Genomic DNA, 144,179 nt, shown 5'->3' with positions numbered 1-144,179 from the left:
TGTACTTAGGGTCACTCTGAGTCAGAACCGACTCGGTAGCACCTAACAACAACCGCTTTTATTACCCTGTCCACCAGGCCTGTTTTCTAGTTCCACAAAAGGATTTAAGGCTGTTTTCAGATACTAATTCTTCTTGTTTTAAATTTTTTTAAACGTAAAATTTAATTTGTTGTTATTGTTGAGGATATACACAGCAAAACAAACACCGGTTCCACAGTTTCTCCACAATTCAGTGACACTGATTACATTCTTCCAGTTATGCAACCATTCTCATATTTCTTTTCCAAGTTGTTGCTCCCCATTAACGTAAACTCACTGCCCCCGAGGTTCCTATCTAATCTTTCTAGTTCAATTTGATCCCATATAGCTAGTTCTTAAAAGAGCCTAATGCTCAAGGCAGGCATTTTTTTAAATATAAAAACTTAACTTTATTGCTTTTTATTTGCTTTAGAAAATGTTGGTATTTTATTTGCTGTGATAAATATTTGCTCCAAATGGAAGGAGTCATTTGGTTCAGGGGGGCAGGATGGGTAACATTCTCCAGACAGAATGCAACCATTCTTTCTTCCACCTTCCCAATTCTAGTCATAAGGCTGGAAAATCAATGCAGCACCCTGATACATTTGCTGTGTGCTTTAACAAACATAATGTTCTTGTTAACATATGGTGATAGATTAATGTCCATCTGTAGGCTCTAGTTTTTTAAATTTTTTGTTGTATTTTAGGTGAAGTTTTGCACAGCAAATTAGTTTCTCATCGAACAATTAATGCATATATTGTTTTGTGACATTGGTTGCCAACCCCGTGGAGTGTCAACAGAATCCCCTTCTTGACCTGGTGCTCCCTATTACCAGCTTTCCTGTCCCCTCCTGCCTTCTAGCCCTTGCCCGTGGGTTGGTGTGCCCATTTAGTCTTGTTTTCTTTTATGGATCTGTCTAATCTTTGGCTGAAGGGTTAAACCTCACAAGTGACTTCATTACTGAGCTCTAAGGGTGACCAAGAGTCATACTCTTGGGGTTTCTCCAGTCTCTGTCAGATCGGTAAGTCTGGTCTTTTTTTGTGAGTTAGAATTTTGTACTACATTTTTTCCCAGTTCTGTCCAGGACCCTCTATTGTGATCGCTGTGAGAGCAGTCGGTGGTGGTAGCCAGGCACCATCTAGTTATGCTGAACTCAGTCTGGTGGAGACTTTGGTAGTTGTGGTCCATCAGTCCTTTGGACTAATCTTTCCCTTGTGTCTTTGGTTTTCTTCATTCTCCCTTCCTCCTGATGGGGTGAGACCAGTGGAGTATCGTAGATGGCTGCTCAAAATTTTTAAGGCCCTAGACACTACTTACCACGGTAGGATTTAGAACATTTTCATTGTAAACTACGTTATGCCGATTGAGCTAGATGTCCCCTGAGACCACGGTCCACAGCCCTCATCCCAGTAATTCGGTCCCTCAGGAGGTTTGGCTGTGTCTATGAAGCTTCCATGATCTTGCCTTGGTCAAGTTGTGCTGACAAGGCAGACATTTTTTATTAGTTAAGCTAAACCACTGTTTGGTGTGAAGAAGACTTTAGGGGATATTTTTGGTTTAAAGGTTACAGCTAATTCTTTTTCTTGATTTGGAACCCTTCTTGATTTCTTTTCCAGACCTTTATGAGGCATACTGCTTCTCCTTCAACAGGCATGTAACTGAGAGGAAGGACCCAGGTGTCTGGGCTTTCAGGCCTCCTCTGCCCTCCTTCACTGAGTTGTTGTCGCTGTTAGCTGCTGTCATGGATTGAATTGCATTCCCCCAAAACATCTGTCGAATTGGCTAGGCCATGATCCCCAGTAGTGTATGATTGTCCACCATTTTCTCATCTGATGTAATTTTCCTATTGTTGTAAATCTCTATGATGTTGGATAGGATTAGTGGCAGGTATGTAAACTTAATCCACAAGCTTAATCTACAACTTAAGCCAATCTCTACTGAGATATAAAAGAGAGAAGCAAGCAGAGAGACATGGGACCTCATACCACCAAGGAAGCAATGCTGGGAGCAGAGTGTGTCCTTTGTACCTGAGGTTCCTGTTCAGAGAGGCTCCTAGACCAGGAGGAGATTGATGACAAAGACCTTCCTTCAAAACCAACAGAGAGGGTTGCTGATGCCCTGAATTTGGACTCCTAGCCTACTAGGCTGTGAGAGAACAAATTTCTTTTTGATAAAGTCATCCACTTGTGGTGTTTTTGTTATAGCAGCACTAGATGACTAAGACAGCTGCCATCAAGTTGACTCCAACTCATGGTGACCCTAAGGTCTGGGGACCATGACCTCCGGAGTCTTTCCAGTCTCAGACCATTAAATCTGGTCTTTTTATGAGAATCTGGGATCTGCATCCCGCAGAAAGAAATGTCGCCCAGTCTTGCATCATCTCACAGTTGCCAGCATGTTTGAGTTCATTATTGTGGCTCTTGTGCCAATCCATCTTACCCAAGGTCTCCCACACCCTTGTAGCCCTCTACTTTACCAAACGTGATGTCCTCCTCTAGCCATTGCTCCCTCCTGATGACATGTTCAAAGCAAGCAAGTCAGATAATGTTCTTTCACCGAATTAAATAGCTAGTTTACATAAAAGTAATTTTTATCTATTTTATTTAATTGTGTCCTGTTCCTAGCTTCTTTGGTCAACGAACTCATTCACCCATTCATCCAATAGCTATTGTTTTTATTTGGAGAATCAAATCTGAAAGCTTTATTCAGAGACTGGTGCTATGGGTTGAATTGTGTCCCCCAAAAAGATACGTTGAAGTCCTAATCCCCAGTCCCATGAATGTTTGAAAATAGGGACCTTGAAGATGTTATCAGTCAATTTAACATGGGTCATACTGGGGTGGGTCCTAATCCAATAAGAATGGTGTCCCTTATTAGTCATCTAGTGCTGCCATAACGGAATTACCACAAGTGGATGGCTTTAACAAAGAGAAATTAGTTTTCTCACAGTCTAGTAAGTTACAAGTCCAAATTCAGGGCATTGCCCCAGGGAAAGGCTATCTCTCTCTGTCAGCTTTGGAGGAAGGTCTTTGTCCTCAATCTTCCCCTGGTCGAGGAGCTTCTCAGGCACAGGGACCTTGAGTCCAAAGGACACGCTCTGCTCCTCGTGCTGCTTTCTTGGTGGTATGAGGTCCCCAACTCTCTGCTTGCTTCCCTTCCCTTTTGTCTCTTGAGAGATAAAAGGTGGTACAGGCCGCACCTCAGGGAACCTCCCTTTACCTTGGATCAGGGAGGTGACCTGAGAAAGGGTGGTGTTACAATCCCACCCTAATCCTCTCAACATAAAATTACAACCACAAAATGGAGGACAACCACACAATACTGGGAATCATGGCCTAAACAAGTTGATACACATATTTTGGGGGGACATAATTCAATCCATGACACTTATAAAAGAGAAGAAGCACCCACGGCCTCCACCAGACTGAGTCTCGTACAACTAGATGATGTCTGGCTACCACTACCGACTGCTCTGACAGGGATCACAATAGAGGGTCCCAGACAGAGTTGGAGAAAAATGTAGGACAAAATTCTATCTCAAAAAGACAGGCCAGACTTGCTGGCCTGACAAAAGACTTGAGAAACCCTGAAAGCATGGCCCCCAGACACCCTTTCAGCTCAGTAATGAAGTTACTCCTGAGGTTCACCCTTCTGCCAAAGATTGGACAGGCCCATAAAACAAAATGAGACTAAAGGGGCACACCAGCCCAGGGGCAGGGACTAGAAGGCTGGAGGGGGCAGGAAAGCTGGTAATGGGGAACCCAAAGTCAAGAAGGGTAGAGTGTTGACATGTCGTGGGGTTGTTAACCAATGTCATAAAACAGTATGTGTACTCTCTGTTTAATGAGAAACTAGTTTGTTCTAGTTTTATCTACTTTCACCTAAAGTATGATAAAAAAAATACAGAAAAAAAAATTTAAAAAGATGCACAAAACTCGCTCAACACACACACAGCGGGACGTCAGTCATGTGACAACAGGTTTACGCTGCAGCGGCGAGCCAGTGAATGCCTGGGGCTTCTAGAAGCTGAGAGAGACAAGAAAGGACCTTGCCCTAGAGCTTTGGGAGACAACATGGCCAGACTGACGTGTTGATTTGGACTCTTGGCCTCCAGAACTGTGAGACAATAAATTCCTGTTCTTTAAGCCACTCTGTGTGTGATACTTTGTTACAGCAAAGAAAACTAGTAACAGTTACCGGTTGTTGTAGAGACAACTTCAACACCTGGTGACCCCACGTGTGTCAGAACACAACTGTGCTCCGTAGGGATTTCAATGGCTGATTTTTCAGAAGTAGATTGCCAGGACTTTCTTCCAAGGCACATCTGGGCAGACTCAAACCTCCAACCTTTCAGTGAGCAGCTGAGCGCGTTACCCATCTGCACCACCCAGGGACTCCAGGAAACTAACACATCTGGTAATATCATAAAACCAAGGAATGTCTCCAATATAATTTCAGATACCATAATAGCCTAGAGGGAGGAATTCTGATTTCACACGGGGTTGAAAGGAGCTTTCCGAAGCAGTTTCCATCACACCCATACGGCCTCATTTGGCAGACAAAGTCCCAAGTCCTTCCCCTCAGGAGTGAGACTGAGGACAGGCAACATCTGGGGGTGCTCCAGACTTTTCCAGACGACTTGGTTTAGAGAACTTGTGGGAGTCGGAGGGTGGTTTAACACCGAGGACTTGGGGACGGGCTGAGAGGGAGAATTTTGGGGGAGAGGTGGGAGCAGCAGGTGTTAGTGAGGGGGAGGAAGGACAGAAGCACTCTTTCAAGCGTGAAACACGATTTCTTTTAATAGACTTGTGTGAAGAAGGCATTTTAGGAGTTTAAGAAGCATAGAAGGGAACATAGGGAAGGGAATGATATTAGATGACCTTAGGATCAACAGTGATTCAGAGGTAGTACAGGTGAGACTCAGCAGTAGTACAGGTGTGATTCAGAGGTAGTACAGGTGTGATTCAGAGGTAGTACAGGTGTGATTCAGAGGCAGCACAGGTGTGACTCAGAGGCAGCACAGGTGTGATTCAGCAGTAGCACAGGTATGATTCAGAGGTAGTACAGGTGTGATTCAGAGGCAGCACAGGTGTGATTCAGAGGTAGTACAGGTGTGATTCAGAGGCAGCACAGGTGTGACTCACAGGCAGCACAGGTGTGACTCAGAGGCAGCACAGGTGATTCAGAGGTCGTACAGGTGTCTGAAGAGGGCAGCGATGGTTCAGTGGTAGAAATCTTGCCTTCCATGTGGGAGGCTCAGGTTCGGTCCCGGCCAACGCCCCTTGTGTGCGGCCACCGCCCATCTGCTGGTGGAGGCTTGCAAGTTGCTCTTCTGCTGAACAGGTCTCAGTGGAGCTTCCAGACTGCGATGGACCACGCCTGGCAGTTTTACTTTCAAAAATCAGGGGGTGAAAACCCTGTGGATCACAAATGGTCTTAATACACAATCAGTCAAGGGGATGGGACAGAACCAGGCAGTGTTTATGTCCATCGTGCAAGGGTCACCATGAGTCGGGGACCAACTTGACAGCAGTTCTCAACAACAGTAACAACAAGTGCCTGGGTTCCCAGCCCTCTTCTGCTCTTCTTTATTAAGCTAGGAAGCAAAGAAAAAAAAAATTATTGTGCTTTAGATGGTTTTCAGAACAAATCAGTTTCTCATTAAACACTTAATACACATACTGTTTTGTGACATTGGTTGCCAACCCACGACGCGTCGACACTCTCCCCTTCTCAACCTTGGGCCCCCATTTCCATTTATCCAGCTTTCCTGTCCCCTCCTGCCTTCTCGTCCTTGCCCCTGGCCTGGTGTGCCCATTTAGTCTTGTATACTTGGTTGAACTGTGTGTACTATTGTTTGTTTTATGGGTCTGTCTCATCTTTGGCTGAAAGGTGAACCTTAGGAGTGACTTCATTAGTGAGCTAAAAGGATGTCCAGGGGCCATACTCTTGGGGTTTCTCCAATCTCTGTCAGATCAGTAAGTCTGGTCCTTTTTTGCGAATTTCAATTTTGTTCTACATTTTTCTCCAGCTCTGTCCGGAACCTTCTATTGTGATCCCTGTCAGAGCAGTCGGTGGTGGTAGGCACAATCTAGCTGTGCTGGACTCAGTGTGGTGGAGGCTGTGGTAGTTGTGGTTCATTAGTCCTTTGGACTAATCTTTAGGACGCAAATCTAACGTAGATAACTGCATCTATTAACCATCATCCATTTCCTTCCCCCAGCCTTCATGTATGACAAATTCATTCTCCCACTGAAAAAATATTTACTGAGCATGATCTCTACTGGATACGGTGCAATCAGGGAGACAGTCCTGCCTTCATGCAGCTTGTAGTCTGGGTGGGGGAGAGAGAAGCTGAGGAAGCACGTACAGGTGTGTTGAGCGTTCCAGAAGGGGAAGTAGAAGGCGTGGGTGGAGTGAATGAACAGAAAGAACCAACTAGGTCTGAAGTCTTCAGTGAGGAAGCTGAGACCTGAAGGATGAAGAGTGGGACAAAGAGCGTTCCACACAGAGAACCGTGCTGTGAAATCCCTGAAGTAATTAAAGTGTCAATTCGCAGTGCTGAAAGAAGTAACAGGGAGAGTGGCAAAGGCTAAGGATGGACAGCCAGCATAGGTCTACTGTGAAGAACTTTGTAGAAAGGTTAAGGATGTTAGATGCTCTCCTGAGGGAAATGGGAAGCTGGCGAAGGATTTTAAGCGGGGTTGGGGAGGTGCGAGGGGTCAGGGTGGCTTGGTCTCCTCTGGCTGTCAGGTAGATGGTGAGTTAAGTGTTAATTGGAGGCAGAGAGGTCACTTCGAAGGCTACTAAAGTTCAGATGAGGAATGATGGTGGCTTGGAAGAGGGTGGCTTCTGTGGGGACTGAGGGAAGTGAAAGATTTAGAACTTCCAGAGCATTCTAAGGAGCCTTGGTGGTGCAGTGGTTAAAAGCTTGGCTGCTAACCAAAAGGTTAGCAGTTTGAATCCATCAACTGCTCCTTGGAAACCCTACAGGGCAGTTCTATTCTGTCCTATAGGGTTGCTATGAGTTGGAATCAACTTGATGGTAACAGGTTTAGGACCTTTGAAGGGATCACCACCTAGGGGCTCCAAGTGCTTGCTATATGCCAGATAATTGTTAGTCACTGAACATCTTAACTCTATTTCACCCTTAGAACAACACTATGAAGTAAGTACCTATCATGGATTGAATTGTGTCCCCCCAAAACATCTGTCGACTTGACTAGGTCATGATTCCTAGTAATGTATGATCGTCTACCATTTTGTCATTTGATGAGATTTCTCTGTGTGTTGTAAATCCTATCGCTACGATGTAATGAGATGGATTAGTGGCAGTTATATTGATGAGATCTAAAAGATTAAATAGTGTCTTAAGCCAATCTCTTTTGAGATATAAAAGACAGAGGTGAGTGGAGAGACAAGGGGACTTCATACCACCAAGAAAGCAGTGCCAGGAACAGAGCACGTCCTTTGGACCCAGGGTTCCTGTGTAGAGAAACTTGTAGGCCAGGGGAATATTCATGAGAGGGACCTTCCTCCAGAGCTGACAGAGAGAGAAAGCTGTCCCCAGAGCTGACACCCTGATTTTGGGCTTCTAGCCTATTAGACTGTGAGAGAATAAATTTCTCTTTGTTAAAGCCATCCAACTGTGGTATTTCTGTTATAGCAGCACTAGATGACTAAGACAGTACAATTTGTCATGTTTCAAAAGAAATAATTCGAACAGGCAATGTCTAAAGTTTCAAGCACTGTAGGTGGGACTTAGCATGCAGCGCTTCATTTAATCCTCACTGCAAACCTATTAGGTAGGTACATTTATTACCATTCCTATTCTATAGGTGTCCCTGGGTGGTGTAAACGGTTAACACACTTGGCTGCTAACTGAAAACTTGGGGGTTTGAGACTACCTAGAGGTGCCTCAGAAGAAAGGCCTGGTGACCTATTTCCAAAAAATAAATCAGCCATTGAAAACCCTAAGGAGCACAGTTTCATTCTGACATGCTTGGGGTCATCACGAGTCTGAACAGGCTCGATGGCAACCCATCAGGTACCTTAATAGGTGCCTACTAGGTGAATGGATAAACAAACCATGGTGCACCCATACAATGGAGTATGCTGTGCGATGGATCACTTTTGTGCAGCCGTCCTTGCCATGGTCTTGTAATTCCCACCTAAGTGATTAGGTGGGATTATGCAAATTAAGGTAATTGTGACCCACTAAGGGGATTTTTTTTTTTAAGGGGATTGGTGAGTTGTCCCATCCCTCTAGGCTTATAAGAGAGCCAATTCCAGAGCAGAGAGAGGATTCCACCACCGCCAAGGAAGAAGAGACAAGATCAAAGTGTGTCTTTGGACCCAGGATCCCTGTGCTGAGAAACTCCTAGAGCCAGGAGAGAGAGAGAGAGAGCTGTAACACTGAGGATGGTAAGAAGTGGTAGAAGAGAAACGGTGGCAGGAGAGAATGGCAGGAGACAGCGTGGTGGACTTCTCTGCCCACACAGTGAGAAGGTATGCCTTTGGGCAGGAGGCTTCCTGAAGGAGTAGGGTGCCTCCAGGCACTTGGTGGAGCTAGTTTTGCCAGCCCACAGAGATAGAGCTGAGTGTCTTTGGGCTGAAGCAGAGTGGGGTGCCTCTGGGCACTTATCAACAGAGCTAAAAGAGCTTTGTAACACTTACCTGAGCAGGGGAGAGGATGAGGGGCCAGAGAAAGTCGTGACTGCGAGCACGGCTGAGAAGAGGCTGTCCTGATGGAAGAACTGTATCCTGAGCACTCTGACTCATAGCTTTCCTGTGTACGACAGAATGAAACACTGCCCAGTCCTGCTCCATCTTCAAAATCATTGTTATGCCATGGAGGAATCTGGAAGGCATTATGCTGAATGAAGTTAGTCAGTTGCAAAAGGACAGATATTGTATAAGACCACTATTATCAGAACTCAAGAAATAGTTCAAACAGAGAAGAAAATATTCTTTGATGGTTATGAGAGGGGTGGAAGGAGGTAGGGAGGGAGAGAGGTTTTCATTAATTAGATAGTAGATAAGAGTAATTTTAGGTGAAGGGAAAGACAACATGCTATACAGGAGAGGTCGGTACAACTGGACTAAACCAAAAGCAAAGAAGTTTCCTGAATAAACTGAACACTTCAAAGGCCAGCATAATAGGGGTGGGGGTTTGGGGACCATGGTTTCAGGGGACACCTAAGGCAACTGGCATAATAAAATCTATTAAAACATTCTGCATTCCAGTTTGGAGAGTGGCTTCTGGGGTTTTAAATGCTAGCAAGTGGCCATCTAAGATGCATCAATGGGTCTCAAACCACCTGGAGCAAAGGACAATGAAGAACACCAAGGACACAAGGTAACAATGAGCCCAAGAGACAGAAAGGACCACATAAACCAGAGACTACATCATCCTGAGACCAGAAGAACTAGATGGTGCCCAGCTACAACCGATGACTGCCCTGACAGGGAACACAACAGAAAACCCCTGAGGGAGCAGGACAGCAGTGGGATGCAGACCCCAAATTCTTGTGAAAAGACCAGACTTAATGGTCTGACCGGGACTAGAAAGACTGCAGTGGTCATTGTCCCCAAACCTTCTGTTGGCCCAAGACAGGAACCATTCCCAAAGCCAACCCTTCAGACAGGGATTGGACTGGACCATAGGATAGAAAATGATACTGGAGAAGAATGAGCTTCTCGGATCAAGTAGACACGTGAGACTATGTGGGCAGCTCCTGTCTGGAGGGGAGGTGAGAGGGCAGAGTGGGTCAGAAGCTGGCCAAATGGACACGAAAACAGAGTGGAGGGAAAGAGTGTGCTGTCGCATTAGGTGAAGAGCAATTAGGAGTATATAGCAAGGTGTATATAAATTTTTGTATGAGAGACGGACTTGATTTGTAAACTTTCACTCAAAGCCCAAATAAAAAAAATCATCATTATGCTTGAGCCCATTGTTCAGTCACTGTGCAATCCATCTCATCAGTCATATTTCACGTGACTTCCAACCTGAGGGGCACTATATCAGACAACGTTCCACTGCTTTTCATAAGGCTTTCACTGGCCAATTTTTTCAGAAGTAGCCAGGTCCTTCTTCCTAGTCTGTCTTAGTTTTGAAGCCCCGCTGACACCAGTTCACTACAGGTGGCCCTGCTGGTATTTGAAATACTGGTGGCATAGCTTCCAGGATCACAGCAACGCACAAGCCACCACAGTACAACAAACTGACAGACAGGTGGTGGATTAATATCCTCGTGGCTAGGATTTACAACACATAGGATAACTGTGTCAGACCACAAAATGGAAAACAACAACCCAATACTGGGAATCATGGCCTAGCCAAGTTGCCACATATTTTGGGGGGACACAATTCAATCCATAACACCCTCCTAGCCACGTGACCACACAAGCATCTTAATAGCCTTTGAGTTTAAGAAAGAGTTGAGTAAATTTACTACTGAATTATTTATATCATCTGGTATGATTTTATAACCCATTGCCATCGTCAGGCTCATAGTGACCCAACAGGGCAGAGTAGAACTGCCCCATAGGGTTTCCAAGCCTGTAATCTTTATGGAAGCAGACTGACACATATTCCTTCCGTGTAGCGGCTGGCAGATTTGAGTAGCCGACCTTTCGGTCAGCAGATGTAACTAACCACTGTGCCGCCAGGGCTCCTATGATTTTATAAACCATGTCTAATTTTCAAACCAACCATACCTTTTAATCTAGAGAATTCATAAAAACATTCCAAGCCTTAAAAATAATTCAAGTATAAATATCTTTAACAGGAAAGAAAAGCTAACAAGTTTTGTTAGCACCGGGAGTGTTCTCATCTTTTTTTCTCCTTGGGTGTCAGAAGCTTGAGAACAGTGAATACTGTGCAATTCAAAAATGCATTTGCTTTGAGATTTTCTTTGGCCTTCCAATCCAGGTAATACTTTACTGATCCTAAGCTAACTTCCATTCCTAAAGGGGAAGCATATATTCTGACCTTATATTTTCTTCTAAAAAAGAGGTTTACGTAGTTTTCATTCAGGTGAGTGAATAGCGTATTCAAAGCAGAGAAAACTGAGACTATGAGTCGCTTTAGGGAACACGAAGAGTTATGTATTTCCAGAACATAAAGTTTAGGAAAGCAGAGGAGGCTCAACTGTAACGGGAGAGAAAAGATATCTGACCTCCTCTCACTTCACAGGGGGAAGGAGAATCAAGATCAACAGCCCGAGGCTGATTCCTGTGAGGCGGAGGTCAGACGTGCCTCCTCTCCGCCATCTTTACCAATTCTGACACCAACCGTCCCTCACACGCCACTCTCTACTTCTCTGCTGGGTTCAGTAACTCATTGCAATGCCCACACAGAGCTCACAGACCATACTCATGATTATGGGGTCTACTAGGGAATTAACAGGTTATAATTCAGGCTCAGGAACACTTAAGGATACAGTTCTTCCGTCAGGACAGCCTCTTCCCAGCTGTGCTTGCAAGCACTCCTCTCTCTGGCCCCTTGGCCTCTGACCTGCTCGGGTAAGTGTATCAAAGCTCTTTTAGCTCTGCCATAAGTGCCCCAGGCACCCCAAGCCACCAATAAGCCTCAGCCTGAAGGTGCTCAGCTCTAGCTGTGGGTTAGCCAGCCTAGCACTGCCAAGTGCCTGGAGTGGCCCTGCTTTCCCAGCAAGACTCCTGCCCAAAGGCACTCAGCTTCCTCGCTTCATAGGCTGGGAAGCTCACCATGCCATTTTCTGATGCTGGTCTCTTCTGCTGCTGTTTCTCTGCCACCACTTTTCGCTGCCTTCAGTGTTACAGCTCTCTCTCAGTCTCATGGTTCTGGGAGCTTCTCAGCACAGGGATCCTGGGTCCAAAGAACGCACTCCTCTCTTGTCCGCTCCCTCTTTGTGGTGGTGGGATCTTCTCTTTGCTCTGGAATTGGCTCTCTTTTTAAGCCTAGTGGGTTGGCAAAACTGACCAATCCTCTTGGTGGGCCACAATTACCTTATTTGTAAAGTTCCACCTGATCGCTTGGGTGGGAGTTCTAAGGTCATGGCAAGAAAGGCCACAAAAAGTGATCCATTGCACCGAAGCCTTTTATGCTGAATTAGAAATTGCTCTGTCAGTTTGTCATACGACGGTGGCTTGCATGTTGCTGTGATGCTGGAAGCTGTGCCACCGGTATTTCAAATACCATCAGGGTCACCCATGGGACAGGTCTGGGTGAGAGGTGCAGGGACCATTTGTGCAGAGACTGAGTGAAGTGAGGGAGTGAACGATGCGGAGATCTGGAGGGAGAGTGATCCAGGGCACAGCCAGTACAAAGGCCCTGAGGTAGGACTATGGTTGAAGTCCTTGGGGAAGAGCAAGGGGGAGCCCAGAGAATGAAAAGGCAGGATGAGAGGTAGTGAGGAGCCATGGTAGCCAGGGGCCAGGTCTTGTAGGCTATGGCAGGGGGCTTTGGGTTTTGTTTTAAATGTTCTGGGAAGTCATCCACAAGCTTCTGGCAGAGATCTAATGTGGTATGATTCACATGCTAAAAGCATTACTCGTGTTTCTCTATGGAGAATTATGGTCAGGGACCAAGCAGCATGCAGGAGATGTGGTGGTGATTCGAGTACTGACTATCTTAATTGTCAATATATTTTTCCTACATCACTTTGATTCTCCTTTTTTATGGTATTACTGTATTGCAACCAAATTTCTGTGGTTAAATTTTGTTAAAAAAAACAGGGGCGGAGCCAAGATGGCGGACTAGGCAGACGCTACCTCAGATCCCTCTTACAACAAAGACTCGGAAAAACAAGTGAATCGATCACATACATAACAATCTACGAACCCTGAACAACAAACACAGATTTAGAGATGGAGAACGAACTAATACGGGGAAGCAGCGATTGTTTCCAGAGCCTGGAGCCAGCGTACCAGTCAGGTACGGCACAAGCACAGAGAGCTGCTCCACCCCCCTGAACTAACCCCGGGAGGGGGACCAGCCGGTTCCACGGGCGGCGTGGGACGCAGCCGGTAGGAGAAGTCCCGGGGAGGCAGTGACTGGTCTTGGAGCAGAAAGAGCAGCGTCCGAGCCGGGGAACCGTCCCACAGGGATTTGGACTGGACGCAGGTACGGCATAAACACGGAGAGTTGCTCCACCCCCCTGAACTAACCCCGGGAAGGGGCCCAGCCGGGTCGCGCGGGCGGCGTGGGACGCAGCCGGTAGGAGAAGTCCCCGGGAGGCAGCGACTGGTATTGGAGCGGGAAGAACAGCATCCCAGCCGGGACACTCGGTCACGGCACAAGCACGGGGAGCTGCTCTACCCATCTGAACTAACCCCGGGAGGAGGCCCAACTGGTTCTCGGGAGCGGCACGACCACGTGGCTGGAGGGACGAGAAGTCCCCGGGAGGCAGCGACTGATTTTGGAGTCGAGAGTGCACCGTCCCAGTAGGGGAGCCTTGACGCTGGGCGTGGGGCTGGAAGCGGAGGATCTGACCATGACTCCAGCGGGCCAGACCCCCTGGGGGCAATCTCCACACAGCCAGCACACATAGGCGACGCGCCCACGGGAATCTCAGATATAATAGTCATTACAAGCAAGACAAGCAACTCTGGCTATATTCTGAGGTGCTACTCTCCTATCTCTCTGTTCCCTCCCCCACCCTCCCCAGGCAGCTTCATTAACATCTGAATAGCCTGAGCCAGAGGGAGAACTCTGATAGGGATCTGACTGCATTTTTTTTTTAGCGGATTTTCTGGAAAAACTAGTTTCCCAGTGATGGCTCGGAGACAACAATCCATATCAAACCACTTAAAGAAGCAGACCATGACAGCTTCTCCAACCCCCCAAACAAAAGAATCAAAATCTTTCCCAAATGAAGATACGATCTTGGAATTGTCAGATACAGAATATAAAAAACTAATTTACAGAATGCTTAATGATATCACAAATGAAATTAGGATAACTGCAGAAAAAGCCAAGGAACACACTGATAAAACTGTTGAAGAACTCAAAAAGATTATTCAAGAACATAGTGGAAAAATTAATAAGTTGCAAGAATCCACAGAGAGACAACATGCAGAAATCCAAAAGATTAACAAAAAAATAACAGAATTAGACAACGCACTAGGAAGTCAGAGGAGCAGACTCGAGCAATTAGAATGCAGACTGGGACATCTGGAGGACCAGGGAATCAACACCAACATAGCTGAAAAAAAATCAGATAAAAGAATTAAAAAAAATGAAGAAACCCTGAGAATTATGTGGGACTCTATCAAGAAGGATAACCTGCGGGTGATTGGAGTCCCAGAACAGGGAGGGGGGACAGAAAACACAGAGAAAATAGTTGAAGAACTCCTGACAGAAAACTTCCCTGACATCATGAAAGACGAAAGGATATCTATCCAAGATGCTCATCGAACCCCATTTAAGATTGATCCAAAAAGAAAAACACCAAGACATATTATCATCAAACTCACCAAAACCAAAGATAAACAGAAAATTTTAAAAGCAGCCAGGGAGAAAAGAAAGGTTTCCTTCAAGGGAGAATTGATAAGAATATGTTCTGACTACTCAGCAGAAACCATGCAGGCAAGAAGGGAATGGGACGACATATACAGAACACTGAAGGAGAAAAACTGCCAGCCAAGGATCATATATCCAGCAAAACTCTCTCTCAAATATGAAGGCGAAATTAAGATATTTACAGACAAACACAAGTTTAGAGAATTTGCAAAAACCAAACCAAAGCTACAAGAAATACTAAAGGATATTGTTTGGTCAGAGAACCAATAATATCAGATATCAGCACAACACAAGGTCACAATACAGAACGTCCTGATATCAACTCAAATAGGGAAATCACAAAAACAAACAAATTAAGATTAATTAAAAAAAAAATACACATAACAGGGAATCATGGAAGTCAATAGGTAAAAGATCACAATAATCAAAAAGAGGGACTAAATACAGGAGGCATTGAACTGCCATATGGAGAGTGATACAAGGCAATATAGAACAATACAAGTTAGGTTTTTACTTAGAAAAATAGGGGTAAATAATAAGGTAACCACAAAAAGGTATAACAACTCTATAACTCAAGATAAAAACCAAGAAAAACGTAACGACTCAACTAACATAAAGTCAAGCACTATGAAAATGAGGATCTCACAATTTACTAAGAAAAACGCCTCAGCACAAAAAAGTATGTGGAAAAATGAAATTGTCAACAACACACATAAAAAGGCATCAAAATGACAGCACTAAAAACTTATTTATCTATAATTACCCTGAATGTAAATGGACTAAATGCACCAATAAAGAGACAGAGAGTCACAGACTGGATAAAGAAACACGATCCATCTATATGCTGCCTACAAGAGACACACCTTAGACTTAGAGACACAAACAAACTAAAACGCAAAGGATGGAAAAAAGTATATCAAGCAAACAATAAGCAAAAAAGAAGAGGAGTAGCAATATTAATTTCTGACAAAATAGACTTTAAACTTAAATCCACCACAAAGGATAAAGAAGGACACTATATAATGATAAAAGGGACAATTGATCAGGAAGACATAACCATATTAAATATTTATGCACCCAATGACAGGGCTGCAAGATACATAAATCAAATTTTAACAGAATTGAAAAGCGAGATAGATACCTCCACAATTATAGTAGGAGACTTCAACACACCACTTTCGGAGAAGGACAGGACATCCAGTAAGAAGCTCAACAGAGACACGGAAGATCTAATTACAACAATCAACCAACTTGACCTCATTGACTTATACAGAACTCTCCACCCAACTGCTGCAAAATATACTTTTTTTTCTAGTGCACATGGAACATTCTCTAGAATAGACCACATATTAGGTCATAAAACAAACCTTTGCAGAGTCCAAAACATCGAAATATTACAAAGCATCTTCTCAGACCACAAGGCAATAAAACTAGAGATCAATAACAGAAAAACTAGGGAAAAGAAATCAAATACTTGGAAAATGAACAATACCCTCCTGAAAAAAGACTGGGTTATAGAAGACATTAAGGAGGGAATAAGGAAATTCATAGAAAGCAACGAGAATGAAAATACTTCCTATCAAAACTTCTGGGACACAGCAAAAGCAGTGCTCAGAGCCCAATTTATATCAATAAATGCACACATACAAAAAGAAGAAAGAGCCAAAATCAGAGAACTGTCCCTACAACTTGAACAAATAGAAACTGAGCAACAAAAGAATCCATCAGGCACCAGAAGAAAACAAATAATAAAAATTAGAGCTGAACTAAATGAATTAGAGAACAGAAAAACAATTGAAAGAATTAACAAAGCCAAAAGCAGGTTCTTTGAAAAAATTAACAAAATTGATAAACCATTGGCTAGACTGACTAAAGAAATACAGGAAAGGAAACAAATAACCCAAATAAGAAATGAGAAGGACCACATCACAACAGAACCAAATGAAATTAAAAGAATCATTTCAGATTATTATGAAAAATTGTATTCTAACAAATTTGAAAACCTAGAAGAAATGGATGAATTCCTGGAAAAACACTACCTACCTAAACTAACACATTCAGAAGTAGAACAACTAAGTAGACCCATAACAAAAAAAGAGATTGAAACGGTAATCAAAAAACTCCCAACAAAAAAAAGCCCTGGCCCGGACGGCTTCACTGCAGAGTTCTACCAAACTTTCAGAGAAGAGTTAACACCACTACTACTAAAGGTATTCCAAAGCATAGAAAATGACGGAATACTACCCAACTCATTCTATGAAGCTACCATCTCCCTGATACCAAAACCAGGTAAAGACATTACAAAAAAAGAAAATTATAGACCTATATCCCTCATGAACATTGATGCAAAAATCCTCAACAAAATTCTAGCCAATAGAATCCAACAACACATCAAAGAAATAATTCACCCTGATCAAGTGGGATTTATACCAGGTATGCAAGGCTGGTTTAATGTCAGAAAAACCATTAATGTAATCCATCACATAAATAAAACAAAAGACAAAAACCACATGATCTTATCAATTGATGCAGAAAAGGCATTTGACAAAGTCCAACACCCATTCATGATAAAAACTCTTACCAAATAGGAATTGAAGGTAAATTCCTCAGCATAATAAAGGGCATCTATGCAAAGCCAACAGCCAATATCACTCTAAATGGAGAGAACCTGAAAGCATTTCCCTTGAGAACAGGAACCAGACAAGGATGCCCTTTATCACCGCTCTTATTCAACATTGTGCTAGAAGTCCTAGCCAGGGCAATTAGGCTAGACAAAGAAATAAAAGGTATCCGGATTGGCAAGGAAGAAGTAAAGTTATCACTATTTGCAGATGACATGATTATATACACAGAAAACCCTAAGGAATCCTCCAGAAAACTACTGAAACTAATAGAAGAGTTTGGCAGAGTCTCAGGTTATAAAATAAACATACAAAAATCACTTGGATTCCTCTACATCAACAAAAAGAACACCGAAGAGGAAATAACCAAATCAATACCATTCACAGTAGCCCCCAAGAAGATAAGATACTTAGGAATAAATCTTACCAAGGATGTAAAAGACCTATACAAAGAAAACTACAAAGCTCTACTACAAGAAATTCAAAAGGACATACTTAAGTGGAAAAACATACCCTGCTCATGGATAGGAAGACTTAACATAGTAAAAATATCTATTCTACCAAAAGCCATCTATACATTTAACGCACTTCCGATCCAAATTCCAATGTCATATTTTAAGGGGATAGAGAAACAAATCACCAATTTCATATGGAAGGGAAAGAAGCCCCGGATAAGCAAAGCACTACTGAAAAAGAAGAAGAAAGTGGGAGGCCTCACCTTACCTGACTTCAGAACCTATTATACAGCCACAGTAGTCAAAACAGCCTGGTATTGGTACAACAACAGACACATAGACCAATGGAACAGAATTGAGAACCCAGACATAGATCCATCCACGTATGAGCAGCTGATATTTGACAAAGGACCAGTGTCAATTAACTGGGGAAAAGATAGCCTTTTTAACAAAAGGTGCTGGCACAACTGGATATCCATTTGCAAAAAAATGAAACAGGACCCATACCTCACACCATGCACAAAAACTAACTCCAAGTGGATCAAAGACCTAAACATAAAGACTAAAACGATAAAGATCATGGAAGAAAAAATTGGGACAACCCTAGGAGCCCTAATACAAGGTATAAACAGAATACAAAACATTACCAAAAATGATGAAGAGAAACCCGATAACTGGGAGCTCCTAAAAATCAAACACCTATGCTCACCTAAAGACTTCTCCAAAAGAGTAAAAAGACCACCTACAGACTGGGAAAGAATATTCAGCTATGACATCTCAGACCAGCGCCTGATCTCTAAAATCTACATGATTCTGTCAAAACTCAACCACAAAAAGACAAACAACCCAATCAAGAAGTGGGCAAAGGATATGAACACACATTTCACTAAAGAAGATATTCAGGCAGCCAACAGATACATGAGAAAATGCTCTCGATCATTAGCCATTAGAGAAATGCAAATTAAAACTACCATGAGATTCCATCTCACACCAGCAAGGCTGGCATTAATCCAAAAAACACAAAATAATAAATGTTGGAGAGGCTGCGGAGAGATTGGAACTCTCATACACTGCTGGTGGGAATGTAAAATGGTACAATCACTTTGGAAATCCATCTGGCGTTATCTTAAACAGTTAGAAATAGAACTACCATACAACCCAGAAATCCCACTCCTAGGAATATACCCTAGAGATACAAGAGCCTTCATACAAACAGATATATGCACACCCATGTTTATTGCAGCTCTGTTTACAATAGCAAAAAGTTGGAAGCAACCAAGGTGTCCATCTACGGATGAATGGGTAAATAAATTGTAGTATATTCACACAATGGAATACTACGCATCGATAAAGAACAGTGACGAATCTCTGAAACATTTCATAAATGGAGGAACCTGGAAGGCATTATGCTGAGCGAAATTAGTCAGAGGCAAAAGGACAAATATTGTATAAGACCACTATTATAAGATCTTGAGAAATAGTAAACCTGAGAAGAACACATACTTTTGTGGTTACGAGGCGGGGAGGGAGGGAGGGTGGGAGAGGGTTTTTTATTGATTAATCAGTAGATAAGAACTGCTTTAGGTGAAGGGAAAGACAACACTCAATACATGGAAGGTCAGCTCAATTGGACTGGACCAAAAGCAAAGAAGTTTCTGGGGTAAAATGAATGCTTCAAAGGTCAGCGGAGCAAGTGCGGGGGTCTGGGGAACATGGTTTGCAGGGACTTCTAAGTCAATTGGCAAAATAATTCTATTATGAAATCATTCTGCATCCCACTTTGAAATGTGGAGTCTGGGGTCTTGAATGCTAACAAGCGGACATCTAAGATGCAGCAATTGGTCTCAACCCACCTGGAGCAAAGGAAAAGGAAGAACACCAAGGCCACATGACAACTAAGAGCCCGAGAGACAGAAGGGGCCACATGAACCAGAGACCAACATCATCCTGAGACCAGAAGAACTAGTTGGTGCCCGGCCACAATCGATGACTGCTCTGACAGGGAGCACAGCAGAGGACCCCTGAGGGAGCAGAAGATCAGTGGGATACAGACCCCAAATTCTCATAAAAAGACCAAACTTAATGGTCTGACTGAGACTGGAGGAATCCTGGCGGCCATGCTCCCCAGACCTTCAGTTGACACAGGACAGGAACCATCCCCGAAGACAACTCATCAGAAATGAAAGGGACTGGTTAGCGGGTGGGAGAGAGACACTGATGAAGAGTGAGCTAATGATATCAGGTGGACACTCGAGATTGTGTTGGCAACTCTTGTCTGGAGGGGGGATGGGAGGATAGAGAGAGAGGGAAGCCGGCAAAATTGTCAAGAAAGGAGAGACTGAAAGGGCTGAGTCAAGAGGGGGAGAGCAAGTGGGAGTAGGGAGTGAGATGTATGTAAACTTATATGTGACAGACTGATTGGATTTGTAAACGTTCACTTGAAGCTTAATAAAAGTTATTAAAAAAAAAAAACAACTTATTATTGTACTTTAGATGAAGGTTTACAGAGCAAACTAGCTTCTCATTAAACAATCAGTACCCATATTGTTTTGTGACATTGTTTAACAACCCCACGACATGTCAACACTCTCCCTTCTTCACCTTGGGTTCTCCATTACCAGTATTCCTGTTCCCTCCTGGCTTCTCGTCCTTGCCCCCTGGCTAGTGTGCCCATTTAGTCTTGTTTTGTTTTATGGGCCTGTATAATCTTTGACTGAAGGGTGACTCTCAGGAGTGACTTCATTACTGAAATAAAAGAGTGTCTGGGAGCCATACTCTTGGGGTTAAAAATAAAAAAAAATTTCAATAGAATTTATTTTTCAGAGAAGTTTTAGGTTTCCAGAAAAATTGTGCAGAAAATGCAGTGTTCCCATACGCCCCCTCTCCCCACTGCACACTGTTTGTTCCTCCTTCTAATGACAGCTTGCCTTCCTGTGGCATGTTTATTACAATTGATTAATATTGATACATTATTAAGTAATATTGTAACATTATTAACCAATATTGCTACATTATCACCTAATATCGATACATTGTTAACTAACATAGATACATTAATATCGCTACATTATCACCTAATATAGATACATTATTAACTAATATCAGTACATTATTGATACTGACACACTATTAACTAATATTGATACATAATATTGTTACTTTATCAACTAAGATTGATACATTATTTACTAAAGTCTGTAGTTTACATTAGGGTTCACTCTGTGTTGTACAGTCCCATAGGTTTTGACAAATGTGTCATATGTCCACCATTACAGTCTCATACAGAATTGTTCCATTGTCTTAAAAATGCTGTGCTCCACCTATTCATTCAAAGACTCCCCCTCCCCCCCACTCCCTGGGCCCCTAGCAACCACTGATAAAATCATCAATTCTTTTTTTTTTTTTTAATAATTTTTATTGTGCTTTAAGTGAAAGTTTACGAATCAAGTCAGTCTGTCACATATAAACTTATATACACGTTACTACATATTCCCATTTACTCTCCCCCTAATGAGTCAGCCCCCTCCCTCCTTCCAGTCTCTCCTTTCGTGACCGTTTTGCCAGTTTCTAACCCTCTCTACCCTCCCATCTCCCCTCCAGACAGGAGATGCCAACACAGTCTCAAGTGTCCACCTGATACAAGTAGCTCACTCTTCATCAGCATCTCTCTCCAACCCATTGTCCAGTCCTTTCCATGTCTGATGAGTTGTCTTCGGGAATGGTTCCTGTCCTGGGCCAACAGAAGATTTGGGGACCATGACCACTGGGATTCTTCTAGTCTCAGTCAGACCATTAAGTCTGGTCTTTTTATGAGAATTTGGGGTCTGCATCCCACTGTTCTGCTCCCTCAGGGGCTCTCTGTTGTGCTCCCTGTCAGGGCAGTCATCGGTTGTGGCCGGGCACCATCTAGTTCTGGTCTCAGGGTGATGTAAGTCTTTAGTTCATGTGGCCCTTTCTGTCTCTGGGGCTCATAGTTATCATGTGACTTTGGTGTTCTTCATTCTCCTTTGATCCAGGTGGTTTGAGACCCATTGATGCATCTTAGATGGCCGCTTGTTAGCATTTAAGACCCCAGACGCCACACTTCAAAGTGGGATGCAGAATGTTTTCTTAATAGAATTTATTTTGCCAATTGACTAAGAAGTCCCCTTAAGCCATAGTCCCCAAACCCGTGCCCTTGCTCCGCTTAAAATCATCAATTCTTATCACACGTACTAAACCAGTTGCCGTGGAGTCAATTGGGATTCACAGCGACCCCGTGTGTGTCAGGGTGGAACTGTGCTCCACAGGATTTTCAATTGTGATTTTTTGGAAGTAGATTGCCAGGCCTTTCTTCCAAGGCACTTCTGGGTGGACTTGAACCACCAACCTAGTGGAGCACTTAACAGTTTGTGCCACCCAGGGACTCCAGACATACATACTGCTGTTGTTGGTATGCGCTGTCGAGCCTATTCTGACTTATAGTGACCCTATAGGCCAGAGTAGAACTGCCCCATAGGGTTTCCCATGCTGTAATCTTTACAGGAAACAGATCGTCGGGGTTTTCCTTCCACAGACTGGCTGGTGGGTTCCAACCACTGACCTTTTGGTTAGCAGCCAAGTGCTTTACCACTGTGCCACCAGGGCTCCTTCACACATACTAACCAAAACCAAACCAAACCCGATGCCATCGAAGTCGATTCTGACTCATAGTGACCATATAGGACAGAGTAGAACTGTCCCACAGGGCTTCCAAGGAGTGGCTGGTGGATTTGAACTGCCAACATTTTGGTTAACAGCTGAGGTCTTAACCACTGTGCCACCAGGACTCCATTTAAATTAAAAACATGATTGCTGCTTTTCAAACAGAGAGATGGGTCACAATTTTAAAGTTGATGAGTTTCTCAAATTCTAGAAAGACCTCAATAAAATACTGTTTCTGTACTGCTGAAGGATATTTTTGTCTCGGGAAACGTGATCTAATTATTTCTTTCTTGGAATCCATCTGGTATTGCTTATGTTTGTCAGTCAAAGGAAAGAGTGTCTTCCCTGGACTAGAAGTTGGGCTCGTTCAGGAGCATCATTGCTTATGTTTTATGGTTTAGATTAAAGAATGGCCATAGGAAGCAGTCTCAATTGTACTGCTGTGGTTTGAAAACTCTGAAGTTGCTTATTGCATTCTCTCTCTCTCTTTGTTTTAACAAATGTTTCTTTTTTTTTTTTTGTCAGTCTGATAGGGAAAAAGTGCTTCCCCCCCCCCTTTTAACTATTTTTAAAATCGTGGTAAATATATATGTAATGGAGCCCTGGTAGTGCAGTGGTTAAGAGCTTGGCAGTTCGAATCCTCCAGCCACTCCTTGGAAACCCTGTGGGGCAGTTCTACTCTGTCCTGTAGGGTCACTATGAGTTGCAATCGACTCCATGGCAGTGGGTTTTATACAGGCAACAAAACATTTGCCATTTCAACATTTTTCTCTTTTTAAATTTAAGGACCACAAAGGCAATTATTGAGGGATCTATGGGTGCTGAACGAAAATGATTGTAAGGTAAACTCCCTGGGGGCTTGCCTCATTCTGTTTTAAAGGATAGATTTGCCACATTTCCTTGCAGCCTGGAGTGGCCGTGAGACTTGGTGCCGACAGATGACGTGGGATTGGATGTCTCTGAAGAGAGTTTCCCTTCTGTCAGGGATTAAGTTGTGTCTCCCCAAAATATGATTGTCTACCACTCTATCTTCTGATGTGATCTCCCTGTGTGTTGTAAGTCCTGTCACTATGGTGTTATACGGTGGATTAGCAGCAGTTACATTGATGAGGTCTACAAGATTAGGTAGTGTCTTAAGCCAATCTCTTCTGAGATATAAAAGAGAGAAGCAAGCAGAGAGATATGGGAACCTCATGCCACCAAGAAAACAGCGCCAGGAGCAGAGCATGTCCTTTGGACCTGAGGTTCCTGCGCTAACATGCTCCCAGACCAAGAGAAGATTGATGACAAGGACCTTCCTCCAGAGCTGACAGAGAGAGAAAGCCTTCCCCCAGAGCTGGTACCCTGAATTTGTACTTCCAGGCTACTGGGCTGTGAGAGAATAAACTTCTCTTTGTTGAAACCACCCACTCGTGGTATTTCTGTTATAGCAGCACTAGATCACTAAGACACCTTCCAACACGTTAGCAAAGCTAATACATGGAGACAACTCTGGCCCTTTGCCCTTCACCCTTCCCTTTTTTTCCTGCCTGGGACATGGATGTGAAACCTGTAGGCACAGCAGTCATTTTACAACTATGAGGTGGAAAGCCTCATGCCAAGGGATGATGGAAAAGGAACATAGAAGGAGCCTGTTTTGAAAACATTTTTGTTGTAAGGTAAAAAATATATATATACACACACACAGAAAATGACACAAAGCAAAGGTACATCTTAATGAGATAAGACAACATCCTTTTAACTTCCACCTGGCTTAAGAACTAGAACTTTGCCAGGTACCCCGGGGGCCCCTCTTTGTGCCAATCCCAGTCCTCACACTGTTACTTTGAAGTCTCCAATCCTAAGGAGTGCTTTTTTTTCTTTTTCCATTTTTCCTTTATGCGTGGGAGGCTTACACTCCCCCAAGTTGCAAATCGATTATTAAATTTGAAACGATCAAATACGATATTATCATCTTGAGCTGATTCAAAGTTCTCTTTTTAACAGTTGTAAGGAGCCTACTTTGGGCCATTTGTTTTTACAGGGGCTACGATCTCCCACCATGTATACAGAAGGGCTGCTGGAACTAAACCTTAGGTTCCAATTTCTTTGAGTCTTGGTTATTTTTAACACCATCTTTTGGCTATGGTGAAGAGTGCTGCAATGAACATTCATTTCATGAATACCTATTTTCGATCATTTCGTGTCTATCTTTAAGTCTCTTTTAATCACCAAGTCCCCCTCATCTTTTTCTTTGCTTATGATTTTGTCTGTTAAAGGACCTGAGAGACTCCCTCCCATTCTGGGCTTTGCTGGCTACACACTCTGCCCCCGCCTCGCCCCCCAGTTTTCCTGCAAGAGGGTCTGGAACCAGAGTTGAATCAGGCTAAATTTGATTCCTAGAAGCCTGGTTTCTAGACGATATCACTGAGCTGCTGAAACAGATCTGGACTGTGTAAGGGTGAATACAAATTGAAAAGGAAGAAAATTAATTTTCCATATGGATAGTTCTTAAAAGAGCATAATGCTCAAGGCAGATATTCTTTACTACTTAAACTAAACTATAGAAGCAACATCACGAACAATGGAAAAAAGGCTGAAGTTGTCAAGGATTTCACTTTACTTGGATCCACAATCAACACCCGTGGAAGCAGCAGTCTAGAAATCAAACGATGCATTGCATTGGGCAAATCTGCTGCAAAAGACCTCCTTAAAGTGTTAAAAAGCAAAGATGTCGTTTTGAGGACAAAGGTGTGCCTGACCCAAGTCATGGTGTTTTCAATCGCCTCATATACACACGAAAGCTGGGCAATGAATAAGGAAGACCAAAGAAGAATTGATGCTTTTGAACTGTGGTGTTGGTGAGGAATATTGAATATACCACTGAGTGCCAGAAGAATGAACAAATCTGTCTTGGAAGAATGCTTCTTAGAAGCAAGGATGATGAGACTTTGTCTCACATACTTTGGACATGTTATCAGGAGAGATCAGTCCCTGGAGAAGGACGCTGTGTTTGGTAGAGGGTCAACAAAAAAGAGAAAGACCCTCAATGAGATGGATTGACACCGTGGCTGCAACAATGGGGCTCAAGCATAGCAACGATTGTGAAGATGGTACAGACTGGGCAGTGTTTGGCTCTGTTGTACATAGGTTCACTATGAGTTGGAACCGACTCAAGGACACCTAACGACAACATTGCTTGATTTTAAGAAGGCTTCAGGGGATATTTTTAGTTTAAGGTTTAAAGATTATCTCAGGGCAATAATAGGAACTTGAAGATTAGATAGGAAACTTAGGGGGCAGGAAGAATTTGGAAAAGAAGGGTGAGAATGGTTGCACAACTTGAAGAACGTAAGCAACGTCACTGAATCATACATGTAGAAACTGTTGAGCCAAGAATAACACACATGAGAGACATGCTTCATGGTTCAATTATGTATACTTGACTCAGGAGCACACCAGGCCAAAAGCAAAGATGAGAAGGCAGGAAGGGACAGGAAAACTGTATGAATGGAAGCAGGGAAACTGGGGTGGAGAAGGGGAGAGTGTTGACACATGGCAGGGTTGGCAATCAATGTCACAAAACAATTTGTGTACTAACTGTTTAAATGAGAAACTAATTTGCTCTGTAAACCTTCACCCGAACCACAATTAAAAAAAAAAATTGTTGAATTGGTGTATGTTCTGCTGTATATATTCTCAATGACAACAGCAACAAAATTAATTATCCCTGATGCAAAAAGGGGGAGAGAGACTACCCCATCGCTTTTTCTTAGAGTATGTACGGTAGAAGCCTTGTAACCGTAAATTTTTTCTCTGCCTTCTTTGTGAAACCCTCTTGGAAAGCCAAATATGTTTCTTGCCAGTTTCATAACCCAGGAATGTTTCTTTAAGGACTTGGGAGCCGTCTCTGTAAAGTGTCACCAGTAAGGAAGACAGATCCTAGTTTCTCAGTTTCTGTTGGAGGATAGGAGCCCTGGTGGCCCAGTGGTTAGGAGCTCAGCTGCTAACCAAAAAGTCAGCAGTTTGCATCCACCAGCCACTCCTTGGAAGCCCTGTGGGGCAGTTCTGCTCTCTCTTAGAGGGTAGCTATGAGTCAGGACCAACTCGGCAGCAGTAGGTTTGGTTTCTTTGTCTTTGTTTGGTTACATAAAGGGTGCGATTCTTTTCTGTCTTTTCAGTCCCTTTAGTGGGTTGCCTGTGTTGCACCACATTCTGGTTTAATGCTTATTCAATAATAAACTGGTTTCTTTTTCTTCCACCTTTGTGGAGAGGTTTTCCGGGGTGGGAAAAGCTATTTTTTTTTTTTCTGTATTATATTTCCCCGCAAACTGCCTTCCTTTGCATTTTTAAAAATACGTACAAAATGAGTTTGTTACTTGTTTAAAGTGGCATTTGTCAGGCTTTTTTTTCTTTTGTTATTGCAGCCGAAAGCATATCTTACTGCTCGTTGTTGTTTGTTGCCATTGGTCATGGAGACCCCATGCACAGAGGAACTCATTGCCATCGAGTTGATTCTGACTCATAGTGACCCAATAGGACAGAGCAGAACTGCCCCATAGGGTTTCCAAGAAGCGGCTGGTGGATTCAAACTGTCGACATTTTGGTTAGCAGCCAAGCTCTTAACCACTGGGCCACCAAAGCTCCCCACAGCTGTATAGTACTCCATTGTTACGGATGCAGCATGGTTGAAATGACCATATCCATAGCCATTTCAACTGTTTCCAGTTTTTCTATTACACATCACGCTGCAATGGAGAGGCCTGTTCACACGGAGTTTCCTGTTTCTGTCAGGGAGTCTTTAAAGCAGAATCCTAGCTGTGGAACCGTCGGGTCAAAGGGTAAATTTGCTAGATCTTGCCCAGATCTCCTCCGGGTCAAAGGGTAAATTTGCTACTTCTTGCCCAGATCTCCTCCGGGTCAAAGGGTAAATTTGCCAGATCTTCTCCAGGGTGGTTTTTACCTTCCCTCGTTCCAGCAGCAAGGTGTGGGAGGCCCTGTTTCCCAACGCCCTCATCAGCAGAGCATTGTCAGACATTTGGCTGTTTGCTTATCTGATGGATGATATTATGGGTTGTATTGTGTCCCTCAAAAATGTGTATCAATTTGGCTAGGCCTTGATTCCCCATATTGTATGACTGACTACCATTTTGTCATCTGATGGGATTTTCTTCTGTGTTGTAAATCCTACCTCTATGATGTTAATGAGGCAGAATTAGAGCAGTTATGTCAATGAGGCAGGACTCACTCTACAAGATTAGATTGTATCTTCAGTCAATCTTTTTGAGATATAAAAGAGAGAAGTGAGCAGAGAGGGAAGGACCTCATACCACCAAGAAAGCAGCACCAGGAGCAGGGCGCGTCCTTTGGACCCAGGGTTCCTTCACTGAGGAAATCCTAGACCAGGGGAATATTGATGACAAGAACTTTCCCCTACAACTGACAGAGAGAGAAAGTCTCCCCCTACAGCCAGCACTCTGAATCTGGACTTCTAACCTCCTCAACTGCGAGAGAATAAATTTCTCTGTTAAAGCCATCCTCTTGGGGTATTTCTGTTATAGTAGCACTAGGTAACTAAGAGAGATGAGAAATGAGATCGCCTGTGGTTTGAATCTGCGTTTCTTTTATTACGAATGAGATTGAGCATATTTTCATATACTTTGGGTTATGAGTTGGAATCAACTCGACGATTTTGGGTTAGGGTTTATTTGCATTTTCTTTTATATCGACTCTCTTTTTATCTCTTGCCCACATTCAGTAGGTTTCTTCATCTTTTTTTTTTTTTTTTTTCTCTCAGCTTTTAGAAGCTTTTAGGGATATTAACCAACTGTCTGTTAGTTTGTCATACTGGGGTGACTTGTGTGTTGCTGTGAGGTTGGAAGCTGTGCCCCTGGTATTTCAAACACCAGCTGGGTCACACAGGGTGAACAGGGTTCAGCAGAGCTTCCAGACTAAGAGAGACTAGGAAGAAAGGCCTGGTCATCTACTTCCAAAAATCAGCCAGTGAAAACCTTACAGATCACAGCAGAACATCATTCAATACAGCGTTGGAAGATGCAACATACCAACGATCATGAAGACGGCCAGGCAACATTTCCATCTGTTATACATAAGACCACCTTGAGTCGGGGTCAACTTGACAGCAGCTAATACCAACAAGCCTTTGTGATATAAGTTGCAAATATTTTTGTAATTTTGTCATCTGTAATTTAGTTGGTGTATTTTTTTTTTTTTCTCTTCTTTTCTTGAACATGCAAAAGGTTTTGTTTTTATTTGGGCAATGTTTTCAGTATTGTCTTTTGTTGCTTCTGGATTTTGATGAATAGTGTGAAAAACGTACCCAACTTCCATCTTATAAAGGTACTCAGCAGCGTTTTCTTCTATTATTTGTGTGGTTTATTTTTTTTTATTTAGATCTCTGATACATTTAGAGTTGAACCTGTTATTCAGCGTGAGGAATAGGCTCAAGACTTTCTGTTCTTTTTTTTTTTTTTTTTTTAACATGGTTGGCTATCTAGTTGTTGCAACACCACTAAATTAAAAAGTACCTCTTTCTCTCCACTGATTTATGATCATATAATACATTTCCAAAAGTGATTGTTTCTGTTTTTGGATTTTCTGACTCTTTCCACTGATCTGTGTTTATTCATGCACCAGTAACATGTACAATGTTTCTGCATGTCTTTTTCTTCTTCAGTTTTCTCCCCCATCTTTGCTTGTTGTCCTTCCAAATGAACTTTATAATCAACTTGTCTAACTCTAGAAAAATCTCTAATGACATTTTAAAAACGGGAGCGAGATAAATTTGTAAACTAACTCAGGGGCAGTTGACCTCCTTAGGAAGTTGGCAACGTCTTTGTTTCTATCCTTGGAATTCACTCGCCATCTGGTGGCCACTATGCAAAACAGCAGTTTTTCTCGAACTAAAAAAAAAAAAAAAACTTGAAAAAAATGGAATACTGCCGCACGATTAATTACCATACAACTTAGCCTTTTTTTTTTTTTAGCCTTAGCAATAAATATTGATTACTTTCCACAGTTTTTATGTGTTACGTCTTTGTGAGCAGCTTAGCTGGGTGGTTCTGGCTTGAAGTCTCTACTGAGGGCGCAGTGCAGACATTGGCCAGTGCTGCAGTCATCAGATGGCTTGACTGGAGCGGGAGGTCGTCTTCCTCACACGCCAGGAAGAGGGTGCCGGCTTTGGCGGGAGGCCTCAGTTCCTCGTCATTTGGCCCTCTCCGTCACATCCTCATGACACGATGGCAGGTTGGTTTCCCCCGGAGTGAGTGACTTAAAAGAGAGCAAGGTGGAAGCTGCAATGTTAGATGATTTTAGGCTTAGAGAAAAGATGCAAAGACAGTACAGAGTTTTCGTGTATCTCTCACCTTGCTCCCCCTAGTGTTAAAACCATGGTACAACGATCAAAGCCGGGAAATTAACAACGGTACCCTGGCGCCCTGGTTAAGCGCTCGGCTGCTAATAAAAAAGTCGGCAGTTGGAACCCACCAGCTGCTCAGCGGGAGAAAAAGCCCTTAAAGATTTACAGCCTAGGAAGCCCGATGGGGCTTTTACTCTGTCCTAGAGGGTTGCTATGAGTCGGAATTGACTCCAAGGCAATTTTTTTTTTAAACCATATTATTGAAGGGGCCCTGGTGGTGCAGTGGTTAAGCCCTGGGCATTAATTGAAACGTCGGCGGTTAGAACCCACCACTGGCTTAGCGGGAGAAAAGACCTTGAAGATTTACAGCCTAGGAAACCCTATGGAGCAGTTCTGCTCTGTCCTGTAGGGTCCTTCGGAGTAAGAACCGCCTTGATGGCACACACAACGACATGATTAACTAAACTACCAAACTTCTTTAGTTTTTACCAGTTTTTCTACAACGGTATGATTAGCTAAACTATCAACCTTCTTTGTTATTATTATTTTACCAGTTTTTCTACTCATGTCCTTTTTCTGTTCCAGGATTCTATACAGAATCCCAGATTGCATTTAGTTGTTACATTTCCTTAGCTTCCTTTGGTCTGTAACAGTTCCTCAGCCTTCCCTTGTTGTTCGTGACCTTGATACTGATCAGTTATTTTGCAGGCTGCCCCTCAATTTGGGTTTGTCTGACGTTTTTGTCACGATTGGAAGGAAGTTATACGTTTTTCTGCCAAGAATACCACTGAAAGGATGGTGTGTCCTTCTCAGTGGATCATAACACTCGAGTATCTCAATTGGAACCTGAACAAATTCAGAAGCAAATTGGTCACGCCCACCACCACCGCAGCCCTACATAATCTAGAGTGCCTGCATTTTGTGAATGGACACCACAGCCCACCTGAGCCCCAGGCTAGGAAACGGGGCGCCATCCTAGGCTCCTCCCACTTCCCGAATAGTAGTCAAGACCTTTTGATTATCTTCTGTCACCTCCCATTACTGTGATTTGAACATTTTTCATCTCTATCTTGTCTTATTGCAGTAGGCTCCGCATCAGTCAGGATCCCATCAGGAGGCCAAAAGCACACCAATTGTTTTAACATAGAATTTAATATAAGGATGGCCAACTCGATGAGGCTGGCGCAGGACGAGATAGTGTTTTGCTCCATTGTACATAGGGGTTGCTATGAGTTGGAACTGACTCTACAGCACCTGACAACAGCAACAACTTGGTATAGAGGTTGTTAGTGGTTCAGTGGTACAATTCTCATCTTTCATGTGGAAGACCCGGGTTTGACTCCCAGACAACGCAGCTCATGCATAGCCACCACCCATCCATCAGTGGAGGCTTGCATGTTGCTGTGATGCTGAACAGATTTCCGTAGAACTTCCAGGCTGAGATGAACTAGGAAGAAAGGTCTGGCAATCCACATATGAAAATCAGCCAGTGACAACCCTACGAATCACAATGGTCTGATCCATAACTGATCATGGGGATGGTGCAGGACCAGGCAGCGTTTTGTTCTGCCGCACATGGGGTCACCCTTAGCTGAGGTCCAACTTAACAGCAGCCAGCAGCAACAATCCAAACTGCAGAGGTAGAACACTCTAGACTCGAGGGCTGTATACAAGGCTGATTCCTTTTTCCACAGTTGGGAGTAGACCTGGAACTAGAACCTTCCTTGTATCCATCAGAAAGTGTGTGCTGCCTGCGCTGGATGCCTCCCCGAGCCTGGCCCCGGTTCCTATGAACCACATTCTTAGAAGCAGCTGGCCGAAACCTGAAAGTCATCTGCTGCAGAAGTTGGAAGTTGAGGACCCACAGGCCCACACTGTGTTTTAAAAAACTTCACTTAGCTTCCACATATCTAAATTGGGGGTTTTCACGTAAAATCTGCATTTTTGTCTTCTCTTGAAAAATCACAAGAGTTGATGACACTGGGCCCACCTTCCCCTCTGGTGAAAATGGATTGAGCTGAGTAGTGATCATGCCCTGAGCTTTTCAGTTTGCCTCAGTCCCCACCCATCCTCATTGCCCTCCACTTGGCTATCTTGATTCATTTCCTTTATCTGTCTTTCCTCTTTAGGCATATGATTTTTTTCACTTTTTTTTTAATTGTTCTAAAATGTACATTACATAAAATGCTACCAGTTTAGCCTTTTTAAAGTATACAATTCAGTGGCAGTAAGTACATCTACAATGTTGTACCAACATTATCACCACCTAGTTACAGAACTTTTTCATCATCCTAAACAGAAACCCTGCATGGAGAAAAGATTGAAGTTGTTAAGGATTTCATTTTACTTGGATCCACAATCAACACCCATGGAAGCAGCAGTCAAGAAGTCAAACGATGCATTGCACTGGGCAAATCTGCCGCAAAAGACCTGTTTAAAGTGTTAAAAAGCAGATGTCACCTTGAAGACTAAGGTGCACCTGACGCAAGCCATGGTGTTTTCAGTCACCTCATATACACGCGAAAGCTGGACAGTGAATAAGGAAGACAGAAGAAGAATTGATGCCTTTGAATTACAGTGTTGGCAAAGAATGTCGAATATACCATGAACTGCCAAAAGAACGAACGAATCTGTCTTGGAAGAAGTACAACCAGAATGCTCCTTAGAAGCAAGGATGGCGAGACTACACCTCACGTACTTTGGACATGTTATCAGGAGGGATCAGTCGCTGGAGAGGGACATCATGCTTGGTAAAGTAGAGGCTCAGTGAAAAAGAGGAAGACCCTCAATGAGATGCATTGACACAGTGGCTGCAACAGTGGGCTCAAGCATGACCACGATTGTGAGGCGCAGGACCGGGCAGTGTTTTGTTCTGTTGTACACAGGTCACTATGAGTCAGAATGAACTTGACGGCACCTAACAACAACAAATGGAAACCCTGTACTCATTAAGCAGACATTCCCCATTTCAACCTCCTTCCCCCAGCCCCTGGAAAAAACACTTACCTGCTTTCTGTCTTTATGGATTAGAAATTTTTAACCTCTGCTCCAGATAAACTCAAATTGGTTTGTAAACCAATATATGTAGCGTGATTTTATTTTGGTTAAAATGCTTCTGTATATCTCTCTATGTATAACACACTGTCCAGCACAAGTTGCCATCCAGTCAGTTCCAACTCATGGCAACCCCATGTGTGTCAGAGTAGAACTGTGCTCCACAGGGTTTTCAATGGCTTGAGTTTTCAGAAGTAGATTGCCAGGCTTTTCTTCTGAGGTACCTCTGGGTCGACTCAAACTGCCAGCCTTTAGGTTAGCAGCTGAGTGCATGAACGATTTACACCACCCAGGGACTCCATAGACGGGTAGAAAAACATAGCTGAAAAAAATCTCAAATTTTAAGCAGGGTGACCTCTAAGCGTTGAGATCAGAAAACTTTCATTTCTTGTTTCACATATTTAAAAATAAAGGGATGAGAGGGTGGATAATTTTTATTTTTGTGTATTGCCACCCCCCCTTCTCTCTATAAAAAGGAAGAAATACAGAAAACATCTGGGACTGTCTAAGCTATAAATAGTGGAGCCTGCCCTACATATGGTCTGTATATAAGTGAGATAACCAAATAAATCCCTTACTGTTTAAAATATTTTTGATTCAAGTTTCTACTGTTGTTTGTGTCCTAAACGATATTCTTTATAACAACTTTAACTAGCTAACCAATTGTCAACAAGTTGACCCTGATTCATGATGACCCCATTAGGGAATGCAGAAGGAAGAGAAATATGAGATCACAAAATTTCAGTTTATTTAATTTTCCTTGACCAAATCCAGTCTTACAAGAACCAAAAACATAAGAACGTTGTCTATTATTTTGAAGTGCATGTATGTAAAGCATCAACAAATACAGGATATCAGGGTGAAAGCAACAGACACTAATATCATAACCTGCCAATGAATATTGCTCCTAGTAAAACACGCCTAAATGTGATACATTTAATTAAGCGCTGCTGAAATTTCATGCCATGTATAATGGTTCACGGAAACCCTGGTGGCGTAGTGGTTAAGTGCTACGGCTGCCAACCAGAAGGTTGGCAGTTTGAATCCACCAGGTGCTCCCTGGAGTCTCTGTACTGTACGGTCCTATAGGGTCGCTATGAGTCAGGATCGACTCGGCGGCCACAGATTTGGTTTGGTTTTTATAACGGGTCACATTTTGATAGGATAAACAGAAGTGCATCATTTTATACTTTCACAATGGAGCCTACCTTGTTAAGCCCTCGAAGAGTTTCCATGTTTCATGGATTTCAATGTTGTTAACGGATAATGTGCCATTTCTGAGGCCATGGCCATGACATCATTTTATGTTACATACTCTACAAATGTGGGATTTAGAGTGCTTTCATGTGTTTGTTGTTGTTGTTAGTTGCCATTGAACCAGCTCCGACTCACGGCAACTGTATGGATAACAACAAAGCGTTGCCCGGTCCATGATCTTTGATATGTTTGAGCCCATCGCTCAGGCTATTGTGTCAGTCTATCTCATTGAGGAATTCCCCCATTTTCAATGACCTACTTTACCAAACATTATGTCCTTTTCTAGTGACTAGCCCTTCCTGATGTTTCTGTCAGTTTGTCACACTGTGGGGGCTTGCCTGTTGCTGTGATGCTGAAAGCTTTGCTATTGGTATTCAAATACCAGCAGGGTCACCCATGGTGCACACGTTTCAGCTGAGCTTCCAGACTAAGACAGACTAGGAAGAAGCACCCGGCAGTCTACTTCTGAAAAGCATTAGCCAGTGAAAACCTTACAAATAGCAGCGGAACGCTGTTTGATATAGTGACTGATGGAAGATGAGCCCCTCAGGTTGGAAGGCACTCCAAAGATGACTGGGGAAGAGCTACCTCCTTAAAGTGGAGTTGACCTTAATGACGTGGATGGAGTCAAGCTTTTGGGACCTTCATTTGCTGATGTGGCATGACTAAGAATGAGAAGAAACAGCTGCAAACATCCATTAATAACCAGAAGCTGCAATGTACGAAGTATGAATCTAGGAAAACTGGAAATCATCAAGATATCCTAGGCATTAGTGAGCTGAAATGGACTGGTATTGGCCATTTTGAATCAGATAACCATATGATCTACTATGCCGGGAGTGACAACTTGAAGAGGAATGGTGTTGCATTCATTATCAAAAAGAACATTTCAAGATCTATCCTGTAGTACAACTCTGTCAGTGATAGGATAATATCCATATGCCTACAAGGAAGACCAATTAATACGACTGTTATTCAAATTTACGCACCAACCACTAACACCAAAGATGAAGAAATTGAAGAATTTTTACCAATTTCTACAGTCTGAAATTGATCAAACATGCAAAATGGATGCACCGATAATTACTGGTGACTGGAATTCGAAAGTTGGAAATAAAGAAGAAGGACTGGTAGTTGCAAAATACAGCCTTGCTGATAGAAACGATGCCAGAAATTGAATGGCAGAGTTTTGTAAGACCGATGACTTCTTCATTGCAAATACCTTTTTTCAACAACAGAAATGGTGACTATACACATGGACCCCACCAGATGGAATGCACATGAATTAAATCGGCTACATCTATGGAAAGATTCGATGGAAAAGCTCAATATCATTAGTCAGAACAAGGCCAGGGGCTGACTGTGGAACAGACTGTCAGTTGCTCACATGCAAGTTCAAGTTGAAACTGAAGAAAACTACAAGCCCATGAGAGCTAAAGTATGACCTTGAGTATATCCCATCTGAATTTAGAGACCATCTCAAGAATAGATTTGACACGTTGAAGACTAATGACTGATGATGAGATGAGTTGTGGAATGACATCAAGGGCATCATAGATGAAGAAAACAAGATGTCATTAAAAAGACAGGAAAGAAAGACAAGACCAAAATGGACGCCAGAAGAGACTCCGAAACTTGCTCTTGAACATTGAGTAGCTGAAGTGAAAGGAAGAAATGATGAAGTAATAAGAGCTGAACAGAAAATCTCAAAGGGCGGCTCCAGAAGACAAAGCAAAATATTATGACATGTGCAAAGACCTGGAGATAAAAAACCAAAAGGGAAGAACACACTCAGCATTTCTCAAGCTGAAAGTGCTGAAGAAAAAATTCAAGCCTCAAGGTGCAATACTGAAGGAAAAATATCAAATGACTCAGAAAGCATCAAAAGGAGATGGAATAATAGAGTCACTACACCAAAAAGATTTGGTCGACGTGCGAACATTTCAGGAGGTAACATATGCTCAGGAACTGATGGTACTGAAGGAAGAAGTCCAAGCTGCACTGAAGGCATTGGCAAAAAACAGGGCTCCAAGAATTGACGGAATATCAATTGAGATGTTTCAATGAACGGGTGTAGCACTGGAAGTAGTCTATGCCAAGAAATTTGGAAGACAGCTACCTGGCCAACCGAATGGAAAAGATCTATGTGTATGCCTATTCCCAAGAAAGGTGATCCCACTGAATGTGGAAATTATTGAACAATATTATTAAATCACACACAAGTAAAATTTTGCCGAAGATCATTCTAAAGTGGCTGCAGCAGTTTATCAACAGGGAACTGCCAGAAATTCAAGCCAGATTTAGAAGAGGAAGCAGAACCAGGGATATTATAGCTGATGTCAAATGGGTCCTGGCTGAAAGCGGTGAATACCAGAAAGATGTTTACCTGTGTTTTATTGACTATGCAAAGGCATTCAACTATGTGGATCATAACAAATTATGGATAACATTGTGAAGAATGGGAATTCCAGAACACTTAATTGTGCTCATGAGGCACATTTACATAGATCAAGAGGCAGTCATTTGAACAGAACAAGGGTATACTGCGTGGTTTAAAGTCAGCAAAAGTGTGCATCAGGGTTGTATAGTTTCACCATACCTATTTAATCTGTATGCTGAGCAAATAATCTGAGAAGCTAGACAATATGAAGAAGAAAGGGGCATCAGGATTGGAGGAAGACTCATTAACAACCTGCCTCATGCAGAGGACACAACCTTGCTTGCTGAAAGTGAAGAGGACTTGAAGCACTTACTGATGAAGATCAAAGACCACAGCCTTCAGTATAGATTGCACCTCAACATAAAGAAAACAAAAATCCTCACAACTGGATCACTAAGCAACATCATGATAAACGGAGAAAAGATTGAAGTTGTCAGGTGTCTTAGGCTGAGTTCTCTAGAGAAGCAAAACCAGTAAAACATATAAATATATATATATATATAGAGAGAGAGAGGGACGTTTGTATCAAGGAAATGGCTCAAGCGATTGTAGAGGCTGGAATGTCTCAAGTCTGTGGATCAGTATAGAGGCTTCTCCTGATTCACGTAGCTGTAGGGGCTGGCTAACCCAACATCGGCAGGTGGGAGAGCAGGGCTCGTGCTCGCAGGCTGTGAAGATCGATGAATCCCAAGACTGGTGGATAAGCTGCTAGCTCAAGTCCCAAGGACCGGAGGTCAGGCAAACAGGAGGCAGCTGCAGGATCCAGAGAGGGCAAAAGCCAGAACGTCCACTTGTATTTGGATGCAGGCCACGAGCCCAAGGAAATTCCCTTTCAACTGGTTGGCTACTCATAGCAGATTCCATCATGGGAGTGATCACATATAAACACTGAGAATCATGGCCCAGCCAAGCTGACACACAACCTTAACCATCACATCAGGGATTTCATTTTACTTGAATCTACAATCAAAACCCACGGAAGCAGCAGTCAAGAAATCAAAAGACGTATTGCGTTGGGCAAATCTGCTGCAAAAGACCTCTTTAAGGTGTTAAAAATCAAAGATGTCATCTTGAAGCCTAAGGTGAGCCTGACCCAAGCCATGGTGTTTTCAATCGCCTCCTATGCATGGGAAAGCTACAAAGAATAAGAAAAATGGAAGAATTGGCACCTTTGAATTGTGGTGTTGGCAAAGAATATTGAATATACTATGGACTGGCAAAAGAATGAACAAATCTATCTTGGAAGAAGTACAACCAGAATGCTCCTTAGAAGCAAGGTTGGTGAGACTACGTCTCACATACTCTGGACATGTTATCAGGAGGGATCAGTCCCTGGAGAAGGACATCATGCCTGGTAAAGTGGAGCGTCGGTGAAAAAGAGGAAGATCCTCAACGAGATGGATTGACACAGTGGCAGCAACGATGGGCTCAAGCATAACAACGATTGTGAGGATGGCACAGGACCTGGTAGCATTTCGTTCTGTTATACATAGGGTCACTAAGAGTCAGAACCGACTTGATGGCACCTAACAACAACAGTGTTTCACGATGTGTTCAAAGTAAGCAAGATGAAGTCTCGCCATCTTTGCTTCTAAGGAGCATTCTGGTTGTGTTTCTTCTAAGACAGGTTTGTTTTTCTTCTGGAAGTCCGTGGTATAGTCGATATTCTTTACCAACATCACAATTCAAATGCATCAATTCTTTTTCTGTCTTCCTTTTTCATTGTCGACTTTTCACACCCCTATGAGGTGATTAAAAAGTCCATGGCTTGGGTCAGGTGCATTTTAGCCGTCAAAGTAACATCTTTGTTCTTTGGAACTTTAAAGAGGTCTTTTGTAGATTTGCCCAATAAAACACATCGTCTTTTACATGTGATACTCCCAAAACACAGAGCCATATTCATATATGGATGTGTAGCGATATTCCAGATGTATGTTACAAAGAACAAAATCATAACTGGTGACAGTTGCACAACAGTGAACATAATTAATGTCACTGAATTGCACACTCAAAAATGGTTAAAATGGCTAATTTTTTGTTATATTTTACAACACTAAAATTTTTTTTAAACAAACAAAATTTTCCAAATTGAAATAGAAACAAAATACTAATTCACAAGAGTTTGGGTCACAATATTATTGTTTTTTCTCTGTCAGTTTAAAACCTTATCTAATTTTTGCATGTAAGATCCCTTACTCAAAACAGAAAGTTTAACGTGGCTCAAGTAAACCAATATGGGAAAAGTCTGTGGTATTTGGATCAGTGTGGTAGGCAGAATAATAGCCCCCTAAAGATGTGAAGGAGCCCTGGTGGTGCAGTGCTTAAGAGCCTGGCTGCTAAACAAACGGTCGGCAGTTTGAATCTACCAGCCACTCCTTGGAAACCCTATCGGGCAGTTCTACCCTGTCCTATAGGGTTGCTATGAGTTGGAATAGACCTGAGGGCAATGGGTTTGGTTTTTCAAAGATGTGAAAAGGAGCCTGCCCTAAGAAACCCAAACTCCATTTTCTGAAGCCTTGGAAAGCATCGGCATCCCTGTTCTTCCAGCCTCTGCTTAAAGATTGTTGTTAGGCGCCACCGAGTCATCTCCAACTCCTAGCGAGCCTATGTACAACAGAACTGAACACTGCTGAGTCCTGCGCCATCCTCACAATCCTTGTCATGCTTGAGCCCACTGTTGCAGCCACTATTTTAATCCATCTTCTTGAGGGTCTTCTTCTTTTTCAGTGACCCTCTGCTTTACCAAGCATGATGTCCTTCTCCAGGGACTGATTCCTCCTGATAACATGTTCAAAGTGGGTGAGAAAGTCTCACCATCCTTGCCTCTAAGGAGCATTCTGGCTGTGCTTCTTCCAAGACAGATTTGTTCGTTCTTCTGGCAATCCATGGCATGTTCAATATTCTTTGACCACACCATAATTCAAAGGCATCAATTCTTCTTCTGTCTTCCTTATTCACTGTCTGGCTTTCACATGCATATGAGGTGATTGAAAATACCACGACTTGGGTCAGGCGCACCTTAGTCCTCAAAGTGACATCTTTGCTTTTTAACACTGCAAAGAGGTCTTTTGCAGCAGATTTGCCCAATGCAACGCATCGTTGGACAGATGGGCAGTGATTGTGGATCCAAGTAAAATGAAACCCTTGACAACTCCAATCTTTTCTCTGTTTGAATTTCTGTTTTCTTTATGTTGAGGTGTAACCCATACTGAAGGCCATAGTACTTGATCTTCATGAGTGTTTCAAGTTCTCTCTGTTTTCTGTAAGCAAGGTTGTGTCATCTGCATATCCCAGGTTATTAATGAGTCTTCCTCCAATCCTGATGCAGCATTCTTCATATAGGCCAGTGTTTCGGATTGCTTGCTCAGCATAAAGGTTGAATAAGTACGGTGAAAGCATACAGCCCCATTTACCCTAGCACCAGCAATTTCATGTCCCTGTTCTTATGGTCAAGATGACAGAAGTCAGAATCTTCTTCCTCATCATCAGCTTTTTAAAAAATTGCAGTGAAAACACACACACCATTCGTTAGCACGACTTTCACACTTACATTTGAATGACATTGATTTTTATGTTGTGCCACCATGATCGCTATCTTTTTCCAAAATATTCCACCACCATTAACATAAACTCAATGCCCCCTAAACAAAATGTCCTTCTTTGCCCTTACCTCCCATTCCTGGTAACCATTAGTGTCTTGGGTTTCTATATTTTTGCTTATTTCATGTTGCAACTGACTTATTTTGCTTAGCATAATGTTTTCAAGAACTTCATTTCTCTTTATGGCTGCATAATATTCCATTGTATGTATGTACCACATTTTGTTTATAACATCAGCTTTTGAATCGGAAATAAACTTCCTATCATTCTTGCAAAATAATATCCTTAGTGGAATATTTTACATAGACTGTATAACCCAATTCGTCTATTTTGTCCAGGAAAGCTGTGACCTTGTCCAAAGACCAACTTTACTTTGTACGATCCTATTTTGGTAGTTCCTGTAACAGAAACAAGCACGGCTACAGTCAAAGATCAAAGATGGCTCTACCATATTCAGTCTGGCAGAAGTCAGCCATCCTTATCATACCAGCAGCACAATACAAGCTGGCCACACAGGCAGCTGCTGAAAGAGCCCTGTCTACACGCATCGTACTGCAAATGAATGGTGCTTCTGTCGATATCCATGGGCAGCGTCACAGAGTTCTGAGATACATGCTTGTGGCTGTCCGGGCATGGCCCTCACTGTTCACAGCATTGACACAAGGGGTGAGGATCAGTTTATAACCTTTGACAATGTCTGCTCATTATCTCTTCCACTTAGATCACCTTGTCTGAAGCTGAGCATCTGCCAAACATTCCACTTCTGAGATCTGGGACTTGTGCACGTAAGGGATGTCTTTCCTTCTTTGCGTTTTAAAACGATATTGAATCAAGAGAAAGAAAGAGGGCGACACACTCACAGTGAGTCTCCCTTGCTGCTGGATGTGGGGGTGCATTGCCATTCTTAGCTACTGCACAGTAGTCGTGGGTGCAGCCCACGTCCTCTGCCGTGTCCATGTTGTTGTTGTTAGTTTCCATCAAGTTGACTCCAGCTCGTGGCAACCTTACGCGTAACACAATGAAACGTTGCCCGGTCCTGTACCATTCTTCACGATCGTTGGTGTGTTTGAGTCCACTGTCGCAGCTATTGTGTTTCCCTCATTTTGCTGACCCTCTACTTTACCAAACATGATGTCTTTTTCTGTTTATTTAAATTATTGCACTTTTGATGAAGGTTTACAGGACGAACTAGCTTCTCGTTAAAGTTAGGACGCACGTTGTTTTATAACATCAGCTACCAACCCCATGCCTTCTCAACCTTGAGTTCCCTATCACCAGCTTTCCTGTCCCCTTCTGCCTTCTAGTCCTTGCCCCAGGGCTGGTGTGCCCCTTTAGTCTCGTTTTGTGTTCTGAACCTGTCTAATCTTTGGCTGCAGGGTGAACCTCAGGAGTGACTTCATTACTGACTGAAAGGGAGTCTGGTGGCCATATTCTCGGCGTTTCTCCAGTCTCTCAGGCCCAGTTAGTCTGGTCTTTTTTTTTTATTTTTGTGAGTTACAATTTTGTTCTACATTTTTCTCCAGCTCTGTCCAGGACCCTCTATTGTGATCCCTGTCAGGGTGGTCAGTGGTGGTGGCCGGGCATCATCGTGTTGTGCTGGACTCAGTCTGCTGGGGGCTGTGGTAGTTGTGGTCCATTAGTCCTTTGCACTAATCTTTCCCTTGTGTCTTTAGTTTTCTTCATTCTTCTTTCTTCCTGAAAGGGTGAGATGACTGGAGTATCTTAGACGGCTGCTCACAGGCTTTTAAGACCCCAGACGCTACTCACCAAGTAGAATATTGAACATTTTCTTTATAAACTATGTTATGCCAATTAAACTAGATGTTCCTCAAGACCATGGTCCCCACAGCTTTCAGCCCAGTAGTTCAGTCCCTCAGGGAGTTTGGAAGTATCTATGGAGCTTCCATGACCTTGCCTTGTACAAGTTGTGCTGGCTTCCCCAGTGTTGTGTAGTGTCTTACCGTTCACCAAAGTTACCACTTTTCTATTGTCTATTTAGTGTTTTTCCATCCCCACCCCTCCCCTCCCTCGTGACCATCAAAGATGGTTTCTTTTTATGTGTAAACTTTTTCATAAGTTTTTATGGTAGTGGTCTCACACAATATTTGACCTCTTGTGCATGACTTATTTCACGCAGCGTAATGCCCTCCAGATTCATTTATGTTGTGAGATGCTTCAAAGATTCCTCGTTGTTCTTTATCTCTGTGTAGTACTCCATTGTGTGTATGTACCATAGTTTGTTTATCCACCCATCTGTCGATGGGCATCTAGGTTGTTTCCATCTTTTTGCTATTGTGAACAATGCTGCAATGAACACGGGTGTACATATGTCTATTCTTGTGATGGCTCTTATTTCTCTAGAATATATTCGGGATTGTTGGATGATATGGTATTTCTATTTCTGGCTTTCTAAGGAAGCACCGTATCATTTTCCAAAACGGTTGTACCATTTTGCATTCCCTTCAGCACTGCGTAAGAGTTCTAATCTCTCTGCAGCCTCTCCAACATTCGTTAATTTCTGTTTTTTTTTTTTTTTTGATTCATGCCAGTAATGCTGGGGTGAGATGGTACCTTATTGTAGTTCTATTTGCATTTCTCTAATGGCTAGTGATCTCGAGCATTTCCTCATGTGTCTGTTAGCCACCTGAATGTCTTCTTTGGTGAAGTGTCTGTTCATTTCCTTTGGCCATTTTTTAATTGGATTATTTGTCTTTTAGTTTTAGAGTAGAGTTTAGACCTTTAAGGGATTTGTTATAGCCAAGATTTTTTTTTCCAGTCCGTAGCTCCTCTTTTTATTCTTTTGAAGTCTTTTGATGAGCATAAGTGTTTACTTTTTAGAAGATCCTAGTTATCAACTTACGTTCTGGAGTTTGTGTGTCATCAGTTATAGCTTGTATCCAGTTAATTCTGAGTATTAGGGCCTCTAGCGTTGATCCTATCTTTTATTCTATGATCTTTATAGTTTTTGGTTTTATATTTAGGTCTTTTATCCATTTTGAATTTGTTTTTGTGTATGGTGTGAGGTATGGGTCCTGTTTCATTTTTCTGCTGATGGAAATCCACCTTTGTCAGCACCATTTGTTAAAAAGACCGTCTTTTCCCCATTTGATGGACTGAAGATCAGGTGACCGTAGGTGGTTGGATTTACATCTGGGTTCTCAATTCTGTTCCATTGGTCAATGTGTCTGTCATTGCACCAGTACCAGGCTGTTTTGACTACCGTAGCTGTACAGTAGGTTCTGAGGTCAGGTAGTACGAGTCCTCCTACTTTCATCTTCTTACAGTAGTGCTTTACTTATTTGGGGCCTCTTCCCTTTCATATAAAGTTAATGATTGGCTTTCCCACCTCTTTAAAGAATGTTGTTGGTATTTGGATCAGGATTGCATTGTATTTGTAAATTGCTTTGGGTAGAATTGTCATTTTCACAATGTTGAGTCTACCTACTCATGAGCATGGTATGTTTTTCCATTTATGTAGATCTCTTTTGGTTTCTTGGAGTAGTATTTTATAGTTTTCTTTGTGTAGGTCTTTTACATTCCTGGTTAGATTTATTCTTAAGTTTTTTTTTTTTTAGTGGCTATTATAAATGGTATTGTTTTCCCGATTTCCTTTCCATGGTTCTCTTTATTGGTGTGTAGGAATTTTTGTATGTTTATATTGGATCCTGCTACTCTGCTGAATCTATTAGTTCCAGTAGTTGTCTCGTGGAGTCTTCTGGGTTTTCTATGTGTAGTATCATATCATCCACAAATAGGGACAGTTTAACTTCTTCATTACCAATTTGGGTGCTCCTTATTTCTTTTTCTTGCCTTATTTCTCTAGGTACGACTTCCAGCACAATGTTAAATAGGAGTGGTGATAAAGGGCATCCTGGTCTTGTGTTCTCAAGGGGAATGTTTTCAGCCTCTCTCCATTAAGAATGATGTTGGCTGTTGGTTTTGTATAGATGCCCTTTGTTATGTTGAGGAAGTTCCTTTCTATACCTATTTTATTGAGAATTTTTTTATCAGGGATGGATGTTGGATTTGTTGAATGCCTTTTCTGCGTCCATTGAGATGATACGATTCTTTTATTTATGTAGGGTATTATTTTGATTGATTTTCTAGTGTTGAGCCATCCTTTTATACCTAGTATGAATCCTATTTGGTTGTGGTGTATTTTTTTTGATATGATGCCAACTTCTGTTGGCTACAATTTTTGCATCTATATTCATGAGAGATATTGCTCTGCAATTTTCTTTTTTGTGGTGTCTTTGCCTGGTTTTGGTATCAGGGTTATGTTGACTTCATAGAATGAATTTCGAGGTATCCCTTCCTTTTCTATGTTCTGAAATAGTTTGAGCAGTACTGGTGTAAGTTCTTCTCTGAATGTTTGGTAGAATTGTCCAGTGAAGCCATCTGGGCCAGAGCTTTGTTTTTGGTGGCAGTTTTTTTTTTTTTTTTAAATTACTTATTCAATCTCTTCTTTTGTTATGGGTCTGTTCAGATTTTCAGTTTCAGTTCGTTTGGGTAGGTAGTGTGTTTCTAGAAATTTGTCCATTTCTTCTAGGTTTTCAAATTTGTGGGAGTATAGTTTTTCATAGTACTCTGTTATGATCCCTTTTACTTCATTTGGGTCTGTTGTAATGTCCCGCATTTTATTTCTTATTTGGGTTTTCTGCATCCTCTCCTGTTTTCCTTTTGTGAATTGATGTCTTTTTCTGGTGATCAATTTGTCATACTGTGATGCTGCAAGCTATACCAATAATATGTCAAATACCAGCAGAGTCACCTATGGCGAACAGGTTTCAGCAGAGCTTCCAGACTAAAACAGATTAGGAAGAAAGGTCTGGTGACCAACTTTTGAAAGGCAGCCAATAAAACTTGATAACAACAGAGCATTGTTCAACATAGTGCTGGAAGATGAGACCCTTAGGTTGAAAGGCACTCAAAATACGACTGGGGAAGAGCTGCATCCTCAAAGTAGTGAACCTCAATGATGTAGATGGAGTAACTTTGGACGTGTCATCAGGAAAGACCAACTGCTATGTCCATTCAGCCTGAGAATGCTACCCAGTGTGAATAATTGTTCTTGCTATCAAGGATGCTGGTGTCTAATCGTGCTGATTTCAGATGGTCTCATCAGAGAACAAGCCCTTCCCTGTGGGCATCTGTGAATGACGCAGAATGTTAAGACAGCATCCATGATGTTTTCATAGTTTATGGCCCCACAGAGGGGTGCCCTAAATCTGCACCCATCTCTCAGTTTGGTTTATGAGTGGAGCAATTTTGTCCAATTTCAGTTCACAAGGCTCCATACTGAGGCTGCAAAAGCTCACAGCAGACAGGTTTCAGCTCACAGACAGGTCCGGGCAGTTAGGATCTGTGAATTCAGGATTCCAAAAAACCAGCCACTTCAGCAGCAGCAAAGCCAAGGTGCTGCAGGGCCAGATGTCCGTGCTCCAAGTCCAAGTGACAAGCAAGGCTTTCCTAACACCCTTTTCCCTTGTCAGCCACAGAGTTCAAATTGATTCACTCAAACATGTGCACTTCAGGCTGGAAAACCATCAGCCCTTAAAGGTCAGGCACTGATTCCTACAAAAGCATTTACTAGCAACATAAAAACTGCTTTTTAAAACTTCAAAAGTGTACGTTCACCTGGATATTGCTTCTCTTTTCACGTTGCCACCTTCCCTCCCTCTCCCAGAGGCTCCAACAGGCAAGAACCTTAGTAAACATAATCAGCTATGGAGATATGCTAATTTCCAAATACTCGAAGATTTTAAATTCCAAATTGCTTGATCGTGGCAAAAATCCAAGGGGTCGTGCACCATTTATATATTTGTTGTCGTTAGGTGCTTCAAGTTGACTCCAACTCATGGCATTCGTATCTATAACAGAACAAAACACTGCCTGGTCCTGAACCATCTTCGTGATAGTTACTATGTTTGAATATATTGTTTGGCTGTTGTGTCAATCCATCTCACCGAGGGTTTCAATGACCCTCTACTTACCAAACATGATGTCCTTTACTAGCAATTGGTCTTTTCCTGATGACGTGTCCAAAGTAAGCAAGCCAAAGTTTTCACATCTTTGCTGCTAAGTAGCATTCTGGTTGTGTTTCTTTTACGACTGATTTGTTCGTTCTTCTGGCAGTCCATTGTATATTCAATATTCTTTGCCAACACCGCAATTCCAATGTATCAGTTTGTTGTGTCTTCCTTTTTCACTGTCCTGCTTTTGCAGGCATATGATGTGACTGAAAGACCATAGCCTGAGTCAGATGCACCTTAGTCATCAGAGTGACATCTTTGGCATTTAAAACTTTTTTTTTTAATAATTTTTATCGTGCTTTAAGTGAAAGTTTACAAATCAAGTCAGTCTCTCACACAAAAACCCATATACACCTTGCTAAACACTCCCAATTACTCTCCCCCTAGGGAGACAGTCTGCTCTCTCCCTTTCATCTCTCTTTTCGTGTCCATTTCACCAGCTTCTAACCCCCTCAACCCTGTCATCTAGCCTCCAGGCAGGAGATGCCAACATAGTCTCAAGTGTCCACCTGATCCAAGAAGCTCACTCCTCACCAGCATCCCTCTCCAACCCATTGTCCCATCCAATCCATGTCTAAAGAGTTGGCTTCGGGAATGGTTCCTGTCCTGGGCCAACAGAAGGTCTGGGGGCCGTGACCACCAGGGTCCTTCCACTCTCAGTCAGACCATTACGTCTGGTCTTATGGGAATTTGGGGTCTTCATCCTCACTGTTCTTTATTGATTTGTTTTAGTATTCCATTGTGTGAATATACCATAATTTATCCCTTCATCCGTTGATGGGCACCTTGGTTGCTTCCATGTTTCTGCTATTGTAAACAGTGCTGCAATAAACATGGGTGTGCATATATCTGTTCATGTAAAGGCTCTTATTTCTCTAGGATATATTCCAAGGAGTGGGATTGCTGGATTGTATGGTAGTCCTATTTCTAACTTTTTAAGGAAGCGCCAAATCGATTTCCAAAGTGGTTGTACCATTTGACATTCCCACCAGCGGTGTAGAAGTGTTCCAATCTCTCTACAGCCTTTCCAACATTTATTCTTTTGTATTTTTTGGATTAATGGCAGCCTTGTTGGAGTGAGATGAAATCTCATTGTAGTTTTGATCTGCATTTCTCTAATGGCTAATGATCCTGAACATTTCCTCATTTATAGTGAAGTATCTATTCATGTCTTTTGCCCCTTTTTTAATTGGGTTGTCTTTTTGCAGTTGAGTTTTTGCAGTATCATGTAGACTTTAGAGATCAGGTGCTGATCAGAAATGTCATAGCTAAAAACTTTTTCCCAGTCTGTAGGTAGTCTTTTTACTCTTTTGGTGAAGTCTCTGGACGAGCATAAGTGTTTGATTTTTAGGAGCTCCCAGTTATCTAGTTTTTCTTCTACGTTGTTTACAATGTTTTCTATACTGTTTATGCCATTTAAAACTTAAAAAAAATCTTTTGCAGCAGATTTTCCCCAATGCAGTATGTCATTTGATTTCATGAGTGCTGCTTCAATGGACATTGATTGTATACACAGATATATAATTACATATTTGTTAATATATTAAAATTAAATATAATTACATTACACTGTAATTCGGACATGTTGTCAGGAAGGATCAGTCCCTGGAGAACATCATGCTTGGCAAAGTACAGGGTCAGCGGAAAAGAGGAAGACCCTCAACGGGGTGGACTGCCACAGTGGCTGCAACAATGAGCTCAAGCCTAACAACAACTGTAAGGATGGTGCAGGACTGGGCACTGTTTTGTTCTGTTGTGCATAGGGTCGGTGTCGGAACGAACTCGAAGGCACCTAACAACATAATTCGGAGTCTTGGGTGGCGCACGTGGTTAAGCACTGGACTACTAACAGAAAGGTTGCGGTTCAAACTCACCCAGGGTCCCCGCCATACCACAGAAAAATGGGAGCCTATTCCTGATACCATTTTACTTTGAATTCTTCTTTAATAAATAACGTTGGCTTGCATTATTCTCCATAAAGAGGAAAATAGTAGTTAGGTTGATACTCCAAGGAAACAACACCCAGACACTGACCGCCACCCTCAACAACAACCTGCCCCTGCGCACCCCTGCGGGCTGGAACTCCCACAAATCACCGGGATTAGTTCCGTTGGGGGCGGGTCCAAGTTGCATGCTGGGATCAATGTGAATAGCTGGGTTCTAGGCCTTCAGGGTCGCTATGAGACGGAATCGACGGCACTGGGTTACCCCTTCAGATAGAGGCTGTTCAGCTCAGGACTGCATTTCCCAGTGGCCACCGCGCCCGAACTGACCTCGAGTTCCCATCCGTTTCCGGTCTCCGCTGGTCGATGACGCAGTGGGGGGAGGTCCTTGCGTCCTAAAAGGGAGTCGGCGCTGGGGCTGCGGGAGACTTCAGATTGGGAGCCGGGCCGGAGAGACCCGTAGTGCGGTGGGCGGGAGGCCGGCGCTCAGAGTGGGGAGCCCGGGGCGCGGACCGGGTATGTGCCGCAGCCTCAGGCCTGTGCGCGCGCGTGCAACAGAGGAGGGGATGCGTGACCACGAGTGACGGACGGGGCGTGTGGGAGTGTGTGCGTGAGGGCGCGCGTCGTGCCCCGCACAGGCCCGGAGACGGCCTCCAGGTGCTGCCGTGACGGGGTCAGGGGGCTCGTGGACACGGAGCTCGCGTGGCCGTAGCCGTGTGGGTGTCGCTGTGACTGGTGGCCCTCGGCTCCTGCTGCTTCCACCGTCCTCACCTCTCACAGCCGGGGGGCTGCAGCAGAGAAATGGTCCCAAGTTGTTGTTAGGCGCCGTCGAGTCGGTTCCGACTCACAGCGACCCTGTGTACACCGGAACGGAACATTGCCCCATCCTGTGCCATCCTCACAATCGTCGTTACGCTTGAGCCCATTGTTGCAGCCACTGTGTCAGTCCATCTCGGTGAGGGTCTTCTTCTCTTTCGCAGACGCTCTACTGTACCAAGCATGATGTCCTTCTCCAGGGACTGGTCCCTCCTGATCACATGTCCAGAGTACGTGAGATGAAGTCTTGTTATCCGTGCCTCTTAGGAGCATTCTGGCTGTACTTCTTCCACGACAGATTTGTTCGTTCTTTTGGCAGTCCATGGTATATTCGGTATTCTTCGCCGGCACCATAATCCAGCATCACAGCTACAAGAAAGCCCCAGCGGTATGACAAACTGATAGACACGTGAGGGGTGGTCCCAAGAAGGAGGTAGATATTGAGCCTAGAATGAAGGCGTCCACAAGGAAGCATAGACCTGGACCTGGGATGGCGATTTTAGAGCTGGAGGTGTCTCCAGAGGTCCTCCAGGAGGACAGCTGCGTATTGGGAACCTTTCTCAGAGGTCTGCCCCAGGAACCTCCTGGGAACTGAGCCCCCTTTTACTTCCATCTCAGTTTGTGCGAAGTGAGGGAGGGTGTAGCTCAGAAGGTGCTTTCAAACTCTGCCTTTGTTTCAAGAGATGTCTGGAGTCTCATGCTTTCCTTTTCTTTCCTCAGTCACACCAAAGATCCCTTCTCCCCCAGGAGGATGAAAGCATTATTGCTGCACATCTGTAGAGTGTGTTCGTATTTTGTTTTTAAATGCGTTTTTGTTTTTAGAATATTGGGATTCCAGTGAATTTTCAGTGAATGATGGGGGACATGCCAATGGATACCCACCATTGGAGCCTGTCTCTCCATTGTTACATACCTCTCCACTGAACATCGATATAGCCATTTGGCAGATGGTTCACATCTTTTTGTGCACTCTCTGTGATGCTATAAAAATACAACTCCAGAGGATAAAGCTGAAGCTGTGTTTTAGACTATGACTGGATAAGGAGATTAGTGCTTAGGTGGAGTTACACACCAGATACCTTTTGGTCTTCACAAGCCTGCTTTCAAAGCAAGGCAGGACTAGAAATAGATAGATGATTTCAGCCAGTAACTTACAAAAGTCATCTTTTCTGTGAGGCTTTCAGGAATGGAAAGGGATAGCACAGAAAGGGGTTGTAACCAGAGCCAGGGTTTTTCCAGAGGTCTTAAGTGGAATTTTTTGGATTTCCTCTGAAGTTTGGCAGCCCAAGTTGTTTTTAAGGCTCCACTTTGTGCGGACTGTGAGAGGCAGTATAGTGTCCTGGTTAAGAGTATGGACTCTGGACCCAGAGTATCTGGGTTGGAATCTTGGCTTCTGGCTGTTCTAGACTTGTAATGAATGTTGTTATTGTTGTTAGGCGCTGTTCAGTTGGTTTCAACTCATAGCGACCCTGTGTACAACAGAATGAAACACCGCCTGGTCCTGCGCAATCCTTACAGTTGTTGTTATGCTTGCAGCCACTGTGTCAATCCATCTCATTGAGGGTCTTCCTCTTTTGCTGGCCCTCTACTTAACCAAGTATAATCTCCTCCAGGGACTAGTCCCTCCTGATAACATATCCAGAGTACCTGAGACAAAGTCTTGCCATCCTCACTGTACTTTTTGGCTGTACTTCTTGCAAGACAGATTTGTTCATTCTTCTGGCAGTCCGTGGTATATTCAGTGTTTTTCCGCCAACATCATAATTCAAAGGCATCAGTTCTTCTTTGGGCATCCTCATTCATTGTGTGGCTTTCATATGCATATGAGGCGACCATGGCTTGGGTCAGGCGCACCTTAGTCCTTAAAGTGACATTTTTGCTTTTTAACACTTTAAAGAGGTATTTTGCAGCAGATTTGCCCAATGCAATGTGTCTTTTGATTTCCTGACTGCTCCTTCCATGGGTGTTGATTGTGGATCCAAGTAAAATGAAATCCTTGACAACTTTGGTCTTTTCTCTGTTTATCATGATGTTGATTATTGGTCCAGTTGTGAGGATTTTTGTTTTCTTTATGTTGAGGTGTAATCCATACTGAAGGCTGTGGTCTTTGATCTTCATCAGCATGGGCTTCAAGTCTTCTTCACTATCAGCAAGCAATGTTATGTCATCTGCGTATTGCAGGCTGTTAATGAGTCTTCCTCCATTCCTTATGCTGAGTTGTTCTTCATACAGTTCAGTGTCTCAGGTTGTTTGCTCAGCATACAGATTGAATAAGTATGATAAAATGATACAACCCTGATGCACACCTTTCCTGATTTTAAACCACACAGTATCTCCTTGTTCTGTTCGAATGACTGCCTCTTGGTCTATGTACAGGTTCCTCATGAACATAATTGTCTGGAATTCCCGTTCTCCGCAATGTTATCCATAATTTGTTACGATCCACATAGTTGAATGTCTTTGCATAGTCAGTAAAACACAAGTAGACATCTTTCTGGTGTTCTCTGCTTTCAGCCAGGATCCATCTGACATCAGCGATGATATCCCTGGTTCCACATCCCCCTCTGAATATGGCTTGAACTTCTTACAGCTCCCTGTCAATACACTGCTGCATCTTTTTTAAAATGGTCTTCAGCAAAATTTTACTTGTGTGTGATATTAATGATACTGTTTGATAATTTCCACATTGGTGATCACCTTTCTTGGGAATAGGCATAAATATGGATGTCTTCCAGTCACTTGGCCAGGTAGCTTTCTTCCAAATTTCTTAGCATAGACGAGTGAGCACCCCAGTGCTGTATCTGTTGAAACATCTCAGTTGGAATTCCGTCAATTCCTAGAGGCTTGTTTTTCGGCAGTGCCTTCGGTGCCGCTGGGACTCCTTCTTTCTGTACCATTGGTTCTTGATTATGTGCTACCTCCTGAAATGGTTTAACGTTGACAAATTCTTTTTGAAGAAAACGCATAGTCTGACGGAAATAAAGTAAAGAGGTTTATTAAGGGTTAAAAATCAATTTGAAGTGGGAACTATGTGGCTCATGAAAATGAAACCCCGAAGTCTGAGGCACGATAATCACACAAACATTTTTATAGGGTTTAAACAAAGAATGGGGGCTACAGTATTCTTGTTGGTTTTCAGATAATTAGGGAAGTTAGAGGTGGGCTTTCCCAGAGCAGGGACTTGTCAGTGATTGGGGAGTAACATATAGGGGAACTTCAGTGATTGGTGACTTAGATTCCAGCCATATGTGCAAGTAGGGTACCTTGGCAGTACAGTGATTAAGAGCTTGGCTGCTAACCAGAATGTCAACAGTTCAAATCCACCAGCTGCTCCTTGGAAACCTTATGAGGCAGTTCTGCTTTGTCCTGTAGGGTTGCTATGAGTCGGAATCGACTTGATGGCAACAGGTTATTTTGTGCAAGTAGGAGAGTACGTGGGGGGTGTCACAGGACAATGACAGGACATGCTTTTCTGGGAACATGTTATTAAACTGCTTTCTCAAGAATGTCTTTTCTGGAGGGTTCATTGTGAAGGAGATTTTTCGATAATGCTGTGTGTCAACACCTTGTGGGAACAGGCTGTCGACATCCTGTTTCTGCTTGATCACAGAGAAGTTTTCTTTCAGGGCATATTTTAAAGGATGACTAAAGGTCAAGCACTGGAGAGAGTCACTGCTGTTTTAAAACAAGGTTTGTTCTCAGGCTTGGGCCGGGGCTCTCTACTTGTACCAAATGCATCGTGTAATTTTGGGGTTCTCTTTTGCACACTTATGATTTTTCAGGGGACCACAAACCCCTTGAAGTAAGTGTTATAGAAATTTATGAATGTGGATTTTGGGAGGAAAGAAAGTATATAGTTTAATGAGATTATTAAAAGTGTATGTGACCTAAAAGACTTAGACCTGTTGTTCTAGAACAGTGTTTCTCAACTGGGGGTGATTTGCCCCCCCCCACCCCAGGGGACATTTGGCAACGTCTGGAGACAGTTTTAGTTGTCACAGCTGGGGAAGCTACTTGGATCTAGTGGGCAGAGGCCAGGTATGCTGCTAAACATTCTACAATGCATGAGGCAGCCACCCAGGAAAGAATTATCTGGCCCCAAATGTCAGTAATGCCAAGGTATGGCCCCTTCTCGTCTTTGAAAGGTGGGTCTGGGGAGGAGGATCTGTTAAAGGTAGAATGAGGGGCCCAGTCATAGGTCTAGATTCACATCCTCAGAATGGAGGACTGGCCAGAATCCTTCTTGCTGACGTATTTCAGACTCCTCTTCCAGTTTGTATGACAGTGTGTGTGTGTCTGTGTGAGAGAGAGAAAATGCGTGTATGAATGTGTGTGAGTGTATGAGTATGTCAGTGTGTGTATGTGAGTGTGTGTGAGATAGTGTGTGAGCATTTGTGAGTACATGTGTATGAATGTGTGTGAGTATATGTGTGTCTGTGTGTAGCAGGAGGCTGAGTGTTAGTTGAGATGTAGAAATGGAGGAGAAAATAGCTATATTAAGTCTTTTTGGGAACTTGACTTAAGGTCTACTTTTTCCTTCTCCCCAGGAGAGGAAACCAGAGGAAAATTGATGAGTTTTGTAATTCTAAAAACATGGCCCACATAAGTTGGTAGTTCTCTTTTCTTGAAATACGATGACTTTCAGGTTAGATGACTTTTTTTTTTTTTTTTTTTTAATGTCTCATGAAGCTCCCTACCTAAAGATCCAAGATCCTACCTCACAGTTCCTCCTATTATGGTGAAGAACAAAAACAGAGTCCAGTGTTGTTCTTGTATGTGCTTTTCTTTTCCCAAAAGTGCTGTTGTTTTCTTTGAACACATTATTCAGTGTCTATTCAACATTCATGCGTCCGTCAAGAGATATGATGGAGCGGTGGAAGGGTTGGTTCTGCAGGAAACTGGGGCTGGTGGGTTGTGAGAAAATAGAGACGATTGTCCCATTTGACCATATGCGGGAAAGAGTGAAACTTCTCCACACAGTTGAGTTTCCCAGGTAGGTAAAATGGAATTTGCTGTTGAGTGGCCTCAGTCGTAGTGTGTGTGATGAGCCGATCTGCTTTGTGAGGCGTTTAAGAAAGGGTTTAGTGAGGGATGTTGGACGGTAACAGTGAGAAGATCACCTGGTGTGTACGTGGTAGATGGCTGCACGTTCCCAGAATCAGGGAAGACCTTAGATATTGTGACCACCATCACCATGAGCCGGGGGTGGCCTCGACGGCGGCCAGCAACAACAGCAACAAAATACGTTGTTAGGTGCCGTGGAGTCGGTTCCGACTCATAGTGACCCTGTGCACAACAGAACGAAACACTGCCTGGCCCTGCGCCATCCTTAGAATTGTTGGTATGCTTGAGCTCACTGTTGAGCCACTGTGTCAGTCCACCTCGTTGAGGGTGTTCGTCTTTTCTGCTGACGCTGTACTCTGCCAAGCATGATGTCCTTCTCCAGGGACTGGTCCCTCCGGACAACATGTCCAAAGAATATAAGACACACTGTCACCATCCTTGCCTCTAAGGAGCATTCTGGCCACACTTCTTCCAAGACAGATTTGTTCGTTCTCTTGGCAGTCCATGGTATATTCAATATTCTTCGCCAGCACCACAATTCAAAGGTGTCAGCTCTTCTTTGGTCTTCCTTATTCATTGTCCAGCTTTCACATGCATTTGATACGATTGAAAATACCATGGCTTAGGTCAGGCGCACCTTAGTCTTCAGGGTGACATCTTTGCTCTTCAACACTTTGAAGAGGTCCTTTGCAGCAGATTTATCCAATGCAATGCGTCTTTTGATTTCTTGACTGCTGCTTCCATGGCTGTTGATTGTGGATCCAAGTAAAATGAAATCTTTGACAACTTCAATCTTTTCTCCGTTTATCATGATGTTGCTCATTGGTCCAGTTGTGAGGATTTTTGTTTTCTTTATGTTGAGGTATAATCCATACTGAAGCCTGTGTGGTTTTTGATTTTCATTAGTAAGTGCTTCAAGTCCTCTTCACTTTCTGCAAGCAAGGTTGTGTCATCTGCATAACGCAGGTTGTTGATGAGCCTTCCTCCAATCCTGATGCCCCGTTCTTCTTCATATAGTCCAGCTTCTCGTATTATTTGTTCAGTGTACAGATTAAATAGGTATGGTGAAAGAATACAACCCTGACGCACACCTTTCCTGACTTTAAACCAATCAGTATTCCCTTGTTCTGTCCGAACAACTGCCTCTTGATCTATGTAAAGGTTCCTCATGAGCACAATTAAGTGTTCTGGAATTCCCATTCTTCTCAGTGTTATCCATAGTTTGTTATGATCCACACAGTCGAATGCCTTTGCATAGTCAATAAAACACAGGTAAACATCCTTCTGGTATTCTCTGCTTTCAGCCAGGATCCATCTGACATTAGCAATGATATCCCTGGTTCCACGTCCTCTTCCGAAACTGGCCTGAATTTCTGGCAGTTCCCTGTCGATATACTGCTGCAGCTGTTTTTGAATGATCTTCAGCAAAATTTTGCTTGCGTGTGATATTAATGATATTGTTCTATAATTTCCACATTCAGTTGGATCACCTTTCTTGGGAATAGGCATAAATATGGATCTCTTCCAGTCAGTTGGCCAGGAAGCTGTCTTCCATATTTCTTGGCATAGACGAGTGAGCACCTCCAGTGCTGCATCTGTTTGTAGAAACATCTCAATTGATATTCCATCAATTTCTGGAGCCTTGTTTTTCGCCAGTGCCTTCAGAGCAGCTTGGACTTCTTTCTTCATTACCATCGGTTCCTGATCATATGCCACCTCTTGATATGGTTGAATATCGACTAATTCTTTTTGGTGTAATAACTCTGTGTATTCCTTCCATCTTCTTTTGATGCTTCCTGTGTCGTTTAATATCTTCCCCCATGGAATCCTTCACTATTGCAACTCCAGGCTTGAATTTTTTCTTCAGTTCTTTCAGCTTGAGAAACGCTGAGCGTGTTCTTCCCTTTTGGTTTTCCATCTCTAGCTCTTTGCACATGTCATTATAATACTTTATTTTGTCTTCTCGAGAGGCCCTTTGAAATCTTCTGTTTAGTTCTCTTACTTCATCAATTCTTCCTTTTTCTTTAGCTGCTCTAATACTTTATTTTGTCTTCTTGAGAGGCCCTTTGAAATCTTCTGTTCAGTTCTTTTACTTCTTCAATTCTTCCTTTTGCTTTAGCTGCTCCACGCTCAAGAGCAAGTCTCAGAGTCTCCTCTGACTTGGTCTTTTCTTTCTTTCCTGTCTTTTCAGTGACCTCTTGCTTTCTTCATGGATGATGTCCTTGATGTCATTCCACAACTCATCTGGTCTTTGGTCACTAGTGTTCGATGTGTCACATCTGTTCTTCAGATGGTCTCTAAATTCAGGTGGGATATACTCAAGGTCATATTCTGGCTCTTGTGGACTTGCTCTGATTTTCTTCAGTTTCAGCTTGAACTTGCATATGAGCAATTGATGGTCTGTTCCACAGTCGGCCCCTGGCCTTGTTCTGACTGATGATATTGAGCTTTTCCATCGTCTCTTTCCACCGATGTAGTCAGTTTGATTTCTGTGTGTTCCATCTGGCGAGGTCCCTGTGTATAGTTGCTGTTTATGTTGGTGAAAGAAGGTATTTGCAGTGAAGAAGTCATTGGTCTTGCAAAATTCTATCATTGGATCTCCAGCATTGTTTCTGGCACCAAGGCCATATTTTCCAACTACTGATCCTTCTTCTTTGTTTCCAACTTTCGCATTCCAATCACCAGTAATTATCAATGCCTCTTGATTGCATGTTCGATCAGTTTCAGACGGTAGCAGCTGATAGAAATCTTCTCTTTCTTCATCTTTGGCCCTAGTGGTTGGTATGTAAATTTGAATAATAGTCGTATTAACTGGTCTTCCTTGTAGGCATATGGATATTATCCTATCACTGACAGCATTGTACTTCAGGATAGATCTTGAAACATTGTTTTTGACGATGAATACAACACCGTTCCTCTCCGAGTTGTCATTCCCAGCGTAGTAGACTATATGATTGTCTGATTCAAAATGGCCAATACCAGTCCATTTCAGCTTACTAATGCCTAGGATATCAATGTTTATGCGTTCCATTTCATTTTTGATGATTTCCAATTTTCCTAGATTCATATTTCGTACATTCCAGGTTCCGAATATTAATGGATGTTTGCAGCTGTTTCTTCTCATTTTGAGTCGTGCCACAACAGCAAATGAAGGTCCCGAAAGCTTTACTCCACTCACGTCATTAAGGTCAACTCTACTTTGAGGAGGCAGCTCTTCCCTAGTCATCTTTTGAGTGGCTTCCAACCTGGGGGGCTCATCTTCCAGCACTATATCAGACAATGTTCTGCTGTTATTCATAAGGTTTTCACTGGCTAATGCTTTTCAGAAGTAGACTGCCGGGTCCTTCTTCCCAGTCTGTCTTAGTCTGGAAGCTCAGCTGAAACCTGTCCTCCATGGGTGACCCTGCTCATATCTGAATACCAGTGGCATAGCTTCCAACTTCACAGCAACACACAAACCCCACAGTATGACAAACTGACAGACACGTGGGGGGCAACAAAATATATAAAATGATTAACTCTAGTGTGTCAGGTGTAGGGACTAGTTTACTGCTTTATGTAGAGTTATTTTTTATGGCAAGAAAAATGCCTTGATATCATCAGATCCAATGAACTGGAGGACTGCGAACAGTTCTCAATTTTACGTAAACCCAGTTTTCTAAGGTAGATACACAGAACTTGTGGGGGAGGATTTCATGATTTTTTTTTTTTCCTCACACCTTAAAGGGTAAAGATTGTGTAGAAGTGCACAGTTACTGAGAATTTAAGAGGCAGACACTAAGTAGGCACTGTGCTTGATATTTACTGTTTTCTGTAATAGGGAAACTCAGATTCTTTATCCATTCCCAGAAGTACAACCAGAATGCTCCTTAGAAGCAAGGATGGTGGGACTATGTCTTACATACTTTGGAGATGTTATCAGGAGGGGCCAGTCCCTGGAGAAGGATATCATGCTTGATAAAGTAGAGGGTCATCGAAAAAGAGGAAGACCCTCAGTGCGATGGATTGACACAGTGGCTGCAACAGTGGGCTCAAACATAACGATTGTGAGGATGGCGCAGGACTGGACAATGTTCCTGTCTGCTGTACGCGGGGTCGCCATGAGTTAGAACTGACTCGATGGCACCTAACAACAACTGTAACAGAAATATGACAAGTGGGTGGCTTTAAAGAATTGAAATTTTTTTCCTCACAGTTTAGGAGTCTAGAAATTCAAAATGAGAGTGTGGCTCTAGGGGGAGGCCCTTCTTTGTCATTTTGGCTTCTAGTAGCTGGTAATTCTTGGAGCTTCTGGGCTTGTAGATTCTTCTGCCTCCTTAGTCATCAGATGTTTGTCTTACCCCTTTGTGTTTGATTGTCTGGGTCTGTGCTGCTCCTTATAACTCAGTACTGATTAGGCTTCGGACACACTCTACACTGATAGGGCCTCATTAACATAACACAGAAAATCCTATTCCCAAATGCAATTACATCCACAGGTATAGGGGTTAGGACTCCAACATGTATTTTGGGGGGATACAATTCAACCCATGACAATAGGGTAGGTGTGTATTACTTAGATAAGAAAATTACATAGTTTTTCCTGATAGTTGCACTATTTTCTACGTCCATTAGCAATACATGAAAGTTCCAGTTGCTCCACATCCGTGTTAACATTTGGTGTTGCCAGTACTTTTTTTTATTTTAACGATTCTACTGGAGATATTGTAATAGTGTGTTGTGATTTAATTTGCATTTTCTTGATGACTCAAGTTGTGGACTTTCTTTGTGTGCTTATAGGCTATTTGTATATCTTCTTCTATGAAGTCTTCGTGTACATCTAACCCCTGCCCCCCATTTCTGTTTTTATTTTCATTCTCAAGTTGTATGAGTTCTTTATATATGTTGGACACAAGCCATTTTCAGATACATGTCTTGCGAATATTTTATTTCAGTCCATGACTTTCATTTTCTTAATGATCTCTTTTGATAAGTTTTTACTTCATTAGTGCAATTTTATACATATATATAGCAGGATTAGGGCTTTTTTGTGTCCTAAGAAATCTGTGCCTACCCCAAGGTCACAAAGTTTTTTTTTTTTTTAATTTTAGAAGCTTTATAGTTGTAGCTTCCACTATCTATAGTTATGATCCATCTCAATTTTTGTGTATGGTGTGAGGTATAGGGTGAGGTTTATTTTTTCTCCCAAAGTTCATTCAGTAGTTTCAGCACCGTTTGTTTAAAAAATATTCCTGTCCCCCATTGAACTGCTGAACTGCCTTGGCATTTTGATTTTTAGGAAAATCAAATGACTGTATTAAGTGTAAGTCTACTTTGTGATTCTATATTTTGTTCCATTTATCTGTCTGTCCTTATGCCAATACCACATTGTTTTGATTACTCTAGTTTTGTATTAAATCTTGCTTTCTGGTAATGTAAATTCCTGAGCTTTGTTCTTTTTTTAGCATTGTCTTGGCTATTCTAAGTCCTTTGCATTTCCACATATATTTCACAGTTTACCACAAAAATGAGTGTTGGGATTTTGATTGGGATTACGCTGAATCTATAGATCAGTTTGGGGAGAACTGAATTCTAATGGGTCTTCTCATCCATGATTATGGTATATCTTTCCATTTATTAAGGTCTTCTCTGATTTCTCTCAGCAAAGTTTTGTATAGTTTTCAGGTAGTGGTCTTGCATGTGTTTTGTTAAATTTATTATTAAGTATTTGATGTTCTTTATAAATGAAACTTTTTTCTTTTTAATTTTGTAATTGTGTGCTGGAATACAGAAATACAATTTTTTTTTCTATATTACCCTTGAAACTATAATTAAAAATCCTTCTCATTTAAGAAATCTCCAGGCTCAGATGGTTTCCATGGCAGTTTGACCCAAGATTTAAGAAATAAATAATACCGGTTTTACAGTATCACTTCCAGAAAATGAAAAAGAATGAACGCTTCCCATATCACTTTATGAAGTCAACTTAACTGATACTAAAATCTGAGAAAGGTGTTTATAAGAAAAAAAATTACAAACCAGTATCGATAATAACCATACACACAAAACTCTTTGAAAATAATTAGCAAATTGAATTCAGCAACATATAAAAAGGATAACATATCATGACCAAGTGAGGCATAATCCAGGAATGCAAGGTTGGTATGACATTCTAAGATTAATCAAAGTCATTTACCACTTTAAAAAAGAGAAACCAAAAATCACGTCAATAGTTGCTTTTTATGTAAAAATTTAAACCATTCATGATAAAACTCTCAATACCAAAAATCAAAACCAAACTGATTCCGACTCATAGCGGCCCTATAGGACAGAGTAGAACTGCCCCATAGAGTTTCCAAGGAGCGCCTGGCGGATTTGAACTGCCAACCCTTTGGTTAGCAGCTGTAGCTGAATAAGAGAAGAATAAAAACAATTTCCCCAATCTGATAAAGAGTGTCTGTGGAAAATGTACAGCGAACATCAAACTTTATAATGAAACACTGAATGCTTTTTACCTAAGACAGAAACAAGGTAAGAATGTCTGCTCTGAGTGCTTCCATTCAGTACTGTACAGGATCTCCTAGCCTGTGCAATAATAAGGCAAGTAAAAGAAATGTGAAAATACAAATTTAAAAGAAACTGTTTTCATAGACGTCATGACTGTGTTTGTAGAAAACTCTAAGTAGTGATAAAAACAAACACTTCTAGAACTGACTAAACAAGGTCACAGAATACAAGGCCAATATATAAAAATTCATAATATGTTAAAGACAAGTTGTTTCTAGTTTTTAAAGAACAGGTGATTACAGCAACAAACTCATACCAAAAAAAGAAAAAAAGGAAACTATAATACTGCCTCCCTCGTGACTATACATGGGAAAATTCTAACTAAATATTACCAAGTGAACTTCAACAGTGTGACAGAAAGTCACAGTGTATTACAAGAAATTTTACAGTTTAAATTAATAAGTACAAATCAATAAATTCAAGAAGAAAAATGTAAGCTTATAGTAACATAACAAAATGGGCTTGGACAAAATTTAGCAGCCATTTTCAATAAAAGTAGGCATCTTCCCTCTCCCCCACATATACTGAAGGAAATTATTTAGAGGCAAAAAGAGAATCTATCCCCAAATGAAGAGTGAACATTATAAAAAGTGATTAACTGTTGGGAAACTTTCCATTAAATTTGGAGAAAAAAGATGCCTGCTATCACCAGAATATACAACCTTGTTCTGAAGATTCTAGCTATTGCAATAAAAAAGTTAAATAAAGTGATAAGAATAAATATTGGAAAATAAGTGAAATTTTATTGGCAGATTACACAGTTGAAAACCTAGAAACCATGTATGTGTCTCATTGAAAAAATAGCAAATGTGCTATAGAACATCAAGGAGAAAGTGATTGCATCAATATAGCAAACGTAGTATCCAGAATGACATTCAAGTCAATTAGAAAATAAAATTAAAAAAATGGGGAAGGCCAAGAATAGAAAAGTCCAAGGAAAGGAATGGTGATGGGCCAAGAAACATGTTTGAAAGAACGTTCAACTGAAAATTTAGGAAAATACATATTAAAACATATATCTAAAGTGAAACTATTAAAAAAAATCCATTGCCATCGAGTCAATTCTGACTAATAGAGACCCTAAAGGACACAGTAGAACTGCCCCAAGGGTTTTCAAGGGCCAGTTGGTGGATTCGAACTGCTGACCTATTGGTTAGCAGCAGAGCTCTTAACCACTGCACCACCAGGGCTCCAAAGTGAAACTATACCCCTCCCTCACAAAAAAAACCCTGTTACCATGGAGTCGATTCTGACTCATAGAGACCCTATAGGACAGAGTAGAACTGCCCCAGAGAGCTTCCAAGGAGTGCCTGGTGGATTTGAACTGCAGACGTATTACATGTTACTAATGATAAGATGTACCAAAAAAAAAACAAGTCTTAAGTGGGGTTCCTCCTAACTGGAATATGTTGTAAGTCAGGGACTACCTGTATGTAATGTATCGGCAAGTCTACTTCTAGGTGTATACAATTAGAGAAATCATAACTAGTGATCGCAGATAATGATATTCATTGTGATATATTTGAAATAGTGAAAAATTGTCAAAATCTAAATGCCAGTCAACAGGCTTAAATACATTCAGTATATTCATATAAGTAATTTTGCATATACTGTAATTTTTAATTTCTTAAAAAAAATTTTGTAGAAAAATACCAGCCCTACATTCAGAGAGCAGGCAGCTGACTCCAGAGGAAGATGCAGCGGCAGAGAAATGCACCAGGCGTTTCCTTTCCATCCTTTCCAGACATAGCTAGGCATCTGCCATCATATCTGCACATTTCATCTTTACTGTCACTCTTTGTTGGTTATAGCAGCATTTCTAGTGCGGGTTCACATTCCAAAGATACCCTTTAAAAAAACCTGTTGCCATCAAGTCAGTTCTGACCGTGGTGACCCTATAGGACAGAGGAGAACTGCTCCACAGGGTTTCTAAGGAGTGGCTGGTGGATTTGAACTGCTCACCTTTTGGTTAGCAGCCGAGCTCTTAACCACTGTACCATGAGGGCTTCAAAGATATCATTAGGTATTGTGAATGAAACTTCCTTAGTAAATTTGAAGACACACTGAGATAAAGTTAAGCAAATATTCTCTACCATGTTGTTGTTGTTGTTAGGTGCTGTCGAGCGACCCTGTGCACAACAGAACGAAACACTGCCTGGTCCATTCTTTACTGTAGGCTCTTTAAGACTCTTGAGAGTCTGAAATAAGCATTTTTTCATAGAAGGTATTTAGTATTCAGCACTTCATAAGCCTCTGTGACCACAGAAAACTTTTTCAAGTACCACTAAGTACTAGCATTCCCAGAGAATTCTTTCAGATATGTTGGATTAAGGCACTCTTTCCCCAGGTTACAAATATATGGCACTTTGGAGGAATAATCCACTGCCCTATTAACTGTTATTTGCTTTATTATATGACTCAAAATACTCAACTTTTTGTTACACTGAATTGTTAACATACAGAAATAATCTGCAAATGTTAGGAAATGATGGCACCTATTACATAGTGAAGTGTTAAAAAGCAAAGATGTCACTTTAAGGACTAAGGTATGCCTGACTAAAGCCATGGTATTTTCAATTGCCTCATAGGCATGCAAAAGATGGACAGTGAATAAGGAAGACCGAAGAATTGATGCCTTTGAATTACGGTGTTGGCGAAGAATACTGAATATACCATGGACTGCCAGAAAAACAAACAAATCTGTCTTGGAAGAAGTACAACCAGAATGCTCCTTAGAAGTAAGGATGGTGAGACTTGGTTCCTGTACTTTGGACTTCTTATCAGGAGGGACCAGTCCCTGGAGAAGGACATCATACTTGGTAGAAGGTCAGCGAAACAAAGGAACACCCTCAACGAGATGGACTGATAGAGTGGCTGCAACAGTGGGCTACAGCATAACAGGGATTATGAGGATGGTGCAGGACTGGGCAGAGTTTCTTTCTGTTCTACATAGGGTCGCTATGAGTCGGAATCGGCTTGACAGCAACAGGTTTGGTTTTTTGTTTCATTTCTTTCATTTATTTTCCCCTAGTTTCTTGAGGTGAATGCTTATTCAGTCTTTTAACAGTTTTATCAAGTGCTTACTATGTTAGAGAGATTGTATGAAGCACTCAGGATAAAGGTGTGAGCAGGAGGGGGAAAATGCTGGCCCTTCTTAGTATTTGTTTCCAGAATACATTATCAGTTTTTCGATGAGTAAATGGCCATATCTCATTATCACTCATTTCTAAATTGTCCCTTATATTTTAGTTTTCTCTTTAGTATAGTTGTATTATTGGTGATTTTGAATTTCCAGGTGGAACTGCCAAAGCATCACCCTAAAAATACTTATTAAATGGAAAGAAATACTTAGCTTTACAACAGAGGATCCTAGTATTTCAGTTAACAAACCACCCCAAAACTTAGTGGCTTGAAATAACAATATTTTATGCACGAATTTGCAATCTGGGCAGGCTAAAGGTGGACAGTTTGTCTATGCTTCACTTGGCACCAGCTGGGATGGCTTGAAGGCTGGGGTCTAGAATCATCTGGAAGCTCACACATTCACACATCCGGAGGTTGATGTTACTTGAGACTCAGCCAGGACTCTGTAGACGGGACACTTCTAGTTGATATTTCCATGTAGCTACTTGGTTCCTTCACAGCATGATGGCTGGGCTTCAAGGGTGAGATTTCCCAGGGGGCCAGGTGGAAACTGTATTGTGTTTTGTGACTTAGTCTTGGAAGTCACATAGTGTTTTACAAGTCTTATCATTATTTCTGTCTGCTTTCCCAGATTCAAAAGGAAGGACCATGGGCCCCGCCTCTTGATGGGGGACTGTCAACATCACATTATAAAATAAACAATGTTGGATGGGATATATTGGTGTGGCTATCTTTCAGAAATATACTGTGCTACACCAAGCGATCAAATGTAGGATAACATAAACGCAAAATAAAATTAAATACAAAGTATCACCTATTAACTATTCTTGCCAAAATATTTAATCTGAGCCTAATTGGCTCATGATAAAAATTCAGAATGTGACATTCTACAAGACAACTGTCTGGAACTCTTCAAAAAATCAATGTCAAAATGAAGTTGGGGGAGAGGGTGTTATTATTAAAAATGACTGACAGGACATAGCCAAATGCAATCCATGAATTTATTTTGGTTCTTGAAGTTTAAAAGTTATCTATGAAAAGCATTCTTCACACAAGTGAGGAAATATGAATATGGACTGAGTATTACAGATGATGGAACTATAGTTAATCTCTTTAGGTACTAAATTATACAGTGATTAAGTAGGAGAGGGCTTTTATTCTTGGGACGTGCACGTTTACATACAGTGAGGGGAAATGTGATGTCTGTAATTTATACTACAGCAGAGAATATGTAAACCAAATATGAAACATAAACAACCATTGACTCTTGAGAGCACACACCGGTGGTCATTGTACTATTCTTTTAACTTTTCCAAATGGACAGTGGTCTTATGGTTGCTTGTTAGTTTCTAATTTATCATGAATTGTGGGCAGAAAAAGCAGACTATAACATCCATTTTTTAAATTTATTGTGAAAAGAAAAAGCTTCACCACTCGTATTCTTCAGAAGCTTTACTCTCATAATTTTCACACTCATTAAATCCACAGATTTTTCTCATATTGATTTTCAGAGATGAGACCTAATTTTAGAAATGGTGGTTTACTGTATTTTAGTCACAACTAATTATTTCGATTTTAAATGAGGAGTGAATGGCAGTGGAAGGTTGTCATGAATTCCTTATATGTACAGGGTTTTCCTCGCACTCAAATTTACTAACAGTATCACTAGTGATAAAAACAAGAAAAATACTTACTGAGCACGTTGTGGGCCAAATATTCTCTTAAAGGTTTTATCTTGTAACATTTCATCCTCATGTAAATACTATTATCAACATTTTAAAACCGAGGCACAGGGGGGAGGAGTGTTTTGGCAGATACCACATAGGCAGAGGTGGAGTTGTAAGAATTATAGTAAAGCACGTACCATGGCTAAAGTCTTCCCACAGCCATTACACTGACAGAATTGTTGTCTGTTACCAGAAAACCAATCCTGTCAATTCTGGCTCAGCAACCCTACAGGACAGAGAACTGCCCTTTAGGGTTTCCAGGGAGAGGCTGGTGAATTCGAACTACCTGCCTTTTGGTTAGCAGTCATAGTTCATCATAGCTCTTAACCACCGTGCCACCAGGGCGCCATGTTCTGTTACAGTGCTATACAAAGTGTGGTCCATGGACTGAAACCAGTCTGCAAATTGTTGACTTCTGGTCTGTAATGAGCTAAGTACTGACACCAAAAATAAGCATTTAGAAACCTTTACAGTAATTTGAGAGTTAATTTATGCCCATTAAATCTAATTAAAAAAAAAATTGGCTTTCGTATTTTGGTTTTCTTTCCATTTCTTTTTTCTGGTAATTCATTTTTTATTGTATCTTACAAAAAGATGAGGTGGGGGGTCCTTCACCTTGGATGGTTTGAGATGTACTGCACCAGTATCAATCTGCTAAAGTTTAACCATGACTGGGTGATGTTACAGTTTTTCAACTTTTTAAATGAAGATATAGCATATATAAAACCATTTCTGTTAAGCTGTGAACATGAAGCAAAAAGGATTCCCACGCGTAATCTAGTATAAGTTTTCTCACATTCCCTAACAAACGTGGTTAAGCATTTGGCTGCTTATCAAAACGTTGGCAGTTTGAATCCACTAGACACTCCTTGGAAACGCTATGGAGCAGTTCTGCTCTGTCTTATACGGTCACTGTGAGTCAGAATCAACTCGATGGCAATGGTTTTGGATTTTTATATTAAATTATGAACTCATTGGTGTTGTAAGAGTTATGAATATTTCCTGAAAGCTAATATATACTATATATACTCTATATTTGTAGGGTTTCCTCACTAATATGATTTCTCTGATGTAAAGTAAGTTGATCACTACGAATAAAGGCCTTCCCACATTCTTTACATTTATAGGGCTTTTCACCAGTATGAATTCTGTGATGTCGAGTAAGTTCCGAATTAACACTAAAGGCCTTCCCACATTCTTTACACTTATAGGGTTTCTCACCAGTATGAATTGTGTGATGTCGAGCAAGTTCTGCTTGAAGACGAAAAGTAGTCCCGCATTCTTTACATCCATATGGTTTCTCACCAGTATGAAGTCTAAAATGTTGAGTAAGATGATACCGACGACTAAAGGTCTTTCCACATTCTGTACATTCATATGGAATCTCACCAGTGTGAATCCTCTGATGTAAGGTAAGTTGATAACTACAAATAAAAGCATTCCCACATTCTTTACATAAATAGGGTTTTTCACCAGTATGAATTCTGTGATGTTGAGTAAGATGATAGTGACGACTAAAGGTCTTCCCACATTCCTTACATTTGTAAGGTTTCTCACCAGTATGAATTCTGTGATGTTGAGTAAGATGATTGCTACGAATAAAGGCTTTCCCACATTCTTTACATTTATAGGGCTTTTCGCCAGTGTGAATTCTGTGATGCTGAGTAAGTTCCGTTTGAAAGCGAAAGGCCTTCCCACATTCTTTACATTCATAGGGTTTCTCACCAGTATGAATTTTGTAATGCTGAGTAAGATTATAGTGACGACTAAAAACCTTTCCACATTCCGTACATTCAAAGGCATTCTCATTGGTGTGAGTTCGCTGGTGTGAAATAAGTTGATTGCTACGAATAAAGGCCTTCCCACATTCCGTACATTCATAGGGTTTTTCATAGGTATGAATTCTGTGATGTCGAGTAAGTTCTGCTTGAAGACGAAAGGCTTTTCCACATTCTTTACATCCATAGGGTTTCTCACCAGTATGAATTCTGTAATGTTGGGTAAGATGATAGCGACTACTAAAGGTTTTCCCACATTCCTTACATTCATAAGGAATCTCACCGGTGTGAGTTCTCAGATGTAAAGTAAGTTGATAGCCACAAATAAAGGCTTTCCTACATTCCTTACATTTGTACGGTTTCTCACCAGTATGAATTCTGTGATGCCGAGTAAGCTCTGTTTGAAGACGAAAGGCTTTTCCACATTCTTTACATTCATAGGGTTTCTCACCAGTATGAATTCTATGATGTCGAGTAAGTTCTGCATGAAAACTAAAAAACTTACTGCATTCTTTACATTCATAGGGTTTCTCACCGGTATGAATTTTCTGATGTTGAACAAGGTATGAGCCATGACTAAAGACCTTTCCACATTCATTACATTTATACGGTTTTACACCAGTATGAATTTTCTGATGCTGACTAAGATGTCGTTGCACTCTAAAGGTCTTTCCACAAACCTTACATTCATAAGGCCTCTCACCAGTATGAATTCTCTGGTGTTCAGTAAGTTGATAATGAAGTCTAAAGGCCTTCCCACATTCCTTACATTCATAAGGTCTCTCCCCAGCATGAATTGTCTGATGTACTCTAAGGTCTCTAACACGACTAAAGGACTTCCCACATTCCTTACACTCATAGGGTTTCACACCAGAATGTATTCTCTGATGTTCAGTAAGGTGGTAATGAAGTCTAAAGGACTTCCCACATTCCTTACATTCATAAGGTCTCTCCCCAGCATGAATTGTCTGATGTACTCTAAGGTCTCCCACACGACAAAAGGCTTTCCCACATTCCTTACATTTATAGGGTCTCTCACCAGTATGAATTCTCAGATGTTGAATAAGGTATGACTGTTGTCTAAAGGCCTTTCTACATTCTGCACATTCATATAATTTCTCTCCAGTATGAATTTTCTGATGTAGAGGAAGAGATACATGTTTTCTGAGTATCATTTCACTAGTGCATCCCATTTGATATTCTTCCTCTGTCTCAAATTCATGTTTGCATTGCAATCCATTTCTGAAAATGGTGTCCTCATCAATGCAGGTTTTACTTTTTTCCACTGTCTGCCATTGAGATAAATATATTTCATAAATATCCTGTTCTGGAAATAACTTCTTGGTGACATACTTGGACTCCAAATCTGAAAAAAAAAGCAAGAAGGGAAAAAAAAATGCCATAATGCCATTTTTCTGTGTTGTGGGTGGCGTGGGAGGTTGCATCTTACAGTAGAAATAGGAGATAAGTAACATAATACACATTAAAAGTGTGTGAAAGGCTTAGAGTAGGGGTTAGCGAAGTTTTTCTATAAAAAAAGTTTTAGACTTTACATGGCATGTGGTCTTTCTCATCAGATGATTTTGATGCCGATCATTTTGAGAATCTATACCACAAGGGACCCTAGGTCCTATAATATGCCACAATCTTTGCTGTATCCTAAGGCTTTTTACAAGCTGCTCTCTCATCCAGAGACATCTGACTTTGGCTCTTTGTGTGGCTGGCTCCTTCTCACCCTTCAGGCCTCAGGTTAAATGTCCCTTCCTCAGAAGTTGTTTGGTTTCATATTATTGAGTTTTAAGAGTTATGTATTGTGGATACAAGTTCTTTATCGGATGTATGATTGGCAAATATTTTCTTCCATTTTGTGGTCTGTCTTTTCATTCTCTTACATGGAAACTGAATAACACTCTGCTTAAAAACCACTGGATAATAGAAGAAATAAAAAATGATATAAAGATTCCTAGAATCAACAAGAACGAAAACACAACATACCAAAACCTCTGGGACACAGTGAAAGTACTGCTCAGATGTCAATTTGTAATAGTAAAAGAAGAGCCAAAATCAATACCTAAACCCTACAACTCCAACAAATAGACCAGCAAAAAAAGCCCATAGCCATCAGACGAAAGGAAATAATAAAGATTAGAGCAGAAATAAATGAAACAAGAAAACAATAGAAAGAATTAACAAGACTAGAAGTTGGTTCTTTGAAAGGATTAGTTAAATCGACAAACCACTGGGCAAGTTGAGAAAGGAAAAAAAAGAAGCAAATAACACAAATAATAAACGAGATGGGTGATGTTACAACAGAACCTACTGAAATAAAAAGGATAATAAAAGAACACTATAAAGAATCATACTCTGACAAATTTGAAAACCTAGAAGAAATGGACAAATTTCTAGAAACACATGACCTACCTAAGCTAACACAAACTGAAGTAGAAAATTTGAACAGACCCATAACAAAAGAAGAAACTGAAGAGGTCGTAAAAAAACTGTCCCCCCACTCCCAAAAAAAAGCCCTGGCCCAGACAGCTTCACTGGAGAATTCTACCAAACATTCAGACAAGAGCTGAGACCAATTTTGCTCTAACTGTTCCAGAACATTGAAAAGGATAGAACGCTCCTGAAGTCTCATTCGATGAAGTGAGCATAACACTGACACCAAAACCAGGCAAAGACACCATGAAAAAAGAATATTATAGACAATATCCCTTGTGAATATAGACACAAAAAATCTCAACAATATCCTGGCCAATAGAATCCAACACCATATCAAAAAATAATACGTCATGACCAAATGGGTTTCATACCAGGTACACAAAGATGGTCCAACATTAGAACATCAATCAACATAATCCACCACATAAATAAAAAAAAAGGAAAAGAACCACATGATCATATCAATTGATGAAGAAAAGGCGTTTGATAAAATCCAATACCCATTCCTGAAAAAACCCAGCAAAACAGGAATAGAAGGGAAATTCCTCAACATAAATAATGGCATATATACAAAACCAACAGCCATCATTATTGTCAAAGGAGAGAGACTGAAAGCATTCCCCTTGAGAATGGGAACCAGACAAGGATGTCCTTTATCATGACTCTTATTCAATATCGTACTGGAATTCCTAGCCAGAGCAACAAAGCAAGAGAGGGAAAGAAAAGGCATCCAAATTAGTAAGGAAGAAATGAAGTTATCCCTATTTGCAGGTGAAATGATTCTATACGTAGAAAATCCCAGAGATTCTACAAGAAAGCACCGTACTAACAGATGAATTCAGAAAAGTGGCAGGGTACAAGATCAACATACAAAAATCAGTCGGATTCCTCTACACCAACAAAGAGCACTCCAAAAAAGAAATCAGGAAAACAATACTATTTACAATACCCACCCCCCCCCCGCCCCATCAGAGATGAAATACTTAGGAGTAAACCTGACTAGGAATGTAAAAGACTCATACAGAGAAAACTACAAAAGAAACCTACATAAATGGAAGAACACACCATGCTCATGGTTAGGAAGACTTAACATTGTGAAAATGTCAATATTGTCCAAAGCGATCTACAGATATAATACAATCCTGATCCAGATTCCATTAACATTCTTTAAAGAGACAGAAAAACTAATCACCAACTTCATATGGAAAGGAAAGAGACTCTGGATAAGCGAGGTCTGAAGGAGAAGAACAAAGTAGGAGGCCTCACAGTTCCCGATCTCAGAACTACTATACAACCACGGTAACCAAAACAGCCTGACACTGTACAATGACAGACACATAGACCAACGGAACAGAACTGAGAACCCAGAAGTAATCCATCCACCTGTGGACAGCTAATCTTTGACAAACGGCTGACATCGGTTAAATGGGGAGGAAAGAGTTTCTTTAGCAAATGGTGCTGGTAAAACTAGATATCCATTTAGAGAAAAATAAAACAGTATCCATACCTCACACCATATACAAAAACTAACTCAAGATGGATCAAAGGCCTAAATATAAAAAACTATAAAGATCAAAAAAAAAAAAAACTTTTTTTTTTTTTTTAAAGAAAAAACAGGGGCAAACCTAGGGGCCCTAATTTATGGCATGGACTGTCAAACATAGCTAAAAATGCACTAACAGCAGAAGATAAACTAGATGACTAGGACCTCCTAAAAATTAAACACTTAAGTGCATCAAAAGACTTCTTCAAAAGAGTAAAAATAGAACCTACAGACTGGAAAAAAATTATGGCAATGACATATTTGACAAGGGACTAATCTCTATAGAAAACTTCAGCTCTTCAACAACAAAGACAATCCAATTAAAAAAGAGGCAAAGGACAGAAACAGACGCTTCACCAAAGAAAACATTCAGGCAGCCAACAAATACAAGGATATGCCATTAGGAAGATGCAAAGCAAAACAACAATGTGGTATCATCTCACCCTGGCACTAATGGCAATGATCAAAAAGCCAGAAAACAACAAATGCTGGTGGGTGTGAGGAGATTGGAACTCTCATACACGGCTGGTGGGATTGTAAAATGGTACAACCACTGAGGAAAATGGTATGGCGCTTCCTTAAAAAGTCAGAACTTGAGATACCATACGATCCTGAGCCATGACATGAATATGCACACCCATGTTCATCACAGCATTATTCACAATAGCAAAAAGATGGAAACAATCTAAGTGCCCACCAAGGAACGAGTGGATAAACAAACTATGGTACGTACACATAGTGGAATATTACGGAATGTTAAAGAATAACAATGAATCCACGAAACATCTCATGACATGGATCAACCTGGAGAACATTATGCTGAGTGAAGTAAGTCAGTCACAAAAGGACAAATATCATATGAGAACCTGGTGGTGCAGTGGTTAAGCATTTAGCTGCTAACCAAAAGGTCAGCAGTTAGAATCCACAAGCTGCTCCTTGGAAACTCTATGGGGCAGTTCTACTGTGTCCTAGAGGGTTGCTGAGTCAGAATCGACTGGAGAGCAATGATTTTGGTTTTACTGTTATAAAAAGTCAAGGTTTACACACAGAAAGAAACATTCTTTGGTGGTTACTAGGCATGGGAGGAGGAGGGAGGGAAAATCACTAACTAGATAGTAGGCATATAAGGTAGGTGTCAGCACATGACAGAAGCAAAGGAAGGCACTGGGAGGTACGCAGGAGTAAAAGGCAACAACGGTATATACTATTACATACACAATCCTGCAATAACAGTGATAACAATAATCTGTGAGCGGATACATGGGTAGATATGTAAGCTGAATAGGTGTGGGATGGCATATGGGATTACACACACGAGCATATATAAGTTTGGCAGAGGATATTTCTACATACATATTTGTATGTGCTACAAGACATCCAAATATACAGTAGAACATACAGGGAGCAAAGGTATAAAAACTCCTTAGCCATAACCAAACACCTTGAGGGACTGAGTCACTGGGCTTGAGGGCTTAGAACCATAGTCTTGGGGGACATCTAGGTCAGTTGGTATAACATAGTCCATAAAGGCAATGTTCTACATCCTAGTTTCGTGAGTAGCGACTGGGGTTTTAAAAGCTTATGAATGGCCATCTGGGATACTACTATTGGTCTCTTCCCATCTGGAGCAAAGAAGAGTGCAGAAAATCAAAGACTCAAGGAAACAATTAGTCCAGAGGACTAATGAACCACACGAACCACAGCCTCCACTAGCCTGAGACCAGAAGAACTAGATGGTGCCTGGCTATCCCTACCAACCGCTCTGATCGGGATCACAATAGAAGGTCCTGGACAGAGTGGGAGAAAAATGTAGAACGAAATTCAAATTCATAGAAAAGAGCAGACTTATGGGTCTGATAGAGACTGGTGGAACCACTATGGCCCTCAGACACCCTTCAAACCTGGAACTGAACCCACTCCCGGAGATCACCTTTCAGCCAAACAACAGACAGGCTTATAAAGTGAACAGTAACACCCGTGAGGAATGTACTTTTCAGAACAATCAACCATATGAAACCAAAAGGGCAGCATTTGCCCAAAAACAAAGTTCAGAAGGCAGGAAGGGGCAGGAAAGATGGGCAAATGGAAACGGGGTACCCAGGGAGGAAGTGGGTAGATTGCTATCACATTAAGGGGATTGCAGCTAACATCATGAAACAAAATGCATAAATTGTTGAATGGGAAACTAATTGGCTTTGTAAACTTTCACCCAAACCACAATAAAATGTTTAAAAAAAAAATACCAAAACTTACGGGATGCAGCTAAAGCAGTGTTTAATGGAAAATACATAGTTGTAAATGCTTATACATATATAAAAAGGGAAAGATCTCAAGTCAGTAATCTAATCGTCCACCTTAAGATACTGGAAAAAGAAGAGCAACCAAAGATAAAGCAAATGGAAAGAAAAAGATTACAGAGAAAATTAATTAGTAGGAAAAAAATACAGAAAATCAATGAAACCAAAAGCTGGAACTTTGAAAAGGTAGTCAAAATTGGCCAACTGTTAGCTAGACTGACTAAGGAAAAAGAGAGATGACTCAAATTACTAGAATAAGAAATGAAAGAGTAGACATTAGTAGCGACCATACAAAAATTTGTTGTTGCTGTTAGCTGCTCTTGAGTTGGCCCTGACTCATGGCGACCCGTGTGTTACAGAGTAAACTGCTCCCCAGGGACTTCTCAGCTGTAATCTTTACAGAAGCGGTGCACCAGAGTCACTGGGTGGGTTCAAACTGCCAACGTTGGGTTAGCAGCTGACAACAAATTACTTGAGCCACCCAGGCGCCTAGACCAAACAAAAATAAAAAGAACTATAAAGGAATATTATGAACACTTGTATTTCAATAATTTAGATAACTTGGGTGAAGTGGACAAATTCTTAGAAATGGAAAACTACCAAAACTGACTCAAGAAGAAATCGAAAATAGTAAGTAAACACATTCAATTACAAATGTAATAACTTCTGCAAAGAAAATCCCAGGTCTAGATGGCTGCACTGGTGAATCCTACCAAACATGTAAAGAATTAACACCAGTCTTTCACAAACTCTTCCAAAAAATAGAAGATGAGGATATATTTCTCAACTCCTTCTGTGAGGCCAGTATTAGCCTGATACCAAAACCTGACATCAAAAGAAAAGGAAACCACAGACCAATATTTCTTATGTATACAGATGCAAAAATCTCAATAAAATGCTAGCAAACTGAATCCATCAGCATATAAAAACGATTATACACCATGACCAAGTGGGATTTATCCTAGGACTGGGACACTGGTTTAAAACAACTTTGAAAAAGAACACTGTTAAATGACTAACGCTACTTAAATTCAAGATTTATCATAAAGTTACAGGGATGAAGGCAGTACTTATATTGGTATAAAGAAGAACAAATAGACTAATGAAACAGAATATAGGGTCCAGAAACAGAACTACACATACGTGGTCAACTGATTTTCAATAAAATTTAAAGGCAATTCAGTGGGAAAAGGATAGTCTTTTCAACAAATACTGCTGAAAAAATTGGATATCCATATGCCAAAAAAAAAAAAAATGGACTCATGCTTTGCATTGTTTATAAAAAATTAACTCAAAATGGATCAAAAACCCCAAAACAGTAACAATCCTAGAAGAAAACATAGGTGAAAGTCTTTGTGACCTTGGGTCTGGCAAAGATTTTTAGAGATGACACTAAAAGCACAGTCCATAAAAGAAAAAAGTGATAAACTGGAGTTGAATTAAGATCTTGTACTGTTCAGAAAACACTGTTAAGAGAACGAAAAGACAAACCACAAAATGGAAAAAAATGTTTGCCAATCACACATCTGATAAAGGACTTGAATCCACAAAACATAACTCTCAAAACTCAGTAATATGCAAACAAACAACTGAATTAGAAAACTGGCAAAGGATTCTAATAGACACTTTACCAAAGAAAACACATGGATGACAAATTAAGCACATGAAAAGTTGCTCAACATCACTAGACATTAGGGGAATGAAAATTAAAACCACAACATGATACCACTACACACCTCTTTGCATAGCTAAAAAAATTTTTTTAAGTGACCGTACCAAGTGCTGGTGAGTATGTGGAAGGCCTGGAATTTTCTACACTGCCGCTGGGCAAGTAAAATGGTACAACCACTTTGGAGAACTGCGTGGCACTGTCTTAAAACTTTAAACATATATTTACCATATGATCTACCCATTCCACTCCCAGATATTTACCCAAGACGAATGAAAGCACGTGTCTACACAAACACTTTTACCTGAGTGTTCATGGCAGCTTTATTCATAACAGCCCCAAACTGGAAATAACCCAAATGCCCATCAACAAGTAAATGGATAACAAGAAGTACTATATCTATATAACGTAGTATTAGCCAGCAATCAAAAGGAATGGCCTACTGATACACACGGCAACATGGGTGGATCTCAAAATAATTATGAGGAGTGAATGAAATTAAATGTAAAAAATGAGACATAGTGTGATTCCATTGATGTAAAACTCTAGAAAGTGCAAACTACAGTGACAGAAGGCAGATCAGCAGTTGCTTGGGGAGGAACATGAGGGTAGGATGACTCCTGGAGGCGACGGACATGTTTCTGTTTCGGGCTGTGTAATGGTCTCACAGGTGTGTGCACAGGCCAGTGCCGAGTGCACCAGTAGGCTGTAACTCTCTCTCACTGTCTCCCTAGCTGCTAACGGACATAAAAGCTACTAACAGACATAAGGTAAAGTACGTGCCCTAGGGGGAGATGATACCCTCTGAAGAAACCCAGAACTCTGTTAAGCTGTCTTAGTGGGTGGGGTAAAGGAGGAAGGGCTGTTCTCTTCGGCCAGTAAATCTAGAATCGCCTAAACAGGGGCAATAAATGATGTACATTGCCTACAGGGGGCCTTCCACTTTTATGACCGCCTTTTTATCTTTCGTTGAATGGGAAATGGTTAAGTTGGTTTCGTTGAATGGTGTAGTGGTTAAGTGCTACGGCTGTTAACCAAAGGGTCGGGAGTTTGAATCCGCCAGGCGCTCCTTGGAAATTCTATGGGGGCAGTTCTCTCTCCTACAGGGTCGCTGTGAGTCGGAATTGACTCGACGGCACTGGGTTTGGTTTTGGTTTTATCTTTCACTGCCTCCTTGTGTTACCCTTTCCCCTACCTGTTCTCTGCACATGCTATTTAGCACATAGACATGGCTATCCAATTAATATCTAACCCTGGAAGAGAGGAACTCAGGCGTTCTCCTCCCAAGATGCAAACTGGGGCATACTTAGATGCAATCTATCATCACCCTGAGACGGGAGCCTAGTTTCAGGAAGACTAGGCTGATGATGATGTATGCTATTCTACTCATCCCTGTCGTTTTTATTCTATAATGAAAACCTGTGGACCTCACCTAGAAAAGTGTCTGATCTCTGCTCTGCCCACATGGTCTTTACTAAGAGCTCATAAATATAGTGACACTGCAGTCAGCTTATTGAATTGTATACTTTTTAAGTATACACAGTTTGTTGTATGTCAATTATACTTTAATAAAGCTATTTTTAAGTTATAGAACTTAAAATGGGTGTATTTTATGTTATGTAAATTATACCTCTGTACATATCAGGAGCCCAGGTGGTGCAGTGGTTGCGAGCTATGGCCGCCAACCAAAAGGTCGGCAGTTCAGATCCACCAGGCACTCCTTGGAAACCCTATGGGGCAGTTCTACTCTGTCCTATAGGGTCGCTATGAGTTGGAATCTACTCGACGGCAATGGATTTTGGGGAGGGGGGAGGAGGGGTTTTCCATATGCTAAAGAAAAGACAGATATCCTGTGACTCAGCAATTCCATTTCTATACATTCTCAAGAGAAACGAAAACCCAAGAGAAATAAAAACATGAATACAAAAGTAATTGCACAGTAATATCCACACCAGCTGGCATAACCTGGTTTGGGAGCACAGATGACACCATCTCAGAACCTCTGCACCTGCGGTTCACTCTGCTTGGAACATTCTTCCCCAGTATTGACATGACGTGAGGCCTTACTTCACACCTGTCTTTAAAGAGATGGCCTTTCCTAACCGTGATGGTTAAGATGGTGTGTCAACTTGGCTGGGCCATGATTCTCAGTGTTTTGGCAGTCGTATAATGTTGTGATCACTTCCCTGTTGAAATTTGGTATGTGATCACCCCCGTGATGGAATCTGCTGAGTGGTACCGGTGGGGGTGGGACCTGTGGTGGCTCACCGTCCCCTCAGCCTTCATCTTTCTGCCTTCCACCATCTGCTTCCTTCCTGCTCACCTTGCAAAGGTGGTTGGCTTGTTCTGGATCCAGCAGCTGTCTTGTTTGACCTCTGGTTCTTGGGACTTGAGCTAGCAGCTTACCTGTTCATCTTGGGATTCACTGATCTTTATAGCCTGCGAGCAAGAGTCTTGCTCCCCAACGTGCCTATCTTGGGTTCACCAGCCGCTGCAGCTACGTGATTCAGGAGAAACCTTACAGTCTTCGCTGCCGACCTTGGGGATCCCTCGACCTTCACAGCCTGTGAGCAGGAGCCCTGCTCTCCGACCTGCTCATCTTGGGTTCACCAGCTTCAGCAGCTTCGTGAATTGGGAAAGGATTCTATCCTGATCCAAGGACTTGGGACGTTCCAACCCCTACAGTCGCATGAGCTGTTTCCTTATGTTTATATGCTTTACTGGTTTTGCTTCTCTAGAGAACCCAGCCTAAGGCACTAAATTTATCTAAATTAGCTCTGACAACCCCTCAACATCCTGTCTCCTTACCCTGCTTATTTGTTTTCTCCACAACATATATCACTACTTGATATTACATTATCTGTCTGTTTACTTGCTTACTATATGTCTCCTTTACTACAACATCAACAACTCCATGAACATACAGGAACCTGTAACAATAGTGCTTAGACTCTAAGACAGTGCTTGGCTTAGAGTAAGTGCATAATTATTGAATAAAATAATTTTAGGCAATGTAGAAATGAGTAAAAGTGTAAAGGTAAAAGAGGACCTGGAAATACAGGTAAAATGGCTGTTAGCAGGGAAGAAAGCAAGCAGGTCCCTCTTTGAAAGGAAGGGGAAAGTATAAGAAGAAAACCAAGAAGCCTGGCAAATGGGGGCAAAGATAAAGTTCCTTTGGCAGCTCGTGTTTAGAGGACCATAATGTCTTCCCAGGTTTCCGGCCTTTTCTCCACAGGCCTTGGGCCTTTGAAGGGAGCTTTCCAAACAACAGGTGAGAGGCAGCCTCCTCCCCGACCTGTGGGCTGTAAGCTGTGATGGCTCCTCCCTCCTGCTTTGCTGTCACTCACCTGTGTACCAGCTTCTTGTCCCTGCCCTCACTGCCATCCAGGGCTCATTCTCTTGCTCCAGTAAGGTAATCACATCTGGCTTAGGACTGGAACATCCTGCTCCTAAGAAAAGAAATGCCACATGATATAGGAAAAAAAAAAATGTCAGCTCAAAGTGACTTAATCAGACCTGGTTACATTAATAATAAACTGTGGGTCAAAATGGTACCTGATAAAGTGAAGAAAAAGGCCACCGAAGGACATTCACACTAAAGTGAACTCATGATCACAGGACTAAAGAAACTAGATACCAAAAAAAAAAAAAAAAACAGACTTGTTGCCATCGAGTTGAGTCTGACTCATGGCAACCCTAAAGGACAGAGTAGAACTGCCCCATAGGGTTTCCAACAAGCGGTTGGTGGATTCGAACTGCTGACCTTTTGGTTAGTACCTGAGCTCCTAACCACTGTGCCACCAGGGCTCAGTGACTAGATAGGAGACTGAATCAGAGAGGGAAAAGGTCTGCTGTGCTTTTAAATGCAGTGTAGAGAGGGGTTGAGAATACAAACTCTGGAGCCATATGGCTCGGGTTCAAATCCTCTCTGCCACCTGCCTGTACGACCTTGAAAAGTTACTTACCCACAATGTGCCTCAATTTTATCAAATGCAAAATGGGGCTGATATTATCTACCTCACAGGGCTGTTGTGAGGATTAAATGAATTAAAGGGCTTAAAAGGATGCATACTGCCCCACTGCCGTCAAGTCAATTCTGACTTATAGCGACCCTATAGTACAGAGTAGAACTGCCCCATAGGGTTTCCAAGGAGTGGCTGGTAGACTTGAACCGCAGACCTTTTGGTTAGCATTAGTAGCCCTTCACCACTGTGCCACCAGGGCTCCACTGTTATTTTGCTGAGAAAAAAATAGTAAGTTTCCTAAATGCTTCCAGGTTTTTCCTCAGATCTTCCTTCCATGGAAAATGCAAGATTCGCAGACCATAACTTTCAAACCACAAAGCGGGTTAAAGAGAGTAAGCCTCTTCTCGGATGGATGGGATGTGTTTCCTTGAGGTTTAAGTGACTTCTGTTAACCCGATCCACCACTATACGCTGTAGAGGTTCTTTTGCTAACCAAAGAAAACCGGAGCCCTGGGACGAGCTGTTCTCCTTGCAGGTGGCCAGAAATGAACACAGAGTATCTGTGGGAATTCTGAGCATACATATGAGATCTGGTTCTTTTTACAGTGCTGTAGAGCTCAAATCTGGGAGTCATTTATGAAAATGGGCAGCTGCAGGAAGGGCCGGGGGAGGAGTGAAGGTCACTGAAGGATGCAGAAGATGAAGGCTTAATGCAGGTACCCATTTCCAACCCAACAATGCTTAAACCATTTCGGTAGAAATTGTTGTGTGCCCTGAAGTCAATTCCGACTTACAGCGACCCTATGGGACAGAGTGGAACTGCCCCATAGGGTTTCCTAGGCTGTAATCTTTACAAAGGCAGACTGCCACATCTTTCTCCCATACAGCAACTGGTGGGTTGGAACCACTGACCTTCCTGTTAGCGGCCCAGTGCTTAACCATTGCACCTCCAGGGGGCAGAAATTCAGCTGGCTTCTTAAAACAGAGCTCTGAAGCTGAACACTGGAGGAAGTGGATATTCCAGAGACAGATGGTAAATTATTTGAGGCAGACAGCCTTACCCAATGAGACCAAGTTGCTGTAGTTCTCCAACATCACATCTCTGTATAGGCCCCTCTGAGCAGGGTCCAGGCATTCCCACTCCTCCTGAGAGAAATCAATGGCCACGTCCCTGAACGCCAATGACACCTGAAAGGACAAACCCCTGTGATTTTTTTTATTGTGTTGGAAATATATATAACAAAACCTACTCCATCTCAACAATTTCTACATGCATGATGATGTTGATTATATTCTTGAAGTTATACAACCATTCTTGTTATCCTTTTCCAAATCATTCCACCACCATTAACATAAACTCAGTGCCCTAAGCAAACCACCCCCCCACACCCAGCAACCACTTATAATCTTTGGTTTCTATATATTTGCTTATTTCATATTCGCGAGATCATACAGGTTTTGTCCTTTTAATTAATCTTAATTTGTTTGTTTTTGTGATTTCCCTATTTGAGTTGATATCAGGACGTTCTGTTTTGTGACCTTGTGTTGTGCTGATATCTGATATTATTGGTTCTCTGACCAAACAATATCCTTTAGTATTTCTTGTAGCTTTGGTTTGGTTTTTGCAAATTCTCTAAACTTGTGTTTGTCTGTAAATATCTTAATTTCGCCTTCATATTTGAGAGAGAGTTTTGCTGGATATATGATCCTTGGTTGGCAGTTTTTCTCCTTCAGTGTTCTGTATATGTCGTCCCATTCCCTTCTTGCCTGCATGGTTTCTGCTGAGTAGTCAGAACATATTCTTATTGATTCTCCCTTGAAGGAAACCTTTCTTTTCTCCCTGGCTGCTTTTAAAATTTTCTGTTTATCTTTGGTTTTGGTGAGTTTGATGATAATATGTCTTGGTGTTTTTCTTTTTGGATCAATCTTAAATGGGGTTCGATGAGCATCTTGGATAGATATCCTTTCGTCTTTCATGATGTCAGGGAAGTTTTCTGTCAGGAGTTCTTCAACTATTTTCTCTGTGTTTTCTGTCCCCCCTCCCTGTTCTGGGACTCCAATCACTCGCAAGTTATCCTTCTTGATAGAATCCCACATGATTCTTAGGGTTTCTTCATTTTTTTTTTTAATTCTTTTATCTGATTTTTTTTCAGCTATGTTGGTGTTGATTCCCTGGTCCTCCAGATGTCCCAGTCTGCATTCTAATTGCTCGAGTCTGCTCCTCTGACTTCCTAGTGTGTTGTCTAATTCTGTTATTTTATTGTTAATCTTTTGGATTTCTACATGTTGTCTCTCTATGGATTCTTGCAACTTATTAATTTTTCCAGTATGTTCTTGAATAATCTTTTTGAGTTCTTCAACAGTTTTATCAGTGTGTTCCTTGGCTTTTTCTGCAGATATCCTAATTTCATTTGTGATATCATTAAGCATTCTGTAAATTAGTTTTTTATATTCTGTATCTGATAATTCCAAGATTGTATCTTCATTTGGGAAAGATTTTGATTCTTTTGTTTGGGGGGTTGGAGAAGCTGTCACGGTCTGCTTCTTTAAGTGGTTTGATATGGATTGTTGTCTCCGAGCCATCACTGGGAAACTAGTTTTTCCAGAAAATCCTCTAAAAAAAAATGCAGTCAGATCCCTATCAGAGTTCTCCCTCTGGCTCAGGCTATTCAGATGTTAATGAAGCCGCCTGGGGAGGGTGGGGGAGGGAACAGAGAGATAGGAGAGTAGCACCTCAGAATATAGCCAGAGTTGCTTGTCTTGCTTGGAATGACTGTTATATCTGAGATTCCCGCGGGCGCGTCGCCTATGTGTGCTGGCTGTGTGGAGATTGCCCCCAGGGGGTCTGGCCCGCTGGAGTCACGGTCCGATCCTCCGCTTCCAGCCCCACACCCAGCGTCAAGGCTCCCCTACTGGGACGGTGCACTCTCGACTCCAAAATCAGTCGCTGCCTCCCGGGGACTTCTCGTCCCTCCAGCCGCGTGGCCGTGCCGCCCCCGTGAACCAGGTGGGCCCCCTCCCGGGGTTAGTTCAGATGGGTGGAGTAGCTCCCTGTGCTTGTGCCGCGACCGAGTGTCCCGGCTGGAACGCTGTTCTCCCCGCTCCAATACCAGTCGCTGCCTCCCGGGGACTTCTCCTACCGGCTGCGTCCCACGCCGCCCGCGCGACCTGGCTGGTCCCCTTCCCGGGGTTAGTTCAGGGGGTGGAGCAACTCTCCGTGTTTATGGCGTACCTGCGTGCAGTCGAAATCCCTGCGGGACGGTTCCCCGGCTCGGATGCTGCTCTTTCTGCTCCAAGATCAGTCACTGCCTCCCGGGGACTTCTCCTACCGGCTGCGTCCCACGCCGCCCGTGGAACCGGCTGGTCCCCCTCCCGGGGTTAGTTCAGGGGTGTGGAGCAGCTCTCTGTGCTTGTGCCGTACCTGACTGGTACGCTGGCTCCAGGCTCTGGAAACTATCGCTGCTTCCCCGTATTAGTTCGTTCTCCGTCTCTAAATCTGTGTTTGTTGTTCAGGGTCGTAGATTATTATGTATGTGATCGATTCACTTGTTTTTCTGTGTCTTTGTTGTAAGAGGGATCCGAGGTAGCGTCTGCCTAGTCCGCCATCTTGGCTCCGCCCCCAGGTTTTGTCCTTTTACAACTGACTTATTTCGCTCAGCATGATGTGTTCAAGGTTCCTCCATGTTGTGGCATGCATCAGGACCTCATTTCTCTTTATGGCTGAATGGTATTCCATTTATGTACACACCACATTTTGTTTATCCATTCACCCACTGATGGCCAGTTCGGTGGTTCCACCTTTTGGCTATTGTGAAAAGTGCTGCAATGAACATTGGTGTACAGGTTTCTGTTTGTGTTCCTGCCTTCAGTTCTTCTGGGTACATACCTAGGTCTGGGATGGCTGGGTCATATGTTCAACTTTCTGAAGAACCACCAAAGTGTTTTCCACAGTGGCTGCACCATTTTACATTCCCACCAGCAATGGATGAGGGTTCCTGTTTCTCCACAGCCTCACCCACACCTACTGTTTTCTGGTTTTTGATCACTGCCATTTAAGTGGGGGTGAAATAGTATCTCATCGTGGTGTTGATTTGCATCTCCCTAATAGCTAATGCCATTGACCATCTCTTCATGTGCCTTTCGGCTATTTCAATAACCTCTTTGGTAAAATATCTTCAAGTCCTCCGCCCATTTTTTGTTTAGGCCGTTTGTCTTTTTGTTGTTAAGTTGTAAAACCCGTGTATTATTAAATAGTTTTTAAAACGTATTTTCAAGATGGAAAATTGTTTTGCAGGGAAGAGGCAACCGAGCAAGCAACTAAGCTGGGGGTCAAGCCTGTGACATATAGGGAAGAGTAAGGAAATTAGTATTTCTGAATAGAGTGCCTGTATGCTTTTAAAGAACACTGTTGATACAAACAAAACATCCTGTACACCATGGGATGACATAATCATCCAAGGGTCTACCCAGTGCCATCAAGTCGATTCTGACTGATAGCAACCCTACAGGACAGAGTAGAACTGCCCCATAGGGTTTCCAAGGAGCGGCTGGTGGATTCAAACTGCTGACCTTTTGGTTAGCCGAACACAGTGCTACCAGGGCTCCATCCAAGGGTCTTAGAATGAATAAAATAATCAAAATTTCCCGATTAAATGAAATAGCTTAAATAAGTACACTGCCTGTTATATGACCACATTTCAAGTTCTGAATAAACGTGAGTCCCATCCTCTTTTCCCTTCAAGGAGAAAAATAGGACAATTTTTTTTTCTCCTGTAAAAGTACCATAAAGTCTACATCTTAGAAAATAAGACTTCAATCACATTACATGATTTTACCAAAACTCAGGTTCATCATTATGCAAGATTATCATAAACATTTTTTTTCTGTGGTGACAAACTTTAGTTAATATATTTTATTGGCTTGCTAATCATCCATCTTGTAGATATATCAGACTTTATCCTTCTTTTATCTTTAGGTATTTAAGGTCGACAAAATGTCTAACATCTTCCGAAATCCTGTTGAGTGTATTTCCATCCACCATTAGGGATCCGGGGGTTATCGGACCTGCTACCACCACTATCCTTCATGAACACTTGCCTTGTTCCTGAAGCAGACATGCTGATGTAGAATGATCCACAATGACACTGATGTCACTGGAGACCAACACAACCTCCTCAACCACAAAACTCAACTTTTTCCTGTTGTTCATCCCTCAGGGACCATTATGGATTGAATTGTGTCCCCTGAATATGCGTGTTGTAAATCCTAACCTCTATGCCTGTGGTTATAATCCTGTTTGGGAATGGGTTGTCTCTGTTATGTTAATGAGGCTGGATTAGTGTAGGGTGTATTTTGAGTCGATGTCTTTTTGAGATATAAAAGAGATTAAACAAGCAAGCTAGGAAGCAGAGATGGGGGAAGAGAGATGCCAAGACACATGGAGATCACCCAGGAGCAGGGGCTCAAAGAGAAAAGAACCTTCCTCCAGAGCCGACAGAGAGAGAAAGCCTTCCCCTACAGCTGGAACCCTGAGTTTGCACTTCTAGCCTCCTAAACCGTGAGAAAATAAATTTCTCATCTAGTGCTGCTATGGAAACACTGGTGGCATAGTGGTTAAGTGCTATAGCTGTTAACCAAAAGGTCAGCAGTTTGAATCCACCAGGTACTTCTTGGAAACTCTATGGGGCAGTTCTACTCTGTCCTATAGGGTTGCTGTGAGTCGGACTCGACGGCAACGGGTTTGGTTTGAGTTTAGTGCTGTTATAACAGAAATAAGTGGTATTTCTGTTATAGCAGCACTAGATAACTAAGATAGGGACCCCGTGGCTAGACCCTGAAGTCCCCATACACAGGCTCCAATCACACTCCAATGCAGTCCTATAAGCCTCTGAAGGCATGATATCTCACCATGGGCAGAACGTTCAACACTATATTCTATCTCATCAGCAAGCAGAATTCAGGTCTCTGGAGGTGAAAACTTCACTACAAGTTCTAATGGAAACATCATCTCTATGCAGTGGGATCATGAGGCTGACAAAAAAACAAAAAACAAGTGTGTTGCCGTTGAGTCAATTCCAACTCATAGCAACCCTAGAGGACAGGGTAGAACTGCACTGTAGGGTTTCCAAGGAGTGGCTGGTGGAGTCCAACTGCCGACCTTTTGGTTAGTAGCCAAGCTCTTAACCGCTGGGCCACCAGGGCTACATGACTCTGACAAGGGAAGCTAAAATACCTCCCCCAGCAGATTTCACCTTCCACGGCTCTGTCGATGCTCCTGAGAGAAGACTGGGACTGAGGAGATGGTGAATGATGAACAGGTGAGCACGGGTAGGAGAAAGGAGACCCTGAGCAAGAAGGACCCTAGGCTGCTTGGTACCATTTGTCACTGTGATGACGACAGCAACTGGGCAGCAGGTTCAGCAATAGGGTTCTCTTAGGAAGCAAGTCTGAGAATGAGAAAAATGATCACACAAATTCAAAAACATTTCAAGGGTGAGAAACATACACTTACATGGGCCATGGTTTTAGAACTGCAGGAATGTGTCAGTCTTCCTTGGGCTTCCTCTACCAGAGAAGCAGAGTCCAGAGAAGCCAGGGCTGGGAGAGGAACAAGAAACTTTGATAACAGGTGTGTCTCGGAACTCCCAAATTGACTTACGTTAATATAATCCCATTTTCCCCCCTTTGTTTCTATTTCCAACACCAACACTCCGCACACACAAATCAGGGAAGACAAGAAGGAGTCTGGATAAAGCCCTCCCCACGCCACAGCAAACCAGCGCGCAGGTGTAGCTCAGAACAGAGGCCTCCTGCACTGAAGGTAGGTCAGGTATGCTAGCAAGAGAGTCTCTAACCAAAAAATAAATGAAAAACCAAACCCATTGCTGTTGAGTTGATTTCGACTCACAGTGACCCTACAGGACAGAGTAGAACTGCCCCATAGGGTTTCCAAGGAGCAGCTGGTGGATTCAAACTGCTGACCTTTTGGTGAGCAGCTGAGCTCTTAACCACTGAGCCACCAGGGCTCCAGAGGGTCTCTGGCCCACCCCAATTTATAAGGATGCTGACCTGTAGCTGAGACTGAACTGTTGAGTCCTGCCCTGAGCTGAACTTCTTCCGTCCATGTCCCCCTTCTAAGGCTGAGAAGAGGCCACCCATCTAAACCGAGATACCATTCATGGTTTGGGCATATGCCTGGAGTTCCCAGACACAAAGGCAGAAAACAGGAGGTGGCCTTTCCCACTGCAAAACTGCACTTGCCCACATGGAGCCTTCCCCAGCCAGAATTACAGCCCCCAGAATCCTCTGGGCCCACCAGCCTCTATTTCCCAATTAAGATCATCCATACTGCTTTCTTGCATGAAGTCATTAGAAATCCCAACCTGGGGAGGGGTGAATTTCATGCCCAAGGTGGCGAGGTGACAACAACAAAAGTAGATATATTTAGGATCTTCTATGTGATGGGTCCTTTATCACATTAATATTTAATTATGCAATGTAGTTATCTCCATTCAGCAGATGAGATCATGGGGCTCAAAGTAAAGTTCCTCGCCCAAATCCACGATTAATAAGAGGCAGAGCTGTGTTCTGAATCCACATTTCTCTAAATATAAAGCCAGTTCTCTTTCAGCTTTGGCTTCTTGCCTCTGAAGCCCAAGATTTCTTCCTTTGAGTGAAACCAGAGCATGGGTAATTCACTAAAAAATAACAAGACATCATCCACCAAAGTTATTCAGTGCCAGTACAATTAAGGAGATGCTTGTTGAAGAAACAAGGAATACCAGTTTATGGTTGTTAGATTGGCAGATAGAAAAGGCTGATGATACGCCATCTGAGCAAGGTTACGGGGAGACAGACACTGTGCAGTTGCTATAGATTTGTGCAAACTTAAAATAGGGTATGTAGAAATATGTGGAAGAATTTAACCACAAAAGCCTACTTCTGGGACTCTGTCCAAAGAAAATGATTGTAAAAGTGTAGAAAGATTTCTGCAGGAATGGCAGTGTTCAGCACTCTGAGCCCAGCGATAGTTGATAGTTAAATAATGACAGAACATCTCTGTAATGGAATATTAAGTAGATATTAAACACTGTGGAAATCCTGGTGGCATAGTGGTTAAGTGCTATGGCTGTGAACCAAAAGATCGGCAGTTCGAATCCACCAGGCGCTCCTTGGAAACTCTATGGGGGCAGTTCTACTTTGTCCTACAGGGTCACTATGAGTCGGAATCGACTTGATGATCACATCCGTAAGAACTGTATACATACGTTATGGATTGAATTGTGTCCCCCCAAAACATATGTTGTAAATCCGAACTCCTATACCTGTTGTATGGAAACCCTGATGGTGGTTAAGAACTACGGCTGCTAACCAAAAGGTCAGCAGTTCAAATCCACTAGGGGCTCCTTGGAAACCATACGGGGCAGTTTTGCTCTGTCCCATAGGGTCGCTATGAGTCGGAATCAACTTGATGGCAGTGGGTTTGGTTTTGGTGATACCTGTGGTTATAATCCCCTTTGGGAATGGTTTTTTGTTGTTGTTGTTATATTAAGAGGCCATATCAATGTAGGGTATGTTTTAAGCCAGTCACCTTTGAGATATAAAAGACAGCAGATTAGGACAGAGAAGCAGGCACAACTGGGGGAAGGTACATGCCATGTCATTTGATGATCACCAAGGAATAGAAGCTGAAGAGAGACAAGGACCTTCCTCCAGAGCCAACAGAGAAAGCCTTCCCCTGGAGCTGTGCCTGAATTTGGACGTCTAGCCTCCTAAACTGTGAGAGAATAAATTTCTCTTTGTTAAAGCAATCTACCTGTGGTATTTCTGTTATAGCAACGCTAGATGACTAAGACAATGCACATATATGTAAAGAAAGTAAGAATGAAAAACGGGCAGAAGGGCAGATATCAAAATAGAGAAAAAATTCAGAAAATTATATACCCATATGCCAACACCACTCATCTGCATGACATACATATATTTTTTTATTGTCCTTTAGATCAAAGTTTACAGAGCCAATTAGTTTCTCATTAAACAATTAATACACATATTGTTTTGTGACATTGGTTGCCAACCCTGTGATGTGTCAACACTCTCCCCTTCTAGACCTTGGGTTCGTCATTTCCATTCATCAGCTTTCCTGTCCCCTCCTGCCTTCTCTTCCTTGCCCCTGGGCTGGTGTGCCCATTCAGTCCTGTATACATGGTTGAACTTCATGTGTTATTGTTTGTATTATGGGACAGTGTCATCTTTGGCTGAACGGTAAACCTCAGGAGTAACTTCAGTACTGAATTAAAAGGGTGTCCGGAGGCCATACTCTCAGGGTTTCCCCAGTCTCCAACAGACCAGTAAGTCTGATCTTTTTTTGTGAGTTTGAATTTTGTTTTTGCATGATATATTTTTGGTATACTTTTTGCTTAAGTATGATCCATAATTTTTAAAGCCTTTTAAAATACACACAGAGGCATATATATTTATTTTATCTTGATAAGAGAAAGCTCTTCTTTTTAAAAGCAGTCTTCTCTTGAACTTGGAGGAAAAGCTCAGGATAATCTAAAAGCAGTTGTTTTACTGAATTTTTTTCCCCTTTAGCACCTAATACCTGGACTTTTTTATGTATGTCCATGAGTATGAATGTACTGCAGTATCTTGTATGCACTGATGATGGTCTCAGTGAGGCTTTCCTTCATGTATTCCTGACAGCTTGTTTTGCTCTGAAACTGTCCTTTCAGCCATGCTACCCTCCAACTGCTGGTGAATCACCTTGTCCCATTAATTTCACTTTGGATCTAACATCATTAGAATAAAAACTGCCAGGTATTGAATTGTACAGTCCACTATAACAGCGACTAGACACGCACAGCTTTTTAAGTTAAAAATTAAATTAAAAATTCAGTTCTTCAGCTGCATTAGCCACATTTCAAATGCTCCATAGTCAATTCTGACTTGCAGCGACCCTACAGGATAGGGTAGAACTGCCCCGTAGGGTTTCCAAGGAGCAGCTGGTGGATTCGGACTGCTGACCTTTTGGTTAGCAGCCATAGCTCTTAGCCACTGCGCCACCAGGGCTCCAACGTATCGAAGACTGTAGGAAGAGACTATATCCAGCATCAGAGAAAGTTTCTGTCGGATAGCACTGGTATAAAGCATAAAAAACTGCGTTGCCAGCGAGGCAATTCAGACTCTTAATGACCCTATAGGACAGAGCAGAACTGCCCTGTAGGGTTCCAAGGTGGTAAATCTTTACAGAAGCAGACTGCCAGATCTTTCTCCTGTGGAGCGGCTGGTGGGTTCGAACCGCTGACCTTTAGGTTAGCAGCTGAGCACTTAAACACTGAGCCATCAGGTATAAAGCATACAGAATAAAATCCATTTATCTCCACAGAGTTCCCCTGAGTTCAAAATAATTTGGTCAAAACCTGACAGGGGTGGGTGGAGAAACGAGGACACCAGCTTCCTATGAGCTCCTGGGGCATGTGACCTGAATTTCTCCAGTGGCTTTTATTACCTGGTGGCACGGAGCCCTGGTGGTGCAGTGATTAAGAGCTATGGCTGCTAACCAATGGCCGGCAGTTTGAATCCACTGGCCGCTCCTTGGAAACCCTATGGGGCAGTTCTACTCTGTCCTTTAGGGTCGCGATGAGTCAGAATCAACTCAATGGCAACGGGTTACCTTAACTTATTCAGTCTATTCTGATCTTATTTTCTCTGTTGGGTTGCAAGAAATTTAAGGGTAGCAACTATGTGGTTTTAGTTCTTGTATTCCCCCAGTTACTATCAGAAGATCCAGTGTACTGCAAGCCTTCATGTCTGATTATTTGACAAAAATTCCATTTTTAGGAATTTTTCTTGGGAAATAGCTACAAAAGCATATTAATATATATGAATAGGATGTTTATCATATAACAATTTATTGCAAAAATATTAGAAACATAAATAGCTGTAGCAGGCAACAGGTTAAATAAATTATGGTCAGTTATGATGGCACACTAAGGCATGAGTTACACTGATTACATTGCCCCATATTTATTGCTGGAGAAGGACATTCGCGATGAGTCACTTACTGATTGAGAAAGGCAAATTAAAGTATATAAAATAACAGGCAGGGTTATGGCATTAAGAACAGACTCTGTTGTCAGACTTTCAGAATGTGAATCGGTCTGACAGCTACTAACTTCTCAGTTGGTTTTGTGGGTTCAGAAGCCCTGGTGGCGCAGTGACTAAGAGTTCGGCTGCTAACAAAAATGTTGGCAATTTGAATCCACCAGTTGCTCCTTGGAAACCCCATGGGGCAATTCTACTCTGTCCTCTAGGGTCGCTATGAGTCGGAATCGACTCAATGGCAATGGGTTTGGTTTGGTTTGGTTATGGTTTCAAGTCCTAATCCCCAGTACCTGTGAATATAACCCTATTTGGAAATAGGGTTTTTGCAGATGTAATTAGTTAATATGAGGTCATACTGGAGTATAACCCATTGCTGTTGAGTCGATTCTGACCCATAGTGACTCTAGAGGACAGAGTATGGGGCTTCCAAGGAGCGGCTGGTGGATTTGAACTGCTAGCCTTTTGGTTAGCAGCCGTATCACTTAACCACTGTGCCACCAGGGCTCCATATTGGAGTGTGTGGGGGGGGGGGCGTTAATCTAACCTGACTGACATCTGTAGAAGAAGAGACACATGCTCCCTTCAGAGGAAGGCTCAAGGGAAAGATCCCTCCTTGTCTCTTCCAGCCTCTAGCAGCCCCAGGCATCTCTTGGCTTGCGGCAGCATAACTCCATTCTCTGCCTCGGTCTTCACATGACTCTGTCTCTTCTGATGCACACATCAGTCATATTACCTGCCCACCCCCATACTGAGGGATCCTTCCCTTGAGCCTTCCACTAAAGGGAGCACAGCCCTGTCCGCACCCTGAATGCGAACTTCTAGCCTCCAGCTCTGTGAGAAAATAAACTTCTGTTGTTTTAAGCCACCAGTCTGTGGTAATTTGCTATGGCAACCCTAGGAAACAGCTGGCAAACTAGGGATAAGAACAGTATCTCATAGAGTTGTCATGAAGATTGAGCTGATACACATAAATTTCTTAATGATGTTGTCATTAGGTGCCATCGAGTCGATTCTGACTCATTACGACCTTATGTACAACAGAACGAAACACTGCCCAGTCCTGGGCCATCCTCACAATCACTGCTATGCTTGAGCCCATTGTTGCAGCCACTGTGTCAGTTCATCTTGTCGAGGGTCTTCTTTTTTGCTGACCCTCTACTTTACCAAGCGTGATGTCCTTCTCTAGGGACTGATCCCTCCTAATAACATGTCTGAGGTACGTGAGATGTAGTCTCGCCATCCTTGCTTCTAAGGAACACTCTGGCTGTACTTCTTCCAAGACAGATTTGTTCATTACTTAAATTACTAAAAAATATTACTTAACAGTATGTAATTATTAAAAAAAAATTAAAACATTATTATTAAAATAAAGGTCATTATGTCCTTTATTCTATTGTTATTAAATAAAATTATTTTCTACTGCTTCCTTTTTTTCCTCGTAGTAAAATTTGAGCCTCAGGTCCATTCTTTTTTATAATGATATTTTGGAGCCAAGCCTTGAAAATACAATTCTTTTTAATTAATAATATTAGCAAAACAGGTTCTCAAAAAGGTAACCAAGAAATCCCCCCTCATCCCCGCAGCTACCAAAGGTGAGAAATCATTCTTCAACATAAAACTAGCCAAACAATCTAATAAAGTACTAAAAGAACTTCAATAAGAGGTTCAACCTTAGTCTCCTGTCCTATATAGAGATTTACACAAATATTTACAGTTATCACCATCTTATTCTATTTTCTACTATTATAAATGTGTCCTTTAAAGTGTTATTTGCGTAATGGAGCCTTAAAAGACACCTAGACAAGACAGACGATCGCTATGTCCTGTGAAAGCAACCTTAAACCTGTAATCCTGAAGGGCTATCTTATTTGATAAATTGTACCATGATAATTATGCTTACTTGATTTATGTAATCCTAAAAGGTGGAAATACCTGGAAGGTTTATCAAACTAGAAGGGTGTCATGGATTCAGTTATGTCCCCCCCAAAATGGGTGTATCATTTGGGCTGGGCCGTGATTCCGGCTATTGTGTGATTTTCTTTTACTTTGTAAATCCTGCCTGTGATGTTAATGAGGGAAGATGGGCAGCAGTTGTGTTAGTGAGGCAGGACTCAACCTTCAAGATTGGATTGTGTCTTGAGGCAATCTCTTGAGATATAAAAAAAAGAAGTGAACAGAGGGACGGGGGCCCTCCTACCACCAAGAAAGCAGTGCTGGGAGCAGAGCGCGTCATTTGGACCCGGGGTCCCCGTGCAGAGAAGTCCCTAGACTGGGAGAAGATGGATGAGAAGGCCTACAGAGAGAGAAAGGCTTCCCCTGGAGCTGAGCAGCTGAATTTGGACTTTTAGCCTACTTTACTGTGAGAAAATAAACTCTTTGTTAAAGCCATCCACTTGTGGTATTTCTGTTACAGCAGCACTAGATGACTTAGACAAAGGGGTTCATCAGCCCTTCTCTTCTCTGTATATGCACAGAAGTGTGAGAAATCTATGGCTATGTAGAATTACTTACTAGGACTTAGAAAGTCTGTCTCCTCTGAACGATCAATTAATGCAAGTCTATTCTGCCAAAACAAAACCACACACAGACCACATACATACACAAATATACGTCCCCAAAGTATTAATAATGTTGCTGGGGCTGTTGTTGTTTAGTTGCCGTGAAGTTGGTTCTGACTCATGGTGACCCCGTGTGTGCAGAGTAGAACTGCTCCATAGGGCTTTCAGGGTATGAACTTTCAGAATTAGATCACCAGGGCCGTCTCCTGAGGCCCCTCTGGGTGGGTTCAGGCCAATAACCTTTCAGTTAGAAGTGGAGCGCCTAACCATTCATGCCACCTGTGGAAGAAAGGCCTGGTGAAATATTCCCATTAAGATCGCTGCTGTTGTTGTTAGGTGCCACTGAGTTGGTTCCGACTCACAGCGGCCCCATGTTACAAGAGAACAAAAACCTGCTTGGGCCTGCAGCATCCTCACAATTGTTGCCATGTTTGAGCCCATTAATCTGTTAGGATTACAGCCAAGCAAACCCTATGGAACGGCTTGACTCTGTAGCACATGGAATTGCCATGAACTGTCATCAACTTGATGGCAGCGGCTTGGGATTTTGGTTTTATGTAATATAATTGGATTTTTTTTTGCAAAAAGTGTGCAAAATTAATTCCATAATCAGAAAAGTACAATGAATCCATATTTAATTTAAAAATAAGAAAATTTTCAATGTTGGAAGCCAACAGGCTTGACATTCCTGGGAACTGTAGGGAACTCAGTGTGACTGTCGCAAACACTGCTAGCAGCTCAACATTTTCCAACACTCGTTGTTTTTACTGTCGAGATTTCTCTCTGAATGAACACAAGTCAGGTGAGTGGCATCCGCAACCTGAATAAGAAAATTTGTGCAAAACAGAACAGTGTGGTGTTCTCCCTCCATTTCCCCACTGAACATTCAACTGAAATGTCATTTTGGATGTAATCCTTGTAAATGTCTTTTAAATCCCAATATTAGCAAATGAGATTCATATAAAAATTAAAATTTGAGCATTACTGTTCATCACTAAGAATATTGCTTAACCTCATATGCATTTTTTCTTAAGACCAATTTTTTAAAATTGTACTTTAGATGAACGTTTACAGAGCAAACTACTTTCTCATTAAACAATTAATACACATTGTTTTGTGACACTGGTTGCCAACCCCACGACATGCCAACACTCTCTCCTTCTCAACCTTGGGTTCCCTGTTACCAGCTTTCCTGTCCCCTCCTGCCTTCTCATCCTTGCCCCTGGGCTGGTGTGCCCATTTAGTCTCGTTTTGTTCTATGGGCCTGTCTAATCTTTTGGCTGAAGGGTGAACCTCAGGAGCGACTATAAGTACTTAATTAAAAAAGTATCCAGGGGCCATACTCTCGGGGTTCTTATGACCAATTCTTTATAAACATAAATCTAAACTTATTTATTCCCTGGAAACATCCTTGCCCCCGTTAACACAGATTGCGGGCTCAGATTCCCAACCAAAGTTACACTTTTAAACTTCACATTCACACACCATACAAAGCAGATGACCATGTTACTTACTTCCTGACACCAGTCAAACCATTTCTAATTCTTGCCTTATATTTAAACTGAGGTCTTAGGAAAAGATCAATGATGTGATTCCACCTAAACGTTAATCTCGATAAAACAAAACTGTAAACTCCAGGATATGTCCTTCCCTACCATTATAGAAAATGAGTGCACAGCAAAGACTTGGAAAATGAGGGTTTGGGGTGGTGAGGAGGGAGACCCATCTGCATGGATTCGTTGGAAAGTAAATGTCACCAAACATTTCAGGAAAAGAAAAAAAAAAAGCAAATGTTCCATGTACTAAAAACAAAGATGCTTTTTATAAACGAAAAGGAAACACAAACTCGCCTGGATCTGGACTTTAACAACAATTATTTTATTCCTTCTCAAGAGCCTTCTATTGGAGAATGGCAGGTCTGGGGCAGAAGAAATCATGAGACCCCAGGTCTTTCTTAAGAGCACAGACCGAAAAAGTCTCCTCCAAAACTACATCTGCCCTAGCCTCACACAACCACCAACCAGGTGTGAGAAACAAAAAAACCAAACCCACTGGGGTCGAGTCGATTCCGACTCACAGCGACCCTATAGTACAGAGGAGAACTGCCCCACAGGGTTCCCAAGGAGCGGCTGGTGGATTCGAACTGACGATCCTGGGTTAGCAGCGGAGGCTGGAATCTGTTTCTGAATTCACAGCAGAGTCCTAGGATCAGAGGTTTGGGAATGCTGTGGTTCTGAAAAATGCAACTGCCCCCAACAACGCCTCCAAGTGGGGACCCTGTCATCACGTCGTCCCAGGAATTTGTCTAGGGGACACTTCCAGTTCTAAAAGTCCCACCCCAAGCCCAGGTCTATGCCTTCTTGCTAGTGACCTTCATCCTGGGGCTCAATATTTGACTTCCCTCTTGGGGTCATGGCTCTGGGGCAGACACCCCGGGCTATAAGGCAAGAGGGCGGAGGAAGCAGCAGGAGCCTCGAGCGGCGAGTCGGTGACACCAGAGCCACGCACCAGCAGCTGCACACGGCTTCACAGAGACCCACCGCGACCCTGCCAGGCGCACAGTCACGCGCGCGCCCGCACACACACACATACACGCAGTTTGTCACACGGACTCACACAAACTCCCTCCTGTGCTCCTCACGTACGTACAGACCTGAGACTCGGGCACAACACGCCCTGTTCGCGCCCCAGGGCGCCTCACGTTGGGAGGAAGCCCCAGCCCCACGAAACCCCTTCCGCCTTACCTAGTGCCCACTTGCTTCTTGCCTGGCTGGGACCCTCTCTCCCTGCATAGCAGAAGCACCGAGAACACACCGGAAGGGGCCCTCGAGGTCGAGGCTAACCCCGACCCCAGGGCTTCTGGGAAATGTAGTCCATAAAAAGAGGCCGGCTAGCCTGGCCTCGAATTGCGCAGGCGCGCGCGGGGCAGGCGGCTCCAGGGACCCGCGCGAGAAGCTGAGGCCGCGAGCTGACTGACAACTCCGGGCTGTCTGGGCCTTCGGAGATTTTCCTCTGTGTGCCAGGCTGCCCGGGGCTCTCCGTGGGTGCGACGCTGAGACAGCACCGTGCGGCCCTGGGCGCGGGCTCCACAAGGGGGAATTTTGTCCATTTCTTCCTGAGGTAGTGGCGGGGCCCGGGTGGCTCCTGGTCCACAGCATCTGAAAGAATACGTGTGTGGCTCTTTGTACTGACCTTGTGAGCGCGCGCGCGCGTGTGTGTGAGCGAATATGTGCGTGTCACTGTAAGGGTTGTGGGACCTATTGCACCTCCCTGGCCGTGGCTGGATAGTGTTCCTGCGTGTGTGTAGCTCTTTAGGTGTGAGGTGGTGTGACTGAAATGGCAACTGACTAGGGAGGTCACAGCAAAGTAGCCTGGGAGTGTTGTTTTGTGACTAAGCAATGAAGTGACAGTTTCAGGGCGATTGTGTGTGATGGTCAGGGGTCTGTCTACGGAAAATAGGGCCTGTGGCAACAACTAGCTTTAAATTGCTGAATGATCTCTCAAGCTGGCTGTGGAAAGTGCTCGTTAGCCCGCTCCTCAAGGGCGCCCGGGGCAGAGCCCTACCTGCCATACCTTAGTTACCCCTCTGGTGATGGTGTGGGTATGTGGGCTGCCGTGTGGCTGGGATCGTTGGGCGATGGGTGCAGGCAAGGCCATGTGAAGATGGGTGTGTGTGATTTTGAATATCTGAATGTGGAACACCATGGGTGCCAGTGGGGTTGTGACTCAGTGCATGATTGCAGTCCCTGGGTGGTGCAAGTGGTTAACACGCTTGGCTGCTAACTGAAAAGTTGGAGGTTTGAGTCCACCCAAAGGTGCCTTGGAAGAGGCCTGGCAATCTACTTCCAAAAAATCCGCCATTGAAAACCTTACAGAGCACAGTTCTACTGTGACACACATGGAGTCGCCATGAGTCAGGGTCAGCTCACTGCAGTGGGCAACCGGTAATGTGTATGATTGCGTGCAACCATAGGCCTTGTCTTGGTCATCTAGCGTTGCTATAACAGAAATAGCACAAGTGGATGGCTTCAACAAAGAGAAGTTGATTCTCTCATAGTCTAGTAGGTTACAAGTCGAAATTCAGGGTGTCAGCTCCAAGGGAAGACATTCTGTCTCTGTCGGCCTTCTCATCAATGTTCCCCTGGACTAGGAGCTTCTTCATGCAGGGACCCTGAGTCCAAAGGACGCACTCTGCTCCCGGTGCTTCTTTCTTGGAGGTATGAGGTCCCCCCTCTCTCTGCTTGCTTCTATTATATCTCAAGAGATTGCCTCAAGACAGAATCCAATCCTGTAGGCTGAGTCCTGCCTCACTAACACAACTGCTGCCCATCCTTCCACATTAACATCTCAGAGGCAGGATTTACAACATATAGGAAAATCACACAATACCAGGAATCACCCCCCAGCCCAATCGATAAACACATTTTTGGGGGGATGTAATTCAATCCATGGCAGGCCTGTTCTCATCTCTGGAATACAGATATGTCCCATCTTCATAGGGCATCAGCTTTATTTAAAGATTTTCAGTTTATATCTGCCAAATAATTTTGTCTTTTTATATTGCATCAAATGAGTTTTTTCATAGAGAAAAATGAAAATCATAGTAACTTTTTTTTTTTAATGAAAAAAGAATTTGTTCCATTCTTCTGTACTGTTAAGGGGTTTTTGGCAGATAAATTTGAAAAGCTTGGACTAAGGAATAGCTTTACACTTGGAAAGGCAGCGTGACATAGAACAGATTGCCTAGAATTAGGGAGTCAGATGTCCTAAATTCTAAGACAGACTTTGTTCTAATTTCTGAAGAGAAACCTTAGGCACTTAAAAATGGTTGAAATTGAAAATTTTTGTTGTATATATTCTACTACAATTAAAAAAAAAAAACCTTTAAAAATGCCTAAGGGGCTAGCCTGAGTCACATGTTTTCCCTGAACCTCCACCTGAAACACATGGACAGGGTGTAGGGCTGAGGGCTTCATCAAAGAACATCAGGTGTCAATTTTCTGACCTGAGCAGCGTGAACAGATGCTAGATGAAAAAAACAAAAAAAAACACAGACCAGGGAACAGAATATCTTCTATGTCCAGAAGGAAGGATGATTTCATAAGAAGCTACCCAATCAGTATTTTTATGCTATAGAAGCAGGCACAGCAGCCTGAGTTTTCATTTCAGAGCATCTAAGAGAAAATAACCTTTTAGCCTTCCCCAGTGTGGAGGGAGAGAACTGGTGCAGGATTAAGGATGATCCAGAAAGCATGAGGCAGGCGGGCGGGAAAAACTCCTGAAAAGGTCCTTACCAGGCAGCATATTGGGCAAACTGGGAGAACCATAATTCAACTGAACATAGGATCTCTGGGCCCTTGGGCAAAGATCTGACAGCAGGGCCTGTTTGCACTAACGCTGTTTCCAAAGGTCTAATTTGAAGTAGGGCATAGAATTGAGATTTGGGCAGGGTTCCAGCCTAGCAAAGATTCCATAAGATTTGCTTCATCGTAACTCTTGACGCTGCCATTTCTGTCTCTAGCTCTTAGAATAGCAGAGAACTCAATATAGCTAAATATTTAAAATCCTTAGGAGCCCAATTGTATTTTTAACTTTTTAATTTGAAATATCAAACTTAATTTTGTTCATGCAGAAACCTGTACATAGACCAAAAGGCAGTTGTTCGAACAGAACAAGGGGATACTGTGTGGTTTAAAATTAGGAAAAGTGTGCATAAGGGTTGTATCCTTTGACCATAGTTATTCAATTGTCAGTTGAATAAATAATCCGAGAAGCTGGACTATATGGAGAAGAACATGGCATTAGGATTAGAGAAGACTCATTAACAACCTGAGTTATGCAGATGACATAACCTTGCTTGCTGAGAGTGAAGAGGACTTGAAGCATTTAATGATGAAGATCTAAGACCACAGCCTTCAGTGTGGATTACACTTCAACATAAAGTAAACAGAAATCCTCACAACTGGACCAATATGCAACAGCATGATAAATGGAGAAAAGATTGAAGTTGTCAAGGATTTCATCTGACTTGGATCCACGGTCAACACTCATGGGAGCAGCAGTCGATAAATCAAATGACACATTGCATTGGGCAAGCCTGCTGCAAAAGACCTCTTTGAAGTGTTAAAAAGCAAAAATGTCACTTTAAGGACTAAGGTGCACCTGACTCAAGCCATGGTTTTTCAGTCGCCTTTTATGCATGCAGAAGCTGGGCAATGAATAAAGAAGACTAAAGAAGAATTGATGCCTTTGAATTATGGTGTTGGTGAAGAATATTGAATATACGGTGAACTTGCAGAAGAACAAACAAATCTGTCTTGGAAGTACAGCCAGAATTCTCCTTAGAAGCAAGGGTGGAAGACTGTATCTCACATACTTTGGACATGTTATCAGAAGGGACCAGTCCCTGGAGAAGGACATCATGCTTGGTAAAGTAGAGTGTCAGGGGAAAAAAGAAAGACCCTCAGAGAGATGGATTGACACAGTGGCTGAAACAATGGGCTCAAGCATAACAATTGTGAGGATGGTACAGGACCAGGCAGTGTTTTGTTCTATTGTACATAAGGTCGCTATGAGTTGGAACCAACTCCATGGCACCTAACAACATTTTTTGATTACCTCCTTTGCACTGTGGTATGCTTTCATCTGTAATCTCCATTTGGTTCCCTTTCAAAGTTTCCATTTTTCTGTCAAAAGTAATATTTTTCTTTAATTCCTTATACATATTAAACATAGTTATTTTGGTCTGTGACTGAATACTCCTTTATCTGGTTTTCAAGTTTCCATATCAAAGGCTATTATTAATATTACTACCTAGAATCAGTTTTTAGTTGGGGTGGATGGAAAAGGCCTGATGGAAAACTCTTATAGAATCTCTGACCATTTGGCCTAACATTCCTGGCATGGAAATAGTAGCACAGACCAGGGCTATTGTCGCCTTATTGAAGCTATCCTCAAAGTTCTCCCCCGAGAATACATTGGACCAAGGTTCAGGGTTGCAAACAAAATGAAGATGAAAATGTTTATGATGATAGGTACTGTTTGACTGAACTTTTTCAAGAACACTCTGGTTTAAAGCTAGAAGAGTCTGGATCCCATATTGCTTTCAGCTCCCTTTTTGTTAATGGCTTTCATCCAGAGCTCTCTGAGTTAGTAAAATGCCACAAACTAGACTTAGAAAATGAAAACACTTCACAGCTAGCCACCCTAGCCTATAAGCTGTCTGACTCAAACAGCAGGCTAGAGAAGCTGAACAGAGCTAAATAAAATCAACTAAAGGTAAATAAAATCAACTTGTTAGGTGCCATCGAGTCGATTCTGACTCATAGCGACCCTATGCACAATGGAACGAAACACCATCCTCACCTGCACCATCCTCACAATCGTTGTTAGGTTTGAGCCCATTGTTGCAGCCACTGTGTCAATCCATCTGGTTGAGGGTCTTCCTCTTTTTTGCTGATCCTGTACTTTACCAAGCATGATGTCCTTCTCCAGGGATTGATCCCTCCTAACAATATGTCCAAAGTATGTGAGACGCAGTCTTGCCATCCTTGCTTCCAAGGAGCATTCTGGTTGTTCTTCTTCCAAGAGAACAATCAAGTTATGGCCCTGCAATTACAGCAGTCGCAGACCCAGCCTCAGAATAATTTCCACACACACAGAACAGGTTCACCCGACATATGGCTAAGACTGGGTCCAGTAACGTGCCTCTTGTTTGTTACTACTGTAAGAAATCTGGACACTTTAAAAGGGAATGTTTAAAGCTAAAAAATAAACTGGGCAACGTAACATCAGATGTAGCCAGAAGCTGATAGAATGAAGGGGCTCCAGGGACAAATCAGGAGCTTTTCTTGTGGTAGGACTGAATTCTCAGGGAGAAACTGCTATTCAAATAAATGAAGAACCATGTAAATTTTTAATTGACACAGGTTCTACCTTTTCTATAATAAACCCCAAAATTTACAAAAGCCCTTGCCCCAGAGTAATAAAACCTCAAGAATCCTGGGGGTTACTAATCAAGAACAGATTTTAACCCATTCCCAGCCTGTTTCTGTCTCTTCAGATCCTATAGAGGACATATGCCCATTTTTATTCAGCTTAGATACTCCAGTAAATTTACTAGGAAGAGATCTGTTACCTAAATGGAATTGCCAAATAAAAATTTCAGAAACAGGAGAAATGATATTGGATTTACTTGAAGCCAATCAACAGACAGACTCTACAATAGAAAATAAGTGAAGAAGCCTATTGCTATTTTACAAGTGCTTAGCCTATGACCCACATAAGCTGTATCCAATTCTACGGAGTATCTTCTGTGCCTGAAAGTTCGTGGGCCACTACTTCTACTGATGTTGGTCAGGTCCTATCAGCTGAACCAATTAAAATTCAAATAGATAGCTCTAAACCCTTACCTAAAATTTCTCAGTACCCTTTAAAACAAGAAGCCAAGGGAGGACTTGTTCCTATAATTCAGAACATTTTGGCTAAAGGCTTAATAGTCCCTTGTACCAGTCCTTGCAACATTGCAGTTTTCCCTGTCAAGAAACTCAACAATTGGGGTGGAGATTTGTATGAGACTTGTGTGCTACCAATGGTATAGTAATCCCAAGATTTCTCATAGTTCCTAACCCTCACCTGCTCCTCCCTAATGATGAGGTTGAAAAAATGTAAGAAACATGGTTACTCCCAGTGCCTCACCTCTGGAATATGGATGGAACCCAACGAGAACTTAGTTCTCCCTAAATCCCCGTAAGCCCCTGTACTAGAGGCATTGCACATGAATACCCATTTGGAAAGAGATACGATAGAGATTTTAAAGAAATACTGGTGGAGCATTTTGATGATGTCACTGAACAAGTGGCTTCCCAATGTTCAACTTGCTCTCAATTTAATCCAGGTAAACCTTATAAAGCTCCATTTAGGAGATATGCCTTGGTATCAGGACCAGTTCTTGAATGGCAGATTGATTTTATCCAACTTCCCCCCTCAAGTGATTACAAGTTTGTATTAGTAATGATTTGTAGATTTTCTCACTGGGTACAAGCTTTCCCTGGTCATTGAGCTACTGCCATGTTTGTGGCTAAGAAACTTCTTGAGAACATTATCCCCACTTGAGGAACCCCAAGGGTCCTTTGTAGTGACAAAGGCACCCATTTTACTAGGCAAATAAGGAAATACGTAAAATCTTCCCCAATTTTCAAAGACTTCATTGTCCTTATCACGCTCAATCCTCTGGTCTAGTTGAAAGAACTAATGGTATAATAAAAACTCAACTAGCCAAACTTTCCAAATCTTTACAAATTGCTTTGGACTGAGGTGCTCCCTCTGGTCCTTTTAAATTTAAGAACTCTGTTTGGACCTCACAGATTGACTGCTCATGAAATTATCACTGGACGGCCGTGATCATTAAGGTTGTGAGTCAACTTGGCTGGGCCATGATTCTCAGTGGTTTGGACGTTATGATGTAGTTTGGCAGTCATATGGTGATGTGATCACCTCCACGATGAGATCTGCTGTGAGTAGCCAATCAGTTGAAAGGGAATTTCCTTGGGGATGTGGCTTTGATCGAATATAAGTGGACTTTCTGGCAAGGCTTGCCAGCTTTTGCTCACTCTGGATCCTGCAGCTGGCTTCTGTTTGTCTGACCTCTGGTTCTTGGGACTTGAGCTAGCAGCTTACCTGCCATCTTGCCTACAGATTTTGAGATTTGTCGATCTTCCCAGCCTGTGAGCAAGAGCCCTACTATCTGACCTGCCCATCTTGAGTTTGCCAGCCCCTGTGGCTGCGTGAATCAGGAGAAGCCTCTACCCTGACCCATGGACTTGGAACATCCTAGTCTCTACAATTTCGTGAGCCATTTCCCTGATATAAATTTCACTGTATACATTTATATGCTTTACTGGTTTTGCTTCTCTGGAGAACTCAGCCTAAGACAATGGCCAATGGCCCTCCCCTATTGGGTGTCATGCCCTGATTCAAATTTAGTTCATTCCTATTTGTTACAATATTTAAATCTTTGATCTAATATTCTAAAGGATACTTTACACAGTCTAAGGAAGCTTTTGATAATCAAAAGCAAGAAATATCTAAATTAGCTAATGTTCAACCTGGAGATATGTTTACTGGAAAAAACTCCCATTAAAAGATTCTCTCAAACCTCGATGGCAAGGGCTTTACTTGGTCCTTCTCATTAACCCTTGTGCTGCTAAGTTACAGGGAGTTAAGGCTTGGATTCATTTATCCCAACTGAAGAAAGCCCCGACTCCCAGATGGGCAGCTGAATCTTCCAATCTTTGTCCTTTCTCGTCCATGATTAGGGTGTTTTCATTTTCCTTCTTTACCTTCTCTCCCTAATATCTAGTGGCTTGTAGGATTCTTTTTCTTTTTTTTCTTTTGTGTGTTTTGTTCTTGCCATTTTTTTTAAGTAGGGGGAATTTAAAAGGTCAAATATTATAGAAATTATATAACAAAAACCATTCCTGAGGCACCATCAGCCCCTATTTCCCAGTCCACTTTCAAGAGGCACTTTCCATCCCTTTTATTTTTTTTGAAGTTTAATTCTATATTTCTAAATTATATGTTTTTAAAAAATTCATCTCTTTTTTAAAATCGAGAATTAGCAAATGTAGAGACAAAGGTGGATGAGTGGCTACCAGAAGGTAGGAGAGGGGAGCAGGGAGTTACTGCTTTAAAAAAAAAAAAAGAAATTTTTTTTTAAAAATTAGGAAAAGGAGAAAAAGTAAAAAAAAAAAAAAAAATCAGTTTAGACTTGATCTGTTACTGAATATGGAAGATGAGGACGTTAAGTCTGTAACAACCTTCTGTCCTCTCCAGGCTTTTCTCTGAAACTATTCGGCTTTCTCAGAAGGAATCCTCCAGTCTCCTGCCTGGAGCCTCATTTCATCAGCACCCCTGTCCCCCATCCACACACCAGCCCAGCACTGCTGGCTCAGCCTTTCTAAAGGGTAAACCTGTAGTCTTGGGCCAGGCTACAGAAGGGACCTGGGGAGCCCTGGTGGTACAGTTGTGAAGAGCTTGTTTGTCCTGATGGTACAGTGGTTAAAGCGCTTGCCTGCTAACTGAAAGGTTGGTGGTTCGAATCCACTAGCCACTCTGCAGGATGAAGAAGTAGCAGTCTGCCTCTGTAGAGATTACAGCCTTGGGAACCCTGTGGGGCAGTTCTACTCTGTCCTTTAGGGCCGTTATGAGTCAGAATTAACTCGACGCCAATTATTTTTGGTTCAATGTTTATTTACTATATGCCACATTCTACTCTACACAACTCATATGTATGAACTCGGGTTTCTACAGTATGGCCTTTCAGGTAGTCCTATCGCTAGTCCTCACCTTCAGTGGAACTTGGTACCTCTGACTCTGTCTTGGTCATCTAGTGCTGCTGTAACACAAACAACACAAGTGGCTTCAACAAACAATTTATTCTCTCACAGTCTAGGAGGCCAGAAGTCCAAATTCAGGGTGCCAGCTCCAGGGGAAGGTTTTCTCTCTCTGTCAGCTCTGGAGGAAGGTCCTTGTCATCAATCTCTCCCTGCTCTAGGAGCTTCTCCACACAGAAACCTCAGGTCCAAAAGACGCGCTCTGCTCCCAGTGCAGCTTTCTTGGTGGTATGAGGTCCCCATCTTTCTCTGCTCACTTCTCTCTGAGATTGGCTTAAGATACAACCTAATCCCATAGATTGAGTCCTGTCTCATTAACATAACTGCCTCTAATCCTACCTCATTAACATCATAGAGGTAGGATTTACAACACAGGAAAATCACATTAGGTGACAAAATGGTGGACAATCACACAATACTGGGAACCGTGGCCTAGCCAAATTGATGCACATTTTTGGGGGCATAATTCAATGCATAACAGACTCCTAACCCTCTGTGAAGTGGGAATTGCTGCCTCTGGGCTTCCTTTGCTGCCAGCTCGGGTTGGCTACATCAGTAAGCAGGTATCCCTTTGTCTTGTAACTTCCAAAACCGTGTTTGTCCCTGTGGGTTTGTCTTACTCTTTTATCTCCTTGTTCTCATTTTAGTGAGGTTTCAGGAAAGGGGACATTAACTTCTCTGTTCAACCTGCCATGCTCAACCAGCAGTCTCCTTTTTATCTATGGAGGAATCACCTCCTTCCCTTCAAGGGCCCCTGATTCCTCCACCATTTTTCCTTATACCTGCACCCCATCTCGTCCCAAATACACAGGGACAATTCACATGTTTGTTCAAGAAACATTAACCTAATGTCTGCCACGTACAGACACTATGGTAGGGGCAGGGGCTTGAATTGTGACCAAGATACGACCCTGCCCATTCTAGGGCAGATTTCAGTCTAGGGAAGGGGACAGGCAAGCGCACGAGAAATTATACAGGATGCAGAAGTGCCAGGAGCCCCTGGGTGGTGCAAATGGTTAACACGCTCGGCTAGTAACTGGAAGGTTGGAGGTCTGAGTACACCCAGAAGCACCTCGGAATAAAGGCCTGGCGGTCTGAAAAATCAGCCACTGAAAACCCTATGGAGCAGATTACCCTGACATACACAGGGTTGCCATGAGTTACTCAACTTGACAGCAACTGGTAGTAAGTGCCAAGATGGTATGTATGTGGTGCCAGGAGAGCACAGACGAAAGGCTGCTAACTTTGGGGGTCAGGGAAGGGTGCCTAGAGAGAGATGTGTCTAAACGGCGACCTCCAAGACTGGGGATTAGTCCAGTGAAGAGGAATGGGCAGTCCAAGCTGTGGGAAAAGCAAGTGCGAAGGCCTAGCGATGGGCATGCCCTTTAGGGACCTGTAAGTAGATCAGCAGTGCCCAGACCCAGAAATGGGGCAAGAGGTGAGCAGGGCCGGGTCACAGAGGGCCGTTCAGCTGCAGCTGAAATGGACCAGAAGGGGATGAACGGTGCATACAGCAAACCTCCATCGGACATAATCGGAAGAGGCCTTTCAGGGATGGCAGCTACGGGTACAGCTTTAGCCAGGAAGCAAACCTCACTTTGTGTTGACACAAAAGGGTATGCTGAAGGGAAAGCTTCAGGCAATCAGAAAGCACCAAAAAGGGCTTCGCTAGAAGTCACGTGTAATTCAGGAGAAGTCTTATTTCTTAGGGAAGTTTGCTTTTCGGCAGAAATTACAGCTCTCGAGACACAGAGCAAGACAGAACCCCTCAGTGACATGCCTGAGCCGACATGCACAGGCTGGTGGGCACTGATGTCAGTGAGGATTGTGGCAAACTGTTCACTTAGCAGCCAGCCCCGACCATGCTCCAGCACTCCCGTGTGGAGAACTACCTTCACAGAATCCAGGTATCCTACCCCACCACCGCGTGCTGCTCTGGGGGACCCTGAGGGGTGTCTCTCTGTCCCTGATATTCCCTGAGTGTGAGGAAGGCAGAAATCGTGGGAAATGCAAATGGTCTTCTACCTGTAGGGGATAGAAATGGGGGTGGGGGATGCACGGGGACTTTATTTTGTGGTCCACAGCTTCTGTTTGAGGCTCATTTTTCATCCCTTTCCCCCAAATATCTGAAGTCACCTGGTTCTTACTCTTTGCCTCTCAGGCTGTGACCCAGGCAAGCACCTCACTCGCTCACCTGTCAGGAGCTCAGGAGGGGCACAGAGGGTGTGTCATGGATTGAATTATGTCCCCCCAAAAATGTGTGTATCAATTTGGCTGGGCCATGATTCCTGGTATGGTGGATTTTCCTGTATGTTGTAAATCCTGCCTCTATGATGTTAACGAGGAAGGATGGGTGGCAGTTGTGTCAGTGAGGCAGGACTCAATCTACAAGATTGGATTTTATCTTGAGACAGTCCCTTCAGATATAAAATAATGAAGCAAGCAGAGAGACGGGGGCGGGGGGACACACTCATACCACCAAGAAAGCAGTGCTGGGAGCAGAGCGCATCTTTGGGACCCAGGGTTCCTGCGCAGAGAAGCTCCTGTTCTGGGGAAAGATTAAGGACAAGGACCTTTCTCCAGAGGAACAGAGAGAGAAAGTCTTCCCCTGGAGCTGACACCCCAAATTTAGACTTCTAGCCTACTAGACTGTGAAAAAAAAGCACTTCTCTTTGTTAAAGCCATCCACTATGGTATTTCTGTTATTAGCAGCACTAGATGACTAAGACAAGGTGCTATTCAGGGCCCAGGCTCTCCAGAGGGGTGAAGCTTCTAAGAAGAAACGAAGCTGGACTCTACTGTGTGTATTTATTGAATAAACCAATCCTGGATGAAGAGAGAAAAGGACCAGGTTTTGGGACCGAGGTACCTGGGGAGGTGAGAGAAGTCCAGACCCCTGTGGCAAGCAGGGGAAATGTGGGGGGAGGGTCACTTGTAAAACTCATGTTCCTGCTCATCCTTCTTGATGACGGTCTTGTATGCTTTCTCGAAGTCCTTTGCCAGAACAATGTACCGGTTCTCTCGGACGGCCAACATTCCACTCTGTTGAGGGGTGAAAGTTAAAATCTACTCCCTCCATTCCCGACCCCTGGTGACGGTGGAGGAAGAGATACACCAAGACCCTGGGGGGCCAGGAGGGAAAGGAAGGATTGCAGCAGAGGGGTCTAAGAGAAGAGGAAGGGTTGTCACACACACCCCACCAGGGATCCAGGGAGAAAACCTAACTCACCTCCTGACAGATGGAGTTGATATCAGCCCCAGAAATTTTATCCGGCCGGGCCACATCTGAAGTGGGTGAGTTAGGGAAACCATTCCCCGTGGAGGTGAATGCCTGGAGCTGGAAGTCATCCATGGGCTATTTCTGTCACCACCACCCCGCCCTGGACTTTGCCCTCCCCGCCCCCCCGCACCATCGGGGTCGTGGTGACAGCAGATGTGGAAATAAAGCTCTCAAAGAAGCCAGGTCTGACCCCCGTTCCCAACCCTGGCCCCTTCCCTCACTTCCAGAACAGGATACAGTCTTCTAAGTCAACCTCCTCAGAGAGATTCATCTTGCTGGTGATAGTGGAGAAAATCAATCTCTTCTGGCGGCGGTCAGGGAGCGGGAATTCAATTTTACGGTCCAGGCGTCCTGGCCGCAGCAGGGCAGGATCCAGGGTGTCTGCTCTGTTTGTGGCCATGATCACCTGGCATCGGGGTGGGCCGGCTCAGACCTTCACCCTCCTTCTCATAATGATACCCGCCACATTCCAGCCCCTCCTCTCTCCAGTTCCTACACCACACCCCCCTTGCCCATCCTGAACCCCGAACCTTGACATTGACGTTCTGGTCAAATCCGTCCATTTGGTTCAGCAGCTCTAGCAGGATTCGCTGCACCTCCCTGTCAGCTGAAGAGAGTTCAGCACGATCAGCCCAGACCATCCTGTACTAAAGCTGGTCGAGACCCCAGTCCCTGTTTGGGCATCACTCACCCCCCGTCTGGGCATCGAATCTCTTGGTGGCGATGGCATCTATCTCATCTATGAAGATGATGGCAGGTGCGTTCTCCTTGGCCAGGCGGAACACATCTCGGACCATGCGAGGGCCCTCGCCCAGGTACTTCTGTACAAACTCTGAGCCCACGACCCGGATAAATGCGGCTAATGGCAGGATAACAAGGGTTATTAACAACGACATTGCTTTCTCTGGGTGACCACTCCAAGTAGCCAGTCATTCTGTCGTGCCCAAGGCTGTGTCCCAGAACCAGCCACCTGCTCGTCTCTCCCAGCGACCCATAGCAACCCAGCAGCCCAAATCATGAATCTTGCCCACAGATGAATTGTTTCTTGGCCTAACATTTAAAAATCGGGATACTGAATACAAAAAAATCTAGATTTCCTCCAGAAAAATCAGTAAAAACAAGATACACCATTCATACACTTTTTAAAATGATGCCAGAGCCAGGGGCCACAGGTTTGCTCACTCTGCAATGGGGTAAAGGTAGGTTTGTCCCAGACCTCTCCTTTTTAGCTTGCTTTTTTTTTTTTTAGATAATTTTTATTGTGCTTTAAGTTTACAAATCAAGCCAGTCTCTCACACAAAAACCCATATACACCTTGCTACACACTCCCAATTACTCTCCCCTTAATTAACTTGCTTCTTAAAGTTTAACTTGTTTCTTAATGGGCTGATATGGCTTTGTACTACACTAAGCATGTCTCCAAACCTGCTCCTCTGTGTACTTCGGAGAAGGGAGCACGCCTCCAAAACTGCTCCTCCATGCACCTCAGAGAAGGTGCAACTGAGTCAATTCCGACTCATAGCAACCCTATAGGTCACCTAACTGCCCCACAGGGTTTCCAAGGAGCGGCTGGTGGATTTGAACTGCTGACCTTTTGGTTACTAGTGGAGCTCTTAACCACTGCACCACCAGGGCTTTACAAACAGCATTACAGTGGCTTTCAGATATTCTGTCTGAAATATACAATAAGAAACACACTTACAAATAATCACAAGCACACAGACTTGTGTGTATGTGTGTGAAACAAATTTCACAAAACAATACTAATTCGCATTATGTGGGATGTACTTTGACATCTTCAATTTCATTTTTTAAATGCTGGCTGCAAATTTAAATTTGAATTCATAATTACCCACCTGTCATGGACTGAATTATGTCCCCCCCACCAAAATACCTGTCAACTTGGCTAGATTGTGATTCCCAGTATTGTGTGACTGTCTACCGTTTTGTCATCTAATATGATTTTCCTATGCGTTGTAAATTCTACCTCTACGATGTTAATGAGGTGGGATTAAAGGCAGTTATGTTAATGAGGCACAGCTCAATCTACAAGATTAGGTTGTATCTTAAGTCAATCTCTTTCGAGATACAAAAGAGAGAAGGGAGCAGAGAGACATAGGGACCTCATGCCGCCAAGAAACAAGCCAGGAGGATAGCATGTCCTTTGGACCTAGGGTCCCTGTGCTGAGAAGCTCCTCGACCTGGGAAAATTGACAAGGACCTTCCCCCAGAGCCAACAGAGAGAGAAGGCCTTCACCAGGAGCCGGCACCCTGAATTTGGTCTTCTAGCCTCCTAGACTTTGAGAGAATAAATTTCTCTTCCTTAAAACCATCCACTTGAGCAGAGGCGGGGGTTTGGGGACTATGGCTTCAGGGGACACCTAAGTCAATTGGCAAAATAAATTCTGTTAAGAACATTCTGCATCCCACTTTGAAGCGTGGGTCTTAAATGCTAGCAAGCAGCCATCTAAGATGCATCAATGAGTCTCAACCCACCTGGATCAAAGAAGAATGAAGAACACCAAGGTCATAAGGTAATTATGAACCCAAGAGACAGAAAGGGCTACATGAACTAGAGACCACATCATCCTGAGACCAGAAGAACTAGATGGTGCCTGGCCACAACCGATGACTGCCCTGACAGGGAGCAAAAGAGAGAACCCCTGAGGGAGCAGGAGAACGAACAGTGGGATGCAGACCCCAAATTCTCATAAAAAGACCAGACTTAATGGTCTGACTAAGACTAGAAGAATCCCGGTGGTCATGGTTCCCAAACCTTCTGTTGGCCCAGGACAGGAACCATTCCCGAAGCCAACTCATCAGACATGGATTGGACTGGACAATGGGTTGGAAAGAGATGCTGATGAGGAGTGAGCTACTTGCATCAGGTGGACACTTGAGAATATGGTGGCATCTCCTGTCTGGAGGGGGGATGGGAGGGTAGAGAGGGTTAGAAACTGGCAAAACGGTCATGAAAGGAGAGACTGGAAGGAGGGAGCAGACTGACTCATTAGGGGGAGATTAAGTGGGAGTATGTAGTAAGGTGTACATAAGTTTATATCTGAGAGAATGACTTGATTTGTAAACTGTCACTTAAAGCACAATAAAAATTATATCAAAAAAAAAAAAACCATCCACTTGTGGTATTCGTTATAGTAGCACTAGGTAACTAAGACACCACCACAGGAAATATACTGCATTGTTTCATTAATTCCTCACAATTACCCTGTAAAGTGAGATTTTCTAGTTAGCTGAGGAAACTGAGGCACCAGGAGGTGAAGTCACCTGTCCACGGTTGTAGAGCTGGTAACAGGTTTGAACCTAGAGCTTGTGTTCTTAATCACGGTGCCACTGCACTTCCTGAGGGTGAGAGCAGGGAGCGGGGTCAGAAGAGCCAAGATCAGAGCATGGGGGGAGGTGTGAGACACTCACCTGTCGTGTGATGCGCCACAGCCTTTGCCAACATGGTCTTCCCACAGCCGGGTGGGCCATACATGAGGACACCTCGAGGAGGATCAATGCCTATCTGAAACCCCGAGGCAGGAGAAAGAAGGGTGAGCCAGGGAGTTGTGCCACCAATCACAGGCCTGGTAGTGCCTCTTGCTTCCCTGCCACCTCCTCTCCTCACCTGCTTGTAGAGCTCGAAGTGGGTGAGCGGGAGCTCCACAGCCTCACGCACTTCCTGCTTCTGGATGTCCATGCCCCCAATGTCTGCATACATCACGTCTGGCTTCTGGTCTGGTGGGAAAGCAGAGCTGGAGCTCCCAGCCTGGGCCCTGGGGTCTATGGGCCTCCCTGGCCCCGGGCTCCCCCCTCACCTGAGGTAAGCATCATGATGCTGCTGTCGGCCTCGGGAGGCAGCACGTCCACCAGGGCATTGCTGTGCTTGTGGAGGGCCACTGAGGCGTTGGGCTTGAGCAGCTCCCGGTCGATGGTGCTCAGGATGCGCACGTAGTAGTTGGAGCCTTTGGGAGGGGGCAGGATGGGAGACGGAAAGTGAAAGGTGCCAGTCCCTCGAAGCCACTCCCTCCTCCTCATCTCTCTCACTAAGACCCTGACTGACCCCCTCCTGGCCTCCAGACTTGCCTTTTCTAGTCTGCCCCATATTCACACCCATGGTGTCCTTGTCCATCTGTAGCCCTGACTCTCCTGAGCTCCTGTCCCGGGTGGCCAGCCGCCTCCTTGAATACCTCCCCTGGATGTCTTCTGGGCACCTCTCACTCACTGTGTCTCAAAGTGATGCTAGTGGTGTCCCCCAAACTGTGCTCCTCCCCCTGGATCTGTCTCAGGGGAGTCCCCCCACCCCCCAGCCAGAGCCCCAGGCCTCATCCTGGACCTTTGCCCTGTCCCTCCACAGACCATTAGTCCCACAACCTTCCTCCCAGCCTCCTGAATGTTTCTCCAATCAGTCGCTCCTCTCCTCCCCGTGGTCTCTGCCTTGGTTCAGCCCTGTCCTCTACCGTCTGGGTCCCTGCACCACACTCCTCCCTGCTCTCCCAGCCTCCAGCCTCACCCCCTCCAATCCGCCTTCTACACGTACACATTTCCTTCCAGCCTCCATCTCTCTCCTGATCTTCAGACCTGACTGTCCCGCAGCCTCCAGGACACCTCCCCGAGTGTCCTAATTATCCTCACTGTCTCCCTCCATACCTACTCTGCCCATGTTACCATCTCAGGGATAGACCCCCTGACCCCCTAAGTCTCAGAGATCAAAGATAGGGGCCTGGATACCTCTCTCCCCTCACTTCCCATCAGTCTAATTCCAGGCACAATCACACCCTTCTCCCCAACCATTACAAGAACGTGGCTTAGTCCAGGAGAACAGAGGCCAGAAGCAAGAAAAGACACCTGAGACAATGGCCATCACAGAGGCAGGGCCTGGACCTACCCTGATAACAACAGCTGCTACATACAGAGTACTTACCAAGGCTCAGGCCCTACGATGAATGCTTTATGTGCGCAATCTCATTTAGTCCTCTGGACAACCCTAGGAGGCCAGTGTAGTGAAGGCCTCATGAAGAAAGTGAGACCCAGTGACAGACAGTGTCTTACCCAAAACCCACAACCAGTAAGTGGCCGTGTCCGATTTCAGAGCCCAATATTAACACCCCACCAACGTTCTCAGATGATAGGTAGCAGTTTGTCATGAAATCGATTTAGAGGCCTATGACTAGAATTTTGTTGAAAACAAAACAGACTAGAGCAGAATAAAAAACATATCTGAGCATGTCACTTATCAACCCACATAGTAAGGGTAAACATACTCTGGGGAAACTTTTCAGTTACATAGATACAGACACACGAATAATATAAAATATATTTATACCTTTGGATCAGACTCAAAATGCTCTGAAAAACAGCATTACACCCCTGCCTTGTTTGCTTCTGTGAGATCCTAGCACACTTCCCGGCACATGGCAGGAAACAGTTGTTGAATGAACTGAGCGCCCCCTGCCCGCGCCCGCCACACACACCTGTGGTGGAGCCCACGATGGCTGTATTCTGATCCACAGCTTCCAGAAACTGCCCGATGACCAGGGGGATGCTCTGGATTCGCTTCACCTCCTCCTGGGCGTGGAGGAATTCCTTCTTCAGATTCTTTTGCTCATCCTTGATGTACTCCTCTTGCACCTCCAGGAACTCCAGCTCTTGCTGCAGCTTCTGTGAGCAGAGTGGGGAGAGATGGGGGATGGCTCTAGGCCTTGGGCCAGGAAGTGGTGGGAGCGTGGGATGCTGGGTCCTGTGTGGGGTCTGGGTTGGGGGTGAATGTACCTTGTAGCGGCTGTACAAGTCCTCCAGGTCCTCAGGCTCAGGCCCCAGGAAGGACAGGCCAGTCTGGGGCCGGGATACAGACAGTGCTGGGATCTCATCCTAGACCAAGGGGTAAAACCAGGCTGGAAGAGGGTGTCCTCATGAACCCATCTAGAAGCCCCTCCCCACTTCAGCATATAAAATCGTTCAGCCCCTAGCTGGCTCCTGACCATATTCACCTCCTCTAAATAGATCCCTGAAACCTCTCAGGCTCCTAAATAGGCCCCTGATGTCACCCAGTCCCCAAACGGCCCCGTACCTCAGCTAGCCCCACAAACAGATCTTTTGCTATCATATGCTACTCATAACATGTCCCCAGTGTCACCCAACCCCCAACTAGGACCTAAATGTTATATCAACTCCTCAGCAGACCTCCCAGCCACCCGGCCCCTCTCCACAAACTCCTAATGTTACATGATTCTCCGTATAGGCTGTTAATGTCACGAAGCCTTCAAACAACCCTAGTATTACCCAGTTTCCCCCCAAAGCTCCCTTACGTTGCACAACCCCAGCTCACATCAGGTCCTTGATGTCATCCAGCCCCCAAACATCATTCGGCCTAGCCCTAGGATTTACTTAGCCCCCCCGTCACCATTCGTCCCCCCATCTGGGTCCCACACTGCACTCACCACCCAACCCGACTCCCGCCGAGCCCCCGATCTCACTAAGCTTCCCAGCCAGGTCTCGTAATCATTCAGTCTCCAAAGAACCTCTGCCGTCATTCAATCCTCCAGCGCCGCCTTCTGAGCCTCGCCGCCCTCCTACCACCACTCGGCTCCCCAGACAGGCCTCCGGAAGACACAAGGCTCTCCACCGAGGCCTCTGAAGTCACCCAGACCCGGGCCGGGATCCTCGAAGTCACGCGGACCTCCACTCAGGCCCGCCTTCGCCCTATCCCCGCGAGCCCGGCCCAGACTAAAAAGCCCAAGTCCCCACCAGACCTGAGCCTTCTCCACCAAGATGCCTATCTCCTCCATAGTGACCAAGCCGGCCGCTGTGTGGCCCGGCCTGATCCAGTCACCGCTTCCGCTGACGCAACCGGAAGTCTGGCGTCGGAGGCTCCTGGGAAACATAGTTCAAGCCGCCGCTGAGGGGAGGGAGCGAAGGGAAGACCTCGTCCTAGGCTCCGCCCCCAACATCAGCTCGGGCGCCTTTTGAAACCCGCGGGCCGCGGGGCGTTGCGCGTGCGCAGTAGCACACCGCGCTGCCGTGTAGCCGGGCAGCGGGTGGCTCTGGCCTTCTTGCCGGCAGGTGGCGTGGCCCCATTGCTCTTTTACCGAGAAAATTGTCAGGGATGTGTTTTTTCTTTTCCCCCAGCGGGTCTCCTCGTGTGCAACGCCCGCGGATTGACCCCCGCGCGGGGGCAGGAGTGCCCGGGCTGCCCTGAGAATGACGCTGAACCGGGGAGCACCCCTGGGGTGCGCAGCTGCCAACCTGCGTTGCACTTAGCAGCGAAGAACCTGTGCCAGGCCCTGCCCTTTAGCCTTACATGCATCGTTTCATTGAATCTCACCGAAAAAAAAAAAAAAAAACCGGTCGCCGTCAGTAGATTTCATTCATAGCACCCTATAGGACAGAGTAGAACTGCCCCCATAGGGTTTCCAGGGCTGTAATCTTTACCGAAGCAGACTGCCACATCTTTCTCCCGAGGAGCGACTGGTGGGTTTGAACCGCCAACCTTCCCGTTAGAAGCTGAGCGCTTTAACCACTGCACCACCAGGTTTCCTCCATTGAATCTTGACAGGTATTATATTCCCTATTTTGCCCAGGGCCGGACAGTGTTTCGTTTTGTTGTACATGGGGTCACTATGAGTCCAAACGGACTCGACAGCACCTAACATTTTATACAGAAGGAAACAGGCTCAGAGCCGTGAAGCCACTTGCCACAGTTGAAGGAGCCCAGAGGGCCATTTGGAGCCCAGATCTGTCTGACCCCAAAAGCCTGTGCTCCTGGCCCCAGGGATACACTGCTACCCATCACAACAGCTACAATACTTGTTTTTTTTTTTTTTTTGTGGTAAATATATATGTAACAATTCGCCTGCCTTTTGAATATTATTCAAATGTGTACAATTCAGTGACCATCACCACTGTAGGTTTTCAGTTTTTCACATCACCCTGAATGGAAGTTTAGTGTCCCCTTAAGCACTGAGAAGTCAACTTTTTATGGGGTGAAAATACAAAGAAGTGCACAGACATTACAGTATAGCTCAGCGAATTTACACAAAGGGAAAACACCTGTATAACCAATACCCAAATCAAGAAACCAACATATTAGCGGCCCCGCAAAACCCTGAGTGCTCCCTTTCTGCCACTCTTTCCTGCCCTATAAACGCTATGGCTTATCTGACTTCTAACATCATGGGCTATTTCGTCTGTTTTTGAACTCTTGTCTGTGTACCTGTACAGTTGGTGCTGTGCATTTGACTTCTTTACTCCTGTTTGTGAGATTCATTCATGTGTGTAGCAATTGTTCTTTCATTTTCATTTCTGTATGAAATTCTGTATGGTTGTGCGAGTGTGCCTCAAGCTAGCTATTTTGCAATTTGGGGCTATCCAAAAAACAAAACCAAATGAGTTGCTGTCAGGACTCATAGTGACCCTATAGGACAGAATAAAACTGCACCATAGGGTTTCCAAGGAGCACCTGGTAGATTTGAACTGCCAGCCTTTTGGTTAGCAGCCATAGCTCTTAACCACTACAAGATTAGGTTGTGTTTTAAGTCAACCTCTTTTGAGATATAAAACAGAGAAGCAAGCAGAGAGACAGGGAAACCTCATTACCACCAAGCAAGAAGAGGCAGGAGCGTGTGTCCTTTGGACCCAGGGGCCCCACACTGAGAACCTCCTAGACCAGGGGAAGATTGAGGACAAAGACCTTTCCCCAGAGCCAACAGAGAGAGAAAGCCTTCCCCTGGAGCTGGCGCCCTGAATTGGAACTTCTAGCCTCCTAGACTGTGAGAGAATGAATTTCTTTGTTAAAGCCATCCACTTGTGGTATTTCTGTTATAGCAGCACTAGATGACTAGGACAAGGTCCCAGGATTTTAATTCCACAAAAAAAGGAAAACAGTAACAACGACAAATCCTTCCTTTTTTTCTCTTCACTGTGAATTTAGGTCTTCTAGATCTCCACCTAACACCACAAATGATCCTAGATTTCTGCTGGAGACTTAAAACCTACTGCTTGAAATGGAATCTAATCTCTTCCCCTTGCCTCTTGTTTCCCGTCCTCTCAGTTTCCAGTCTGAAGACTTGAACCTATCTGAGAGCTTTGACCAAGCCCAGTCCAACTATCACATTCTCTCTGTTCCCTTTGGCAATGATAAATGCATGTTCCCCTTTGGAGTTTTTTTGGATAATGATAAATAACCATGTCCTGAATGCTGACTTTAAGCGTTTTACCTCATTATCTTTCACTTTTTATTTTTAGTAAGAATTCTTGCTTGTCCTCAGGATTTACTCCTCACAACAACCTTAGGAAGTAGATAATAAATGTAACCAACATTTATACAAAGCCCTTACCTTGTGCCAAGAAATCTTTAGTTCTTTATATGTGTCGTTTGGTGTCATCTCCAGAGTGCTTTGAAGCAGGAACTGTTGTCTTACTTCCTGCTTTCTGAGGTCCCACGTAAGGAATCAGGCTCAGAGAAGTGAAGTCATTTATCCCAGGTCACATACCAAGTAAAGGGTAGAGCTGGCATTTGAATCCAGAGCCTGAGCTCTCAACCGGATGTGATAGTTATTTTGAATCTGCAGACATGTAAGCCTGTCGTTCTCAAGGAGGTTGGGGACACTGAGTCATTTCGGGGAGTTTTTCAAGCTAGACTCCCCTTTACCCATACCTGTCATTATGACCCACTACCCATCTGTCAAAGGAACCCTGGTGCCGCAATCGTTAAGCACTTGGCTGCTAACCGAAAGGTCAGAAGTTGGAACCCACCAGCTCCTCCATGGGAGAAAAGATTTGGCAATCTGCTCCCATGAAGATTACAGCCTAAGAAACCCTATGGGGCAGATCTACTGTGTCCTACAGGGTTGCTATGAGTCAGAATCAACTCAATGGCATCTAACAACAACAACCCACCTGTCAGTTTGTTGTACTGTGGTGGCTTGTGTGTTGCTATGATGCTGGAAGCTGTGCCAACGGCATTTCAAATATAAGCAAGGTCACCGATAGTGACAGACTAAAACAGACTAGGAAGAAAGGCCTGGTCATCCACTTCCAAAAGTTAGCCAATGAAAACCTTACGGATCACAACAGAACTTTGTCTGATGCAGTGCTGGAAGGTACAAACATACCATCAATTATGAAGATGGCGCAGGACCAGGCAGTGCTTCATTCTGTTATACACAGGTCACCATGAGTTGGAGGTGACTCGACAGCAACCACCAAGAACAACATCATTATGACAGTTAACCCCCACCCATTTGTTAAGTACCACCCTCTAGACCATTTAGTAGAGAGCAAATTTGAGCAAGGAGTAGCCCACTGGACTGTGTTGTTGTTGTTAGGTGCGGTCGAATCTGTTCTGGCTCATAGGGATCCTATGCCCAGGAGAAACACTGCCTGGTCCTGCGCCATGCTCACAATCATTGTTATGCTTGAGCTTGTTGTTGCAGCCACTGTGTCAGTCCACCTCATTAAGGGTCTTCCTCTTTTCCGCTGACCCTGTACTCTGCCAAGCATGATGTCCTTCTCCAGGGACTCATCCCTCCTGACAACATGTCCAAAGTAGGTAAGATGCAGTCTCGCCGTCCTTGCTTCTAAGGAGCATTCTAGTTGTACTTCACCCAAGCAGAGGCTAAAGTTGATCTCTCCTGGCTCAAACCCAGGGCTTTACTGCTCTCAACTATACTGCCTTCTATAAAAAGTCCTGAGCAGACCCTGTTCTGTGTGATTGTGTTCCCAGATACAGATCTTTAGGGCCCTCGATGAGGCCTGAGTGCATATAGGAGCCAAGAGACGAGTAAGTAAAGACAGCTGGGCTAAAAAATAAAAACCAAACCCATTGCCGTCAAGTCAATTCTGACTCACAGCGACCCTATAGGACAGAGTAGAACTGCCTCATAGGGTTTCCAAAGAGCTCCAGTGGATTTGAACTGTTGATCTCTTGGTTGGCAATCGAACTCTTAGCCACTGCACCACCAGGGGTCCACACACCTGGGCTGGCAGGCAACACATTCCTCATTACAAGGGGCAGCTGAAACTCAGCCATGATAGCTATGGCAGAATATGAACTCAGTGTTGCCAAATCTGAGGTGTCAAGAGAAGTCAGAAATCCAGATTTTCAAATCGAATCCAGGTTTCAAGTTTTAGATCTTGATAATGGAATTAAAAAAAAATTAAAGAACACCATGTGGGCCAAATGAGTGAAACATATCTGTGGACTGGATGCAGCAGACAGATGGCCATATGTTGATCCCCGGTCTAGGCTCACCCTCTCACCTTGTGCTGCTATCAAAGGCTCAGAGATGAAGAGTTTTACTCAACCCCAGCATGGAGGTTCAAGGAAGTGTTTGAACTACTCAGAAGGCAGCAAACATGTGAGGTAAAGTATGCTTAAGGATTAAACTCAGGGAAGTATTTAAATACCTAACAACAGCAGATTAATTAAATAAACTTTGAGATGTTGAAATGATTAACTTTTTGGATAACTTCATACTTGACAATGACGATAAGTCAAAGCTGCTTTAAATGAGGCAGAGAGAAGTCAAATATATCGCCACTTTCCAACTTCCGCCTTATTTCTGACACCAGACATCCCATGGTACTCACTGTGTCCACTGTATTTGATAACTTGTTGCAACGTCCACCAAACTCATGGAATCAGCATGCCTGCAACAACAATGTTAATACACCAGCAAAAGATATAAACAGAAATGAAGATATGCATAGGGCGAGGTCCAGGAGGGGTCCCTTCAACATCTCAAGGGCGCAAGCTTACCCTCCTGAGAATACACGTTCACTCTCAAGTGCTCTATGAGTTCTTTCTGGGGCAGAAACGCCCCCGCTGGTGCAACTTCTGAGCGATTCTTCTCTCAGTTGGGACAGCGCTGCTGTGTTCTCTTCTCGGCCCAGCTCTTCATCTTAGCTCTGCTCCGCTCTGGTGCCATTGTCCAGGCCTGCTGGTTGTCTCTGCCATTTCTGGCACTGTCTTAGGCTGGGTTCTCTGGAGAAGCAAAACCAGCAAAGCGTACATATAGAGAGATCTATATCAAGGAAATGGCTCATGCATTTGTAGAGGCTGGAACGTCCCAAATCTGTGGGTCAGAACAGAGGATTATCCTGACTCACATAGTGGCAAATGCTGGGGAACCCAAGATCGGCAGGTCAGAGAGCAAGGGTCTTGCTCACAGGCCATGAAGATAAATGAATCCCAAGATAGGCAGGTAAGACCAAAGGTAAGCTGCTAGCTCAAGTCCCAAGAACTGGAGGCCCGATGAACAGCAGCCAGCTGCAGGATCCAGGGCAAGCAAAAAGCCACAAGCCCTGCCAAAATGTCCACTTATATTTATTTGATGCAGGCCAAGGAAATTCCCTTTCAACTGATTGGCTACTCACAGCAGATCCCATCATGGAGATGATCACATTGTATCAAATCTCATCATGGAAGTGATCACAAAATCATACGACTGCCAAACCACTGAGAAGCATAGCCCAGCCAAGCTGACACACAGCCTTAACCATCACAGGCACCATCGCTCCTGGCCCACAGCTCTAAAGGTGTTACAGCTCTTTTACCTGGGTCTGGGAGGGTTTCAGGTGCAGGGTTTCTATGTCTTAGTGGACGCACCACCCTCTCAGCTCTCAGCTCTCAGCCAAGAAGCCCCCAAAACCCTCTGTATTTCAGCCCTTTTTATAAGTGATTCCTCATGCTTCTTTGTCGATGAGGGGCAGTGAATTACTTAATATGGTCCTTTTTTTTTTTATCCATAGTTTTTGTGACTCTCACACAATGATTGGGTGGGATTATGCAAATAAGGTACATGGAACCTGTGATGGTTAGGGTTATGCGTCACCTTGGCTGGGCCACAATTTTCAGTGTTTTGACAGTTATGTAATGATGTGGTCATCCTCCATTTTGTGGTCTGATGTAATTGTCCTCCATTTTGTGATCTGATGTAACTCTCTTCCATTTTGAGATATGTTGTAAATCCTAGCCTCTATTCCTGTGGTTGTGATCCCATTTGGGAATGAACTGTCTGTTGTGTTAATGAGGCAAGGTTAGGGTGGGATGTATCTTGAGTCATTGCTTTACTAGAGGGTGTGAGTCAAGTTACTACCCTAGCCCCAGTCACTGCCCTCACCACCCTTACTCAAGTCACTACCTGTCTTAGTCATCTAGTGCTGCTACAATAGAAATACCACAAGTGGATTGCTTTAACAAAGAGAAATTTATTCTCTCACAGTCTAGGAGGCTAGAAGTCCAAATTAGGGCATCAGCTCCAGGGGAAGGCTTTCTTTCTCTGTAGGCTCTTGAGGAAGGTCCTTGTCATCAATCTTCCCCTGGTCTAGGAGCTTCTCAGGCACAGGGATCCTGGGTCCAAAGGACACGCCCTGCTCCCAGCTCTACTTTCTTGGTGATAGGAAGTCCCCATGTCTCTCTGCTTTCTTCTCTCTTTTGTATCTCAAAAGAGATTGGCTCAAGACACAATCTAATCTTGTAGATTAAGTCCTGCCTCATTAACATAACTGCCACTAATCCCATCTCATCAATGTCATAGAGATAGGATTTACAACACACAGGAAAATTACATCGGATGACAAAATGGTAGACAATCACACAGTACTGGGACTCATGGCCTAGGCAAACTGATACACATATTTTGGGGGGACACAATTCAATCCATGACACTGTCTTGCCTGGATCACACCCTTGCTTGAGCTACACCTTTTATCTTGTGAGAGAGAAGCTAGCAGAGAAGAGGGGGACCTACTTCCACTAATAAAGAAGATCTGGGAGTGGAACTCATCCTTTGGACCTGGGATCCTGGCACTGGAAACCTCCTAGACCCCAGAGACACAGAGAGAGCTGTAACACCAGAGACAGTGAGAGATGGCAAGAAGCAGTGGCAGAGGAATGGCAGCAGAGGCAGCAGAATCAGGAAGCTGGCAGGAGATTGCGCAGTAGGCTTCCCGTCCCACAGAGTGAGAGAGTTGAGTGCTTTTGGGCTGAGGCTTTCTGGCAGAATGGGGTGCCTCCGGGCACTTATTGGCAGAGGTAAAGAGCCTTGTAACACTTGCCCATGCAGGGCTGGGGCTGAGGGGCCGAGGGGCCGAGGGCCGGGGAGAGAGGCTTGCCTGCGGGCACAGCTGAGAAGAGGCTGTTCTGATAGAAGAACGGTATCCTAGGTGTTCCTGAGCCTGAACTGTAACCTGTTACTTCCCTAATAAACCCCATAATTGTGAGTATTGTCTTTGAGTTCTGTGTGGCCATTGCCGTGAATTCTCAAACCCAGCAGAGGAGTAGAGAGTGCCGTGGGAGGGATGGCTGGTGTCAGAATTGGTAACAAGGCTGGAAAGAGGAGGCATGTCTGACGGCAGCCTCATAGGAATCAGCCTTGGGCTGTTGATAGAGATAATGATTCTCTCTCCCCCTAGTGGAGTTAGAGGAGGTCAGAAACCCCTGCTGTCACGCCATTTTTATAGTTAATTTATTGTTCGGTTACATTTCTCACAATGCATGAACATTCTCATTATTTCCATTCTGGTTGTTCCATTTCCACTAATCTAGTTTCCCTAGCCCCTTACATTCTCATCTTTGTCATAAAGAAATTGATGACCATTTGGTGTCATGTAGGTGATTTTTTAAAGGAGCACAGTACTTATGGGTGATATTCATTATTCTGTGAGCCAATCTGTTATTGAGCTACAAGGTGACCTCAGGGGTTAGTTGCAGTTCAAGGTTTAAAGATTATTTTAGGGCAGTAATCTCAGGTAGTCCTCCAGTCTCAAACAAACCAGTAAGTCTTTTTTTTTTTTTTTTTTTAGGAATTTAAGGTTCTGTTCCACATTTTTCTCCCATTCAATCAGGGTGCATCTATTGTGGCCCTGATTAGAAAGGTCAGTAGTGGTAGCCAGGGACTATCTAGTGCTTCTGATCGCAGGGTAGATGAGGCCATGGTTCCTGTAGACTATTTGTCCTCCAGGCTAGTTTCTTTTTTGATTCTTTGGTTTCCTTATGATGCAGTTTTTAAAAATGGTGTAGAATATTTAATAATGTGCTATGTATTCACAAAATGAACAGCAGCGGAACATTGTCTGACAAACTGCTTGGAAGGCGAGCCCCTCAGGTTGGAAGGTACTCAAACACAACTGGTGAAGAGCCGACTCCTCAAAGTAGAGTTTACCTTAATGACATGGATGGGGTCAAACTTTTGGGACCTTCATTTGCTGATGTGGCACGACTCAAATTGAGAAGAAACAGCTGCACATATCCATTAATAATCAGAATGTGGAATGTAGGAAATGAATGTACGAATCCAGGAAAATTGGGAATCATCAAAAATGAAACAGAACACATAAACGTCAATATCCTAGGCATTAGTGAGCTGAAACAGACTGGAATTGGCCATTTTGAATCGGACAATCATATGGTCTACTATGCCGGGAATGACAAAATGAAGAGGAATGGTGTTGCATTCATCGACAAAAAGAACATTTCAAGGTTTATCCTTGAAATGTTCTTTTTGATGATGAATGAAAGCCATTGCTCTTCAATTTGTCATTCCTGGCAGAGTAGACCATACATTTGTCTGATTCAAAATGGCCAGTTCCAGCCCATTTCAGCTCAAGATATCAGTTTCAGCCTAAGATAATATTTGTGTTCCATTTCACTTTTGACAATTTCCAGTTTTCCTAGATCGAAACTTCATACATTCCGTGTTCCAATTATTAATGGATGTTTGCAGCTGTTTCTTCTCATTTTGAGTCGTGCCACATCGGCAGATGAAGGCCCTGAAAGCCTGACTCCATCCACGTCATTAAGGTCGACTCTACTTTGAGGGGGCAGCTCTTCTTCAGTTGTATTTTCAGTACCTGCCAACCTGAGGGGCTCATCTTCCCACACTACATCAGACAATGTTCCACTGCTACTCATAAGATTTTCACTGGCTAATTCTTTTCAGAATTAGACCGCCGGGCCCTTCTTCCTAGTCTGTCTTAGTCTGGAAGCCCAACTGGAACCTGTCCTCCATGGGTGACCCTGCTGGTATCTGAATACTGGTGGCATAGCTTCCAGCATCACAGCAACATGCAAGCCCCACAGTACGACGAACTGATCGATGCATGGGAGATTTATTCTTAATTTATTCTTAGGGAATACTGTGTGGTTTAAAGTCAAGAAAGGTGTTCATCAGGGTCAGGGTTGTATCCTTTCACCATACTTATTCAATCTGTATACTGAGCAAATAATCCGAGAAGCTCGACTCTATGAAGAAGAACGGGGTATCAGGATTGAAGGAAGACTTGTTAACAATCTGCAAAATGCAGATGACGCAACCTTGCTTGCTGAAAGCTAAGAGGACTTGAAGCACTTACTGATGAAGATCAAAAACCACAGCCTTCAGTATGGATTACACCTCCACATAAAGGAAACAAAAATCCTCACAACTGGGCCAATCAGCACTATCATGATAAATGGAGAAAAGATTGAAGTGGTCAAGGATTTCGTTTTACTTGAATCTGCAATCAACAACCATGCAAGCAGCAGTGAAGAAATCAGACGACATATTGCATTGGGCCAATCTGCTGTAAAAGACCTCTTCAAAGTGTTAAAAAGCAAAGATGTCACTTTAGGGACTAAAATGTTTCCAATCATCTGACCCAAGCCATGGTGTTTTCAGTCACCTCATATGCATGCGAAAGCTGGACAATGAGTAAGGAAGACCAAGAAGAATTGATGCCTTTGAATTATGGTGGTGGTGAAGAATATCGAATATACTGTGGACTGCTAAAAAAAAAAAATGAATGAACAAATCTGTCTCGGAAAAAGTACAGCCAGAATGCTCCTTAGAAGCAAGGATGGTGAGACTATGTCTCACATACTATGGACGTGTTAGCAGGAGGGACCAGTCCCTGGAGAAGGACATCAAAAAAGAGGAAGGACATCAGAAAAGCGGAAGATCCTTAACAAGACGGACTGACACAGTGGCTGCAACAATGGGCTTAAGCATAACAAGGACTGTGAGGATGGCGCAGGACTGGGCAGTGTTTCATTCTGTTGTACATAAGGTTGCTATGAGTCTGAACTTATGTGACAACACCTGACAACATATCATTATATTTAAAATGAGTTGCTTGTAGACAGCATATAGTTAGTTGGGTGTTGTTTTTGTTTTTTTTCCTATGCAACCTGACAATCTCTGTCTCTTAATTGATATGTTTAGATCATTTACATGTAACGCAATTTTTGATAAGTTGAATTTAGACCTACCATTTTATTATTAATTTTCTGTTTGTGCCCTCTGTTTTCTTTTGTTTGTCCCTCTCTTTCAGATTGCATGAATTGTTTTTCCATTTTAATTTCTCTATTGGTGTTACATATTGAATTACGTTCCCTCAGATATGTGTTAAAATCCTAACCCCTGTACCCAGAATATGACCCTGTTTAGAAATAGGGGTTTTCTCATTGAGCAGTAAAAAAGAATGAATTATTAATACATGTAGCAACTTCAATAAATGTCAAAGGCATTATGCTGAATGAAAGAAGCTAGTGTTTCAAAATATTGCATACTGTCTCATTCCATTCATATGACATTCTTGAAAAGACAGAACTACAGGAACAGATGATAGACCAGCAGTTGCCAGGGGTTAGGGGGAGACGGCATGACTACAAAAGGACAGCGTGAGAAAGTTTCTGTATCCTTATTGCAGCGGTGGTTACATAAATCCGTACATGTCAATTTTACCATATGTTAACTTAAAAAATAAAATAAAATAGGCAAGGAGAAGGAGATGCCAAGGATGACTCCTAGGCTTCCAACTTGGAGAACTGGTCATTCACTGAGATTCAGAACAAGAAAAGGACCTAGGTTTTTGTTGACTGCTGTCTAGTTGGCTCCTGACTCATGGCGATCCCACGCACAATGGAATGAAGCCCTGCCTGGTCCTGCACCACCCCCACGATTGGTCGGGAATCAGAATGTTGTGATTGATAGGGCTTTCGTGGGCTGATTTTTGGAAGTAGATCACTAGATCTTTCTTCCTAGATGTGTGTTAAAAAATCAAAAAAACCAAACCCATTGCCGTTGAGTCGATTCTGACTCATAGCAACCCCCTAGGACAGAGTAGAACTGTCCCACAGAGTTTCCAAGGAGGGCCTGGTGGATCTGAATTGCCAGTTTTTTGGTTAGCAGCCGTAGCTCTCTCAACCACTATGCCAGGTAAGCAGAAATCATGAGGTTTGAGACCTGTTGAGCTTAAGATGCCTTTGAGACATCCGATAGGTATCAAGGGGGTTATATAACACTGTTATATAAATGATTCAAAGATAGCCTCTGTGTGGCCCCAGGTTTTTTTTTTTCCCCCTCTGGAACAGCTTGGGCCTGTTAGCTCAAAAAAAAAAACCTGCTGGTTATCAAACTCAAATTTGTACACATTCAGTTGTTTTAAAAATAGCCAAAAATACATTATGCTGAGTGAAATTAGTCAGTTGCAAAAGGACAAATATTGTATAAGACCACTATTATAAGAACTTCAGAAATAGTTTAAACTGAGAAGAAAACATTCTTTCTTGGTTACGGGGTGGGGGGAGGTGGAAGAGGAGCTTTCACTAATTAGATAGTAGATAAGAACTACTTTAGGTGAAGGGAAAGACAGCACACAATACAGGGGAGGTCAGCACAATTGGACTAAGCCAAAAGCAAAGAAGTTTCCTGAATAAACTGAATGCTTCAAAGGCCAGCGTAGCAGGGGCAGGGGTCTGGGCACCATGGTTTCAGGGGACAACTAAGTCAACTGGCATAATAAAATCTATTAAGAAAACATTCTGCATCCCACTTTGAAGAGTGGCCTCTGGGGTCTTAAATGCTAGCAAGCAGCCATCTAAGATGCATCAATTGGTCTCAACCCACCTGGATCAAAGGAGGATGAAAAACACCAAGGACACAAGGTGATTACGAGCCCAAGAGACAGAAAGGGCCACATGAACCAGAGACTACATCATCCTGAGACCAGAAGAACTAGATGGTGCCCGGCTACAACCGATGACTGCCCTGACAGGGAACACAACAGAGAACCCCTGAGGGAGCAGGAGAGCAGTGGGATGCAGACCCCAAATTCTCGTGAAAAGACCAGACTTAATGGTCTGACTGAGACTAGAAGGACCCTGGTGGTCATGGCCCCCAGACTTTGTGTTGTCCCAGGACAGGAACCATTCCCGAAGCCAACTCTTTAGACATGGATTGGACTGGACAATGGGTTGGAGAGGGATGCTGGTGAGGAGTGAGCTTCCTGGATCAGGTGGACACTTGAGACTATGTTGGCATCTCCTGCCTGGAGGGGAGATGAGAGGGTGGGGGGGTTAGAAGCTGGTGAAATGGACATGGAAAGAGAGAGTGGAGGGAGAGAGCAGGCTGTCTCCTTAGGGGGAGAGTAATTGGGAGTGTGTAGCAAGGTGTATATGGGTTTTTGTGTGAGAGACTGACTTGATTTGTAAACTTTCACTTAAAGCACAACAAAAATTATTTAAAAAAAAATAGCCAAAAATAAGCAGATTTTTAGCCAGTTGGAGCCCACCTGCTTTATATACCTGCAAAACTACACCAAACATTTGCTAGCCGTGAATAAGATAAAACTCTGTAGTTATAAGGGCTCCCAAGTTGCTGCTGTCCTTAGAGTTCCCTGACCCAGAGACTCCTCATCTTGTTGAAGTCATAGATGACTCTCTGCCAACAGCTGTCAATGCCTTGGCCCCAATAAAAAGCTTGTTGTGCAACACTGCTATCTCCTAGTCATATCTCTTTTTTTTGATCAGCCCAGAACTTCCTTGAACTTACTACAAACATATCATCTGGAACTCAGAGGAGAGCTGTATCTGTCCCTGAAAATTTCAGAGACAATGCCCAAATCCTTACTTGGTGTAGAATCATATGACTTTTTCTCTGAACTTGTATTCGGGTTATCAAGGGTTACCATTATTCCATGTCCCTTGTTAAGGGTTGAGTTTTGTCCCCCCAAAATGTGTGTCAACTTAGCTAGGCCATGATTCCCAGTATTGTGTGATTGTCCACCATTTTGTCATCTGATGTGATTTTCCTATGTGTTGTAAATCCTACCTCTATGATGTTAATGAGGCGGGATTAGAGGCAGTTATGTTAATGTTAATGAGGCAGGACTCAATCTACAAGATTAGATTGTATCTTGAGTCAATCTCTTTTGAGATATAAAAGAGAGAATCAAGCAAAGAGATGGGGGACCTCATAACAGCAGTGCTGGCAAAAGAGCACGTCCTTTGGACCTGGGGTTCCTGTGCTGAGAAACTCCTAGGCCAGGGGAAGATTGATGACAGGACCTTTCCCCAGAACCGACAGAGAGAGAAGGCCTTCCCCTAAAGCTGGCGCCCTGAATTTGGGCTTTTATCCTCTTAGACTGTGAGAGAATACATTTCTCTTTGTTAAAGCCATCTACTTGTGATAATCCTGTTATAGAGTACTAGATGACTAAGACATCCTTCATCACTGTTGTTTACATTGGCCTAGTACCAGATGACTAAGCGCTTCTATCACAGCCATTATCTGGTGGTAAATAACGAGTGTCGGTAACTTCTTTGGGGGAGGGTGGTTTTATTTACAGTAAGAAATGTAAGAAGACCAGGAGATCATTTAGAATTATCATAGGACATGAGTCACCTGCACCGTGGTATCTGAAGCTAGGAAAGGGTTTGAGAGGCTTAGGAGGAGTGTAAGAATATAAGAAGAGACGGAAGTGACAGCAGCCCGAGAATGAGAAACGACAGAGGAAAATGCACTTGAGAAGCTGCAGCCAGAGGGGTTGGAGGGAAACCAGATACGTGTGTGCGCTGATGTGTACTTAAGTACGTGCTGTCAGGGAAGCCAAGGGAATGGGACACTTTTTTTTTTTTTCTTTTAAGTTGCTTGTGAGAGATCACACAAGGACAGGAAAATGTCGTCTGGATTTGATTGTTGTTAGCTGCCGAACTTTGCCGGATCCTGTGCCATCCCCATGATCAGTTGCAGATTGGACCACTGCGATCCGTATAAGGTTTTCTTTGGTTGATTTTTGGAAGTAGAGCACCAGGCCTCTCTTCCTAGTCTACCTTAGTCTTGAAGCGCCACTGAAACCTGTTCAGCATCATAGCAACACGCAAGCGTCCACTGACAGACTGGTGGTGGCCACGCATGTGGTGCACTGGCTGGGAATCGAACCCAGGTCTCCCGCATGGAAGGCAAAGAATTCTACCACTGAACCACCACTGCCCTCCTCTGAGTTTAATTACAAAGAGATTATTGGCAACTTTGGCTGGTGTAAACTCAGTGAAGTGGGGAGTGGGCTGAGTGGGTGCAAACTAGACTTCAGGGGCTGAAGAATGGAGAAAGAATGAAGGCAGAACGTAGAAAGCCAAGTCAGTGAGCGTACACAGCTCTCGCAAAACACTTGGCTGTAGTGGAAAGGTGAGTGAGAGGGCTGCAATTCGAGGAGGGTGAGCTCTTAAGAAAGGTTTTTCCCGTTTGGTTTTTTAATGAGACTTGACCGTGCTTACATGCTGATGTGCAGGAGCAAAAACTGAGAGAAGAGAGCTAATCAGTGGGTCCACTCTCCTGATGCAGAGGGAGGGGAATAGTATCCTGATAAGGATGCCCCCTATCTTCACTCTATTTAACTTTATGTCAGAGGTATTAGCCAAGACTAAATAGAGGCATATGAATTGGCAACTATCTCTATTTACTGGTGATATGATAAAAGAATCGATGACAAAAACTATAAATAAGATAATTTTTAAGGTGGTATGATACAAAATTATCATACAGAAATACAAACAGAATATCACTTATATGAAATAGTATCCTTTACTTGGACCCACAATTAACAACCATGGAAGCAGCAGTCAAGAAATCAAAAGACGCAATTGCATTGTGTCAATCTGCTGCAAAGGACCTCTTTAAAGTGTTGAAGAACAAAGATGTCACCTTGAAGACTAAGGTGTGCCTGACCCAAGCCATGGTATTTTCAATTGCATCATATGCATGTGAAAGCTGGACAGTGAATAAGGAAGACGGAAGAAGAATTGACGCCTTTGAATTGTGGTGTTGGCGAAGAATATTGAATATACCATGGACTGCCAAAAGAATGAACAAATCTGTCTTGGAAGAAGTACAACCAGAATGCTCCTTAGAAGCAAGGATGGTGAGACTGCATCTTACACACTTTGGACGTGTTATCAGGAGAGATGAGTCCCTGGAGAAGGACATCATGCTTGGCAGAGTACAGGGTCAGCAGAAAAGAGTAAGACCCTCAATGAGGTGGACTGACACAGTGGCTACAACAATGAGCTCAAGCATAACAACGATTGTAAGTATAGCTCAGGACTGGGCAACGTTTCGTTCTGTTGTGCGCAGGGTCACTATGAGTCGGAACCGACTCGATGGCACCTAACAACAACAATAAAACAGTACCCAGTTAGAACAAATAATAGACTAGCGGGCCCTATTTACTAGAGCAAAAACTAATAATAATAGAATATCTAGGCATAAACTTAACAAGAAATGGGCAAAACCTAGGTGAGGAAAACTGTAAAATAATCCTGAAAGATAAGTAGATGTGTACAAATGGAAGGACAATGTTTTCAGATAGAAGATTCACATAATAAAGGTGTCAATTCTCTTAAAGTTAATTAATAAATGTAATGCAATCCCAATAATGGAGAAGAAATTAGAATTATCAACAACTTCATTCTACTAAAATCAACAATCAACATCCATGGACGTATTGCACTGGGCAAATCTGCTGCAAAAGACTTCCTCAAAGTTTTAAAAAGCAAAAATGTCACTTTGATGACTGTCATGGGTTGAATTGTGTCCCCCCCCTAAATATGTATATCAATTTGGCTGGGCCATGATTCTCAGTATTGTGTGATTGTCCACCATTTTGTCATCTGATGTGATTTCCCTGTGTTGTAAATCCTAGCCACTATGATGTTAATGAGACAGATTAGCAGCAGTTATGTTGATGAGATCTACAAGATTAGATTGTGTCTTAAGTCAGTCTCTTCTGAGATATAAAAGAGAGACTTGAGCAGAGAGATATGGGGACCTCATACCACCAGGAAACAATAGCCAGGAGAATAACGTGTCCTTTGGATCTGTGGTCCCTGTGCTGAGAAGCTCCTTGACCAGGGGAGGATTGATGACAAGGACCTTCCCCCAGAGCCAACAGAGAAAGAAAGCCTTCCCCTGGAGCTGGTGCCCTGAATTCAGACTTGTAGCCTCCTATACTGTGAGAGAATAAATTTCTCTTTGTTAAAGCCATCCACTTGCGGTATTTCTGTTATAGCAGCGCTAGATGACTAAGACAACAACTAAGGTACATATAACCCAAGCCATGGCCTTTTCAATCACCTCACGTGCATGCAAAAGTTGGATAGTGAAAATAAGAAGACAGAAGAAGGATGTTTGAACTGTCATATGGGTGAAGAATATTGAAGATAATGTGGACTGCTAAAGGACTGAACAAATTAGTCTTAAAAGAAATACAACCAGAATGTTCCTTAGAAGAGAGGATGGTGAAAACTTCGACTGGCTTACATTGGACACGCCATCAAAAAAGACCAAGTGCTAGAAAAGAACATCAAGATTGGTAAAATAGAGGGCCAGAGAAAATGAGGGAAACCTTCAACGAGATGGATTAACACAATAGCCACAACAACGTCCTCAAACATAACACAGATCATGAAGATGGTGCATGACCTGGCAGTGTCGCATTTTGTTATACATAAAGTTTAGACAAGTTGGAGCAAACTCAGAGCAACTACACCAAGCACAATCTCAATAAAAAATGCCATCAGGTTTTTATTTAGAACTAGAAAAGTTGATTAGGAAACTTACTTGAAAGAATAAACAAACAAGAATAAACAGAAATATTCTGGAAAAGAAGACCATGGTAAGAGGGAACCATTGACCCTACCAGATATTAAAACATAAAACCTCTGTAACAGTGTGATATCAGCATATTAATGGATAAACCAATGGAACAGAATAGAAAATCCAGAAATAGACCCAAATACAGATAGATTCTTAGTATATGGTAAAAGTCACATCTTAAAAGACCTTTTTAATATGTAATACTGGGGTAAATGGATAACTCTAAGGTAGTGCACATGGCTAAGCACTGAGCTGCTAACTGAGAAGTTGTCAGCTTGAACCTATCCAGCTGCTCCATGGGAGAACGACCTGGCGGTCTGCTTCTGTAAAGATTACAGCCAAGAAAACCCTACGGGGCAGTTCTCTCTGTCACATAGGGTCGCTATGAGTTGGAATTGACTCTACGGTACTCAACAACAACATATGGAAAAAGGTAAAATTAGATCTATTCCTTACACCATACACCATGTTAAATTTAAAATGGGTCAGAGACTTAACTGCGTAAGTACTAAAAGTACTAAAAGAAAACATGGATACATTCCTTTATAATCTAGAAGTGAATCAAAATATAGAATCAATAAAGAAAAGATTGATGCATTTGACTTCATAAAATTAAAAAAATTTTTTTGCATGAAACAAACTCAATAACCAAGGTAAAAAGGCAAAAACAGAAATCAGGAAATTGTGAACCCTTAAACAAATTAAAAGACGGTTGACCTCATTTATACTACTGGAAACACAAAATAAAGCTGCATTGAGATATCATTTCTCACCTATCAGATTGACAACATATTCCTTTGGCAAGCTTATGGGGAAATTGGCACTCACTTTTATTGCTGGTGAAAGTGGAAAATGGTACAAGCCCTGTGGAGAAGGATTTGGCAATTTCTAGCGCAGTTACATATGACCTTTGGCCCAGCAATAATATGACCTTTGGCCCAGCAATCTCACTTCCAACAAAATCACATATTCCTTTTGACCAGACATCTCAATTCTAGGATTCTATCACAAAGAAGTACAACCAGAATGTTCTTCAGAAGCACGGATGGCGAGATTACGTCTCATATATTTTGGACATGTTATTTTCTTTTTTTTTTTCTAGTGCCATCTTAGGAGGGATCAATCCCCGGAAAAGGACATCAGGCTTAGTAAAGTAGAGGGTCATGAAAAAAAAATGGAAGACCCTCAATGAGATGGGTTGACACAGTAGCTGTAACAATGACCTCAAGCATAGCAATGATTGTGAGGAAGGTACAGGACCGGGCATGTTTGATTCTGTTGTACATAGGATCGCTATGAGTCAGAACCAACTTGACGGCACCTAACAACAACATCACAAAGATAAACTGGCGAAAATACAAAATAACATATGCACGTGGCTATTTTTGGTAGCACTTTTTGCAATAGAAAAATACTTACAGCAACCCAAATATCCATCAGTATGGACGGAATAAACTAAGGTTTACACAGTGGAGTGCTATATAGCTCTGAAAAGGAATGGAAATGATCTCTCCATGATAAAGTGTTAAGTAAAAAGAGGCACAGTGTGGACAATAAGCTATCTTTTGTGTAAGAAAGAAAGGGAAATGCAAATATACCACACATATATGTATGTATGTATTTGCATACATTTTTTTAAAAGAAATGATGAGAAGATAAAAAAAAAAAAAAACATAAAAATGGTTACTTATAGGGGAAGGGAGGAAACAGTCCGAAGAGACAAGGTTGGCAGTAAACCTCTATGAAGATACCTTATTTTATGGTCTTGACTTGTGGAACCACGCAAATGTTTTACAAAATTTAAAAACTTAAAACAAAAAAGCAGTTCTTCCCCTAGAGCCCAAATTATGATCCCTAAATACAAGTCTGTCATAATAGGAATTAGAGCTATTGAGAAATGGGTGATTCTTGAGCTGAGCAGGAAATGTACAAAGATAAGCCCGGAACATCTTGTCGTCCCATAAATCAAGGAGGCTACCACTGACCTGAGGGGGAATGGCAATGGGTTGAAACACTTCTAATATGTTAAAAATCCATGAGTTCATAATAGTGTGAAGACACATGCACACAGCCCTCAATGTTTTGGCTGCCTTCAGGAAGAACCAACTAAATCTGAAAATTGAAGCATTTAAGTTGTTTTTCCTGCATGAGCTGCAACTCAGAAAAATAGTAGTATTCTAGCTAATAAATAGCAAAAGAACAATAAAGCAGAAACCCTCATTTTGCAAAGCCCTAGTGAAATAATTAATCTAGGCAGGGTTGCCTGATTTAGCAAATAAATTGCATGGGACATACTATTAAAATTTGACTTATACTAGGATTTCATGAGACATACTTACACTGAATTTTTTTTTATGTTTATCTGAAATTCAAATTTAATCAAATGTCTTGTATTTTATCTGGCAACTCTAACCCAGTGCCATCGAGTAGACTCTGACTCATAGCAACCCTATAGGACAGAGTAGAACTGCCCCATAGAGTTTCCAAGGAGCCCCTGGCGGATTCAAACTGCCATCCCTTTGGTTAGCAGCCGTGGCACTTAACCACTACACCACCAGGGTTTCCTATCTGGCAACTCTAGAGCTAGTTAATAGTCAACAATGTTAACATTACTCTGACAGAAGAATAATCATTGAATAAAATTAAACATCCATTTGTGATTAAAAAACACTTGTTAGGTGCTGTCGAGTTGGTTCTGACTCATAGAGACTCTATGGACAACGGAACGAAACGCTGCCCAGTCCTGCGCCGTTCTCATAATCATTATGCTTGAGCCCATTGTTGCAGCCACTGTGTCAATCCATCTCGCTGAGGGTCTTCCTCTTTTTCGACGACCCTCTGCTTTACCAAGCATGATGTCCTACTCCAGGAACTGATCCCTTCTGATAACATGTCCAAAGTATATTAGACATAGTCTGACCATCCTTGCTTCTGAGGAGCATTCTGGTTGTACTTCTTCCTAGACAGATTTGTTCATTCTTTTGGCAGTCCATGGTATTGTTACCAAACCCTAGAAGGTGGGTTCTTGTCCCACACACTCTGACTTGCAAATTATCTGGACACAGGTCTTTGAGAAAGAACAAGTAACTTTATTGCAATGCGTAGGGCAAGGAGCCAGAAGGAAGTTCCTCAGATCCGACTCCCTGAGCTACAGAGAAGGAGGGCTTATATGTGATTTGGGCAGCAAGATGGCGGCCACACAAATGTAAAATTCTAGAAGGCTGCGAGGAAACAGAACTGGTTCTTGTTGGACCTCTTGCTTTGGAATGGGTCTAGGTGATGATTTTCCTTCTGATTCATTCCTCCTGTTGCTGTGTCCTCTGTGGAGGTCAATTAGTGATCACAGCTGTGCCCTCTGCACATGCAGGGGGCCCAAATCTGGCTTGGAATAGTTTAAGGACTAAAAATGGAAATTTACTGGCACCCGTCAGGTTACAGCATACTCAATATTCTTTGCCAGCACCACAATTTAAAGGCATCAATTCTTCTTCGGTCATCCTTATTCATCATCCAGCTTTCAAAAAACACTTAGCACACTAAAAGTGGAAGGAACTTCTTGAACACAATGATGTGTGGTTACAAAAAACACTACTGTAAGCAGCATACTTAAGAAAGATTTTCCCCCATTGTGCTTTTATTCAATGATGTAGTGGAGGATGTAAAGAAAAGCTATACAGGTGAGAAAGAAAGGTTTCCTTATTCATAGAAAATATGATTGAGTATGTAGAGAATACGAAAGAATCTACGAATAAACTATGAACATTAATAAGTAGAGACTTTAGCTCTGGGCAAGATGGCACAGACTCATTTCTCCCTTCTCTCTGCTAAATACAACTAAAAACCCTGGAAATCATACAAAAGACACTCATAAGAGGACTCTGAAAGGTGGAAAGAAATGGTAGACTCCCGAGGGACTTCGGGAGTTGAGAAACAACACAGTGACCCAACATCTCCCAAGTCCTCGCCCAATAACAGAGAAGGCCCAGGCCCAGTGTCTCCTGTTTCCCCAGTTAGTAGCAGAAGGTGCCCATGTAAGTGCTTTCCTTCCTCATGGGTGCCACCAGCAGAGATCAAGTAGGAGCCCTGCTGGTAGGTATCACACAGTCTGGAGAAGTTCTCTTAACTCCTTCCGGCCAGTATTTCCTACCTCCAGCCTCAGAGCACCAGAGAGGCCTGAGAAAATGCCTTTAGTCCCTACTGGTCGCACCAACAGGGACTGAGTGCAAGCCCCACCAGCACCAGCAAATGAAGCAGACCAGAATAACATTGCAAGGGCCCTGAACACTTCTCAGCTCATTCTATGAGGCCGCTATTACCTAGACGCCAAAACTAGACAAAGACATTACACAAAAAGAAAGGAAGGAGGGGAGGGAGGAAAAGAGAGAGAGAACGATTAGACAGTATTTCTTATGAACTTAGATGTAAAAATCCTCAACAAAGTATAAGCAAACTGAATTCCAGCAGTGTGTAAAAACAATTATATACCACAACCAAGTGGTATTTATTCCAGGCATGCAAGTCTGGTTCAATATTCAAAAATCAATCAATGTAATTTACCATATTAACAAGTTAAAGAAGAAAAATCATTATCAATTAAAGCAGAAAAAGCACTTGGCAATACATAACATCCATTTAGGAATAAAAACTCTTGGCAAACTAGGAATAGAAGAGAACTGACTCAACCTGATTTAACAGCATCTACAAAAATCCTACAGCTAACATTACACTCAGAGCCCTGGTGACGAAGTGGTTAGAGCTCAGGCTGCTAACCAAAGGTCGGCGATTTGAATCTACCAGCTGCTCTTTGGAAACCCTATGGGACAGTTCTACTCTGTCCTATAGGGTCACTATGAGTCGGAATCAACTTGATGGCACACGATAACAATAACAACAACCTTATACACTATTCGACCTAGTACGAGAAGTTCTAGCCACCTCAAAAAGGCAAGACAACGAAATAAAAAATATATACAGATTGGAAAGGAAGAAATAAAACTGTCCCTATTTACAGATGACACGATTGTTGACATAGAAAATTCCAAAGAATCTACCATAAAATTCCTAGAACTAATAACTGAATTCAGCAAGTTTTCAGGATACAAGATTGTCATGGATTGAATTGTGTCCCTCCGAAATATCTGTCAACTTGGCTAGGTCATGACTCCCAGTATTGTGTGATTGTCTACCATTTTATGTGATTTCCCTACTGTTGTAAATCCTATCACTATATGTAATAAAATGGATTATCGGCAGTTATATTGATGAGGTCTGTAAGACTAGATAGTGTCTTAAGCCAATCTCTTTTGAGATATAAAAGGGAGAAGCGAGCAGAGAGACATGGAGACCTCATACTACAAAGAAAGCAGTGCCAGGAGCAGAGCGCATTCTTTGGACCGGGGGTTCCTTTGTGGAGAAGCTCCTAGTCCAGGGGAAGATCGACAAGAAGGCCCTTCCTCCAGAGCCGAGAGAGAAAAAGCCTTCTCCTGGAGCTGACGCCCTGAATTTGGACTTCTAGCCTATTAAAAAAAAAAAAAAAAAATTTTTTTTTTTTTTAGACTGTGAGAAAATGAATTTCTGTTTGTTAAAGCCATCCACTTGTGATATTCCTATTATAGCGGCACTAGATGACTAAGACAAAGATCAACATCCGAGATCAACTGCATTTCTATACACTAACAACAAAAACGTGGAATCCAAAGTAAAACTACAATACTATTTACAATTGTTCCAAAGAAAGGAAAGTATTTAGGTACAAATCTATCAAAACATGTAAAGGATCCATATGCTGAAAACTTACAAACTTACTGAAGAAATAAATCCAAGATGTAAATAAATGAAGAAACATACCAAGTCCACTGATTAGACGACACAACAGAATAAAAATGTCAAATCTCCCCAAACTGATCTATCAGTTTATCGAAATTCTTATCAAAATCCCAGCAAATTTCTTGTGCTTATTCTAATGTTTATAAGGAAAGGCTAAGGCTCTAGAGGAAGACTGAGATGAGAGGAAGCATTCTGCCTGATGTTAAGGCTTACTACAAGCTGTAATGATCATGGCAGTGCGATACTCGTGGAGGGATAGACGCATAGATCAACGGAAGGTGAAAAAAAGAGAGCCCAAAAATAACCCCATATGTTATTGTTGTTGTTAGATGCCATCAAGTGGTTCAGACTCTTAGCAGCCCTAAATACAACAGAATGAAACACTGCCCAGTCCTGTGCCATCCTCATGATCATTGTCATGCTTGAGCCCACTGTTGCAGCCACTATGTTAATCCATTTCGTTGAGAGTCTTCGTCTCTTTTGCTGACCCTCTACTTTACCAAGCATGATGTCCTTCTCCAGGGACTGATCCCTCCCGATAACATGTCCAAAGTATATGAGACGCAGTATCGCCACCCTTGCTTCTAAGGAGCATTCTGGCTGTACTTCTTCCAAGACAGATTTGTTCGTTCTTTTGGCAGTCCATGGTATATTCAATATTCTTAGCCAACACCACAATTCAAAGGCATCAATTCTTCTTCAGTCTTTCTTATTTACTGTCTAGCTTTCGAATGCATATGAGGCAATTGAAAACATCATCACCTGGGTCAGGTGCACCTTAATCTTCAGGTCACATCTCTACTTTTCAACACTTTAAAGAGGTCTTTTGCAGCTGATTTGCCCGGTACAGTGCATCTTTTGATTTCTTTTTTCTCTTTAATTCTTTTTGTTTGTTTAATTCTTATTGTGCTTTAAGTGCAAGTTTACAAATCAAGTCAGTCTCTCATACAAAAATTTATATACATCTTGCTATATACTCCTAGGTGCTCTCCCTCTAATGAGACAGCACACTCCTTCTCTCTACTCTCTATATTTGTGTCCATTCGGCCAGCTTCTGACCCCCTCTGCCCTCTCATCTCCCCTCCAGACAGGAGCTGCCCACATAGTCTCACGTGTCTACTTGAGCCAAGAAGCTCATTCCTCACCAGTCTCGTTTTCTATCCTATAGTCCAGTCCAATCCCTGTCTGAAGAGTTGGCTTCGGGAATGGTTCCTGTCTTGGGCTAACAGAAGGTCTGGGGACCATGACCTCCGGGGTCCTTCTGGTCCCAGTCAGACCATTAAGTCTGGTCTTATGAGAATTTGGGGTCTGCATCCCACTGCTCTCCTGCTCCCTCAGGGGTTCTCTCTTTTGTTCCCTGTCGGGTCATTCATCAGTTGTAGCTGGGCACCATCTAGTTCTTCTGGTCTTAGGCTGATGTAGTCTCTGGTTTATGTGGCCCTTTCTGTCTCTTGGGCTCATAATTACCTTGTGTCTTTGGTATTCTTTATTCTCCTTTGCTCCAGGTGGTTTGAGACCCATTGATGCATCTTCAATGGCCACTTGCTAGAGTTTAAGACCCCAGACACCACTCTCCAAAGTGGGATGCAGAATGTTTTCTTAGTAGATTTTATTATGCCAATTGACCTAGATGTCCTTTGAAACCATGGTCCCCAAACCCCCCACCCCTGCTACGCTGGCCTTCGGAGCGTTTGGTTTATTCAGGAAACTTCCTTGCTTTTGATTTAGTCTAGTTGTGCTGATCTGTCCTGTATTGTGTGTTGTCTTTCCCTTCACCTAAAATAGTTCTTGTCTACTATCTAATTAGAGAATACCCCTCTCCTTCCCTCCCTCCCCACTTTCGTAACCATCAAAGAATATTTTCTTCTCTGTTTAAACTGTTTCTCGAGTTCTTATCATAGTGGTCTCATCTTTTGATTTCTTGGCTGCTGCTTCCATGGGTGTTGATTATGGATCCAAGTAAAATGAAATCCTTGACAACTTCAATCTTTTCTCCATTTATCATGATAAATATGCCCAACTGACCTTTGACAAAGGGGCAAAAGCAATCCAATGGAGGAAGGACAATCTTTTTAACAAATGAAACTGGAGCAACTGGACATCCACAGGCAAAAAACAAGCAAACAAAAAACCTTGACTTAAACCACACAACTTATTTTAAAAATTAGCACAAAATGAACCATGAACTTAAATTTTAAAAAATTATAAAAATTTTAGAAGAAAACATAGAATAAAATCTCTGGGGCATAGGGTTAAGTGAAGCGTTCTTAAACATGAAATGAAAGCAAAGCCATAAAAGGAAAAATGAAAAATTGGACTTCATTAAAACTAAAAACTTTTGCTCTCTGAAGGTCTCTGTTAAGAGGATAATAATACGAGCTACAGACCCAGAGTAAATATTAGCAAACCACATATCTAACAAAGGACTCATATCTAGAATACATAAAGAACTCTCAAAACTCAGACTGGTTTTTTTTTCACTAAACAAAAAACAAGCAACCCAATTAGAAAATGGGCAAAAGACATGAACAGTTATTTCAGTGACGATGATCTACAGATGGCGAAAAAAATAATAAACAACTCTGTTGCTGTCGAGTCAATTCCGACTCCTATCAACCCTATAGAACAGAGTAGAACTGTCCCGTAGGGTTTCCAAGGAGCACCAGGTGGATTCAAACTGCCGATCTTTTGGTTAGAAGCTGTAGCTCTTAACCACTGTGCAACCAGGGTTTCCACAGATGGCAAATAGGCACATGAAAAGATGTTCAGTCTCATTAGCTGTTACCCACTAAGCCCACTGCAGTCGAGTCAATTCCAACTCAACGCGACCCTATTGGACAGAGTAGAACTGCCCCACAGGGTTTCCAAAGAGCACCTGGTGGATTTGAACTGCTGACCTTTTGGTTGGCAGCCGTAGCTCTTGGCCACTACGCCACCAAGGCGTTAGTGAAATACAAATCAAAACCACAAGATTAAAATGGCTAAAAAAAAAAAATAGTAATAATAATGATAATACCAAATACTGGTGAAGATGAAGAGAAACTGAACCACTCATATGTTGTTGATTGGAATGTAAAATGGTACAGCCACACTGGGAAACAGTGTGGTAGTTTCTTATAAAACTAAATATGCTTTTAAGATATGGCCCAACAATTGCCCTCTTGGGCATTTATCCCAGAGAAATAAAAATGTATGTTCACATAAAAATCTGTACACAAATATTCATATCAGCTTTACTCATAATAGCACAAAAGTGGGAACAACCCAAATGCCCTTCTATGAGTGAATACTGTGGTATACCCATACCATGCTGTGGTATATCCACACCACAGAATACTACTCAGCAAAAAAAAAAAAAAAAAACCATGGTGAAAGGATGCAACAATTCAATGATTTCTTCATGTATATTTCAGTGACGTTGATTACATTCTTCACGTTGTCCAACTATTATCGCTATCCTTTTCCAAATCATTCCACCATTGTTAACATAAAGGAAACCTGGGCGGTGCAGTGGTTAAGAGTTCAGCTGCTAACCGAAAGTTCGGCAGTTCAAATCCACCAGGCGCTTCTTTGGAAACCCTATGAGGCAGTTCTACCGTGTCCTATAGGGTCACTATGAGTAGATTACATTCTTCGTGTTGTACAACCGTTATTGTTATCCTTTCCCAAATTATTCCACCATCATTAACATAAATTCATTGCCCACTAAGCAAAAAGGAATGAACTCTTGATACCTGCACCAACCTGAATGAATCTCAAGGGAATCATGACAAGTGAAAAAAAGTCAATCTCAAAAAGTTACATACTGCATGATTCCACTTATTTAACACTCTTGAAATAACAAATTTATAGAGATGGAGAATGGATTAATGGCTGCCAAGAGATAGAGAGGGGAGTGGGGAAGTGGGCTATACAGGGGTAGCATAAGGAGCCATAACGAGACCTTCGCGGTGATGGAACAGCTCTGTATCCTGACTGTGGTGGTTACACAAATCTACAGTTGTGATAAGATTGCAAAGAACTACACACACACACAGAGGAGTCAATGTAAACTGGATGAAACTTGAATAAAGTGTGGATTGTACCAATTTCTTGGTTTTGATGTTGTATCATTAGGGAAAACTGGGTGAATGGGAACATGGGCCTTCTAATACTATGTTTTGCAACTTCCTGTGAATCTGTAATTATTTCAAAATAAAAAGGTTAAAATGTCAATCATAGAAAAAATTAGCGAGTTTAACAAAGTTCTTGAATACAAAGTTCACATTCAAAGTGAAGTGTGTTGTTTAATCAACTAGACCAGTTAACAAAAACGAAATGAAATTTTAAAAAGACACCACTTAAAAAAAAAAAGTAGCATAAAAATGTAAATGCTTAGGAATAAATCCCATGAAAGTCGTGCAAGACCTCTTCATATACAAATAACAAAAGTAACACAAGATCCAGAAAGAAAATAATACCATAGAAGCCAAGGGTATAGAAAATGTCAAGGAGGAAGTGTTAACAATGTCGAATGTCACAAAGAAGGAGCTAGAAAACAATCAAAAAAATCCAAACCCATCGCCGTCAAGTTGATTCTGACTCACAGCGACCCTATAGGACAGAGTAGAACTGCCCCATAGGGTTTGCAAGGAGCAGCTGGTGGATTCCAACTGCCGACATTTTGGTTAGCAGCTGAGCTATTAAGCACTGCGGCATCAGTGTATTAGAGGGTTTAGTGAAACAATTTAAGTGCATATGGAAGTTAGAGTGTAGTGGATGGAAGAGAGGTTGGTGAAGGACAGAACTGGACCACGGATGTACCAGGACTCTGGGTTTCAAGCAGCTAACAACAACAACAAAAACAAAAAGGGGGCGGGAGGGTTGTTTCCACTCAGCAAGGGAGCAGATAGCCAGTGCCATAGAAAAGGAATAAAAAAAGATTAGCTTTGGCTTAGGTGCTCAAGAAATAATTCATGTAGAAAGTGATGCCTGGATTCCTGAAGCATGAAGCAAGTGGGTAGAACATGGGGAAAAGTGTTCCAAGTGGAAGGAACTGCATGGATGACGGCATAGAGGCCGGAGCATGGAGGGGAGAAGGTGCAGAAAATGGGGCAACAGGCCTTGAGATAGTCCTGCCAAGACTTTGCACAGGGGGCGGGAAATCTTGATCAGGGGAGAAGCAAGACCAGAGATGCCCCTTCCGGGAGGTTGGAGGTTAACGTGGCAGCTCGTGCAAAATGGAAGAGTTCCCTAAGGTCGTGTAGAGACCCCTGGCAAGATCCAGAGCATGAAGGATGAAGTTAGAAATCAGCAGTGAACCTGAACGTAGCTGGAGAGAGCAATCCTGTGCCCTGTGTCTATACAGCCCTGACCAGCCAGAGGCTCCCAGGCCCCTTCATACCACAAGGAGAGGCTGAAAGGCCCCGACACACAAACACCCCTTGTTTGGGCTCCGGGCAAGGCTTCCGGTGGTGGGATGGATGTGTTTTCTCTGACCATAAGGGAGTGTCCCCAGAGATTGTTTCCGGGGTCACCCGTGGGGTTTCTGAGAATAGATATGATGGGGTAGGGCACAGGGGTGTAGCATGCCTCACCCGCACACACCCTTTGTGCCCTGAAAGGAGTGAGAGAGAAGGTCCCAGGGGAAAGGTGCACAGGAAGTCCCACATAAAGTGTATATAAGATATGTATACAGTATTAACGTGTGATATTTCCCACCATCAACCCATTTCTGGGGACCCTGGCTCCAGAAAGCAATGAGGGATTTTATATTGAGGGCTGAGATGGAAGGGGGGCTTCTCTCTGGGGTCAGACAGGGGAGCCCCCAAGACTTAGAGGAGATTAGGCCCAGAGTCACCCCTGAAAAAAGCTTACCCTAATTCTTGGCCCACCCCTTAACTCTCTGTCAGAGACTGTAAGACACAGAGGACTTTGACATCTCGGTTTGGAATCACTGTTTCCTCCTCAGAAATCCCAGTATCCCCTTCACTCCAGCAGCCCCCTCCACCAGCCCTCGGACCCCTCAGGAACCAGGCTTCCCTCTATCCAAACTCACGGTTCCCTTGGACCCCGTTTCCTGTTATCTCTGGCTTCTATCCAGTCTCCTATTTACTCCATTTTCCTGGTTGACTTTGGGCCCCAGTCAACTCCATCTTTATCCTTCCCTCTGGAAACCTGCCCTGGGGGGTGGGACAGAGCCCTGGGGAGAGAAAAACCCCCACCCACCCAGGCTGCCTAGAAGCCAGGCCTCAGTGATAAGTGGGGAGGAGCCCTGGGTAGCAGCAGCTGCAGAGGTGTGGTCCCAGACACATCCTAGGCTCCACAGCTGCTGACTCCGAGGAGACTCCCCAGCAAACAATGAGCTCCCGAAATTGGGAGAAGGCTGCAGGGCAGGGGTCAGGCCATCCCCTTGGAAGGAGCTGGCTCCATCTGCAAAGCCTACTCTGCCTCTCAGCTGTCTCCTCTTCACTCCCTGGGTGACCTGGACCCCCACTTCCCACCTGAGGAGACACAGAGTCACCCAAAGTCTGTTCAGCCAGTGCCGTCTGAGGGCAAAAAAAAAAAAAAAATCCCTTCAGGAAGTGAAAGCTGGGTGTCTGTGTGGAAGCAGGAAGCAGAGCCCTCCATGCTTCAAGCACAGCCCGGCACCCCGTTCCCACTCTGCACCCCACCAGAGCAGCTGCCCCCAATGTACACAGCCCTCGAAAGATTACAGAGTGCCTCCTGGGAGAGAAGTAAGACCAGTGAGGGTAGTTCTGTTGTACCCATTTCACAGATGTGGAACCAGAAGGCCCCGTGGGACTGGAGGCGGAGGTATGGCGTCCCACCGGCCTAGGTCAGGGCTTCAGATTCCTGCCCCATTCCTAGACACTCACCCCCTAGTGGTGCCTGGAAACAGGATGTGAGTGGGTGGCTGGGGACCAGGGGTAGGTCCTCAGGGATTAGGGAGTCACAAGGATCCGGATGTGGGTCCTTTCTGTTGTTCTTGGCAGAGGCCAAAGGAATGAACCTGGCCAGCAGGCCAGCAAACAAGACCAAATGACGCCTCTTGCCACTCCTCTTCCAGGGACCTGGGTCCTCAGCACCCTGCTTCCCAGCTGTCTCCTTCAGGGAGACCACCCTCCCAGGGCTGAAGTTTCCAGCAACTCCCAGGGCATAGCC

General features: G+C 43.0%; 2 protein-coding genes and 1 long non-coding RNA gene across 5 annotated transcripts; 1 reads left to right on the top strand and 2 right to left on the bottom strand.

Moving 5' to 3' along the window:
• The first annotated feature begins 48,221 nt into the window (after nucleotides 1-48,221).
• On the top strand, nucleotides 48,222-85,239 carry LOC135232759 (uncharacterized). Its single transcript, XR_010323307.1, has 4 exons — nucleotides 48,222-48,483; nucleotides 62,982-63,382; nucleotides 66,476-66,676; nucleotides 83,937-85,239. It is a non-coding gene; the product is annotated as an uncharacterized LOC135232759 (long non-coding RNA).
• On the bottom strand, nucleotides 63,377-95,390 carry LOC100673526 (zinc finger protein 546). 2 transcript variants are annotated; one of them, XM_023539908.2, is made up of 5 exons: nucleotides 95,370-95,390; nucleotides 85,473-85,558; nucleotides 80,023-80,149; nucleotides 78,344-78,445; nucleotides 63,377-68,408 (listed from the first exon to the last, which is right to left on the bottom strand). In XM_023539908.2, exons 2-5 carry the CDS (start codon nucleotides 85,479-85,481, stop codon nucleotides 66,295-66,297), a joined length of 2,352 nt encoding a protein of 783 aa, XP_023395676.1. In that variant the 5' UTR covers nucleotides 85,482-85,558; nucleotides 95,370-95,390; the 3' UTR covers nucleotides 63,377-66,294. The 2 variants fall into 2 exon arrangements, with proteins under 2 accessions (XP_023395676.1, XP_023395675.1); XM_023539907.2 differs by lacking the exon at nucleotides 95,370-95,390 and having other exon boundaries at nucleotides 80,023-80,165; nucleotides 85,473-85,560.
• Nucleotides 95,391-106,812: 11,422 nt separating this feature from the next.
• PSMC4 (proteasome 26S subunit, ATPase 4) lies at nucleotides 106,813-114,178 on the bottom strand. 2 transcript variants are annotated; one of them, XM_003420775.3, is made up of 11 exons: nucleotides 114,051-114,178; nucleotides 113,071-113,169; nucleotides 112,773-112,959; nucleotides 111,117-111,263; nucleotides 110,927-111,036; nucleotides 110,731-110,824; nucleotides 107,990-108,157; nucleotides 107,829-107,905; nucleotides 107,536-107,704; nucleotides 107,248-107,303; nucleotides 106,813-107,060 (listed from the first exon to the last, which is right to left on the bottom strand). In XM_003420775.3, exons 1-11 carry the CDS (start codon nucleotides 114,084-114,086, stop codon nucleotides 106,947-106,949), a joined length of 1,257 nt encoding a protein of 418 aa, XP_003420823.3. In that variant the 5' UTR covers nucleotides 114,087-114,178; the 3' UTR covers nucleotides 106,813-106,946. The 2 variants fall into 2 exon arrangements, with proteins under 2 accessions (XP_003420823.3, XP_064149719.1); XM_064293649.1 differs by lacking the exon at nucleotides 114,051-114,178 and adding an exon at nucleotides 113,739-114,018.
• Between the last annotated feature and the right edge of the window lie 30,001 nt (nucleotides 114,179-144,179).

Source organism: Loxodonta africana, chromosome 11, assembly GCF_030014295.1.
Source record: "Loxodonta africana isolate mLoxAfr1 chromosome 11, mLoxAfr1.hap2, whole genome shotgun sequence".
In the NCBI taxonomy this organism is placed as follows: domain Eukaryota; kingdom Metazoa; phylum Chordata; class Mammalia; order Proboscidea; family Elephantidae; genus Loxodonta; species Loxodonta africana.
Note: the sequence above shows the minus strand (reverse complement) of the source record. Positions and strands in the feature narration are given on the sequence as shown.

Coding starts and splice junctions, on each gene's coding strand:
- LOC100673526 (XM_023539907.2), bottom strand. Junction 78,446..80,022: donor CAGCAACTTGGTCTCATTGG/GTAAGGCTGTCT, acceptor TTCTTTTCTTAG/GAGCAGGATGTTCCAGTCCT. Junction 68,409..78,343: donor GACAAGAAGCTGGTACACAG/GTGAGTGACAGC, acceptor TTTTTTTTTCAG/ATTTGGAGTCCAAGTATGTC.
- PSMC4 (XM_064293649.1), bottom strand. CDS start 113,831: ATGACGGCAGAGGTTCTTTGGAGACTGAATGATTACGAGACCTGGCTG. Junction 110,825..110,926: donor ACTTCGAGCTCTACAAGCAG/GTGAGGAGAGGA, acceptor TCGGGGTTTCAG/ATAGGCATTGATCCTCCTCG. Junction 107,061..107,247: donor TCAACTCCATCTGTCAGGAG/GTGAGTTAGGTT, acceptor ACCCCTCAACAG/AGTGGAATGTTGGCCGTCCG.